Below are 140,159 nucleotides of genomic sequence, written 5' to 3'. Positions count from 1 at the left end.
CAGGTTGCATTTCCCAAACAGCAAATCCTGGTGCTGAGGGATACCAGCCCAGTCAGGATGGTCTTTGTGGGATTCACTGGTGGTCCACTGCCTGCTTTCAAGTGAGCCATGTTTGGTAACACCTTGTGGAGCTACAGTAAGATTTGTCTGTCCTTGAAGCACTTTGTCCAACCATTTGGAGAAATATCTGAGAAATTTTCCTTTGGAGTTGTGCTGCTCTGATCTGTATCAGTCCTAGGCTCCTTCCCCTCATTCCTGGGACAGGGGATAATGATGTCTGTAGGGCTGACAGTCTTCTTGGTAAAAAGTGTGCTGAGAACAGGGGTGTTGGCCTGGGCCCATAGCATCCCAAGGTCTGTCATCTCCCAGTGCCTGCATCTTTTCAGGGAAGCAGGGACATCTGTTAACCTCCTTTTCACTGGTGGGGAAACTGAGGCATGGAGATGTTCAGCCATACTTGCAAATATTTTAAGCCAAACAGAGAGTAGATGGATGAGGGGAAGCAGAGGAAGGGAGCAGGGACCTGAGGACTGGAAGATTTGGTGGGGCCAGAAGATACAGGGTATGGAAATGCTGCCTGGTAAGGTGAGCCTGTCCAGCCTTCTTTGCAGAGCTAAACCTTCTGTTTTGTCAGGGCTGGGGAAGGCACTTCCCTCATCACCCTGTCCAGAAAACCCTTCCCCTGTGAGCTGGGCATGGGAGCTCAACTCAGCAACTTGAGCTGAAGGCTGGGTACATTGCTGGATAGCAAGGCTGGTCCCCTCTGAGTCTCCCCAGAAAGGAGGTTTCTGTGTTTTCTGCTACAGCAGCACTCTCCATCGCTGATGCTTGGCTGGGGCTTTTGCTCTGAAACAGCTCCGAGTGCCCACCCCTCCCTCCTGCCCTGGTCTGTGCAGTTCAGGCATAGCATGAGCAAGAGGAAGGGGCAGCCTTCTTTGGAATGAGAGGCAGTCTGCCAGGAAGATAAACGGAAGAAGGCCTGGGTGAGACGTGTGGAGAATCCCTAAAGCTGAGGGGCTTTGCATTAATTATATTAAGCATTCAAACGGCAAAAATACCCATCTCCATTTTCATGCGTGTTCACTTTAAAAAGAAATAAAAATCCTGCTTAATTGCTCCACTTAATTCATTAAAGGATTAAGGCAAAGACTAAAGGAAAAAAGTGAAGTATGATGATGGGTGGTTCTGGCATCCTGCTCCAAACCATCCATGAGTGTTTTGGAAGGAACCAGGGTGTGAACATGACTCCTCCGCCCAGCGCTCCTGCCCCGTTCCCAGCAGAGTGGGTGAACCCTGGAGCTTGAGCAGCCCTGATCACTGGGACTGGTGGGTCTTGGGGGCACAGCCCCAGGCACCGTTCTTTGCTCAGCAGATGCAAATCCTCCCATTAAGTCCTCTGCAGGAACTCTGCAATGACCTCAAGGCATTCTCCATCTTCTTTGGTTGATGTTTGAGAGATGCTTCTGACCCACGGGCCAAACCTGTACTGAGCCATCCCATAATCCAGGGGTTTCTTTTCTTTTGTTTTAAAGTGCTGCAGCAGGAGGCAATGTTGACTTTCACAAAATGTCTGCTGTATGCATTTGCATTGAGCTTAAAAGTAAACCTGAGAGGCTGGTTCATCTCTCAGGCCCATTTTAATTTGAGTTCCCAAAGTTTACAGGTCAGGTTGGTGTGGGTCTGCCTGCATCACATCTGGGCAGGGGCTGTGCTGGCAGAAAAAGGATACGGGGAAAATGTGCGGGTGGGGAGTTTGCTGCCTGATACAGGGAAGGGGAGCAGCTGGCTGGAGGTTAAGGTCATTAGAAGAGATTGCCCATCACTTCTCAGATTGGTGTGACCAAGCCAGGCTGGAGTGCTGGCTTTGGAGCAGGAGAAAAACAAGGATAAGCCCTCCTCAGGGGGTGCAGGGGATCTCACAGGGCAAGGAGAAATAGGAACAGAGCTCTGCGGCCAGAGCGTGTGAGACCAGCTCTGGGCTCCTGCCTTCTCCTGAGGAAGGCTGGTGGCTTGACAGAGGGACTGTTTGGGGATGTGGGTTTGCTGCAGTAGGGCCCCTGAAATCAGATCCCACATCCCCGAGCAGCTGAGGTGGAGGTCACCCTGTTCCCTGATCCCTGTGGCTCGGCAGGGGTTTGGTGGCAGGAGGAGGCCAGGACAGCGTGCCTCGCCCTCCCAGCCGAGCTCTTGGAGGGCCTGAGCGCTCCAGCACTGCCCCTTCCCAGCTGCCAGCACACCCTGAGCCAAGAGGGGCTGAGGAGGGGAATGAGCACCCTGTTCCCTGCAGCAAGGGATGAACAGGCGGCTCCTGGGCACAGCAGGGCTGTTGGGAGGGGAGCAGAGCATCTTCTGCTCTGGGGTGCCCTCAGATCAGTGTGCAGCACCTGGAGCAGCTGGGCTTGGGCAAGGCTGAGCACCCAGACAGAGCTCAGCCCCTCTGCAGGGCATCCTGGGTTTGTCTGACCAGCCCAGCTTTCTCTCCCTCCTTCCTTTGCTTATCCCTCTCTGGTCTCATCGCTGACCACGGGTGGTAGCAGGTGCCTCACAAAAAAAGCCAGATTGGAGCTACAGATCTGTGTGTGTGTGAGGGGGAAACAGCAAATCATCCTTGAAACAATGTCCCTTTTCAGAGTCTTGGCTCCTGGCAGGAATAATCTGTCCTCCCTGGGCAGCTCAGCCTGGCAGCAGCTCTGCCTAATCCTGCCCAAATTGTGGCAAATCTGTGGATTGCTGAACTGTGGGATGACATGAGATTCTTCTGCAGCCCCCTGGGGAGCTACTGGGGCTTCTTGTAGCTCTGGAGGAGGCTGGGAGGAAAGGGCAGGTGAAGTGTTTATATGAGGAGACACATCTGTATGGGCAGGCACAGCTGTATGGGTAGGCAGGAGTACTGGGAAGATTTGTTTTGTGCTCTGTCCTTAGGACAGCCCCCATGGGGAATTCTGAGGGTTGATCCAGGGTGGGAGTCAGGGTCTGTTAAGGAATCACCCTGAATGGGCATCCTTTGCTGGGTGGGGAGAGCACTGACTGCTGGTTTGTGGGTCACTCTTGGTACCTCAGAGCTGGAATCAAAGCAGAGACCCCAGTCCTGGTGTGCCCTGGAACGCCCTGGACACAGCTGCTGTCACCCATGGTGAAAAATAAGGGCTGTTCAAAGATTTTCAGTGACTTAATAGCCCTCTTTCCCCAAGGAGAGGAAGAGGCAGCACGATCCTGCTCTCTGGAGCTGTTTGCAATAGTGCTGCTCAGATTACGGGGGAGGCTGTGCACAGAGATTTAATTTCAGGAGTTTTCAGCACTGTGGGCTTCTTTTTGCAAGTGAATCTTGTGCTGTTTCGAATGTCATAGTCATTGTTTGAAATGCCCTCCCAGAGCTTTTCTCCTATCAACTTTATCTGTCTCCGCCATCATAAATATTGTCTCATTTTATCTTTCAAATGGGCCCTGGAATGAAGGCTTGAACCCCAGACTGGGGAATTCAGATTTTATTTGCAACATGCCAGGGAATTTTGTTTTCCAGTAACAACTTGTGCTGTAATTGTGAACTTCCTCTTATAACAGAGATCTAGCTCCCCACTTCCCTGGAAGGCAGGCTTGAGCACTTCTGGTGTTTTCTACAGTTCCCTTGAAATTCTCAGTTTTAGCCAAGCTGATGCAGGACAGGGGTTTGTTCACCTTTAGATGCAGAACATGTGGAGCAGGAGATGCAGGAAGGGTCATTGCAGCTGGACCTGCCCTGGAGGAAGGATGGAAGGAAGGAGAATTCCTGCTTACCACCTCCACCTTTCCTTCCCAGCTCCTGTTTTCCTCTTCCTTGGCTCCTGTCAGTGTGCTCTGACCCCAGCCTGGCCCCGGGTCACCTCCTGCTGACCGGGATGGCAGCCAAGCTCCCACCTCTGGTCCTGGCAGGGAGGTCAGTGCTGCCCTGTCACCTGCTGTCACCTGCTGCCAGCCCGGCCCATGCCTGCCAGTGTCGGCTGCAATTAGGATGGGAGAGGAGTTCACTCAGCCTGCCAGACCCCAGGGTGATGAAAGCTGGTGTTTAAAGGCAGGGAGATAGGGCTGGGGAGGGCATCAAAGGCATCCTGCCTGCAGCAGCACTTGGTGATGCAAAGCATGGGGCTGTGCTCGCCAAGGTGATGCTCAGCACTCCTCGCCCCCCCAGCCCTGCTCAGTGCCAGCCCCCACAGCCCTGGCTCCAGCCCTGGCTCCAGCCCTGCTGCTTCTCAGCAGGGCAGGCTCTGGGCTGTCCTGGCCACCCCTTGGCACAAACCCCATCTGCATCAGGGCATGCAGGAAGGTGGCTGTGGTCCCTGACGTTTGGGGGGCTCTTTGGTCCCTCCTGGGGGACACACAGCCCCTGGTGTGCCGCTTCAGGGGCAGAGCTGCAGAAATTGCATGAGCATTAAAATGCAGCTTGCACTGCCTGGCAGGCGTGGAGCAGCCTCTGTTCCCACGGACTCATTTACCTGCTTGGAAGTGGAAAGTGTTCAGTACCTGGCGGGCTCTGCTGAGCTAATTAATTTATTTAATAACAATTCTTAGCTGCTCTCCAGGCCTAGCTGCTTTGCATCCCAAAGGGTGATGATTTTTATTTTTTTTTTTTATTTTTTTTTTCAGAAATTCCCAATGGAGATGTGCCTGGTTTATTTATATAGATAGGTACTACCTTTTTTTTGTCATTCTCCATTTGAACAGCATGTTGCACAGCAGGGCTCTGGCTCCCTGCTCTGATATGCTGTTGTCATATACATAAACAATGCCACCACTCTGGGGACACTGCTCTGGGGATGCTGTGGGCTCTGCCCTCTGGGACAATGGGTCCCTGGGCTCCATCAGCCAGCGGGCCTGCAGCTTGAGCTAATGATCCAGTCTAATTAACCTGAAATCCTCCAAGGACTGCAGTCACTAGAAGGAGATGGAGCCCCTCTGCTGGTCTGGGTGTGGGTGGTTCATGGTGCCTCTGCAGTCCCCAGGAGGAAATCCAGCTGGCTTGGGGGGATGCAGGAGGATGCAGCTTTCCGTCATGACGTGTCAACTCAGCATTGCTGCTCTCAGCCAACACCCCTCCCTTGCAAGTAGGGATGAGGCTGTGCCCTGGACTAGGGACACATTTCCTAGCAGGAATTAGGAAAGTCTTGGTACCTTACTGGGAATCTCTGCCCATTTTCCTGCTGTCCTTGGCAAGGCTGTTAGGACAGTTGACTCGAGAGAGTTTGTGTCTTGTTTCAACACAACATGGAAATGCTGATCAAGGCTGCCTTGCCTTCAGGGACAGGCAGGAAAACATGGGTGTGGGAAAAAGCCTGTAACCCTGTAGGGCAGGTGCAGGGCATGCCACTGGAATTACCCAAAGCAGTGTCCATGGAAGCCTCTGGGTGCTGGGGACACTGGCTCACTGCTGGGCCACAGGTGCAGGTCTTGCTGCCCCAGGGACCAGGGAGGGGAGGAGAGGAACAATGTCCCATGGGTTGGTTTTCCCAGAGCCTGGCAGTGCCACTGTCTGGCATCAGTCTCCAAGGCAGAATTCAGCAAGGTGCACCTGGATCATCCAGCCCAAACCTCCTGTCCCTGTCCTGTTCATCTGGGGGCTTGTGTGGCTAGATCCTGTCCTGAAGCAAAAGGAGAACTCCCAGTGCCGTGGCTGAGTGAGGATCTTTTCCACGTGAGCTCTGGTGGGACTGGGATGCAGAAGCCATGGCTGAGGTGCCCGTGGCTCTCAGGGTGGGCTTGCTCACCCCACACCATTCCCTGAGCCCTCTCACTGCTCTGCAGGAGTTTGTTCTCCTCCTCGCCCTGAGACAGACCTGGGTGTTTCCGTGCCTTCCACCCCCGGTTTGTGCCCCGGCGGGCTCCTCTCCTCCCCCGTTCCCCACTCCTATCCCAAATGGCATTTTTCTGTGCCGGTGAGTCACGTTGTACTGTTGCAATACTCACCTGGCCACGACCTCAGCGGGAGCCCTGTCCCTGCATGCAGGAGCTCACTGGGGAGCAGTGATTCAGCTGGGATCAGAGGACTTGCGCCTCTTCCCTGTGCCCAGCTGTGTGTATCCAAGAAAGCATTTCTGCCTGCTGGGGAGTGAATCACCCAGGAGTGGCTTACCCAGCCCTGCCTGCTGCCAGCAGGAAAGGGAACGGGAGGAGAGGAGGAGTGTGGGCAGCCTTCCTCCTGCACTTGGGACTGGGGCTGCTCCGCAATGCAGCACACGGGCTTTGCAGAGGAACAAGAGTCAGGTGGGGATGAAGGTGTGGCTGCTCTTGCACAGCCTTGCGAGGCACTGTGGTGGCTGTCACCCCTGGAGCAGCGTGCCCTGTGCTGGCTGTGTGGGCTGCAGCTGGTCCCAGGCCTGGTGGCTCCTTCTCTGCTGGTGCTTCAGGCAAGCTGGGACACGGCCGCTGCAGAGGGGACGTCGCCGTCTCATGCGCTGAGCTGGTGCTGGGCTGGTCTCTGCTGGCTCCCACAGCCTCTTGCTGGAGCTGGAGGCTGGGGATTTTCCAAGTGGGGAGGCTGGTACAGGGCCATCCTGCCTGCCCAGCTGTTGTCTCCCACAGGCAGTGGGTGCATTTTGTGTGGATGGAGCAAACTCTCCTTGTGTTCTTTCTGTCCTGCTATTTCATTTGCTGTGGTCTGCGTTTGCTGTCCGCTGGCTCAGAGCAGTTAAGAACATCTAATTTAATAACTACTACAATAAAAACAACTTGTGGCAATGACACCAGTTTTAAAAGAAAGCCAGTTGGTGAGTCTTCCTCTTTGACCTGTCTGCTTTTGGTGAACTCTGTAGTATGATGAGCATTAGTCACTTGGAGCAAAATCCTCTTTGCACTATCAGATCCTGGGAGAACGGAGTTAGGAGCTGAGGGTAAGGCTGCTTTGGGCTCCCCAAAAAGTTAATGTGGTAGGTAAGCCTGGTGAACATCTGTTTAGATGGGATTTGCAAAAATATGTCCCTAACAGGTCAGAGCAACCCTATGGCCAGCACTGAAAAGCCTGCTGCACTCAGAAAGGGCAGAACCAGGTGCTGGGGACCACAGACATCCTGCCTGGGGGTCCCCTGTGTGGAGCTGTTCTCTGCTTGGTTGTGACTCTGACTTGAGTTTTCTGGTGGCAATATTAGCCAGGATTGCTGGGCCTTGCTGCTGGCTCCATTCAGTCTACCCAAGGAGTGATCTGAACAGCAGCAAAGCTGAAACAGGTCTCTAGCACCCATACAGCATGGATGCACTCACCTGTAGCTCCTCATCCTGCATGCCATCAGACTGCTTGTTGTCTTCATCCTCAGGATGTATTATGGCTTGTCCCACCCATCCACACATCCCTTATTTGATACCAAGCAATGGGGCTGTTCCCTCCTGGTCTTGGGCAGAAGGGAACCTCACCCTGGTGGTGTCACCATCCTTCAGGCACCTCCTTGGTGCTGTTGCTGCCGGCAGACACGTGCCTGGTGCTGAGGCACCCCAGGACAAGGGCTGCGTGGTGCTGTGGTAATTCACACCATCAATAACTGCAGGGGATGAACCTCAGATACACATCTCTGGGGCAAGGCAAGGGGCCTGCAGCTCATGTATTCCTGGCATGGGAATCAACGATAAAATTGCAGCCCCTGAAAGTTCAGTGATAAGCCTGACAGTGATAGGTGTGGGGAGGGAATTTCCTGCAAACTGCTGACTATAAACATGGCTATTAATATTATTCTGAGAGGATCTGGTTCATGATTTATTAGACCTGTGTGGGACAGGCCCATAGAAGGCATATGGAATAAACCCAGAGCTGGTTCCACCCCTGCTGCTGCAGTGAGGGGTGGTGGGAGCAGGGCAGCCTGCAGGGAGGCTTTCCAAGGACACACCACAGCACTGGCCAGGATGGGTCTGAGGCCTGTTAACGGGACCTGGGGTTGGAAGAGGAAGTTATCAGGAGGCTGGGAGGTGAGTGGTGAGGAGCTTGGTCCTTCCTGACCCCAAAATGTCTGGGCTACAGCACTGTGCAACTTGGTGCCCCACACCGCCGTGGAGAAAGGGGGGTGGGAGGGAGGCATGTTGCTACAGTTCTGCCATTACCACATCCAAAATTATCGTTCATATAAACAAGGCGAGCAAGAAGCAAACCTCAGGACAAACCAGAACTCGTCTGGGGGGAGCGGGAAAAGGCAGGAGCCGCAGGGAGGGGGAGTGGAAGGTGGGCTCCTGTTGCTGGCACTGCGGTTTAACCCATCTGGCCCGGCTGTGCTGCTGGACACTCTCACAGCCGCCTCATCGTGTGGCTGAACTTCCCCCGGTGCAGCTGCAAGAGGATGTGGAGGTGAAGGAGCAGGGGTACCTGCCCCGCCGTGCTGATGTAGGAACTTCTCCCTAGCCCCAGGCAAGTATCCAGCAGCAATTATCTCCGGTGGGTGCCACCCAGAGCGAAGCTCTTGCTGGGTTTTATTTCCCGGCCATCTATTGAGCTGCCTGAAGAAAGCTCTGCTGTAAAACCTGTGTCACTCCTCTCACAGTGAGGCTTGTGCCTGGCTGACTTATACCCAGATAAATAACACCAAATGGGCTCTGTGGAGGGCACTGGTCAGCAAAGGGACCATCTGCCAGCACACCAGAGCATCCCATGCTGAGGTTTAAAGCCTAGGCTGGCATAAGTCATCTTCCTGTTCAACATCCCCACCTCTCCAGACTCTGGTGAACTCCTTCTCTCTGTGGTTCTGTAGGGAGGTTTTAGCTCCATGGGGCCCAGTGCTTCACTGAAAAGTGAATGTTGTGTGTCATTACTGCTCCTTGGGGCTGAGGTTGGCGATTTGACACTTGAGTTTTAGGAGAAGCCATCAGGTATTAGATGGCTTCTCTTAGGGAATTCATATGGAATTAACCTAAGGGTTCACACACCGGGCTCTGGAGGGGATGTCTGTGCTTCACGTGGCTGAGCTGACCACTGGGGTCATTCTGCCTTCTGAGGGGCTCTCCCTGGTATCTGGAGAGCATCTCACTTCAAACAGCATTTTCTTGCTGTTAGGGTTTTATTTCATGCCAAATGAGTAATCTGCAGGTGAACAGCTTGAGCATCCCTGATATCAAATCAGAGGGGTAAAGTCCCTGGTTTGCTGCGGCACAAGTGTTGCAGAGATGCAGGCAGGAAAATGGATGGTTGAGATCTAATAAATATTGGCCAATACTGACAAGGCTTGGTGTGTGTGCACAAAGGATGACTGTGAGCAGCCCAAATGTGATTGTTGGGCAATAGTTTGCTGTTATGCAAATCACACCAGTGTTGCCCAACCAGGGAGGAGTGATTCTTCAGGTGTCCCAGTGCCTCAGCTGGGCTCTGCTTGGCTGAGATTGGCTTGAACAGCACTGTTAGGAGCATGATGAGGGGCACAATGTGTAGCTTAATGTTTTGGTCTGGGCTCAGAGGACAGATCCTGCTCCCTGTCTTTTGCTCTGTTCTCACGAAATACACACAGCTGGTGGAGATGCTTCTCCATCTGCCACTGTTGTCCCTTCGTTTAACATTGTTCAAAGCTGGGCAAAGGCACAGGAGCTGTGGCTCTTGCACTGAGCCACTCCAGACACAAGTCTGCTCTCAGATAAACTTGGGGCCAAGTGTTACATCCAGTTTTAAATCTGGAGATCTTCATGCTTTCAGCCCCAGCTGAAGGGAAGAGGCATCAGCTGCCCACTTGTTCTGACTGAACCCCTGAGGGACCTTATTCAGGGTGGCTTCAAACCACTAAATTCAAGTGGTTTAAGGTGAACAGAAACTACCTGCTGGGCTATGCTGTCCTCTGGAGAGATGCAGTTGGAGAGGTGAAGCAGGTGCTGGGTGACTGTGCTGGGCACGTACCTGACTCTGGCTGTGAGTCCTGGGAAGCAGGGCATCCATCAGCAAAAGTGCCAAGGCTGGTGAAAAGTGAGGGGCAGGTCCTAGTTCACAAAACATGTGCCTTGAGCCAAAGCTTGCAGCGCTCCTGGAGAGTGAGGCAGGTCAGAGGCTTCCTGAGGCAGCTGGTGTGCCTGCTGGCCAGGCTGGCTCCAAACGTGGCCCAGGGTGCCCAGCAGAGAGTGTGTGCATGGACACGAGCCCCACAGTGCACAGTGGGGACATTTGCTTCCTGGCTGCAGGATTTGACATTCTTCTGCTCTTTGTTTTCTGGCAGAACAGGAGAGTATGTGGATCCTCACAAGTTCTGGTATCTCTGATTTATCTCCTTTCTCTTCATACCTGAAATCATTGAAGATGGGGAAAAGAAAGCCTGACTGCCAGCACCACTGAAAGGGCCCTCTATGTTACCCTGTGGTTTATAACTTCCCAAGTGTTTCTGTCCAAAATTACCAAAGGGCAGAATGGCTGAAGGAAACGTGGAAACAACAACAGGATGGCCACAACTTACTCTTGTTTATACAGGAAAGGACCAGCAAGGCAGTGGGGGCATGGGTTTTCAGCAGGCATGTGAGTGCCAGGTGGACAAATCCCTGGGAACTCCTCACATGGATGTGCCTGGCCAATGTCTTTTTCTGTGGTGGATTTTTGCATGTATGGACTGTGTAAACAGAGGCTAAAGGCAAAGTGACCACAGGTTGTGGTGTTCCACAGAGAAGTCAACCTTCCTGAGTGTGCTTTTATTCTTAAAGAGACATGTGGACCTGTGTGGGGCTCGGGAGACAGTAAACTGAAGGTGGGGGAAACTGTTCTCTGCCAGGGCCTTTGATGAGAGCCAGCTCTGAGGGCAGAGCTAATTCCAAGGGAAAGAACACAGACGTTTGGGTGTTTTTAGGATCAAGGGATTGCCTTCAAAGCTGGTTGGGCATCTTAGGCTAACCTAAGGTAGGTGTTGTAAATAAAACAAGTGACCTGTAAAATACACCAGGTCTTCACATCTCTGCTTTCTCTTCTGCTGGGCAGCCAGGACGCAGAGGCTGGGGCAGGTTGGTGGGGAATGGTGCTGATCCAAGGATATGACACCAGCAGTGGAGAAGACCATGCCAAAGTTGTGCATGTACAGAAACAAGTGGTTTTAGGGACGTAGAATAAACATGAAATGCACACATGTGTCAAAACGTCTCTGTAAGGTGCAAAAGCAGCTGTTGATGCAGAATGTATTTATGTGGAAATATGTCTGGAGGTAGTAAACACCAGTTTATCCTCCCCTCTGTGCACAGCTGCCTTTCAGGGCATAACATGAACATGACTGAAGGGGAGGCCTGGTAATTGAGATGAGAAAAGATATGGAAGCACATAAAAGGCAGAGATCACACATTCTTGTAAAGCCTTCAAAGATGAATTCATGCACTGGTATACAAATATGCAGGGTGGGGGGAAGAGATGTACCCAAACACATCAACAGGGAATTATACCCACAGAGAGATGAGCAGTCCCCCTCTCTTTTTGGATGTATGTTTAATACCTTTGTGATGATAATTAAAGCCCCTGTTTGGGTGTTGCATCTTCTGATTTCCTGCAGTCTTATAAATCTTTCAGCAATTTGAAATCTGCAGGGAACAAAGGTACTGCAAAGTTTGGAAAAGAAACAAAGAGAAGGAGCTGCACCACATTCAGCAGAGGGTACCCTGGGCTATCTGGAAAGAGTGGCTGATAGGCAGGGAGGGTAGGAGGTCCCACAGGAGTTTCCAGCCCAGGAAACCAAAACCCATTGCCTGTAGACCCCAATTTCTCCCACCAAAGGGAGGCACCCATCCAAAGTGCCTCTCCCTCTGTCAGGCCCTTACACCTGTGGAAGGGGATTTAGGTCAGGCTGATTTCTCTCCAAAAGGGCAGAACCTTTTCTGATGGCTCCCTGCCCTCCTAAAGAGCTTGGAGATGGGAGGCCTGGAGGTGGGCAGGGAAAGGCACGTGTGAGGTAGGCAGTGCTGTCGGAAGCTGTGGGTGGAGGGGGGCAGAGAATACACTTGAGAGCAGATGGAAAGGGAGTGGAAGTGGTTTTTGGGGAGCTGGGGTGGGAAATGGAGCCAGTGAGAGATGTGCTGGTGAGTGACAGAAATAGAGTAAAATACTTAGATGAGATGTGTGAGATGGATGGCTGTGGCAAGGGGCACTGGAATGCAGAATTAAGATGGTGAATATGGTAGAGTCTGGAAGGAAGAGCCAGAGGTCTGGAGGACTGTATGGAGAAACACAGAGGAGTGCAAAAAGATGTCACAGTGGGGTAGAGAACAGAGATCTCTCTAAGAGGATGGACATGTGTGAGAGGCAGGTGGGCCAGGAGGGCTCCACTCCACCACAGAGCATCCCTGCTGCAGATCAGGGAGCACCTTGAGGAGGGATCTCCTCCCGTCCAGTCTGACCCAGTGGCAGTGGGAGCACTGCAGTGGGTGTCTGTGGACATGCACAAACCACATCTCTTCCCTACCCTCTCTGTGGCCCTGGCAGGGTGCTCCCTCTCCTTGCCTCCAGAGGTGAGCAGGCTGTGTCAGCCTGCCAAAGCTTGAGCTCTCAGTCTAAAGTAGAGCTGTGGCTGCAGCGTGGTGGGTGGAGGCTGAGAGACCCTCAGAGGAGCTGGGTGGCTCCTAAGTTTCAAAACCAGAACCTGTAGCCCCTTTTTGGAAAACGCAGCTGGGAGGCAGACAGGAAAGGGCTTTGAGGCAGGAGGGGGCTCAGGTGAGAAATGCAAGCAGTGAAATGAAGTGCGAAGTGTTGCATTGCTGCTCTCCTCCCACGGGGCTGAGAAGGGACATCCTGAGGGCTTCACCAGAGCCATGGTGCCCAGCGTGGTGCCACTGATGTGCTGCTGCCTGGGCCTGCTAAGGAAGTGCCACCGTGGGGGAAAGAAGGGGTGACTGGGACAACACCTGGAGTGCAGAACAGCCCCCAGCTCTGTGGATGATGGCCAGGCTGCCACGAGAGGAGGGAAATGGGGAAGGGCCAGTGCAGGGATGGGGCTGTTGCAGGGATATGTGGTCTGCCTCTGGCCCAGCAGCATCCACCACACCATGTGTGCCACCCCAGACCTTATCAGACAGACTGCTTGCTTGTGCCACCCTTCTTTGAGGTTTGTTCTGCTACTCTGAACTTGTTTTCTACTTTTTGGCCAGCTTGCCTGATGTCCAGTTGGTATTTGGTGGCAGAGTGGTTCTGATAGCAGTCACAGCCATGACAGCAGTCCTGGTTATTCCTGCCAAGAAATGCAAGCTGAAGAATGTGGAGGTGGAGGTGATGGTGGGACTGAGGGGTGGAGAGGCATGACAGACCATCTGTGGAGAGCATGGGGTGGTCTGTGCAGTTGACAGCGACAGTGAACACCATGACTTGCCCGGTGGAGATGGTGATTTCTGGCTTCCTTTCTAGGATGAGATCATTCACTGGATTCCCACCAAAAAGTCAGCACTCCCTCCCACAAACAGTTCAACCCTGCTGAGGGCATCTGTGCTGATTATTGCTGTGGATGAGTCTCCAAGAACGCCGAGGGGCTGATTCTTCAGGGAATCGAAGCCTGGCCACGTTTGGGTGGATGTGAAATTAAATAAAAGGATGAAGAGCTTGGTCAATCAATGCCTCCCAGTGCTGGAATCATGCTTGTCATCACCAGAGTTAGGAGGAATGGGAGGCACTGGAAATGAGCAAACTGGAAATGAGTAGAAGTCAGTGGAGGTTCTGGGTGTTTTCTTTCAATGATCACCTGTGTGATCATCATTTCACCACTCCCAAGGCAGCACATGGCTTAATTCTGAGTTCTGCAAGGAAGAAAAATGCTGTTGCCAGGCTACTTCTGATACCCTAAATAATCTACAAGGAATCTAACAATCTCTTCTTCAGCAACACAGGGCCAGGCTACAAGTACTCAGATAGGAGCTGAACCCCACAGCTAATCCCATTCCTGGGGTGCCTGCATATGAGTCAACTCAGCTGGAAAGCTGAGACCCTTCAATTTGTGCTCATGTTTTTCAACTTTGCTCCTCTGCAGGTCTCCAGGCAGAGGTCACAGGCAGGGTCCTGGTAGGAAAACGTGCTGAGAGATCAGTGCCTGCTCTTTCCCAACACCTGAGGCTGAGAGGGGAAGGAGAGGCTGATGGGGCCAGGAGAAGGAAGGCTGGTATTCCCCTGTGGGTGAGCAATGGACTTACCAAAAAGGTGGGGAGCAGAGTCTCCTGTTTAGCTTGGGGGGAAGGTTGACTTCACTCCAGAGGGATGGGGGTGGCTGTCTCTGGTGATTTAGATCTGGAGATATGAAGGAGGCTTCTCTGGCTCCCGGAAACCCTAGCACAGAGAGGCAGAAAATCCCTTCCAGCATTTCTTGGGAAGTCTCATGGGTTCTGGAGAAGGAAGGATGGAAAGTGGGCAGGACAAAGGGTGCTCAGAGTAGCTCAGAGAAGCTCTCCAGCCCTGTGTGAGCTCCAGTTTGGGGTCAGCTGTGGCCCTGAGGAGCTGGCTTGGTGGGATGAGATGGAGGCAGGGAGAGGGAGTGCAGACGTGGACATGGGGTTTGGCTGGCAGCAGGGTTTGAATGGATGGCTCCCATACAGAGGCAGCCACCCACCAAGAGCTGTCTCTTGGGTTAACAAGCCCCACTCCTGTTCTCTGTGGGGCTGGTGTGGTGCCCGTGGGGCTGGGAAGAGCCAGACCCACCTGGACTCAGCTTTACTCTCAGCTTAACTCACTGGGATGGAAGGAGCTGTGCAAGGATGAGCTGAGCCCAAGGAGAAGCAAGAGAGGGAACAGAACATGGAAGAAGAAGTAGAAACTTGTCAGATAAGCCAAGAGCCCCTGTTTGTGTGTGGGTGTGCACACGTGTGTGCGAAGCACGGCTCTGCCATGTGGTCTCGGTTAGGTCTGCATGGAAGGGGAAGATTTTTGCTCTCCCACCTGGATGGAAAGAGGAAACATTTACAAAGAAGCAAGGATGCCAAGGCAGGTTCGTTCACTCTCTTCACAGATCCTTTGGCCCCCTCACAGAAGGAAACTTTTGCAGCAGGGGCATGTCTCAACCCCATCTTCTTTCCTCTGTCCCTGTGGCTGCCAAGCAGGGCCGATTCCATCCCTCGCTGGCTCCTCCCTGGGTCCATTCACAACCTTCCCAGACAGGGCAGGATCAGGAAGCCAGGCCTCTCCCAGCTTTGACAGTCTAAGGCTGGCCTTTCCCCAGCAATTCAATCATTCCTTCTCTCCCAAACAGAACGTGCCCCAACACCTTTGCCTTGAACCGAGTTGCATTCAGGAACCTGGGTTTGCCCACACATGTTAAAGGTACGGCTGGAGGCGAGAAGCAGGGAAGCCAGCCACAGCTCCAGCGTGGAGGAAAAGGGGAGCCCTCAGCAGAGCCCTGAGCTTGGGGCTGTGGAAGGGGGGCTGGCTGCTGGAGCAGCAAGGTGTGCCCTGACATCCCAGCCCAGCTCCTTTCCAAAGGAGTTCCTCCTCAGCTAACATTTGGCTTTTCAAGCCAGAATTGAGCACCCTTGGGAAGGGAAACCAGCCAGAGTGTGTCTGCCAGGGGGTCATTGCCGTGGTGCTGCAGCTGCGTGGTAGTGGTGGGGTCTGGAGGTGGCAGGAGAAGGGATGGACACAGGGGTGTGGGAGCACCAGGCTGAGCTCTGCAGTGCTGAGGCTGTGGAGGCTGCTTGGCTCCCACCCGTGTTCTCCTCCCTGCAGGGCAGCCCCTGTGGCAGCATGGCCAGGGGTTTGTAGGTGTGAGCTCTAGGTGCAGCACTTTGGTCCCTGCCAGGTTTTAGGCAGAGGAAGCCAAGGAGAGGAGGATGGTCTTCTCCTCCCTTCCTCTTTTGTCCTTTACAATATGGAGAGGGAAATTCATTCTCCTTCCAGTCTGTCCATTGTGCCAAGATCTCCAGGGGAAATGAGTTTCCATGGGCAGGGGTTGAAGTTTGCCAGCACTGGCTTGAGAAAATCTGCATGCACAGGCCCTGTGTTATGGTTCATGTGCAAGGGATATGGGCATCTGCCTCTGAAGAGGAGCAAACCTCTGGAGCCCTCCAGATTTCCCCTCTGATTATTACAGCATGTTTCTTCCTGCCACAGGTAGTTCATCCGATGCCAGCTGCCAGGCAAAGGAGAAGGATGCAAACAAGACATGTTAAGTAAAATACTCCTGGATGAGCAAGCTGTAAAGGAAAAGGAAATTATTCCTGTGGAGCAGGATAAAGGCTCCCCAAACACAGCATGTGGGCAGTGCTCAGAATAGGGAACGGCTCTTTGAAGGGCATGAAAATCCTCACCAAAGCTAAAACCTGGAGCTGGCTCACAAGTGATGGGGGAATGATGGAAGATAAGGCAAGGTTTTCATTAAGGGCTCCATGACCAGGAGGAAACAACAGTAATCCTGCAGGATGAATGCTCCTCAAGCCCAAGCAGACAGGGCATGATTGCAGGTGTGGTTAGTGCAGAAGAGCAGCAGGACTGGGTCAGACCAAAGGTCTGCCCTGACTCATCTCTGCACTCAATAGCAGATGCTTCAGGGAGAAGGAGCAGAGCAAACAAGTGGTGATACTTGACCCAGATATTAACCCAGCACCAGACTGCATCCAGTTCAGGCACTTGTGAGCCAAAGCAGCTCTTCTGGGGAAATTTGTGTTGGGGGAGAAAGAGCCTCCAGTTTCCAGGAGATCCCTCATTTCATGGGAAGGAAATGCACTGCATGGCTGGTCAGCACTGGATGCTCAGTGCAGGAGTCCTGTGGTGGTTTCACACCGCTCCTGGCTGTGAAAAGCCCTGTGAGTGTCAGGTACAGCCCCAGCCACCAGGAACTGTCCTGCCAGGCATGGTTGTGGTGCCACGACTGCCCTGGGCAGCTGCAGGCAGTCACCATCAGGCTGTGGTCAGCCCAGGCTTTGTGCACGGAGAATTCCGGCCCCGGAGCTGATGGCAGCAGAGTCTCCAAAACCCAGGCAGTAAGGGTGATCAGTGAGGTGTTTGGACAAGAAATAACAGGAGACTTGTACAGTCTCTCGAATCCAGATGGAGTAGCAATCAAAAGGAATATGAAATTAAGAAAAATGTAGGGAATGCACATAAAAATGTGTCCTGGGGCGATTTGTTTCCCGAGAATCACAGAATCAGAGTTTCTTTGATTAGGAGCATTATACTGAGCCTGACAAAAAATGGGCTCAGTTGGGAAATGGCCCTGGTTTATGTGGTAGGACATAAAACAGAAAGTAATGGAAGTTCTCCATGGGCAGTGCAGAAACTGGATAAACCCTGACACAAATAATTACTTACCGTGCAATTACCTTGGCACCAGAGCACCAGGCGAGCCCAGCTCCTGGTAGAATTCAGCATCACTGTGCAGTGAAGTACTTGTCTGTCTGTCTGCATCCTCTCTCTGTCCTCAGGCCACCCGGAGGAACGCCATGGCTGTGGTTTTATGCCCCATCAAATCAAGTTAAGACCAGCCAGTAGGTTCAAAAATTAGAGGGAATGTTCCTGAGAAAGACCGAGCTGCAAAACACAATGCTTGGAATCACATAAACCATGAGTCCTTTGGACTGCAAAATGGTCAGTGCTCCAGAAGGGCTGGGTGGGCTCCAGCACCTCTGGGTGAGATGGGATGGTGATGGGATCGTGAATGAGTGGCTTAGGTGACTTAAAGAGTCACTGACAAAGGTACCAGCAAAAGCAAATGAATGTCAGTTTGTGAAACTGCAACTGAACAGAGTTTGGTGAGCAACATCCACTCTATCACTGCCTGCATGGATGAAGCATACAGAGGAAAATTGACTAAAATCATCTTAAAAGGATTTGCCTGGAGACCAGAGACACAAAAGGATAAGAGTACAAAGGGCAAAGAAGACCCTCCCATTGAGTTGTGAAGGTCAGAGTGGACCCCCTGGCCAAACCTAGCCTCAGATTTGATCAACTGCTTTGTGTCTAAAGGATTTAGCAAATGGGACGGGATGGGATGGGATGGGATGGGATGGGATGGGATGGGATGGGATGGGATGGGATGGGATAGCTGAGCGTGGTGGGGATGTAGCCCTAAAGGGACCAGGGCTCTGAGCCGCTCCGCTGGGAAGGGCAGAGCCCTCAGCTGAGGGATGCGGGAGCGGGCTCCTCCTCCCTCCGGTGTCCGGCAGCCCCGGGACCGCCCGCTCGGGCAGAGCCTCCCCGCAGCTCCCGGCTCCATCCCCGGCCACATCGCTCCCCCCGCCGGCCGCTCCGCGCCGCTGCCCACGATGGGATCGGCCGGGAGCAGCAGCAGCAGCAGCAGGAGGAGGAGGAGGAGGAGGAGGAGGAGGAGGAGGAGGAGGAGGAGGAGGAAGGAGAGGACGCGCTTTTCACGCTTTCGGGAGGCAGACCACAGTGTTTCCTTCCCCTCTGCCCTCCCTCCAGGCTGGCTGCAGGGAGATGCGACCCTCGAAGTGTTTCCCCCTTCGCTGGAGCTTGGGCAAGATTTTAGTGAATTCGTCCATCCTTGAAATAGATGAGATTTTAAGACAAAAGGATGCTCCGCAGTGGATATGGGCAGTTTGGAAGCTGCTCCTCAAGCCGGAGCAGGGCAGAGGGGTGGAGGTGATCCTGGCACTGGGGGACACTCTCTGTGCCCATGATAAGATCCCCACTCAGGAGTAATTCTGGCTGTACTTGAACTGCTGTGAGAGAGACCTGTGTGTGAGATTCCCACTGGGAATGGTAACTCCATCAACCCCACCACCCTGGGTACCTGAACACGGGTCAGAGCCCTCAGTTACATGGTTCAGCCTTCCTTTGCAGGGCTGATTTTAGCTGATGAAACTTGAACCTGTGTGAAATACCAGCCCTCACACATGGAGCCTGAGGGAATGATGTGAAGATGTGTCAGGGGAGGCTTAGGTTGGACATTATCCATACAGGGGGTGTTGGGCACTGGAAGAGGCTCCCAAGGGAAGTGGCCACAGTGCCTGCCTGATTTCAAGAAGCGCTTGGGCAACACTCTCAGGCACGTGGCATAATTCTTGGGGTTGTCCTGTCGCAGGAGTTGGACTCAGAGATCCTTGCTGGTCCCTTCCAACCCAGAAATTTCTGTGATTCCATGATTCTGTGCTGTAGGATGAGTTTAATTCCATGGGTTTCCAGTGCCACTGTTAGCTAGAGTAGAAGCAGCTCCAGGTGCAGCTACACCTTACAAAAGTGAGGCTCTGAGTCCAGGCTGTCTCCAGGTGTGTGACTGGAGCAGTCATGGTGATCCCTGGCTTGTCACCTTTTACATCATCTGCATTTTGTACACTGAGGCCACAAACTTTAATGCAGTATTTATGCCACAGTTTGTTCCTCTTACAAAAATAAGGGTCAGGAAAACAGACAGGACAGCACGAATCTCTACAGAAATCTTTGCCCCATCTTTCCTTGGAATGCAGGACATGGCTCAGTGAGTAGCTTCCCCAAAGGAACCACCTTTGCAGTTGCACTGTAGCACCTGGGTCAGGCTGGTGCTGGTTTTGGATCCAGATCTGTTATTTTTCTATATCGTTTTTTTTTTCAGGTTTGCAAACTGTGTCCTCAGTCAGCGCAAACCACAGGGAGAGTTTCCACTGGGAAAGTACAGGGGAGTTCCTTTACTGCTGTGCAGGCACGGGAAGGCTCGATTTCGGCTCTAACAGGGAAAGGGCTGTTCTGTTCCACCCTTGCTGACTGGCTGGGTCTGAAAGCGGAGGCCAGCTTATTCCTCAAGTCCTGACATAACCCCTTGTATGGCATTTGCCCCAAGGCAGTGAAATTCCAGCCACTTGATACTTCAGGCTGTGACCTTTGAAGGGTTAAGAGAGCCCCAGCTTTGACCTCCTGAGCTCATTCTGATGCTCAGTTAAAGTCAGGGCAGCTGCACTTTGTTATAGCTCTGGGTTGGCTCCTTTGGGCTCTTCCAGACTGCTGGGACACGAGTGCTGTCCCATGGGATGGGACATGGCCTTGGAGATGGATCACTGCTCCTTCCAGAGCCACCAGCCCTCCTGGTGCAGCCTGCTGGCTTTCCTGGGCTCGCTGGGACTTAGAGCTGACTCCAGAGGGGAAGGCAGGGAAGAGGAGGGCTGGAAAGCCTTCCCTTGCACAGGACCCAAGCTCCCGTGCCTGTGTGGCAGCACTGGCAGGATTACAGCTGCATCTCATGGGGGAGTGCAGAGAGGGTTTCTGGCTCAGGGGGAGTCACTGGAAAGCAGGTTTGCACAGGATGGCCGATCTCCTCCAGCCCCTGCCTGTCTTCCTGCCCTCTCCCCTGCCCAAACCTTCTCTCAACAGGCCTGGAGGTGGGTCACATCCAGCTGGCTCTTGCAGGGGTCACAGGCAGTGGTGCCCCTCTCTGTGCCAGGTCTGCCAGTTTGCAACAGCTGCTCCCACAGTGGGGAGGCATTCACTGTCCCCACTGAGAACCCCCCTTTGGCTAGCAGCCCTGGGAAGCAGTGTGGCCAGCTGGAGTGGGTGCTGTGCTTCAAACAGGGGTGGGGAACCCTCACCTGGCCCCTCTGTGCAGCAGCTTTCCCACTGGGGTCAAACACCTCGGCAGTACAAAGCAATTGTGATCTGTGGGATCTACCAGGGCTCTGCAGCCAGGAGTGACCCTGTGCAGGACCCAACCCAACAGCTCTGCTGGGAGCAGGGCACATCCCACAGGGGCTGTCAACAGGGACCTCACAGCTGAGCCAGAGCTCTTGCAACTTGGCTATTTTTAGCCCATGCAAATGGGGGTGTTTATTTTCCTACTGTGCCTTTTTGGCTTTCCCAGGGATTTTATTGCTGATGAAAGCAAGGGCCTGAGAGCCCTGTGAGTGTCTGTGCTGGCTGCTGCAGTGACCCCGTCTCTGCCCCCAGGCTACCCATCCAATATTCCCCAAGCCCTTTGCAGTGATGGGCTGGAATGGGCAGAAGCACCTCAGCTTACCTTGGACCAGAGCCTTTTTTGGGGCTGGGAGACCTGTGGTAACAACTTGAACCCGTGTATGAGGTTGGTGTTGAGGGGGCAATCCCTCTCACATGGGATGGGATGAAACAGAGGAACATTGCAGGCTGGTTTATTGTCAGTGTTTCAAATCAGTATTTTTTATTACAGAGACTCATCAGGTTGCTCACACTGTGGCAGAAATTTAATAATATAAGGCACAGGGAACATTCAGAGGTAAAAAAAAGAGTTCTCAGCCTGTGAGATTTAACCATCGCTTTGCTCCTGTCAGGACCCTCTCATATAAAGCAAAATCTACATACCTTCTCCCTTCCATCCTTTGCATCCCTTAAATCCACAACAGGAAAAAAATATTACAGCCTTTCCCTCGAGTATGTGGCAAAGACTCCACTTTCTGGGCAGAAATATCCCTTCCAAGTCTGACACAGCTTCCCTGGGACAGCAGGGCTGGAATTTAAGCACAGCCAAGGCAGAGGGGTGGGAAGTGCTTAAGGGCACTGTGATTTGGGGAGAGCCAAGAGCTTTATCTCACCTACAGCTGAATCACAACATCAAGGTGAGCCACACACACCCCGGGGAACAGGCGGCCACACCCCATCTCGCACAGAAAACACCACAGCAGCGTGATCATTGAGTGATGGTGAAGCATGTAGCACTTTCAAACCTTTATTATTCAAGAGGATTTTACAGGATGGGAATGATTTCATCTTATTTGTTTTAAATTCTGTGCGCTTCCCTGTTCACTTGTTCAATTTCTCCATTTTTTTTTTTTTTAATTTTTTTTTTCTGTGCCCAATAACTGCTAAATTCAAGCCCTGGGAATGGGAGGGAAGAAAAAAAAAAAAAAAAAAAAAAATCCTACCACTCTGTCTTTCTCATCCCTCTCCATCCTTCCTACCATGAGCTGGGTGGCCACAATGTCACCTGCAGCTGCTCTGCTTGAGAACCCAATCCTCCTACATCCTCTGGCTCTGCCTTCCCTCGCTGGCATCTGTGACTGGGGAGGTGAATCAGCTGAGAGGGTTTCGTGTCTGATGTGTCCAGGAACACGATGTTAGTGAGAAGTTAAGAGAAGTTGATCGAGCGGATGGTGAAGAAGAGCGGATATTTAGCACAGAAACAATCAGCAGTAAAGACACGTAGGAGAGAGAAAAGGCTGGTAAGAGTGTGTGGAAACAGCTGGATGAGTAATCTAGTGGTAATAGATAAGGCTATGAAAGAGGACTGTTATTTCTCTTAGCACCGTTACTACATATGTTTAGACCTATATTAGCACCTTGTTCCCAGGGAAAAACAAAACAAAACAAAACAAAAGCAGTTTAAAAACCAAAGGAAGTGGGAAGGTTAAAACATGACAAAGTTGGCAGCAGAGCAGGAAGGCAAGTGTTTAGATCACAAGATCCTTGTCTATGTCCTCTGTGGAAGGAAAAGAGAGAGACAAGAGTTAGGAGGTGGATGCTGCCAGGGTCCCGCTCCCCCTGCTTCCCCTCACCCAGGGCTGGCTGGAACGCACTGCTTCATGCACACTGGTGGTTCTGGGGGTGCTCTTCAGCCTCCCCTCCACCCCCATTCCTGCCCTCCTCAGGACTTACTCTCCTTGATGCCGAAGCAGCTGGCCCACTCCTCCAGGGCGATGTACTTGTCGTTGTCCAGGTCACAGGCCTCGAAGAAGCGAGTGGTGCAGTGCTCCATGGGGATCAGGGGGGCACGCAGCGGGGCCAGCTCGGTGTGGGACAGGTACCTGCCACGGTGACCACGGGTCACAGGAGGGAAGGTGCTGGCCCCAGCTCTCTGCTTTGGCTGCTGTCCCACTGCCCTGGCAGTATCAGCCGCTGAGTGTCACAGGGGTCAAGGACTGGTGTCTGCCTTTGCAGCCAGCCGTGCTGGTCACAAAATAGCCACCAGCTGGGGGTCCCTGCCAGCTGCCCCCACCCCACAGGCCTGCCTGTGTGATCACTCTCCTGCCCATCTGCAGCCTCAGCTAAGCCAGCAGCTGCTATCTCAGCTGCTGAAGTTATCCCAGGGCCTCTGGACGAAGATATTTTAGGGCACTATCATAGACCAGTAAATCTGAGAAGAGAGAAACTCCATGCCCAAGGGAGGTGGGAGCAGCTGGGGCTGGGGGAGGCCCCTCTTCCTGCAGAAGAGCAGTTTGCAGCAGGCAAAGGTGCCTCTACCCCAGCCTGGTTTGCCACAACCTCTGCCACCTGCCACCCACTTGTGTCACACCTCCAGCCTGCCTTGACACCTTCTACTGCCAAATCACCCTGGTCCTCAGGCAGGAAATGGTTCTGGTGGGGTCCTCATCCTGCGGTGCTGGCACTCACCCATCAATGGGGTGCTGGTCCAGCTGCCCGAACTGCCAGTGCACAGGGAAGATGTACATGTTGTAGTTCTTCTCAAAGTCCCGGGCCAGGAGCTCCACGGTGTGGTCACCAGCCTCCAGACGCTTCTCGTTCTCATGGATCTTCTTCACCTGCCATGGGAGAGGCCGGGGAGGCCTTGTCAGCAGGGAAACGGGGTGCAGGGGGGGACCTCGGGAGGGTCTTTACAGGAATCCCACAGGTAATTCTGGATGAGCTCCCTGTCTGTGCTGGCCTCCCATTTGGGGTGAGCTCCCAGACCCCTTCCCCTGTCCCCCACCTTGAGCTTCTGCTTCTCGGTCAGCAGGTTGTTGTCCTCGTCGCGCTCGTACAGAGTGATCAGCACGTTCTTGAGCCAGTCCCGCATGCGCAGGGGGAACTCGGTCAGCTCAGTGTCCAGGCAGGCAGGGATGACTGCAAGTCACACACAGTGGTCAGTGCAGCGTCTGGACGTGCAGCTCCACACCTGGACATGCAGCCCCAGTGCCCTCCCACCTCAGCCCCGAGCTTGCCAGGATCTTTGCTCTCCATCAGGTTGTGACCATGGGGGCTGTGCCCACAGGGTCCCCTCATCTGAGGGAGTGGCTCCACTTACATTTGCAAGGCCCAATGTAGTCCAGGTGCAGCTTGTGTCCCTTCTTCGTTCCCTCCAAGGTGCACTTTGTGGCAAAGAAATGGCAGGAGGAGTCGTAGGTCTTGTTGTCAGTGCCACAAACCTGCACAGGAAGGGGAGATGCTGTGTGAGAGGCAGGGAGACCCTCCAAACGAGATGTTTAACTTGTTTCCTGGAGTGGGCAATGGCTCCTATTTCACCACCAGATGGGGACCAGCCACCCTGACTCTGTCTCCATGTGTCACCATCTCTGGCAAAGCCCACGTGGGTACCTCCCTGCCCTGGGCCACCAAGCAGATCCTGCCCTCACCTTCTCGAAGACGCCGGCGGTGGCGGGGCAGCTGGAGGGGTCCTGGCACACACACATGGGCGAGTTGTTGTCATCCACCTCGCACACCTTGCCGTGCTTGCAGTGGTGGTTCTGGCAGGGGTCTGGGGCAGGAAGGGAGCAAAGTCAGAGCCAGACACATCCTCACCTCCCACAACATGCTTGGGGCACCTCAGCACAGAGGGAAGACTGAGACATCACCAGGGACAGCCCCCCACATCTATTCTCACACTGGGAAGATGTGGGGATTGCCAGAAGTGCATATTAGCCCTGGGGCTAATCCTGGACTTCTTTCTGTAGCCACACCAATGGCTTTTCTGTTGCAAATATGGGCTTACAGAGAGCCCAGGGCTGGAAGAGGCCATGTGCCTCTTTTCCTTTAAGTGTGCATCCAGGCTGGCATTGTCCTTGTGCTACAGCCCTTCCCAAAGGAGCCCCTCACTGTTTGGGGTGGCTAAAGCTCCCCCACACAGGGAGGGGACAGTGTCCCTGCTGGCTGGAGGGGAGGGGAAGAATCACTCACTCTCTGCAACAATCTCCTCTACATCCTCGGTGGGTTCCTCGAACTCTCCCACCTCCACCTGGACAGGATTAGCCCCCACGGGCTCCTGCAAAAGAGGTTGGTGTTCCTGCTGTGGGTGCACAGCCCCAGCTCCTGGGAGGCAGAGCAGCCCCATGGCTCCCCAGAGCTTTGGAGATGCTCTTTCCAGAGCAGTGGGTGCTGAGGGGAGGGGTGAAGAGGAGGGACAGAACCCACTACCTCTGTGGTGGGATCTTCGATGACCTCGGTCTCATCGGGCAGAGCCTCCTGCTGCAGAGGAAAATGCACATGAGTGGGGGTCCATGGGACAGTCCCAAGGTGGGTGACCCACTGGAACAGGCAGTAGGGCCACCCTCAAGTTGTCCCTCACTCCTCAGTACTTTATTTGTTCCAAAAGAAAATCCCCATCGGCTACTCCGTTTGGACAACCCCGACAGCAGAGGCTCCGCTGTCTCCTGCACTTACCGGCGCTGCCAAGGCTTTTCCTGCCAGGCAGAGAAGGAAGAAAATCCAGGCCCTCATCTTTCAGCAGACCTTGAATAAAGCAGAGGAAAAGGAGGGATGAGGAAGGAGGCCACTGTGTGCCGCTGGGCTCCAGGCTGAGCACTCAGACACTTTGAGAAGGGCGTCCTCTCCATTTCCTGCCTCGTCTGTTCAGCATTACAGACCCACATGCTGGCTTTTCTAGCCAAAACCTTGGGCCAAATCATGTTTCCAAGATAAATCCGTTTGATTTTGCAAAATGAGACAGTGGGGTTTAGATGTCTGTTTCTCTCCTGGATACCTTTAGGAAAATCACAGTCAAAATGGCTCTTTCCTTCTCTGGAGGCTTCTTTTTTTTTCAACAATCCCCCCACATTTTTCATGTTAAAAATCCCCTGATATGAGTGCCAGGTACAAGGAATGAAACTCCATCTTCTTAGTTATCAGTCAGAAGAAACATGGAAGTGGATGAAGGAAGGGAGACAATGAGACAGAGCACTTGAGAATTAAATCCTTTAGAAAATCCCTTCCCCCATGGACACAGACACCCCTAGGGGTATCAGAGACCAGTCCCTCATTCCCAGCACCCCAAAATGTTGGTGTGTTTATTGTTGTTTTTCCCTTTCCTGTCTGACCTGAGGGTCCCCACATTGGGTTTGAGGGACCAAAACCACTTTGTGGCTGTGTCCTGCTGGGAGACGAGCTCCAGAAGGACGAGCCCTCTGCACCCTCCCAGTCTGGGCCTCAGTGGGACGCGGCAGCCCAGCTAACACGGGCTGTGATGTGAGCCAGGAGCTCGCAGCTGGTGACACGGCCCTGTCCTTGTCCCCCCCGGTTCCTGTTTGGCAGGGCTGAGGCGCTTTGTGTGCGGGCTGAGGAGCTCAGCTGGCCGCTTAATATGCCAGTGGCATCGCCGTGCTGACAGCTCGGGCTGCCCGCTCCCTTCCGCCCGCGGGGACACTCAAACAGCCCCGTTCTCCCTCCTGTCCCCCTGCCAAGGCTTCCCTTCCGCCTGCCCTGCTCCACCTGCATGTCCAGAGCACCACGGCCTGCCCTGGGGCCGGCCACAGAGGGACCTGCTGGGACAGAAAGCGTTGGACAAGGTTTCTTCTTCTCTCCCAGGGTATCTAATGTCACTGCACCCATCTCCTCCTCACGCACAGCAGCTCTCTGGGTATAAAGCCACACCAAGGCTGTGCTGCCAGGACACCAAGTGGGCTGGGCTCTGCTTCCTAATTCAGCAAAATTAGAGAAAATCCTCTTTCCAACCTCACCCAGCCTCTAGTGGGGTGTCTGTGCAAAACAGGGGTCAGGGAATGGAGGGCAGGGAGAGGGTGGTGGGGATGGCTGCTGTGGTGGTGTGAAGGGCCTGTGGGGATGGGTGATGAGCCCTTTTGCTCTCTTGAGGCTGCAGCTGAGCAGCTCCCTCCTCTCCTGCTTGGTGTGAGCTGTCCCTTCCCCACATCCTGATTTGTTCTGGAGACTTCTGTGAGCTCTGCCAGCATTTGCCAGCAAAGATCATTGGTTCTTCACTCCTGGAGGGGTCGTTTGTGGAGGGACGTGGAAAAGTACAGGTGATTCTGGCCATCTCCTCCCTTGCTGGTATTCCCTGGCTAGTAAAGGCTCCTCCTGGGCTTCTCCCAGAGTCTTGTTTGCTTTGGAAGGTGCTCTGAGGTTCAGGGATGCTCACTGGGCAATGCCCAGTCTGGAGGAGAGGGCAGTGCATGCACATGTGGAAGGTGGCACTAAGAGGAACCCAACCCCACACCAAGGCTGTCTTAGATCATTTCCCCAGGCTTTAAAAAAGCCTTGAATCAAAAAGTCTGGGCATGCAGTAAGTGGGGTCAGGGAATTACAGGTTTGCTAAGAGCCAGCAGACAGTTGGAGCTGCCAGTGTTATGTTTGGAGAAAGGAGCATGAAAAAGTCTGAGCAAACAAGCTCTGCAGGGCTGTCTTGTGCCTTAGATGGTAAAACAAATTTATTATAAAACAACAAACTTTTGGAGGCAAAGCCTGTGCAGCGAGGACATTGCAGTGTCTGTGAGCCCCTGGCTGGGTTGCAAGTGGTCATTCCTGAATGCCTGGTGGTCAAAAATCCTGAAATAACAGCTCAGGAGCCCTGCACACAGGGTTGCTCCATCAGGATAACGCAGTCCATGGTGCAAGTCTCCCTCCTTGTGGAGCAACCATGCTCCTGCTATCCAAGAGGATGCTCTTCGGAGCTGGCCACACCACGAGCTCAGCATCCAACCCCCAGCTGGAGGGACCTGGGAGGATCCCTGAGGGGCTCTGCACTGGGAATGCCTGGCACTGCTTTGTGAGCCCCGTGGAGGGCAGAGGGCAGCAAGGTGGGTGCAGCCAGGGGTTGATTTTGGACAGAAGAAAACAGGGAAAAAGATTTTAGCAAGCAGCGACTTAGGCCTTTCTGCATCCTAAAAGAATCAGCAGACACCAGCATTTTGCAGGATGCTGGAAACCAGCACAGAAAGGACTGCTGAATATAGAATAAGAGAAGTTCCATGGTCACCACCCTCTCCTCAGGCCTGCCCTCTTGAATGCTGTGGATTGAGCACACAACAGGGCACCCATGGACTGCACAGACTTTTAAATATCTGATCCCACTTGCATCCTACATGGGGACTTCAGCTCCCAGTCACCCTATAAACAAAGTCTGGGGGCTCCCAGAAACCCCTCTCAGTGGTTCACCTCTCCAGCATGGCCCTCAGCACCAGCTGCACATTGCATTTCGCAGCCACACCCCAAAGGAGAGAACCATGGGGTGTAGAGAGGGCTGAGGCTGACCCTCAGCACCTCCACACACTCCAAGCCAGCTGCTCTGGGGAACTCTCACCACGCTCCCTCGAGCTTGTGGCACAATCATCAGCTTCTCCTGATGGGGAGAATACCCTGCAGCAATGTGCAGAGGAGATATGTGCCACTGGGTCTGTGGGTCTCTCATGGGACCCCAGCCTGGGGCTCTTTGTGGGTTGGGGAGGGCACTGACGAGGCAGCTGCAGCCTCCAGGAGAGGCTCCATGGACAGCGGAGCGTGGTCCATGAGCTGCTGGCCCTGTCCAGGGTTGCGTAAGCCCTTTGGGATGCCACGTTAGTGTGGGGAGGAGTCTCTGCGTGGCCACTTTGACAGCTCCTCCCCGAGGCCACCGGGCTCACCCCAGCTGCCACCCCTGCTAACCCTGGCCAGGGGCTCTGCTGCCTCCCCCCAGTGTGGCCATGGAGGCAGGAATGGGCAATGGCTGGGCAAAACCCGCCTGTGCCCAGCTCCTGCCTGCGCCCCAGCCCGCAGCAGGGCCTCCTGCACCCACCTCCCTCTGCCCACTGCTTGTCCAAGTGTCTGGAGGATCTGGCATTCCCCCACCTCACACTGACAGTAAAGGCAGAGCTAGTCCAGAAAAAGAAAGGTTCTGCCAAGCCCGAGTGGGGCCACAGTTTTCAAGGTGCAGATGAGTGACCAAGTGTGACCTCCACAGAGACACAACACCAGGGATGGGTCCCCACCGCCTGGCCCTGACCTCCCTATGAAAGCAGGACCCTCTGAGCTTTACTCAGCAGCCACTCCCAGGCTAAAATTCCATTTGAAGCCAGAACTGTTTGTGTGAGTCCCCATGAAGCTCCCTGCTGAACAGGTCCCTGCATGTTCAGTGCTGGTTCACCCAGATGTGCTGCAGCTGCCCTGGGTGCCTGGGGAGCAGGGCAGGGGACTGGGCAGAAGCCAGCCTGGCTCTTGCAACCTGCACAGACCCCTTTCACACACTGTGCAGGCTCAGAAAGCCACACAAGGATTAGATGGAAGTGAAATTCCCTTTAGCACACATGTGCACTTACACACTCCAAGTAAAACACTATGGGGAAAAAAATCTCCCCACCCCCGTGCCCATGTAGAGTCACCAAAGACACGGCTACACCACAACAGTGTGAACCTATTCATTCCCTGTGTTGGGAGCTGAGCAGCTCTCTGTGAACTCAGAAATGCTCAGATCTTACAGGGCTTGTTGATAGAACAGCAAGAGCCCAGGCCCATCACAGCTGTGTGCTGAAGCTGTCATAGTTTCTCCGGGCTGCAGATTGAATCCAGAATAGAAAACACTTAAATTAGCACCAAGAAAAGTGCCCGGATGAGCAGTGGGCTGCGGGCTCATGGATGAGCCCTGTGCAGACAGGTGAAACATGATTTTGCTGTCCTGCCTGAGCTTTTTCTTCGGTGTGGGCTGGAGCTAAGGCAGTGTGAAAAGCAGCTCGGATGTTTCTGTGCCAGGTGCGGGAGGTCCCTGCGGCCCGAGGGGTGCAACCAGCTGATCCCGCACGGAATAAACTGTCCGATAAACCCTCTGCAAAAATGCAAACCATCTCCAGAGCATTCCCTGGACCTGCCCTGCCACAGCCGCTCCAGCGATAACAGCCCTGACATCCCTCGGACCACAGGACACAGAAAAGGTTTCCATGGGAGCCGACATTCCTCTGGGACTGAGTCATGGAAGTGCAGAGTGTTGTGGAAGGAGGGGCTTGAAAAAAAAGTTTGAAAAGTTTATTTCTGCTCTTCCCCCTCCCAACAGCGCCCGCACCCCTGCTCCTGCCGATGTGGCAGACAATGGCTTGGCTTTAGCTGCTGCTCCGGAAGCACCAGATTTTCATTTCCACTGAAAACTCGCCCGATCCACCCTAACAAACGGCTGCAATTAACTTTTGTCCTTCTGGAGGGATGCTGAGTTTTTGGGCTGTTTCAAGCTGGTCGTCCCTGAGGACTCGGGAGTACTGGTGACATTCCCGGTACCCCCGTTTCATTCCAACTTGAAAGTTCTGCTTTTCGGTTTGGGTGGGAATTCAGCCCCCAACCGCTTACATTTACCTTCTTTTTTTTGGCTGGATGCAACAGAGCGGAGCTTTCTTAAAGAGGGGACACAAAGAGCAGAGTTAGATTGTCAAGTCACCGGGCTGGGAAGGACAGCAGCTGCCTTTAAAGGAGACAAGCCCTCGTCTCTTCTGTGTGCACCTAAAATTGTGTCTGGCGGAACCCAAGCTCTTAAAACTTAACAAAACACCCCAAAAGAGCTTTGCTCCTCCTCTCCTGCAATCTCCGTCTCCCAAACAGTCGATCAGCCAGAGTTCGGCAAGCCAGGGCAGCAGACATGAAAGGCTTTCAGAGTTTGCTTGGAACAAAAAGCCGAGTGTCTTTTTTTTTTTTTTTTTTTTTTTTCCCAAAGGAGAAATAAGACCGGCTGCACTGAAAAAATAAAACCACTGAGATGAAGTCGGCAGCTCTTTTGTTCTTCCTCTGGATACTCTGGTGAGTAAAACATCACCTGCCAACACACCTCAGGCTGGGAGAAATGGGGATTGTTCGTAACTAAATCTGATTTTCTCTGCAGGCTGGTTTGATGTGCCCAGACCTTGGTGTCACGGATCTCTCTAAGGAACTAGCCACCAGCTGAAAACCCAGAGGGAAAAAGGGAGGAGAGAGAAGAATGAGGACAGGTTAAACCCTTACAGTCAGACGCCACCAAAGCAATAAAACTCTGGCAGCGAAATTGAGTAAGAGACAGCTTAGAAGTGGAAATGCCGCAAAGAGGAGAAAGGGGTGAAGTCAGGAGGGGTCTCTAAATCCAATGCTTGGGGTGGAGAGCGTCCAGCTCCGCATCCCGAGGGACGCATTGCCAGCGCTGGACACACTCCGGGGGCTGGGGCAGCGGGTCCCGGGCCAGGGACCCCACGAGTGGGGCTGTGGGGACCCCATGAGAGGGGCTATGGGGACCCCATGAGAGAGGCTATGGGGACCGCACGAGTGGGGCTATGGGGACCCCACAAGAGGGGCTATGGGGACCCCATGAGAGAGGCTATGGGGACCCCACAAGAGGGGATGTAGGGACCCCCGTGTACGGAGGAAAAGCACAGCAAAGGCAAACGCGAAGCTCGGGCCATACCTCGCAGTCCCGGCAGCACGGCTGAGGGAACTTCAGGCGCTTGGACAGGCTGGAGGAATCTGCAAGTTTTAGAAGGAGGCTGGAGGAAGCCGAAGGGTGGGCTGGGTTTCCCTCTGCCTCTCCCCCTCCTCCTCCTCCCTAGCTTTCCAAATCGGTCTCTTCCTCTCCTCCGCTTCCCAGTGGGCAGTCCCTGAGCCTGGCTCCAGAGGATAGACCAGAGAAATCAAGCTGGAGATCAAGGGGTCCCTGTCAGGGACAGCAGTCCCCAGCGCAGCCCTCCGGGCAGAGTCACTGTCACAGCAGCAATGCACTGCTGCCATGAGTTTTCAGTTCTCTTTCTCTCCCGGACTGACAGCCCTGGGGGATGCGGGAATGCCATCTCTGCCTGGTTTTGCACCTCCTAACACCTCGAGCTCCTGCGATTATAATGTTAAATGCTGTCATTTCTCAGTCCCTGAGCTGGTGTTTCCCATCCTCAGAGGAATGCAGACGAAAGCAGGAGAGTTTTTGCTCCTGCATCCAATCCTAACATTGCTGATATCTATGATTGCCTTGTGGAGAGGGAGTGGAAAGAATGACCCAGAGAATGTGGAGGATAAAGACATATCTGAAATGCTGTAAGTAGGCAGAGAAATGCTGGTAGATGTGACTCTCAGCAGACTGGTCTCTCTTCTGTGGTTATCATCCAGCAGATCTGGACTGATTGAACAAAACCCAGTCAGAATTGCCAGTCAGCTGAATTCAGTGGTCTCTTCAGACACCACTCACTATTCTGACTTTACAGATCATAACTCAGCTGGAGCAGCTGTCCAGCCAGAGGCAGCCAAGCAGCAAAGCTGTTTGGAGTTGAGTTTTCCCAGCTGTTCCTCTCTATGCTCAGGGTGAAAGCCCAGCTCCTTTCTCCTTGCCTGTCTTCATGTCTGAGAGGATGTGAGGTGCACCTGCTTCCCCAGCACCAGCATGGCCTGGGCATAGCGCTGCAAAGGAGAACCAGAAGCCAAAAATTGCTACAGTTTGGGCATCCCTAAAGAATGTCTCCATTCCATATAGGGCTGTCCTGAGCCCTGTGGATAATCCAGCTCTTTGCAGCTTGTGATCCTCCTGTGGCATCAAACCTCACCCCAGGGCTGCTCTCTGGGGCTGCTGGAAAGATGATGTCTCGTGTAGCCAGCAGGACTGAGGATATCTGGGCACCAGCAGTGTCATTGTGGATGCCAAGATCACAGCAAAATTCAACATCGTGTTTTGTCTTGGCTGCCCGGGGTTTGGGTTCATTCTTGATTATGTGCTATCTTTGAGAGGGCTGAGACACAGATCTGGGTGCTTAACTCTTCCCACTGATGTTGCTGAGGATTTAGATGTCAACAGGGGGACTGGCCTGTGATGACCTGCCAGGCTGTGCTGGCTCCTTGCTCTGTAGGATTCCTTTGTGTCTGTGGCTCTGTACCAGCTCACTCCTCATCCTGCCTCATGGCACTTCTGCTGCATGTGAGAGATCAGATGTAAGACTAAACATCCCAAGGCCAACAAGGAGCAAAATATAAACAGAACAGAAAGGGAAGGCAGAGGGGAAAAAATGGAGGAGGGGTTCAAGAAAAGCCATCATCACTTCCCAGTGAACAGGCCAGTCTCTGATCAGGCAGCTCAGGAGGTTGGTGGCAAAGAACAAAAGAAAATCTTCTTCACTAATTTCTTTACTTGGCTTTACTTTATGTACAGACATTTCCCAAAAGCCATCCCTGGCTGCTGGTATGTGGATGTTGATACCACTCACAGGGACATCCATAAATATTCCACATGACCCTCCCAGGTCCCCGTGGAGGCTGGATTTCTGATGGTGTCTAAGACTCCATGGCTAATTCAACCAACTGGAGCACCCTGTCCTCCCACCACAAGTGTCCGTAGCTCTCAGTGCAGCCCAGTGCCACTTGTAGGTCCAGTTTGGCTCCAGAGGTCACAGATCCCCTAAGCCAAAGTTTCATTTGCTTGAGTCATAACCCATGGAGTTGAACACAGCTGTTGAATGCTCTCTGCAGTGGATTAGTCACGGCTCGCATTGAAATTGTACTGCTGCTCGTTCTTCTCCTAAGAAAAAAAAAAAAGACATCTGGAAAAAATTTTAGAGAGAAAAAAAAAAAAAAGAGAGAAAAGAAACCACGACTTTTCTAACTGACAACGTGGCAATTGCTTTGCACTGTAGCCTGAAGTTAATCCCTCTACTGAGGACTTAAACAAATGATAGTGCCACGGAGATAATTATAGCAGGGATTTCTTTATGGATGTGGTGGCTTGGACCCTGGCTCTGAGCAAGAGCAAAAAGCAGTGATGCAGTCACATCTGGGAATGTCCCCCAGGCTCATCCAGCAAGCCCAGGGGGGTGGGAGTGAGGGATGCTCACTGTGATCCATGCACATGGTGGGACAGCCAGGTCCTGTGCCAGGCATCAGCAGTGGGATGGAGTGGGATCACAAAGAGCCTGGAGCAAATGGTTGGCTCTTTCAACTCAGCAGCTTTAAAGAGCTCCAGAAATGACTGAGAGCTTCCAAACAAAGTCCTGGAAAGTCCTTTCCACTCTTGCAAGGCTTAGTGGGGTCATCAAAGAGGAGATTTTGGTGTCAGGCTGCCAGGAGGAAAACTGGACCTCACACTTATTTAGAAAGCTGTCTTATGCCCTCTGGGGCACTGGATGGGCAGGAGATTTCCCAAGGAGCCTCCTCAGCCCCGGGAGCCCTGGCAGGGCTGCAGCAGGTCCAGCTCAGGCTCCTGACCTGTGCCAGTGGGTGCTTTGGGCACAGCAGATGAACCCCAGGGCTCCTGGTGCTCGCTCCCAGCTCAAGTGACTGCACAAACTCTGATGGAAACAGCAAACAGGGCAAGACCCTTTGAGGTTTGAGCTCATTTTACAGCAAATCCAAGAGGTCTGGAGGGGTGAGGTTTGAACTCCAGCTAACCCCAGTTCAAAATCCAAATTTCTTCATCCTGCTTTGAGCCAGGCTGGGCAGATCTGGGCTGGTGCAGTTGATAAAACCCTGGTGCTTTCCAAGAGGGGAGCAATCCTGCTGTAAGAGAGGGAGAAAAAGAGAAGTGAGCAGCTCTGTAGGAGGGATACAAGTGTGAATTCATAATCCTGCTGTCCCCTGCTCACAAGTCTGTCAGTGTGAGGAGCCTTTCCTTCCCTCTGCTCTAGCAGGGATTGTCTAATGAGGTTTTCTCTAGAGGATGTGTCTGCATTAATTTCTGGTGGATGCTGCTTCAAAACAATGAGCCCAAAGTGCATATAAATAAACAGGATGCCCTGGAACGACTGTGGGAATGTAATTTGCTAAATCTTCATCCCTGGGTGTGTGGCTGAAGGTTGAGCTCCTCACAGGTGCAGGGCAGTGTGGGGGAAGTCAATGGCTGCAGGGATGGGAGCCCAGCACCCAGCTCAGGAAAAGCTGAGAGTAAATGCAGATCAGAGAGGAATCTGCTTATCCCAGGAATTTCCCATCTCTCCTGCTCTCTGGGAGTGTGTCAGCTGGAGGGTTTCTGCTTTTTTCCACTTCAGAAGCAGATCAGAGGCAGAAGGGCTGTGCTCTCTGGGCTTGCACTAAGCAGATGCAGGCACACTGGGAGCACCATGTGCTCAGGGCAGGATGAACCCAAATTGTCCGTGGAACATGCCCGATAGTGGCTGTCTTTGTCCTGCGTGGAGCAAGGAATTCTTCCCAGTGGGATGGGACTGTTCCTCAGCTGAGCTGTAGGACTGCTGCCTGGTTCAGATGGAGCAGATGGACACTCACAGTCTCTTCCAATGCCTGCACTGAGGTGCTGGTCAGAAGCAGATGGAGAAGGAGGAGTGGATGTCGTTGCAGATTCTCAGCTGTAATCCAGAGGCCAACAGGCCAGCGGGGGATGGAAAGGCAGCTGTGCATGGCTCTGCAGTGAGTCATGGCCTGGGAGCAGGCTGCAGAGCTAGAAGGCAGGACAGGCTTACTGTGGGATGTCTTGTTCATTCCATGATGTGTGTGGACTCTCACAGCCGTCCCAGGGGTCTCTGGTGAAAGGCTCTTCCATGCCCCATGGGGAAGGTCTCTCCTCTGCCTCTTTTAAACTCCCCCTGCATTATCATCTCACTCACTTGGAAAAGCGTGGGGCTGCAGGCTTGGGAGAAGCCTGTCTGTCCTCCCTGAAACCAACTGAGGCCAAAGAAGAACAAAATCCATCACCTTCTTCAGCTGTGGTGCAAGACAAGGAGCTCTGTGTGCTGCAGCTGCCCCTGCACTGCCCAGGATGCTGCTCCTGGGCATCACATCTTAACACCCAGAAAGGGTGGCAGATAGAACCTCTCTGGCTGTAGCCCCCCCACCCTGTCCCTGTGGCAGAGTCCCCACAGCCCTGCCTGGAGACATCACACCAAGCACTGGCAGACTGGACACGTCCTCAGCTGATTTGAAACCCCCAGGCACATCCAGCTGAGCTGGGTCCCAGCCCAACACCTACAGTATCCAAAGAACCTGGAAGTCTGTCCCAAAAGGCCTCTCCCTCTCTGGTCCCAGTTTGTCCTGGGCACAGGGATGTCGTGTGCCTGAACTGGGTGTCTCAGCCCAGCTCCGCTGCTGCTTGTGCTGGAGTTGTGCCCATGTCTCGGAGAAGGTGAAATAAAACTTCCAGTAGGGAAGTGCTGCTAACTCCAGGTAGTCCCACCTTGCTCCTGGTGTTTACCTACAATGCACTTTTGAGTCCTCTTGAGCCTGACAGATGCGGTTTGGCAGCTTTTGGAGAATATGAATAGAACTGCTTGAGGAAATAAACAGGAATCCACTCTCAAGCCCCTGGGACATGTGGGAAGGGAAGCTCCTGGGCTGCAGTGGCAGCTCTTTTCCATGGAGAAACACACTCTAAAAGGCAGCTTTGATGGGAGTATCCAGGTGAAGCTGTGGCAGCCCCAGAACATCAAGTGCTATCTGAAAAGCAGTAACCATGGGTGAGGAAAAGACCAGAAAGGCAAATTCCAGGGTTCACAAGGCTCTCTGGGGCCAGCTGCATTTGTTTTTTTGGGTTATGAATGTGAGGTCCTCTAAGAGAACTTTGATTCTCAGACGAGTTGGCCACTTACCCCACAAAATTTTCTTTTAATCAGCTCCACCAACTTGCATCTAAGGGATGAAAGCAATGGTTTTCCTGGGCCATGTCTATGCTATTTGCAAGGCTCCCCTTTGGGAAGGTGGTGCAGTGGTCAGGCTGGCCCAGTGGGGCCAAGCAGTGATGGGGCAGAGCTGCCGTGCATTGGGGTTGCAGCTGAGGCAAAGCAGGCTGCAGGGTTTGGTGTCCTCAGCATAACTCGCTGTTCCCAGGATCCAGCAGCTGAGATCATGGGCTGTAAGCGAGGGCAGCTTCCTCTGCAGGCTTGTGCATCGCTGGAGGAGGACAGGAGGAAACGCCGGTCTTGGCGAGGGCAAGGCACACTGGTGACAGGCAGGCTGGAATACGAGCTGGAGCCTGGAAAGTTTAGCAGCTCCCCGTGGAGGCTGAAGAACAGGACTTCAGTGTCCTTCTGTTAACCCTCATTGCTGGCAGAAGCCTATCAAAATATCCCCTCTCCCGGGCAGCCCTGCCCCGCTGAAGTAACCGGGTCTGCACGCTCCGTGCTCCCAGCTCCTGCCCATCCCCATCCTCTGCACAGCCCCACGTCCTGCTGTGACACAAACCAGGAAAGGCTCTGGACAGAGCCATCCCACCGGGCCACATCCCCTCTAGCACTGAACCACTACAGCATCCCTGGGTGGGAACGAGCTGTCCTGGCTGCGTCCAGACAGGGCTCAGTGCCCAAGGTGCCCGAGGTGCTTGGGCCACCCCTGGCTGAGCCTGTACCCATCCACCCTAAGAATCCACATTTTTCTGTCTATTGCTCTGACACTTTCTGCTCCAGCTGAGCTCACTTCAGAACAAGCCCTGGCTTGAGATGTACCAGACAACTGAGCCAGGCTGCCAGATGCAGGAGGCTCCATAAACATGGTGTCCCTTAGAGGACACAAAACAGGATTGGTTTTGGCAGCGTGCATTTGGAAGGATTGGGTACAGAGGGAAAAGCATTCAGCTGTGCAGCAGGAGCTTGGTTGCCCACTGGGGTTACACCACCATAGCCAGTCACAGGCAGCCTTAGAAGTGGGCAAAGATATTAGGAATGTCTTTAGGATAGTAGGAAATATTTTTTGACAAGACTTTGGGGCAGGATGTCTTGTGAGCCTGAGCCACCCCTGTTGTGCAGGAGCTCTCTGAAGGGCTGTAGGGTCAGGCAGGCAGGGCTGGTAGGGGCAGTGATGGGAGCCACTCTGGGATTTTTGATTTACAAACACAGCCACTCCAGGCTAACACCAAGTGGAAGCACTGACCACACAATCTCTGCTTGCTGGCTCCTTTCAAATCATCTCCTGTGCACTTTTCAACCTCTCTAAGCTCCCCTGTCCAGTGTGGATTTTACTCTTAAAATCTTCTTACCTTGATCAATTGACATCTTTAAGGCCCTGTATAGACATTCTGTTCCTTGCAGGGGCCACTCAGTGGAGGAGTCACTCACATCATCTCTGTAGAGCTTGAAGGAATTTCACTGATCAGGGAGTAAAGGAAGCCCAAGAGGACACAACCCCCTTAGTTGAATAAAAATACAGCAGACATATGTGGGCACAAAATACCTCTTCCATTACTGCTTCAGTGTGATGAGTCCTGGGGATCTCAATTTAGCCCTGAAGCTTGTTTACTTCCCTTCAAAAGCCACCATCCCGTTTGGCCGGGGCTTGGCAGGAATAGCTGGGCTGTGGGAGAGCTCGGGGCTGATGCCACACTGTGTCTATGGGCTTGGGGCAAGGGGGGATGTGGGCAGCCCCAAAATAGCGAGGTCATGTGGGGCCCTGAGCAAACACTGTGACTTTCCATCCTGTGCCTGGCCCAGAGCAGGGTCCCTCCCTCAGGACCTGCTGCTAAAATTAGCAGTGCTTCCCCACGGCATGTGCCCTGCATATGTTATCAGCAGCTGTTTCAGGAGATGGAGGGACCAGAATTACAGTTTAAAAAAACCTATCAGATTCAGAGAAGTCCCCTTTAAGCTTCTATTTTATGTGAAAAGTAGAGGGAAAACATCCTTCCTCCTGTGGACAGTGAGGGCATCTGAGCTCTTCCTGCGGGAGCTTGGCTCCTGCCTGTGCCCAAGGGCTCCTTCCTGCTCCTCTCCCACAGGCAACTCTGGAGAATCCCAGAACCATACAAGAGTATGGGTTGGGAGGGACCTTTAAAAATCATCCAATGCAGCCCCCAAGAACTGAGGTCCTCACTGCCTGAGGTGTGCCTGGCCTGACATTGATGCCATCTCTCTCAAGGTGGGGCCATTCATGTTGGTTTTTCTCCAAGGCATTAGAAATAGCGAGTGCTACCAAGGGAAACCATGCTGCTGAAAGTGTGGGTGAAAAGGCTGGATGAGAAGTGATACCTCTTTCTCTGATCCCTCCCCAAATCTCTCTGTGTTCTACCATTTCCAGTGGAATCAGAAAGTTCATCCCTCTCCCTGACTTTCTGGGGGATCTGGAAGAAATGAAGGGAGGAGTGAGATCTAATCTCCTGGCCCCTCTTTTTGCACCTACCAATGGCCACATCTGCAGTGTGGTCCCAGCCTGATGTGTCTGGGAGGGGGCTCCAGCTGCTGGCCCCCAGCCCAGGAGCGAGCTCTGCCCTGCAAGCCAGGGAGGGCCTATTGCAGCTGGACAGGGACACTTTCCCTCCTGCTCCCCATGTGCTGAGACAGCCAGGGACATGGGGACAATGCCAGCGTGGGGACAATGCCAGCATGGGAAGCAATGCCTGGCTTTCAGTTCTACACAGACACACAAACAAGTCTGCTGCTCTGGCAGGAATCGGCTGCTCCTCTGTTGGGGTTGCAAATCTGGAAATAACAGCTGGAGGTTTTCAGCATTATCCCACTCTAGGGATGAATTTTAAAACCCTCTGGCATTGGGTTGGGTCTATTGTTTTCCATGGCAAAGAGCAGTTCATGGCCAGATCCCTTTGCCTCAAAGTGGCTCTTCAGCATTGATGCCGAGTGCAGCTCCTGCTGTTCACTGGATCTCTGGGTGGCCCACAGGGAAGGTTTCTTGGTTTCTTGCAAGGCCTGGGGTGCAGCTGAGCCCGTGCCATTCCACTGGCATGCTAAGACCCTGTTTGGAGGAATTGTGAGCAGTTCTCTGCCAGGGAGAAGGAAAACAAGGGTATGGCAGGAGGGGGTTGGAGACACTTTGCTGAGATGATTTCTGGACTTTGTGTTTCTGGTTTTCCTCTGGACACACCAGGACTTGTATCTTCAGCTGTTCATAGCAGAGGTGACCAGCACCAGTGGCAAAGGATGATGTTCTATACCTGGGGATACACATCTGTGTCTTCAGCACATGGACCCTTGGTGAGAAGCTCAGCACAAAGCCTTTAGAGTCACAGCTGGCCTCCTGCCTTTCTTTGCTCTTGCTTTGACCATACTTTGACATATTTTGACCTCAGGGCAAGGCAAGCTTGGAGGGCTGCTCCTGAAACTGGAAAGCTAAAAATCCCCCAGCACTTGTAAAGCCAGCTGGGAGGACTCTGGATGTGCCACATCTCTGCTTTTTTGGCTTCTTCCCTGGCAAAGGAGAGGCTGAATTAAGAAAGCAAACGGAGAGGAAACTGTGGAGAAATAAGAGCGGCTCTGTGAGTCGAGGACACTCTGGACTCAGTCCCGTCCCAGTTGCCCTGGAAATTGGATCGTTCCCACCGAGCTGCCTCCTTTGCTGGCTGCTCCTGGGAGGGCACAACCAGGGAGCACTGGACAGATGCAGGGGAAGGAAAAAACACAGGGAAACAGGGATGCAAGTGCTGGTGTCAGAGTTTTTCCCACCAAAGGAAGACTCTTTGTCCCATGCTTTTGTGAGGATAATAAAATAATAATAATAATAATAATAATAATAATAATAATAATAATAATAATAGTAGTAGTAATATAATAACCAGCTTGCACCAGCTGACAAAGGCAAGGGAAAAGCCAAAGGACCTTAGGCTGTATCTGTAGAGCAGCACAGCACAAGCCTGTGCTGTGACTTGTCCACAGAACCCGGGGCAGCCCCAGGGACCCTGGGACTGCTCCCTACACTGCCCCAGGGACCCCTGCCCTGAGCCCTGGAGACAGCTGTGTGCCAAGCAGACCGACGATGCAATCAGTGGGATCACCCTGACAATAGCTGTGTGGGCTGGGGTTTTCTGAAGCTGTGCACAACAGATTAAGCTTGAGTCCCCTGTTGTCATTGCTGGGCATTGTCAGCACCCTGCTGACATTGGCTTCTTTGGGCCAAACTCTGCCCACAGCCCAGCAGGAGCTGGAGAGGGGGGGAAATTGTTCCATCTGAAATGGAGCAGGAGGGTACTTGCACACAGTGGATTCCTGCTCCATTCAGGCATCTCCTTTCATTTACAAGGGGATGAGTTGTGTTTGTTTTAACATTTTCTCACCCATCTGTTGAAAATAGGTGAGCAGGTCTCAGATGGGCTGAGAGAGATGATCCTGCCCTGGGAATTTCATGCCAGCTGGGAATTGTGAAAAAGTCTGAAATGCTGCAGGATCTCTCTTCTGGCTGTGTCTTGCCCCAGGGACAGCAACCCACTAGTTTGGACTGGTGAAGAGGAAACGTGAACCCAGCTCTGCAGCACCCAGCAGTGCTTTGGGAGCTGCTCAGGAACAGACATGACGAGCAGAGGGACAGTAGCAGGAAAGGCCAGGCTGAAGGCTCCTGTCTATGCAGACCAGTTTCCCTCATCCCTTCAGGGGACCTGGGACAGGCCCTTGTAGCAGAAGAGTGAGAGGCCAGATCTGCTGCCCGCAGAGCAGCCAGGGTCCTCACACAGTGTCCTGTGTGTCCCACAGCCCCTCTGAGGGAGCTGCTCACTTATCAGAGCTGGCTCCCACCCGCTCCCTGCCGCTGCCCCAACGTGCCACTGCCTGCAGCAGCTGTGGGGCTGTGAACCTCAGCTCTCTAGAGCCCAATAAATTAAACCTTAGTCCAAAAGGGGCTTGGGCTGTCTTTTGCAAACAGAGGCTGCACAAAAGCTGCCTTTCTCCCTCTCGTTTGACTTTGTTTTCACTCCCTCCCCATCTGCTTTTAGCCAAATGGTTGAATAGCTTCAGTATATACTGTGGGAGCCTAAAGCCAAAGGCTGGAGCAAGGGGGAGGATCCAGAACAGCAGTGCCCTGTGGCCACTGCCTTCCGGAGGGGCTGGGAACTGTTTGCTACCCTTGCTCTGTAACCCAGCCTCCATCACCTTACTGAACCCTTGGAGAAAGCAGCTCCAAAAGAAAATATTTGTGCTCTGGCAAGCACACGTGTGCACATTTCCTGCTCTTGAAGTCCTTAATTAAGCCTGTTTTTTGTTTGTTTGATTTGTTGGGTGTTTTCTTTCTATTTATGCTGCCACAGTCTTGGAGGGGGAGTCTGTCAGAACCCTGTGTGCTTTGCTGCTTTGGAAGCTGCAATGTGGAAAGCTGCCTGTGATAATCACTCAGGGAATCTGCATGTATCAACAGGGGAGTTGGGAACCAGCCAGGCCTTTGATGTTGCTCTGTATGTCAGTGCTGCATTGGGACAGTTCTGCAAATCACCCGGCACAGGGGGGCCCCATGATGAGGTAGATTGGGTCTTTGCAGACCTTATTGAAAAGATTCAAGACCAGCACATTTAGTTCAGAGAGACCACCAAGCCTTTTCCACACAGTTTGGAGTCCTTCTGAGGGACCATGTCATTTGCAGAGATATTTGACCACTTCCAGTGATGCTTTTGACTTTGAACACCCAGCCCAGGGCAACCTCCAGGTCCAGCTGCACAGCTTTATCTCAAAGAGCAGCTGCTCAGGGCAATGCTGCTGATGTTGACCCCAAAAGTGTGAGGGTATGATCCTGCCCACCAGCCCATCAGTCATGGTGCTCATCACCCCCCAGCTCTGCCACTGCTGTGCCTGGGCTGGGAACAGGCAGGCAAGCGAAACTGGAAGCCTGGGCCGAGTTGTTTCTTACAGCAAATATTTAAAAGCACAGTAAGACTAGAAAATCCCCCTCTTTTGGTAATGAATCCCCCCATGTAACCATGTAACACGTGTCTTAACACCCAGACACGCCACACCTGTGAAATTCCTGAGATTGTTGCAAAAGGAACCCTTCTTTCCCACCCTGAAATTTCACAGCAATTTATCTCTCCAAGCCACCAGGAATCACCATCTGCAGGCACTGAGGGGGATCTCCTGTCCCTTGCCTGCTTTCTGCAGCCTGCGGTGCTATTTTGGAAATTTACTGGGTGGTTCGACTGAGTACAACTGCTCCTTTGGCTAAAATCATCCCCTGCCTGTCATCAGGTAATTAGAAACTGCCCAAAAGCCAGTGGTGCTTAAGGCAGCCCCGGGATAACCACGGCTTTTCTTTTGTGGATAAAGGACTGGGCTTTGGAGGCTGTAGACTTTTCCACCGAAATTAGATTTTTGTTTAAAAGCAGGGGAAAGTAGCACTGGGTGAAAAATGACACCCAGCCCAGCAGCAATGCTGCAAACACACAGAGATGGGTGAGAAAAGCAAATGCTGTCTGCTGGAAACACTGTGGAGGGAGGTCGGGAGGAAAGATCATTTTGAGGCAGGGAAAACAAAAGAACTTTTTAAGCCTGTCCCTCAGGGTTTGCCCAGTTCTTACTGGTGCTGCAGCTACAGGCACTTCGTGGATTCTCACAGTTCAGCTGGAGCATGGCTGAGGCCCTTCTGAAGAAACCAGAAGTGAAGAAATTAAACAAAAAGAAAAAAAGAAACCAGCAGTGAAGCCTCCCTGCAGCTGGGATGACATATTCATGGATGGCAATGCACCATGCACCTCACCAGCTGCTCATCCTGCCGACACATCACTCTTCCAGCAGGTCACTGGGATGTCCTGCAGAGCCTGGGTGTCTGTGGTATAGGAAAGCTCCTTTTCCAGGTGCCACCCTTTCCTGTTTGCATTGCAAACTGAGCATTTCCTTGTCTGAAAACAGCCTCACAGCCTCAGTGTCTGGCATATTGTTTCCTGCGGAAAATACCGTGGCCACGTTATCCATGTGGGCTTGTTGGGGTCCCTCTCCATGAGATGCAGTCAAGTTCAGGCTAACATGATAAATGAAGATGTTCCAGCTGGGCAGTGGTGGAACAAAGAAACTCTCCTTAGGTAGTGACTCTCTTGTTCTTTTAGTCTATGAAGTTGTTTTTCCTCCCAAAGCTTTCCCATAAACCTCTCAGGCAGCCACCCTGCAGGCCTGCAGCTCTGTTCAGACTCAACCATCTTCCCCAATTTCCCTATCCCAGCTGTATTCAGCCCAAATGCAGCCCACACTCCAAAGTGAGGACTGTCACAGGGTGTTATTACTCAACAGGCCAGAGCTTAAAGCAGTGTCTGGGCTCTCTGCCCACACTGAACAACAGAGGGGAGAGCTGGGAGACTGCAGCCCTGCAGGTGGGTGCTGGAGCTTCAGGTGTCTGCATGAACCTCCTGGCTGGCTGTGGGTACAAACCTTGCCTTGTCTCAGAGATAAGCAGGCTTTACCCAAAGCAGAGCAAGGCAAAGGGAGCAGAGCAGACAGGGGAGTGTGGACAGCACAAGCTGCACCCCAGACACCAAGGAGGAGCAGCCTGGTTTCAGCAAGGCAGAGAGGGAGCTGTCCTGTGTGGGCAGCACACTGCCACTGCCACTGCCAGCCTGGCAGACAGCAAGTGCCACAAGGACTGCTGGCTCCAAGGCCACTGTGTCTTCCAGCTCCTCACCAGGCTGCCAGCACACGTCCTCCCCCAGCCACCGGCACCAGAGCTCAGCCACTGGCACTGCCTGGGCACTGACCAAGCCTGGGAGGAGGAGGAAAGCAATAAATAATAACTGAGATTGGCAAACACCAGCTCAGGGCAGCAAGGGCAGTCCAGGGAAAGGGATTCACTCACTCCCCAGGACCCTGGAAGGGTCACACTGGGCATCTGACTGCATGGACACAAAGCAAAAATAGGTTGTGGTTCTGGGTCTTGGCTCTGGAAACTTCCTGAAAAACTGGGAGACTTTAAGGCAAGAAAATAAAGCAATGATGTTGCACTTGTAGCCTTTAGCTTCCCTTAATTTAAACAGTAATAAAAAGTGTCTGCAACACATTCCTTGAAGTGCCTCTCCAGCCCCCTGCAAGTGCATCTACAGCAATTAATCATGCTTGGATCAAAGGTAAAGAAGGACTTTGAAGCAGCAAGCGACTGTAAGAAAGAATAAATTGCAATTATGTCAAAACAAATCTAAATTAGTTGTGAAAAATCTCTAAAATACAGAGTAACCTTCTCCTCCAGTCCTTAGTTGCTTTTCCTCTCTGTAGAGCAAGCCCTGTGTGACTGGTAGGTGTGGGAGACATCTCCCCTGTGAAATAAGAGACACCAGACTGGAACACACACATGCAATCCCTCCACTGGGCTGAAAACCTGAATGAAGTTAAAGCAACAGTACAGTCCAGAAAACTCGTCACTGGGCCAGGAAATAAGAGACCTTGGATATGCCCACACCCTTCTCCTTCCTCTATCCTTTCTGTATTTCTCATCAGCTCAGGCATTCTCTTTTGCACACTTGTGCCTCAAGGCCACATCGAGCTCAAAAGGACATTTGGTTATCCTTGGCTTACAGGGGCTGCAAAAAAGTCCCTTCTTCCCAGTACTTGCATCCCAAATGGAAAGTTTGTTTGTTCAGTGATGGAAAAACAACTTCCAAGATGCAGATTCCCTGAATCTAAGTGACATTCAAGCACTTAGTTTATCACTTCTCCTGAGATGTGTCCCTCAGGCAGAGGTTGCAGTCAGCTTCTAAGGACAGCTGCAATTTCCTGGGAGACCTGTCTTGCACGGAAAGGGGAGTTTTCCATTCCTAAAAGCCACCTCTTTCACAGAAAACCACTCAAAGCAGTACAAAGACACACAGGACACACAGACATGCACTGGAAGTTCAAAGCAGCACCTTGATTTACTGTGGGACTAGAAACAATAGAAACTAGAACAACTAGAAACTAGAAACCTCCTCCCCCAGACCCCTCCACACCCAGAGCCCAAGACCCAGCTGTCTCCTCCTGCCAGCCCTCTGCCTTCCAACATCTGGCAAAGGTCAAACGACACAGCAACTTGGGAGACATGCAGACAGTTAAGCCACCTTTTCGCTGAAGTCATGTTTGAGTTCCTGCAAAATAAACAAACAAACAAAGAAACAAATAAATAAATGGAGAAGAATTCCAAGGCCCAGAGGAGATAACGTTATACAGGCATGCCCTCTGCCGGTCAAACAGGAAGAGGGCCAAAGGAAATCTATCCATCAGAGCCAAGGATTTGCAACTCCCCTCTCTCCTCTTACAGATGAGCCCCTGAACATATTCCTTATGTGGTGTGCAAAGTTTAAATTTAGTAGATTTTTAGCCTGACTGCTGAAGTGATCTTGCAAGGGCAGTCCAGCACCCCGCTCTCCTTTGTTTTAGGTCTTAAGATCTTTGAAAAAGTCAAAGAGCTTCAGTTAAAATGCAACAGGAAAAAAAAGGCATCCAGAGAAATGTTCTGCCACGCTGGCCAGCTGAACTGACTCACCAGCTGCCTTGATGTCATATAAGGAAAGAAATGGGAAAACTGGGCCAGGAAAAGAGACACATCCCCGTTATTTGAGAATGACTTTGCTGTAATAATTACATTCTGCAGGCACTTGACACATAGTCTACAAGTCCCTGCAAGCTGTAAGAGACCTTGCAGTCAACACTAGGAAACTGAAATACACTGTAAACTATTTGAGGCACTGATCAATTCAGAGCATGCCTCCCTCTGTTGAAGTGGGGCTGTTATTTGATTACAGCTATGATTTTAAACAATTTCTAAGAGCTTACTCAAATGATACAAACTGCAGATTTAAATCTGTTGTCATCCTATTAAACAATGCAGATCTATTGCACACACATCACTATCAGCTCAGCTCTTTCTTGTAGCAGTTTAATTCCTGCTGGTATAAATCCCTGATTTAATTTACTGACTGGGAATTAAAACAGCATGAACTGGTTTCAGTGCATCTGTGCTGGGTATTTGTGATGATCCAACTAGACCATTAAAGAAAATGTCACTGGATCAGAAAGCTCCACTGACAGAACCAAATTCTTAGGAGATGTCATGTAATAATTTTGCACACTAAAGAACAATACATACAGTGAGTGGGCAGACCTCTCCCACTTTATTCTTTTCCACTGAAATTGAACCTTGTCTGCCAATATATTTTACAGTCAGCAGAGTTTTGTACACGTCTTCATAATGCTGGAATTCTGGGAAGTTTCACAGGCTGCAACAATCAGGCTGTCACTGGAGTAGACAGTTGGCCAGGGAATGTGTGTACTGGGAGCTTTTCTGAAACCTAACATTTTACATCCAGAAGAGTGCCAGGGAGCTGCTGTTTTTCCATCCTAGAGTTTAGTGGAGGATTTATCAAGAGAATCAGCTGTTGGAGGTCCTTGTGCTAAGAGCACACACAGCATCACACACCCAAAGGGGTTTTGTGTCCCATCACCCTCCCTGCTATTGCTGGGGCCCACCACCCTTTCTGGCCAGCTGTAAAGTGTGTTTGGGATTTCTTTTCATGCACAATAAGCTCTGGCAAACTCTAGTTTCACCTGGGAATGGCACAGAGGCTGTGTTCTACCCTTCCACTACAGCCAAGGCTGGGATCACATGGGCTGTGCAGAATAACTAATGGGTCCCTGTGTATGCTCCAGCTGCTTCTCTGCTATGAGGGGTTTGCTGAAGCTTGACCTGCAGGTCTTTTTAAATTTGTGCTTTCCAGCAAGATGCCTGTCTTACTGGGAGAGCTGGAAAAAGCTCAGATGTCTCTCTTCCACACTGGATACAGCTGGTATATACCTAGCTCCTCGCAGCAGGCACGGCTACTGTGCAGACTTCTCCCCGAGGTAGGAAGCATTCTTTCCAGTCTTCTTGAGGGTTTCCAACAGGGTGTCAACGCTGAGCTCCGAGTCAATATACACCTTCTTGTTGGGCAGGTCTATCTCAAAGTTGACACCTATGAGGAAAAAAATTTTGCATAGTTAGAAACAGCCAAATGGTGTAAACGCAGGCAGAGCTCATCTTCACACATCTGTGCTCCCCAGGTTGTCAGTCAAATGGACATTTATCTCCTGCCAGCACACTCTGATACCACCACCAGCCAGCAAAACCAACCTGGTGTCCTGCCATCAGTGCTATGAAGGAGGTCAAAGCATGACTCCATGACTGAAGGTGTCTTCAGGCACCACAGTCTCTCGACTGCTTTAATCTGCTCACCCCACCTTGGATCAACACAACCATTCATGTAGGAACCAGGATAAGCTGAGTTCAAACCAAGCACTAAAATCTCCATCCAGCTCAGTCTGTGCTCTGGTTTAGTGTGGATAGGGTTACGAAAGGCTCAGGACAAGATGCTGGTAGTACCACTTAACAGCTGGAAGTAAAAGGAGGGAAAAGACATTTTACCACATGGATTTCCCAGTGGCTAATAAAGGTGAACCACTCATCCCAGTGAGAGGAACTGGACATGCACTCTCTATGCAGTTGTGTGTTTTCACAAAACCTGTAGGTATCAGTTTTGAGAGCTCTGCCACATCATCATATGAGGCTGGTACTGGCCAGCCTGTTGAAGAGTGATGGAGGTGCTGACAACCACACACAGAGAAAATGGGATTGTCGCAGTGTAGTAATGGGGCCTGGAAGAATTTTCAAGGCCTTTGCTTAGGTGACTAGAAATTTCTCTCCTTTGGAGGGGAGTAGGTCCTCACGACTGATGAGTGCAGGCCAGATCCTTCTCTTTTGGAAATGCCAGCAAACAGGAGATATGGGTTATAATTTTCTAGCTGGTACTAAAAGTAGTCTACACAGACAACCACCAAACACTCTGCTCAGCAGCTCTTCACTGTGACTGCTGCTGACACATCTTGGGAAGCACCACAGTCACCCCAGGCCTCCCTGGAAACAAGGCCAGGCAGGACATTCACCTCCCTTCCCTCTGGCAGCCTGAGCAGGGGTCTACCAGTGTCCTTCCCAGAGGGTTCAGGGTGAGGCCCTGGTGACTCAGAGCTACCTGCAGCCATGGCAGCTCCTCCCTCCCTTGACACTTCTCCAAGGGTCACAGACCTGCAAACAACCAGAGACTTGTTACCAACTAAGGAGCAAGCTCAGAGCAGAGCAAGGAGTTTCCAGCTTTTAACTTTTACCCACAGCGTTATCCTTCAGGATGGTGGACCCCAGGGCACTGCTCTGGAGCTGGCTGTCCCACACCCAGCACTGACTCACCTCCCAGCCTGTTCAGGACACGGGTGACTGCATTGGAACAGCCTTCACAGGTCATGTCCACGAAGAACTCGTGTTTCTGGAAAGAAAAGAGGCAGTCGAGGGGTCAGGGAGAGCACAGCTGGAAATACACCATGAGCACTCCACACTTGCCTTTTTCCTTGGGGAGGGGGGTTCAAAGTCTCTCAAGCCAAAAGGACCATACACACCCCACTAAGGGATCCTCAGCAAAACAGAACTCTTGGTACTCCTCCCTACGATGTCCTTGTGCTGTCCCCCACAGCATAATCCTGAGGGGCTTTTGGAGATTGTGTGGCTACCTCCAGAGTCAGCACAAATTGCCATCTCCATGGCCTCTGCTGGGCTTACTCGGCTTGTCCAGAGGAGCCAAGGAGAAGCAAATCTCTTGCCTCCAGCTACCTGCTGTCCTGACTTAAATCTGCAAGGTTATCGGTACTTCCCTATCCTATTCTTCTCGTGTCTACAAGGCTTCTGGTCCTCAACATAATAAATATACAAGCAAAACAGAAATATAAGGACCATTAGTGCTGTTTTCTCATCCCTCCACTCCCCTGGGGCCCCAGCGATATCTTCACTGCCTATGAGCAACATTGGGTCAACAAAATGCTGTTGACAGTAACTAACCACTGCCTTCAACCCTTGGTATCAGATGAGTCCTGATTTCCTTCTCTTGCATATGCCTTTTACTTTCCTTAAAAAAGAAAAGCTTTTGTTCAATTGTTATATTTCATTTGGAAATACGCAACCCATATTTCCTTCCTGAACCACCCTGTGCCCCCTGCCACTGTGAGGCTAAAACCCTCTTGGGATCATTCACCCAGGAAGGAGCTTGGGATGGAGGTTCCCATTGGGTTTTCTTCAGTGTAATTGCCATTTTCTTCGTTTTATTTCTCAAAGGCCCTGGGTGCTTTGGGGAAGTGCGCAGGCAGGGGGGAAGGAGGATCCCATCAGTGCTGCCCTTCCGTGTCCAAGCCTTGGGAGTTGGGGGGCGGGCTGGAGTTTGGGGCAGTTTGGGACTGGGGGAACCTTTGGGGGCTGGAGGAGCCTCGGGGTTTGGGAGAGCTGTAAGATCTGGGGGAGCCTTGGGGTGATGGGCGAGCCTTGGGGGTCTGGGGAAGCTTTTGGGGGCTGGGGGAGCCCTGGGGAACTAGGGGAGCACCGAGAACTGGGGGAACCCTGGGGGCTGGGGGAGCACCGAGAACTGGGGGAGCCTCGAGGAGTGGAAGGGTCGGGGGGTTTGGGGGAGCCCCAGAAGCTGGAGGAGCCTGGGGAGGCCTGGGGAGGCAGGGGGTGCTGAAAGAGCGCCGGAGGCTCGGGGAGCCTCGGTGACTGAGGGAGCACCGAGGCTCGGCGGAGCCCCGCGGCCGCTCCCGGTGGGGGCAGTGCCCTCCCTGCCCCGCCGCCCCGCCACGGCCCGCAGAGGCCCCGCACGCACCGGCATGGCGGATCCCCGAAGCCGGATCCCCGATGCCCGATCCCCGAGGCCGGATCCCCGATGCCGGATCCCCGGGCACGGCGGCGGGCGCGGCGCGGAGGAAGGGGCGGGCCGTGCTCGGCCCCGCGGCCTCGGGAGGCGGGGAGGCCACGGAGCGTGGAGGAAAAAGCGGTGGAGGGTGTTTGCATGGTGGCTGCTCCACGTGGAGCTCCTAAACGGGTGCTCTGCTCGCTTCCCAGGCTAAGGATCAGCACAAATGGCTGCGGGAGGGAGGTGGGGAGAGCCGTGAAGATGGGGCCGGGCTGCTAAAGAAAGCTCGTTCCTCTCGGTCTTTTGAGGTTTTGAGGTTTATTGGCTTGGGAGAGCTCCGGTAGACTGGAAATTGAGGGCGGGAGGTTGGGGGGGAGTCTAATGTAGAGCAGGTTTAGAAGGAGGGTGCTGGTCCCTGAAGATGTGTCTGCTTTGTTTGGGTTTGTTTTTTTTTTCTTCCCTGGCTGTATGGTTCTTCGAAAGAAAAATGAGCTCCTTTCTGAAAAACTGGAGTCAGATGGAGGAGACTGTGGCGGGGGCCGGTAGCAGCTCAGGTGCTTTTACAGGGAAGCTGGAGAGGAGACAGAGCATCCCATCAGGGCTGAGAAGGGCTGGAGAGGGGACAGAGCATCCCATCAGGGCTGAGAAGGGCTGGAGAGGGGACAGAGCATCCCATCAGGGCTGAGAAGGGCTGGAGAGGGGACAGAGCATCCCATCAGGGCTGAGAAGGGCTGGCAGAACTGTGCTGTGTGTGACACTTCCCGACCACGTGCTGGGTTTCAGCATCTTCCCCTTGAGAAGCCCGACCTGTAGCAGGGAATATAACCAGCGTGTTTCTCGTTCGTTGCCACACCGGCTGAGGGTCAGGGCATTTCTTTCGAGGTGCACAGGATGATGCTGCTGTACCGATGGTTTTATAAAGGAGGAATTCCCTGCCCCAATATTGCTCTGCAGAGAGATGTCCAGGATCCCCCTGGCAGAGTTTATTTGGGACGGGCTGTTGTGCCAGGTCACTGGGCTTGCGTTAAACTTTGTAAAAGTCTGCAGTGCTGATTTATGAACTGGCAGATTGCAGCATGGCTTAGGCTAAAAATAGCCAGGAGGTATTGGGGAGGATATTAATGCGGAGCATGGCCCCACGTGAATCCACTGTCTGTATCTCTTGCTGCAAGGCATGGCAGGGAGGGGTTTAGGCAGCGCTCAGGGATGTGGTGGTGGGCAGGAAGTAATTTTTATAGGGTGAAATCTATCTCTGAGTGCTTTGTGTAATGGATACATGTGGGATGGGACGTGACACAAACAAATGGAAAGCTATGGCTGCCTGGAAGCTGCTTAGCTCTGGCTCACTGCCTGCTCTCCGGGGTCCCTGGACCAGCAGCTGCTGGTGAGCAAAAGTATCTGAGAACTTCCAGGCCCTTCTCCTCCTTTGTAGGTGTGTTAGAAAACGCTCCTGCTCGGATTCTCCTTCCTCTGGGGCAGATGATGCTGAGTGTGCTTTGCTCAGAAGCTGTGAGGGAAAAGCAGCAGCTGGATGAGCCTCCTGGGATGGGCAGGGGTCAGTGACCACCAGTGACCGCCACCTTCCACTTGGCGTGAGCAGCTGGAGCTGCGTGTGGTGGACGTGCCTTGGGGTGAGCAGCTCCCACCCGGGCTGGTGTGTGGGCCAGGTGAGCACCAAGCAGCCTGAGGAGACACAGCCAAAGCGGGCGGCCACCGTCTGTTCACTGCTGGGGGCCCACAGCCCTCAGCCGTGGGCGGCGGGCCCTGGGTGCCCCCTCAGCCCCGCACATGGCCCCGCCGCCATGTTAGCGCCTCCCTCCCTCCAGCAGGGCGCGCTGCGGAGCGCGGGACACCGCCCCGCGTGGGGGCCGCCTGCCCCTTTAAGAGCCGCGGCAGGGGCCTGTCCGTCAGCGTCCGCCGCGCCCTCCCATTGGCCGCCGCGCCCCGCGGGGCCCGCCCCCATCTATAACGGGGTTTACCAGCACCTTCTCAAGGGCGCTGCAGTGCGGCTCAACCACACTGCGGCGTCCGGCGCGCGCCGCCTTGCGCGCCTTCTGGCACGGGGAGCGTCGTCCCATTGGCCAAAGAGCAAATCTATCAGCAGTCGCCCATCGCCCATTGGTTCGCCAGCCTGTCAATCACTCTCACGGTCCCGCGGAGTGCTGCCGCATGGTTGGCTGGCTGAGCTGCCCCTCAGCTCTCCGTCCTCCTCCTCACGGCCATGGGCCAACCGGCATCCGAATGAGGGCGAGCGCCGCTCTCTGAGTGGCTGGGCCGCGCCCGCTGGGGTAGGCTGCGCGCCGGATATATGTAGCCGGCGGCAGAGCACGCCGCTGCGTGAGGCGCTTCTCGTCCGCCGGGCTCTGTGGTGAAGCGGCGCCTCCGCTCCCGTCCCGCTCTGCCCGCAGGTGAGGGGGGTGGGGGGCGCGGGGAGAGACCGGCGCGGCCGCGCCTTCCCGGGGGAACCGCGGGCCGCACGCACCGCCCTGGCTCCGAGGCGCCCCCGGCTCTCAGTAGGCCGCGGGCCGTGCGGGACGGCGCTGCCGGCGCCCCCCTCCCCCCCTCCATCCCGCCCGGCGTGGGGCCCGCCCGGTCCCCGCGGCGCTTTGTGGCGGGCGCCTTCCCGCCTGACCCGCGGCCGCGCAACCCCCGTGCGGGTCCGGAGCCTTTGCCCGAGCTCCCGGTGCCGCGGCGGCCTCGGAGCTCCCGGCGAGAGCGGTGCGGGGTAGGGGGGGCGGGCGGGGGATCGGCTGCTCGCGGGCCGCATTGTGCGAGGCGAGGTGTGCGGGTCGAGCTTTGTTCTCGGGTTTCCAGGCTCGAGGGCTTTTTCGTTCATTGCTTTTGGGTTTCGAGCAGGTGGGGCCTGGGAGGAGCCCACCCAAAGCCCGAGGTGTTCCCGCTCAATAGCGAGCTGTAACTGCGGGTTGAGGGGCAGTGCTGGGTGCTCGCACGGTCCGGACCTGGGTATCAGCTCGAGGTGCCTCCCTTGGTGTAACTTTATAGGTGGAGGAAGTTATAGTTCGAGCAGGAGAGCGTGGATCTTATCCTGGTTTACTGCATGACCTTGGCTGAATCCGAGATTAAGCTAAGATTTAAATGCGAAGTAGTGCTTTAAATGAGACTTTCCAGCATCCTATAAGGCTGGAGATGTACGTGCTGGAGAAACCCCAGAGAAAAGGTTTCGCTACGTCTTCCAGTACCTCCTGATGTTGATCTGGATGTTCTAACGTCTTCCTAATTCTCAGCGGGTTTACCTGGTGACCTTCTATGTTAAGGCTTGCATGCATATAGTAAGTATTCTTTACCAAGAAAAGGATTTTTTTGTTCCACCATCGGGGGAAAGCAGCATTTGCAGCAAGCCGCCATGTTTCCAGTGTGTGCTATTTTTGGCAAGCCCCTGCTCTCACAGCCAGGAGTGACAGCTTTAGGAAATCTGGACACTGCTATCAAGCTTTGGAAGCTGATGCTTCCAGATGCCATAAATCAAACGTGGGGAGGGGTGTGTTGGATTTTTTTTTTTTTTAGCTAACAAGGCTTGTTAGATTGATGTTATAAAGGGAAGTGCAGTTGACAGACAAAAAACTGCATTTCATACCTTTCCTGGTATTCTTCTCTTCAGACAGATTTTCACTTTTCTTGTTCTCTGTCTGTAAAGAATAATCCAAGCCATTTTGCTAGATAGCTCTGTGATAGCTTCCATGCTGCTGATCTCATCTCATCCTGTGAACTGAACTCACCTTTCCTGGGGTGTTTCAGTCACCGCATGTAATGATGTAAAGTTGTGAGTCTAGCTTTTTTTTTTTAAAAAAAAAGTAGTGTAGTGGATGGCATACGTAGCTAATTTGAAGGTTGGCTGGAAGTATTCACTTAAAGTCTTACAGCCTTATCTTTGTGATGGAGATCTCACTACCTTTTTGACAGCATCACGTGTTGCAGGGACTGGTTTGCCTGAAAGGCACTACTAAAATCTACTAGAAAGTGTAATTGTACAAAGTCTGTTAGGAAAAATAAATCAATGTTGGAACCTTTACAAATATGTATCATATTTGTATATTTTATAAACATAAATATTTAAAAAAACCTTAATCTTGTCTATGTCAGGGTGTAAAGAGTGGCCCCAGTTCCTGGCTGGTGTGAATTTGCCCTTTTTTTGCTAGGTTGTTTTTTTTAAGTGTGGATTCCTTAAGTTGAAGGCTGGGAAGCATAATTGAAATTAAAGTAGAAAACCTGGTGGACAAGACTTAGTCTGTGTGCCAAGCCCATCAGGATCTTCTGTTGGCAGTCTTTGCATTTGCAGTCTCAAAAACAACAAAAGCACAGGAGAGGATTTGTTTGTGGTGTGATGGCAAGACCACTGCTCTGCTGCTCACTTGCTGCTGGCACAACAGTATCAGTAGAGTTCAACACAACTGATGGTATTTGGACATCTGAATTTTAAACAGAATCTTTATGCACTTGATGAAACAGCAAGTTCTTTGTTTCAGAGCTTTATTTTTCAACTTGCAAATTGTAAGGCAAACATACAGAGCAACACTTTTTACTGAAAGGGCAATAAAGCAAAGGTGATGTTGCTTTAAGTATATCTTGATATTTCTGTTCAAAACAGTAGGACATGATAAGAGGGCACTCATAAGATTGGCATAAATGACCTGTTTGAATTAGAAACCATTGTTCTAGTTTTTAATATTAGCACCTGGGCTTTTTTGTCTGAATAAGGTGATGACTGAAGAATCAAAGAGGAAATCCAAGCTGAGCAGGACTTCAGCAGGGCGGTGTTAGTTGCTGTGCTGGCTGTAGTCTGTTCTGCTTGCTATAAAAGTGATAGTTTGCCCTAGAAGACTGGGTGATTTTTTTTTTTTTTTTTTTTTTTTTTTTTTACAGGTGACTATGTAAAATCTGCAGAGTTGAAGTAATTGTTTTCTGGGGTACCTGCTAGTGGATTTGATAACCTTAAATAACCTTACATTAATGAGTACTTAAAAACTGAAGTCTGTACCTCAGATACTGTAAAAAGAATCCTTAAACTTTGCAGGCAGTGAGTGTTGTACTGGCTTGAGGTCCCAGTTTTGCTATATTAAGTCTGGACCTTTTCCAGGAAGACATGGCTGGTGCAGTGCTGCTTTCAGAGCAGGAGCCCGGGTGCTGTCAGTTATGTAGGAGTGATCTGTGATGAACCTGATTCCTTGCTGAGGCAAACGTGCAGCACTGCACTGGAAAGTGCTGCTGCCCATCTTCCATTTTCATCTGCTCTGCCCTGTGCTGCTTCCTGGCTGCTGCTGGGCTGACTTTGTTTTGTTTTTAATGTAACAGTGCCATGATGGGTCAGTCCTGAGTGCCAGGATACAGCTGATACATCAAGTTTAAGCATCTTTGTGACCTAAGCGGGTAGAGGTGAAAGAGTTGATTCTCTTTACAGTTATCTGTTGCTTGGCATGCAGGAAATACTTTGAATCTTAATCTTGGTGATTCTAATCTGAGTGGCATTAAGCTTGAATTTCACTGTAGTGTTGGTGTAGCTCAGGGTTCTGATCTGCCTCTTCTGACTGCTGATGAGTAACTTTTGCTTTTTTACTTTAAGAAGCTGCATTGGAGCCAAATGGAAAATTTGCAGACCTAAGAGAAGATGACTGGACCTGCTGCCAACTTCATCGAGATGTTGGAGCAGCTCTTGGATGTCAAAACAAAACCTGTTCTAATGGCAAAATCACAGGGTCTAAGTAGTTGCTTTATCATGAAGCAGTCTGGAGAGCAGTATAGGCAGAAAGCTGACTTACTTTTATAATTAAAAAAAAGAGTAAGCAAACCATTCAGCACTATTCTACTTTAAGATGAAATTTGCATTTTTAAAACATAATTTTGCAGAAAAACATTGCTTCTAATTGAGGGGTAAATGAGGTTGAAATAGGTTCAATTACAAAGGCAAGTCCTTCCCCCATGTTTGAGAGCCCATTTAGGATTATCTGATTTTAGGATTATTAAAAATGTAAGAATATTTCTGGGAATTCTCAGGGCTTGGAGTTCTCAGAGAACTCAGATTTTGAAGAGGAGCTCATTTCTTACTTCCGTTAAACCACAAGAGCCATGTGTTTTATCTGTACTACTAAATGCAACAGAGCTCTCCTTTTGAGGGGGTATGGAGTGTTGCTTGTTAGGCTCAGGACAGATCACCTTAGCTTAATGTTACAGCAGGTAACTGCTGAATAGAAATGATGATTATGTGATCAAGTACAAACTTGGAAGCCAGGTGAAACAGCTTTAAAAAAGAAGGAAAACCCCACAAACCAACACCATATTAAGCTCAGCACCCAGGGAAGGCAAAGTGTTTTGAGGGATGAATAAAATTGCCAAACACTTGGTTGAGAATTTCTTACTATATCAGTTAGTTTTAATACCAAGTTCTCAAGATTCTTCTGGATTAGACTTTTCCCTTTTGTAAACAGGACCTAATTTGCTATTTGTCTTCGGAGGTTTATGCACTTAGCCACAAAGGAATAGAGTCTGGTATAATTTTCCTTACCCAGGTAAATGTTCATCCCTTACTGTAGGGGTACAGATGCTGATCTCAAATATCCTAACTTACACTTCAGGTCATCTTTGTGTTTTTAATCTGCTTTTGAGCTTAGTGCTCTGGAAATCATGTTTCTCCAAAATGATCTCTTTTCTTTTAGATTTTGACTGAAAGCATTAGCAGTCTTTGGTTTGTCTCTTGCTTGGTAGAGCTGAAAAAACACAAGGAGCACTGATTTTTGTCTAAAAAAATGGCAGACTCCATCATATCCATCAACTTGTGGATCACACTTAGGTTTGTTAGCAAAAACACCGGCAGAATTCTACACTGACAGCTCTTCAGCAATTGCTGGTTTGTTTATTTGTATTCTCCCCGTGTTTGAAGGGCTGTGCATTACAGCTGAGTAAGGCTTCCCATCTGCCACTGGCAAGCAGAGAGTTTTTTTGGTACTAGCATGGGCAGTGCTGAATGTTATTCTCAATTAATTTTTAATCTTGTGATGAACTTTTTTTTATTGTGCTTAAATTATTTTTCTTTTTGATTGGCTTGGATGATTTGATTAGAAAATAGTTAAGTTTCTAACTTAATTTTTCTTATCCATATGTTGGTGTAATGCATGGCTTTTCTAATGTATCTCAAAGCTTCAGAAGGGGCTCAGGTATTGCTCTGCCTTTCTCCTGCATCTGAAAAATGAAGCACAGAGAAAGCTGTTTGCCTGGTGATTCTGGTTGCTGTGTGATTATTTTTTTAGGATCTAGTTCCCTGTAACACCTCAAGTATTTTACAAATGTAGGCACTGCCTGTCTGTGTAGGTTGTGTGGGTCATACAGTGGAGATGAGTCACAAGTGAAAGGAGAAATAACTGTGCTAAGTTTGACAGTTTAGACCCATGTTTTATTAGGTGTTGGTTTGGAAGGTTATTAAAGGCTGTTCTGTCTGCATGATATGTCTGACACTTTATTCACACTGCTCTGAAGTGCCTGCTTCTGGAAATTCCTGGTGAATACATTCATCTTGCAGACTATCTCAATGCTTCCTGGAGATGCTAGTAAGAACTGAATGCTGGTAACTTCACAACTTGTCCCACTTAGATACTCAAATATTTATTTATTGCATAACTTATCCCATCATTGAATTTCCATTGATTGTGGCTGCCAAGCATCTTGCCTCCTGTGGAATAGTGCTGACTTAAGATAATTTCTCCCAGGCTCAATACTTTGCCTCTGAACCTGTCAAAAGGCAGAAAAGATGAACTGGTTACAGGTAGGCAGCTCTAATGGCTTGTCTGAAATACAGGCTGTGCTGCTGGGACACTGTCCCAGTGACATTGTCTGCCTCTGCAGCCAGTGGGAGGCAAGTAATGAGACCTATTTTTTAAAGCAGATTAGTGTTTTGGGGCTTCATTTGCCTGCTTATTTGAGGTGCATTTTCAGCTCTATAATTTAGGCTCGGGTCAACAGCTGGATTGTTTTGGGTTTCTTTGTTCCCCTTGGATAGTTAAGGCTATATTAAAATAAGGATATCTCAGTGTACCTACAGTCTTTGTGTTTTAAATACACATTTACTAGCTCTTCCTACTTGAGACCAAGCTGGTGTGATAATACAAATCCCCCGCTGAGATGGGCCCTGGAATTTGCCATGGGATTCAAGTTTAGCTTGTGTTCCATTATTCACTTTAATGTTTTGTATCATGACTCACACAGGTACCAGCCTCATGGTTTGTTTCTTTTATCGCTCAGTCAGCAGCAGAGCAGGTGCTAGTCATGTAAAATGTATGTAGAGTTGGAATTAACTGTATTTGTTGTTTTGTTGTCAAAATCAGTCTATATCATGGATCTTAGAGGCCTCTTTGGCATTTTCTTCTTTTTTTTTTTTTTGTCTATAACAGCAGCAGTAACTGCTTCTAGAGCTGGTTATTCCATCTTGATAAATGGTTTTTGGCTTTGAGCATGTTCACCTGTTGCTAAGCAACTTGGAGAAATCCCAAATGACACTTAATTATGCAATCTTATTAACTATTGACCAGACCTTTAATTTCCACTAAAATTGCTGTTTGCCACATTTGTGGTGTGTTGTGCTTGGATACAGACACCTCTTTTCCATGTGACCTTCTCCTGCTGTTTCTTCAGTTTCCAAAAAGCCTTTTTAAGTCAAGGAATTCACTGATACCAAAATGAGGGAGTGGAGCTGTATGAAAAGTTCAATATTCTGAGTGGCTGTTGTGGCACCCTGTGAACTCCACCAGTTTGTAGAGGTGGAAGGACTGGAGTTCAGATGGTCACCTTCTAGCACTTGAGTAGCCAAAGGAGAAGGGGTGAACTGCTGTGTAATATTCCAGTCAGGACTAGAATGCATTGTAGGAACTTTGGGTTTCTTGAGAAGGTTCCTTATATTGAAATGCAAATTAAAAAAAAGTAATTAAAGATGGCAGAGAACAAAGAAATGAGGCTAATGTTAAAAACACTCCAGAGCCTGTTGAAATTATGATTAATTTTTAACTTCTCTTTGTGTTAGTTCTAACTCTTTTCTTGACAGAAGAGGTTTAAAATTGCCACACTCTTTGGGAAGTGAAATTGGGTTTTGGTCCTTTGGCTTTTTACATCAGGCTTTTGTCTGAGTCTTGGGACAGGTTGTCCTGAGGGTCCAAACATCCTGTGATGTGTGTAAGAAAGACACAGGGTTTTTTCTTTTGTGTAGGAAGTCCTCTAGAAGCAACATTTAGGCTGAACTTGTCTGATTCAAAAATTTAAAAAAAACCCAAATCAACAAAAACCCCAAACAAATTGGGTTGTGTCAGCAACAATTAGTTTGCTTTCACCATGTTGTAGTTTGGTAAGAAAATAAGAAATGCTAGCTGTGAGTGCAGAGTCCGTTTTTCTGATCACTGATGTACTAATAGGTTTTGTGGACCTAAATCTGAATTTGCTAATGTGGAATTTACATAAATGGGTCTAATTTACATAACAGTATTTTAGAAATTCAGTGCCTGACATTGATTTTCTGCCAAGTGGGAGCATTGTAACAGATGGTGGAATTTTCCACCAGCCAGGTGATAACCACTGTAAAGGAGGTGTTTGTCTTCCTCTAAGTCCTTGGCTTAAGGAAGGGACTCAGTTATGCTGCAGAATTGTTATGGTGTACTTGTTATAATTTGACTTATCCAATTTGTTTTACATATGGGATAATACGAATGTATGATTATGAATGAACCTTAAATAATCAGATTTTCGGCTTTTCCTGTCAATTTTCACCCTTTCATCATTATGTCAATTGACAGGAAAATGTGTGGATAAGCTTTTATCAGGAGTAGCATAGTGACAGTTCAAACATTTGGTGCTATTATGTGCTGTGCAATGAAAATGTAGTATGAAGGATTTGCAGTTTTTCTTGGATCAGGGAATAGTGGAGTAGTAAATTGCTCATGAGTGGTAGGGAGGAAATACTCTCTGAGGAGATGCTTGGCTTCCACCATTCAGGTTGTGCTGGCTGGAGAACAGGAACAGATGGCAACTGGCAACGTAACAGCAGGTGTAGCAGCAGTAAAAACAGATTGTTGTCCTCTGATTAGGTCATGTAAAGGTTTTTCCCATTTCTTTTCAGATCTGCTTGAGAACAACTGGGCACTCAGCAATTCTTCTTTTCATGTTAGCAGTTATGATAAATTTTTCACCCTTAGCAGGAGGGAAGTTCTTTTATGTATATTTTTAAGCATGTGAGTATGACAGACCTAATTAAGCCACTTCCAATATTTCTTGAGACCAGTATGGAAGATGATGTGCCTGTGTGTTAACACTGAAAAATAGAAATCTGAAAGAGCTGTAGGTGAATCAGCCGTTGAGATTTGAGTGCTACAGGATGATTTTGGCATACTGTGAGAATGTCAAGCTTTGTACATTGGTGTTCTAGGAAGCACTTAAAAATAATTCTCAGAAGAGCCTGATTCATCATTCATCAGAACTGAATAGAAAACCTGCCTATTTACATCTGTAGGAATAAGCTTGAATTCCAGGGAAACTGTCTTGACAAAGAAATTAAGTGTACCTCCTGTCATTTTCCAAATGGTGATCTTGGTATATGGTAGGACTGGCTTCCTGGCTGTAAACTGACTGCACAGAAGCAAATTTTTTAGCTGTTAAAGAAATCCTGCATTGTCAGTTAAACTGACTGGGGATAAAAGTGCAGTTTGTGTCTGTGCCATTTCTGTTCCCCCTGATTTAGGATTGGCCTGCTCCTTCTAGAGCTTCACAAGTACTCAGGAGGCAGCAGTGAGATTAGGAGGTCAGCAGTGGTAGCTGTACTTCACCTTTGCTGTGGTTTTTTTATTGTCTGATAATATTTTGTGGGGATCTCACTTAACATGCAGCAGAAGGCAAGAGTTCATTTCTTGGAGATTTTTGTCACCTCAGACTGTGCTGGGTGTTGGACACCTGTATCTGTAAAACATTACACTTAGAGTTCAAAGGCTTCTGCAAAACCACAGATAGTGGAACCTTCCTGAAATGAAAGTGGTTTGCAGAATCTGAGCATTTCCTGCAGGCTGTGGACTATTTCTTCCGTTCTGCATGGTTAGCTCTTGAAAATATCCTCAAACAGCTGAAAGCTGAATGTTTTGGAAAGCCTCTTTCAGTTCTAGGTCATATTTAGTCTTATTTTTTTCTGCACATTATCATGTAGGCAACATTTCTTTGTGTTGTGGTGATAGACACACGTCCTGCTGAAAGAGGGGGAGTTCATGGACACATCATCTGGGGCCCACCAGATATTTTTCCCTGTGTTTAAGCCTAGAAAGAAGTGTGTTTTAAAATAGAATGGGAAGAGTTCTCATTTATTCTAGACTTTAGAAAGTTGAGGAAGTGTGATTGTATTAAAAGCAGAACAAAACATATCAATGTATACAAAATTACAGCTCTGCTGTTACGTCTTCTGGCTTGAATCTTAGCTGCATTCCTCCAGTAAAGCTGGATGCATTACATTCTGGCCACTGCTGGGAGTTTGGGTGTGATCACATCCTCTGATCTATTACCTGGATGTCCTGACAGTGTAGCTAAACATTGCCTTGTCCTTTGATTGCCATGTGTTGGGTGTTTGACTACTGATTGAGATACATGAAATTTGCCAGGTTCATTTGGACTTAGCTTCACCCAAAGTACCAGCCTCCATGGCACCTTTTAAGTACATTCATCTTTTTGAGGCTTAAAGCTTCTGTTTTGCATTCCTGGTCTATCCAGCAGTGTGGTTGTGACTTCCTTTGCAGCCCTGTGTGTATTGTGTGCTTGAAATTGTCACTGCAATAACACCAACCTGGTCACCTGTGTCTTTTGAAGCTCTGCTCTGTTGTCAGTTCTTGATGTCTAAAGGACAAGTTCTCTGAAATTCATTAAATACAGTGAGTATCAAATTGAGTTTAAGATTCTTGGATGAACTAGGATAGGGCTTAGTACAGGCGGGTGGGAAAGCCAGTCTTTTTCTTACCCTTTTGCTATGTTTGAATGATAAGTTGTGGGCAACTCAGTTTTCCCAGGATATGGGATGCTTTTGGGTATAGTGGCAAGAGAAAGCTTGTCCTAAGACATGTCTGGCTTGGCATGAGAATTTGTGGGCTCCATCTGGATTAGTCTGTGCTGAAAGACTACTTAATTTGGATTCATTTTTTTCCCCCATTCTGTGTTCTGGCTGTGATCCAGTCTGGGGTTTCCCTCAGTTGTTGATGCCACCATTTCTTGTCATTATTTATAGTTACCAGTATTAAATAAAAGCAGATAAGTGATTGATGATTCCTGAATTGCTTTTTAGAGGGCACAGCTGAATAGTGTCAGTTTTGACTTGCACATCACACCTGGAGAATGTGCATATGGGATTTGAATACCATGTGTTTGGGAAAAGAACTGTGAAGGAGATTAGGGGTCAGTAGTGGAGAGAAAGTTATTTCAGCAGCAGAACTGTTTTCTTAAGCCCCCATTCTCTGCTGATTGATACAACTGAGTGTAAAGCAGAAAATCTGCTGTTGGTTCTGTGTTTGATACCAAGAACATGCCCTGCTATTGGTGTTTATCCCTGTAAGTTTAAAACTATTTTGAATGAGTTTGAACAATGAGTATTTAATAACAAGGAAATGTGCTTTGGTTTGGGCTGGGCTGTCCTGAAGATGGATGTATTGTGTAATCTACGTGCAAAGACTTTATTTTTGCAACTTACAGATCCATGGAAGGTAGATAGAAGGTGCCCAAATGGATTTGTCCCTGGGCATGGCTGGTGCTGTTCACTTGACTGGTGGTCTGAATTGAAGTGTAAAGTGACTTGCTGAGATTAATGAAATCAGGGGAAGAGCAGTATGTGTTTGTTCATAGCATAATAATTTTAATATAATCTAATATTCCTCCAGAGTGCTTGATACTCACAGCAAGCGGTGCTGTGCTGCTGATAAAAATAGGTTGGACTTAGTCTGACCTTCTAAAAATGCCCCTAATACAGTAGCACAGGCTTTGCTTGAGAACATCTGACTTTTAATTCTGATTGTGAAGTCAAGTGAGGTAAGTAGAATTTGGATTGACTGTAAATGTCTTAGCCACTTAGCAAATCCTCTTGACAAACCTTACTTGTTTGCCGTCTGCTTTTTACTGAGGATATGTGGGATGATTAACTACTGGCAGGTTATGAGGTAACCTCCCTTGGCCTTGCAGCTTCTCCTACCTCTGGTTTGGTACCCAGGAATCTTCTGCCTGGCACCAAAACTCCGATGACTCTGAAAACACATTGCTTAAACTGCTTACAGGGGTAAAACAGTCCTGGTGCGTGCTTTCTGCTGTGATTAGGTGGCTTATGCAATCAGGATGTGAACAGCCATTTGAAATGCTCATGGTTTATGGAGCTTTTGTTTTTTTCCATAGTTTTCAGTTGACCAAAGAAATGGTGATGGAGAAGCCAAGTCCCCTGCTGGTCGGGCGGGAATTCGTGAGGCAGTACTACACTCTGCTGAACCAAGCACCTGACTATTTGCACAGGTAAAGCTCTGCTTTGAGCTGCTTGTCTGTGTGAATTCCTTAACTTGTGTGCTAAAATTTGTGAATGATCTTACTACGGTGCCTTAGCTTGTTGAATTTGGTCACTTAAAAAACTGATTTATTCAAGATGCATGCTGAGTGTCACTTGGTTTTGATCAGCTGGGTTAAAAGATGTATAATAAAAATTACAGGAATTCTTTAAATATCTGAGTTCTGGTTCTAACTGAAATGCTGCTTGCCCCACTTCTGCTTGTAATCAATATAAATAGAAGCTGGAAAAACACCACTTAGTTAAGCATTTCTGTAGTTTTTGGATTGATAAAATGCCCCCTGACTAGGAGGAAATATTCAGTAAGTTGTGTGCTTGTGTACTCGTCTCTTGGGAGTCACACCAGCTCTTTCTTAAAGGAAAGTCGGAAAATTATGGATATGCAGCAAACTATAATGCATTATCTAAACAAATGGGTCCTGTTTAGTTTGTCAGGTACCCTTCCTGAAACTAGTCTTGTTTATGAAGATGCACTTTGTTTTGCTTTGTTTTGAGTAGCTAGATGAAGTTTCTGAAACCTTTCTCCTTCCAGTCTCAGGAACACTTACACAGAGTGCACACTTAAGTGTGCAGCTGACCTCATCCTGTTGGGTCAGAGGACAGTTGACTCTCTGCCATGGAATCCATTCCAATCTTTTATCTGCTGGCACAGTGCAGTACCATGGTGCTTAGGGCATTTCAGCTGGTAACCACTCAGTTACAGAAAGGAAGATTTACCTGCAATACTTTTTTTACTGTAGAAGAGCAAAACAGTCCTGTTGCTCCTTGCTCAGACTTGAAACCAGAACTTAAGGGGGAGCCTTCAGCGTCCTGGATGTTCAGGGTGTTGCTTTGGGGACCTCATGCAGAAAGGGGATAATGGGATTGGATCATGAGCTCCTAGGAGACTTTGGTTTTGGCTGTTGGTGCCTGGGTGTCTGGCACACCTGAATGCGCCAACTTACTGGAGAAAACTTTTTCCCTCCACTTCCAGATTGGTAACAGGATTATAAGATTTTGTGGCTTTTTTCTAGTGATTCAGACAGGAAACTTGCTTAGAAGTGTATTATTCTTACTGCACTCTAATGCAGAGGCTCAATGTTTTTGCACAGCAAAGATTGGCATTAAAATATTTCTTTCCAACAGGTTTTATGGAAAGAACTCTTCCTATGTCCATGGTGGCTTGGATTCCAATGGAAAACCAGCTGATGCAGTCTATGGGCAATCTGTAAGAACTTTAAAAAATGTGTTCTTTCCTTCTATTTGTCACCTTTATGGTTGAGAAGAGAAATGTATCCAGCTGTGGTTCACCCCCACCCTGTTCAAGTGCTTTCTCTGAAAGAAAAAAAAAAAATGGGGAGGAAAAAAAACTGTCTCGACTGTAGACAGCAATAGTTAGGCAAAATGTGCTTCCTTTATGGAAAGCTCATCATGTAAAATTGCTTGCAAAGCAAACTTAACAAGCATCCTCTCAAGCTTTCTCTCCAGAGTTAGGGAATGTATCTTAAACTAATTTTTATGGTTTTGCTTTCTCTGAAAGCTGCTAACTTGGCAGAAGTGGCTTCTGCAGCATAACCCACACGTACTGTTCTTTCCTAGGATATCCACAAGAAGGTGCTGTCACTGAACTTCAAGGACTGCCACACGAAGATCCGTCATGTGGATGCCCACGCCACCCTCAACGACGGTGTGGTGGTGCAGGTGATGGGGGAGCTCTCCAATAACATGCAGCCCGTGCGCAGGTTCATGCAGACCTTCGTGCTCGCGCCCGAGGTGGGTGTGCCGGGCTGCCAGGGGCTTCTGGCAGCATTGGTGAGCTCTGTGCCTCAGGGCTGCAGTCTGAATGGTTACACTGGGACGGGAACTTGCCACAAAATCCAGCAGTTATGTTCTGAAAATTCCTTTGGGAATTACACTACTTCTGTATGATTGTACATTAACCTTGGATACTGAAATTGGTTATAAATAGTCTGACTTTGGACTCCTAGGTTAGTGCAACACATTTTTTTCTTAAGCATGTTAAAATTATGTTCTCTTTGATTTGCTATCCTAGCAACTGGTCTTTTTACTGAAAAAGAAGTGGTAGAAAGAGGGAAATGCTTCCTGTCACTTAAAAATATGGGTTCCAGATTTTCTTGTTCATAGAGTGCTGGTGTAGCATTTGAAGTGGCATTTTTAAATAGACTTCTATTAACAAAACAGTTCACAGAGTTGAAAATGATAGTGAAAAAGGAGTGTTGTGAGATCACTCCATTTTCCCATATGACTTGGAGATAAGGATTAATACTTTAGACCAGGAAGTTGTCCCTCACACTTCTTCAGTGTTGTGAGCTATTGGAATTAAAAGCACTTCAACATTTTTTTTTCCTTTGTTCCACCCATACTTGACTTGTTAGGAGTGGTGTCTTTTTTTCTTTCTTGTTTTCTTGCCCCAAGTAACATTATTTTCTTTAAAGAGGCAAATTTGGATTAATCTTGTTGGAAGGATGATTTGCTCAAACCTTTCTTGTTTTCACATTACTTCAATTTTTACATTACTGGGTTGTTGTAATTGATTCAGTTCTTCCCTTTGATTTGCTTTTAGGGCTCTGTTGCAAACAAGTTCTATGTCCACAATGATATCTTCCGCTACCAGGATGAGGTTTTTGGGGACTCTGATACTGAGCCTCCAGAGGGTAAGTAGCAGAAAGTTTTGGATGGTTCTGTCGATATAGATCCAGACCCAAACACCAACATTCTATTCCCAGATCAAAGGAAATATTCTTGCTGGAGAAGACAAATCAGTGTTAAATTTCATGTGCTTGTAGGTTTTTTCCTTGCCTGTAGTTCTTTACAGTCCAGCAAGGAGTTGACATGCAGATGATTATTGTTCTGGCATAATCTGTTTCTACTACAAGGACTGTAGGACTTACTTAGGCAGTTGCAGTCAGATTTGTAGGTTATGAATCTGGTTCTCTGAAGTATTTGGAAAATGGTTTTTTAACCTTGGTCAAAACTGAATAATCAAAGTGGTAGTGGAAATATAAAAAAATGTCTGTTTGGTGTCACATCTTGAAAGTGCTTCTGGTGTGCTCTTTGATATAAACTTCACCTGTACTTTGTGGTAGGTGCCTTGTGTTTGAGCCTTATACTAAAGATGTATGTTATTTTTTTTTCTTTTGTGACCTTATTTAGAATCAGAGGAGGAAGGGGAGGAACCTGAGGAAAGACAGCAGACACCTGAGGCCGTCCCTGATGATAGTGGTGCTTATTATGAGCAGACTGTCAGGTAATAATATATTTATAGATGAAGTCAGGTGTTGTGTGAGACAGGCTGCTTGTAGAACAGGTCACATGAATTTATTGCTATTAATAGTTTTCTTCTGACAGTCAAAAAATTCTGTTTGTTGATCAGCTGAGTCAAAATGCTGTTGGGCTGAACATGGAGATTCTGGAATTAATTTTTCATTTTTGCTGCTTTATAATGTACCAATGCAAAATTTGCATTCCTGTGCAATGTGGCCTTACTTGGCCTTGTTCTTCCTCTCAGATGTCATGTGCCTGACTTCTGTACTGGATAAGTAGTACTGCTTATCACCAGTAACAGAATAAATACAATACCACCTCTTTTTCCTGCTTTTTGTGCTGCTGTGTAATAGCAATGACATTGAGGAACACCTGGAAGAGACAGCTGCAGAGGCAGAGCCTGAGCCAGAGGCAGAACCTGAACAGGAACCTGAACCAGAAGTGCAGGAAGAAAAGTCTGAGCCAGTATTAGAGGAATCTGCCCCAGAAGAGACTGTGGAAAAGAGTCCTTCTCCAGCTCCTGCTGATCCAGCTCCTGCAGTGCAAGAGGACTCCAGGGTAATGATGGGGGATCTCTCTTTTCTCGGATGTGGTTTCATCAGTATGGCTCTCCTGTCTATTTACAGAGCTTTATTTTTACCTGGGGGTTTTTGTCACTTCTCAGTGTTAAGGAAGGTAAAAGTGGATGGATCGAGACTCAGGAATCCAACATTTCTATTAACCTCCATGTGATACTTGGTGTTAGGCCACTGCTGTGTCTGTTTCAAGAGTAGAAGTGTGACTCCATTATCATTACACTGAGTCTTTTGAATTTAAATAATTTGAAGGAAATTGTGGGGAAACTGCTATTGGCTGGCTCCTGATTTTCAAGTATAAGTTAAAATTTGTTCCTGTTATCTTGTGTCTGTTAGCTGTCCTGTCAATGATATATTTCAGCAGGAGATGTAGTTATGTTATTATTCTTTTTTTTTTTTTAAAGACATTTTCCTGGGCATCAGTAACCAGCAAGAACCTTCCTCCCAGCGGGGCTGTCCCAGTATCAGGAATACCACCTCATGTTGTGAAAGTACCGGTCTCGCAGGTAGGAATCCAGCACCTGGAGAAGTTTAAGCTCTAAACTGGCTGGCAGGGGAAAAAGAGAGTGAAATCTATTTGCTTCTGATTTGGCTTCCCACGCCCCAAAGACTTTGGCATTCTGTGATTCCTGATAGGCTTTATGAAGATGTTCCTTGGTTTTTGAGTTCAGGATTAATTGTTTCTCATAGAGGAAAATGGAATGTTCATGTGAATGCTGCTTGCTTTTAACATGAGCTAACCTGTATTTTAGTCACAGGTGGGAAAAACTGTTACCTTTCCCTGTATTTATTTTATTACCAACTTGACAGTGAGCTCTTAAAAGCTGAACCTCCTGGTATGTCTGATTGAACTGTTGACTCCTTTTTGAATTGATACAGCCCCGCCCTGAGGCAAAGCCCGAATCTCAGACCCCCCCTCAGAGACCTCAGAGGGATCAGCGAGTGAGGGAACAGCGAACGAGCATCCCACCACAGCGGGGTCCTAGGCCAAGTAAGAGAAGCTTCAGAGAAGCTGTTTGTTGTTGCTTAAAGGTTTTGGGGAACCAGTGTGATAATTAACACTTTTAAAATCTCATTATTTTTGTCAGTAAGCAAACGATTTTTACTCAAGTGGAAATTCAAGCTTGGCCTCAGCCAGGTGATAGAAATCAAATAGTTACACACTTGCTGGTGTAGAATGCTTTCCTTTTTTTGTGTATGAATGGATAGACAGTGTGAATTGATTCTTTCTAATGGTGATAATTCTGACCATGGCTTGTATTTCTGTTTGTTGTGGGGACTGACTTTTCTAAAATCAGTTTTTTTCTGTTCAAGTTCGCGAGGGTGAACAAGGCGACGTGGAAACCAGGCGGATTGTGAGATACCCAGACAGTCATCAGCTGTTTGTTGGCAACCTTCCTCATGATGTGGATAAATCTGAACTTAAAGATTTTTTCCAAAGTAAGTTGATTGCTTTGCTGTCCTCTGAGGGGTTGGGGGTTGCAGCCATGGGCGTGGTCAACAGAGCATTCTAATGTATGACCCAAGAACTTGGCTTTTCTCTTGCAGGCTATGGCACTGTTGTTGAACTCCGCATCAACAGTGGTGGAAAGCTCCCTAATTTTGGGTTTGTGGTGTTTGATGATCCTGAGCCAGTTCAGAAGATCCTTAGCAACAGGGTAAATAAATTTCTAGTCAGTGATTTTTGGTCTGTTGACAACAGACAGTGTTCTTCAGCTTAACAGGAAGAGATTATATTTGGTCCCTTTAGGTTTTTTTGAGCATATTAAAGTAGGTGTGATGTTTTTCCCTCCTATTACCAAGATTTGTGCAGTCTTTTGTCATTGAAGTAGCTTGTAGAAACTCAGTACAGAGCCTTTCTCTAGTGGGAGGTTGCTGAACACAGGAAGTGTATAAATAGCTTTCAGGAAGACAAGGTAAAAGAGTGATTCTATGGACAAGTAGAATCTTGTTTGTCAGAGGCTGAAAGGCAGAAGCTGTATTGGTGTGCACGTTGAAAAGAATTTTGCTAACAAAGGCAGGAGGTACCTGCTCAGCCTGTCAGCAGTGATTGCTAATGTAGAATGTGTGCCCATGCCTGCCTGCTGTGGTAGGCAGGGACTCTGGCTGCACCCTCACAGCCATGCAGTGAGCTTGCTTACAGCCCAGCTCTTTCCTAAAGCACATCAGAATGTTAATTCTAAGCCTGAGATGACTTCTCAAGGGTCACTCCTTCACATCTGTATTTTCTTCAGTAAAGCCCCAAGACTGGATGCATGGTTTGGCTATTGCTATTGTTTACCAAGCAATCCTAAAACCCTTCAGAGTCTTTCATGGAGAGGAGCATATGAGACAAAAGTTGCAGGAATCTGCGTGACCTTGAAGAGCTTGTGGTGACCCATTAATGACAGTACCTTTTCTGCTTTGTTACAGCCCATCATGTTCAGGGGAGAGGTGCGCCTGAACGTGGAGGAGAAGAAAACACGAGCTGCCAGGGAGGGTGATCGCAGAGACAACAGACCCCGTGGACCTGGAGGCACTCGTGGGGGGCTGGGAGGTGGGATTCGAGGGCCTCCACGTGGAGGAATGTCCCAGAAGCCAGGATTTGGAGCTGGAAGGGGGATCGGGCAACGCCAGTGAATTCGTCGCGGATGTTGACACGGTGGCGCAAACCCTTTTTCCTGCAGATTTGTGAATTTCAGCCTTGGGTATCTTGGAATGTGGCCCTAGCCTGTTATAGACTGCTACGTTTGATACTATTTTGGCCCCTTTTTGTTGTGTTATGGTTCTGTGATTTTTTTTTTTCCTAGTCCTTGTCCCAGATTCCAGCTTTGTGGAACAACGTTTTAGGAAAAGTGGATTTTAAAAAGAAAAGAACTGAATTTTCTTCTTCACCTCAAACTTACGGACTGATTTTTGTTTTTTTGGTACCAGTGGTTTTTCCTAAAGGAATGTCTCTTTCTTTTTTTCTTTTATTTTTTTTTTCCTCCCCTCTTTCTACTGAATTTGGGTGCAGTCAGCGGAATAATATTTCACGTGCATGCGTTCAAGAGCCTGTAGGAAAACATAGTTCTTGGCAAGTATTCCAAGGGCAGAAAAGCAAAACTCTTGGTGTTTCTTTGAGGGTCATACGAACATCCTCCGGTCTTGGAGACATTGCCACATGAAAAATTGACTTTCACCTTTCTCTCTGTGGCGCTGTAAAAGTGGAATAATGGGTCCGTAGAATCTCTTTTCCTTTTGATACATGATCACAGCAAGGAATTCGAACTACTGTTTTACCACTTTGAAATTTTGGATTGTGGGATAGGTTTTAAATGTCTAGAACTTGACTCTTCAAACACTTTTCCTGAACTTGTGAAATTTTTTATTGAAATAGGGAGTTTTTTTCATGTTTAGTTTGTATTTGTATAAAAAAAAGCAAAATTGTTGTGCCTTCTATTTATCTCTCATTCCAGTTATGGCAAATTGTTTAAAAAAAAATAAAAAAGGTCTAGATTTGCTTTATCAAGTCAAGAGTATGTTGGAGTTTTTCCAAGGGGAAGAGGCTCTTCAGTCACTAGGTTTACAAGGTAGAGGTGGTTGTAGCTAAAGTTTTTAATACCTTCTGTGCATCACTTTGGCTGCATTTAAATTATTGAAAACAAATAACTTTATGGATGCAGAAGTTAATAACTTGAAGCTGGGCAGGTCTTGTAACCATTGCAAAAGTACAAGCAAAGCAGAAATACTTGTGTCACATCGTTTACAGTTCCAGTTGCTGTAAGTAATAGTTATTTTTGCAGTACTTCATTCCTTGCTTCAGACCTGAAGTGGATAAGAAGGAATTCTTGCCAGAAGTATGGAAGGTCTGTCCTGGTGTTAAGATGCTGAACGCTCTCCACCGCCTCTGAAAGAAGATGAAACTGAAAATAAAATACAAAACTGGGTAATTTCAATCCAAGAGATCCTGTGAGATGGTGCTGCACCAAAGCAATATTTCTGTAATGCCAGGTGTTAAACAACTGGAAAAAAGTGGTGGATTTGTCTACACCAGACCTCCAGGTCTCTTGGCAGCACAAAAGAGCTGTGTAGGAAGTTTGCTGATCTGTGTCGGGTGTCACTGTTTCCATGTTTCTTGGTTTGTGACTATAATGACTGTGCAGTGTATCATCACCTGTGCTTGCTGTAAGCTCTGGAGCAGAGCTGCCCTCGGTATTACCTGTCCCCAACAGTCATGTTTTGCCTTTTCCTTGCCAGACTTACTGGTTGAAACTGGTTGTACTAAATGTTGCTAGAGTGTTGGTTTGTTTTATTTTTCTTGGCATTTGTTACACTGTTTGTCCCTTCCCTCCTTACAACTGTGTCTCAGATCGGCCTGCTTACCATCTGTACCTGGAGATTTGATACCTTGGTGAACTGGGGAGAGTGTGAGCTGTGCTGTGCTCTCACAGACAGCATTTGGGGAAATTCTGCTGTTTCCTCTTCTGGTGGTAACTGGTATTTTTTAAAAAAAACAAAAGCTGTCTGCATTTTTCCTATCAGGAATGCCTGTGAGGTGAAAGTATGCAATGGAGATCTTTCACTGAACCCTGTCCTTATTGTTTGTGATACGTTTTTTGCCCCTGTGTTGGGTTTCTACTGTTCTTGACATTAAATCCGAAGACTGCAGTAACAGGTTGCACTTCAGACTTATCAAAGTGCTTTTAATAGAAGCTTTTATAGCTCTTAACCAAATCTGCAAAAGCATCCGTAAGCTTGAAACCCCCATTTCTGTAGTGGGAGCTGGACAGTTCTGTCTGATTTGAAAGAAGAGTGTCAGTAAAGAATTTTAAAAGGGTGATGTGTGTGTTTGTTCTCATATGAATCATACTCAGTATGTTGATCCAGAAAGTCATGTTCTTGTCCCAAGATGACAGGCAAAATAAAATATTTACATAAAATCCTGTTGGATGTCTTGTAAAGAAATACTTCTCCAAAGCAAGTTATGTTGTAGAGTGACTCTTGGTATTTGCATTTTGGTGGCTCTGAGACTCTCACTAATAGCAAAATCCTCTGAAGAGACCTGCTGTAAAATGCTGAACATTGGTTTTGATGTTTAGGCTTTCTGCAGCCTCCAGCCCTTCTGATTTCTGCCTTGCTGTACTGTTAAAACCTCAGTTTCCCTTGTCTAAGGCCTCTAGTGCTTTGTATACACTCTTGAAGACGACAATGAAGAAACCATGATTTGATTTGCCTCAGCTGGCTACAGTGGGCTACACGAGCTCCAAGGCTGACCTCCAATAACCAAGGTGTAGTCCAGGTCTTTCCAGGAACCAAATGCTACAGTCTGAAATGAATCAGACTGTGTATGTGTCTCCTCTCTAGTGCCTCCAGTCAAGACAAGGAGACAATGCTCTTGCTGTCCCAGTGCTCTGCAGGGACTTGGGAAGTGAAGAAAAACTGTCTAGAGCTGTCCAACTTCTGCACCCATAGTAGCCACATGGACAGATTTGGAATAACCTTCATAATCATGATACTTTAATCTGCCCTTCTGAGAGTACAGAGTGTTTCATGTCTGACTGCTGTCATCCAGCCTCTTCTGGCTGATCTTAATAGTATAATACAAGAAAAAAGAAGGGCAGTTCACTTGCTTTTGTAGCACCCAAACCAGAACTGGAAGCCATATTCTGCCTCTGCTGCCTGCCTTCAAGAGCATTGCACAGTTAAAAAGGTTTAGTTACCCCTTGAGCACAGAGAAACATGTTCTGAAGTACTGGATGTACCAGCAGATGTGTGGGGCTGTTTTGTAAAGCTGAACTGAGATCTTTGTGTGTTTGGGAATGCAGATGTTGGTTCTGCATTGAAGGATTCAGAGTGGGATCCCTTTCTTGCTCAGCAGGACCCTTTTCTCTTATTTTTCTTTAAATTTGCTCACACTGAAGCTCTGGTGTTCTTGGGTATCCACTGTCCACATACAGGTGAGTGTGGAAGTGGTGAGCTTGCTGCTGGAAGCAGAGCTTGGCAGAAAGGATTTACTCTGTTTTAGAAAACAGCCTGTGTGGTGACAGTGAGCTCTGACTTGAATCTGAGGAACTTCCCCTGGTGCCACAGGACTGAGATGTCCTTGAGACCTGGGAGTTGACTGTCCATAGTGAAAAGGACGGTTCTGGGTGCAGGTGGGGAGAGCTGCAGTTGATCTCTGCAGCTGCTTATTCTGCACATTGTGAAAGGGCCTATTCTTAAACACAATTTGTTCAACTGTTTTTGCTCCATTTCAAGGTTTTTCTTAGGGATAAGAGCACACACTGTGCAAAGTTTTAAGCTGTGTGTGCTGTGGGAGGAAGGATTTCCCTCACTGACGATTTAATTTCCCAACAGTAAGATCTTTATCCTTATTTGCATGTTATATGGAATAACAGGGCAAGGTGGTCCATTAATAACTTTTTTGGTTATGAGACATGAAACGGAGTAAAATTCTTTGAAACTTCGTCTTAATTAAAGATGGTTGTTAGAGTAATGCATGTTGTCAGAGTAGATTTGAAGGGCAGGATGCTGGCCTTCTGTTTTCTGTCACAAAATGCCATTTGCCAAGCCAAGAGGGATCTCATGTTCCACTGGTGATATTTCAAACTTGACAAAGCACTTGACAGTGGAAGGAAAAATACTTTTTAGTGACTATCTTTGTGATTCAGTATGAGAGGCAATCCTCCTGCATTCTGAAATGTCATTTTGGGTGTTTGCACCAAGGTCACTTCATCTACCAAAGAATTTTAAAGCTATGTATAAATAATGTCCTACCTTGCAAAACAGTACAAGAAATACATTTTTCTCTGTGTTTCCAGCTGCATGGAACCTCCAGCAGTAAAAATCCATGGAGAGAAATTTCAGAAAAAATCTTTATTTTTTTTTTAATTGGAATCAGCATGAATGTATGATTCAATAAATATATTTTTATATACATTTAACAGCAGAAACTTTACATTCCATCTTCAAACTGCTGAAATAGAACTTCTGTTTTAAAATTTTTTACAAGCCAGAAAAATAATTTGTCGCTGTGGCTGTGTGGTCATGCAAATTGTCTAAGTTACAGGTTTATGTCTTCATGATGTAAAAATACTGATTTGAAAGAAGCAATTGCTTTGCACTCTCACCAATGTAGCAAAATATCCTTAAATGGAGTGTAAGGCCATACCACGTTTGTGTATGTATAGATTTATACATATATAGTAAATTCATACAGAAAATACGGGGACATCCCTTTGTAAGGTGGGTAGGGAGAATACATGTAACTATTTCATGATTAAGCTGATTTATTCCTTTTGAAGAATTTTACATCTTCCATTTTAAACACAACTGCACTTTGTATTTTTTTATTTCTCAAGTGCCTCCTTTGTTCCTGAAGAGAGAGTAGCATGGAAATTAAACAGCACTGACTTTTCCATTCTTTATCAATTTGTGTAAATGAACCAGTAGAGGTACTCAGAGAGCACTTGCACTGCCCACTTCTTTCCTCCTTCTTACATTAACTCCAGGGATTCTTACTCTTAATATTTTTGATTATTTCCTGTGAGATGTGGATAGTTCAGCACCCACCTTGAAAAGAAAATGAAAACAGTTGCATATGCAGCTCTTTCATTTTAAAGATGTTTTGAAGATGCTCATGTGAAGTTAAAGGGAGATGAGTTGTGTCCTATTAAGAGTAGCCACTCCTTTTTCCTATGCTGAAAAGTTTATCAAACTGGGCCACTTTAATGTCACTGCTTCTGAGATCTTGATAAGATTGAAGAAGGAAAACACTCTGACCTTGTTGCCATCCTTTCCTCTTGATGAACAAGCGCAAGCACATGAAAACCCACATGAATAACAGCTCAAATCTGGATTTAGTACTTACAAAAAAACGCTGATAAAGGGGCTGTGGTGGATGTGAGTCTGTCCTAGGGCCAAGGTTTGGGTCTGTGTTAAACCCCACATTGCTACCCTGAGTGGAGGTGACTGGCATTGCCCTCCCAGGGGCCAGGGAGTGCTGGCAGAGGGATGGGACACCCCGTAACATCTCCCACTGAGGCTGCTGAGCCAGCCCAGCCTTTGGCTGCCCTGCTGTAAACAGCTTCAAGGCGCTGTTGTGTTTGGGAACAAATGAGCTTTAGTAAGCCAAGCTTTGGAAACAAAGATTTTCTTCATAGAAATGGATTGCAGATGGGAGAGATACAGAAATTGAGGCAGCACAATACCACTGCTTAATAGGCTTTTTTCAGAAGTTTTTGTGAGGTAATCTTCCTAGATACCAGATTTTGAGGGTTTGGCTAGTGAAGTAAATGCTGAGGGAAACTGAGATAATGTTTATCAACAACACATGGAAAATGCTATCTAGGTGCTGAACTGTTCCCACTTCTATTTGTTTTGTGTATTTTCAATTGGAAAGTATTCCTGCTCTGTGTGTTTGTATCTCCCCTCCAAAACAAAACCAAATGTGCAATGGTTGTCCTGAAGAGAAATATCTTAATATTTTTATTTTTCTTCTAAATTCATTTACAAAACAATGTAAATGGGTGTGCGTTTATAGTTGGATGAGAGAAATTCCTGGGTCCTCCCCCCCTTTTTTATGTCACTTAAGTGTAAGTTTTTCATTACTCCTTAGCTGTAATATAATAAGCATGATATGCTGTACACTGTGGTAGAAGGTGACAGACAACACAGTCCATAAAATGTCACTGTCCACGATGTTTAGCCTGCTCATGGCTGTGGTTTGATCTTGGGTGGGTGGTGACAAACAACTGCTTGGGACAGGCTTGTGCATCTTCAGGGTTCCAAGGCTGCTTCCAGAGTGGTGTCACCAATGCTGCAGGATGGCAAGCTGCAACGAAATGCAGTGACCTTTGCATGTCAGGCCATTTTTGGGTGAAGTCCTCTGTGTGTTGCTTTGTCTTTCCATCTTTCAGTCTCTTAATCCACTGAAGTTTTGCTGTGTCTCTCACACACACAAGTGTGAATGGCTTTTAGCAGTTCCTATTTCAGTTCTTTTGAAACAGTCAAACCTTTGCTGCAGCTTGGTAAGTCCATGAAAGAAGAGATGAGCTCTGGCCACGATTAGTGCTGTCAGTCAGTACGTCATGACCAGATTGGAAACCACACAAACTTGTATTTTTGTGTAGGAATTCCATTCCACAGTAGGCTTGAGATGCTCCAGGTGGTGCATTTTTCAGGATCATTCATTACATGTGCATGTGGAGAGGTGCCTTGGCCTTTGTGCCTCGTGCACCTCTGGAGCTGCCGGTGTCCCCTGTCCCCTGCCCCGCTCACAGGGAGCACCAGGCTGGTTGCACAGTGAGAAGGAGCTCAGAGGAAGAGTTCACAGGTCATTCTTCCCAGCAAGGGGAAGGTTAACTGCTTCCCTGCCTCTCAAATTCTCACATAACATCCCTGTTTGGATCTTAATGTTTGTTTCCAAAAGTTACAATTTGAACGCTCCCAAAGCTGACAGACCCCCAGATTAACCTGCTGTTGTGACCTGATTTAAGGATGGATGTATCAATTATGGTTCTGAAATGTGTGTGTCTTTTAAAAGCCCTGTCAAGTTAAGGACACACTGATCAGGGCTGGAGGGCTGTGCATGGGGTGGGGTGGGACATCAGTCCGGGTGTGGAGGTGCTTTTTGTACAATTCTCCATTCTGAGCAGGTTAACTTGGGGATTTGTCAGCTTGGCCCATGCTGTTTCTAAGATTATTTTCTCTTCTGATTTAACCCTGGAATTGGAAGAACGACAGTGTTTTGGACAAAAACATAGCAGATGTGAGAAGATTGGGATAGAAAAGAAAGTACAAATTCAGTGTAGGATGAGCAGAGTGTTTCAAAGCCCTGCTTCAGTTGTATCCCTGGCCTAGATAAGCTCAAGGCAAAGGAACTTCTGCTCCCTTGTGCTAAGATTTTGTTGGGTCAGCCTCTAGCTGGGCATCTCTTGTACAGCTGAGCTTGACTGCTGTGACCAAGGGGACTGGCCACGGTCACTTAAAATGGTAAGGAGAGGATGTAACAATAGCCTAACTCATTAGTGGGTTTTTTTAATTTTTTTTTAAAATTATTCTAGTTATCCTGATCAAAAGTGGGATTGATAGCAAGTGGAGGCATGCATCTGACTTGCCAGGATAGTTACACTCCTGCCTGTGGAGGATGTACCTGTGTCCCCCACGCAGCAAGATGCGTTCCCAGCACCTTTCTTACATAACAGAGACTGCCCCCCTCTGCTTCCTTTCCTTGCTGGTTTCTCGAGCCCTGTTTTTAGAGGTGACAGTGCCCATGCTGTGCCATGTCCCTTCTTCCATGGGACAAGTCCAGCTTCCTGAATTCTTCTTCTAGCCCAAGGAGGAAACAGCAGTATTTAATGCCTTGACTCCCAAGAAGACCATACTGCTTGCAGTGACTGCACTTAACTACAGCAAGGAGTGAGTACTACAGGTTCCTCTGCCTTATATAATCCTTGATCTGCTCTTCCTTTCTCTTTCTGGATCCCTCCTCTCACTCTACTCTTGCCTGGGGAGCTGAACTCTTGGGACTTTTCTACTTTCTACCAGTGCAGCCCCAGCAGAGCAGAGCTGGCTGAGCAGCTGTGCTCACAACACGGTTGTGGCACACTGCAAGCTCCAGAGCTGGCCCTGCTCCTTAGGAACTCATTGTTTCTTCACCCCAGCACAAGTAACTGTGGTGAGGATGCTTCTGAAAATGTGTGAGTGCCTGCCCAGGAGAGGTGGCCAAGGCACCACCCATGGCACAATCTTCAATATTGCATAGTTCTCGTTCTGTAAAGGTCAGTACTTGGGATTAGGTGTCAGGTGAGAAACTTCGGAGCCCAGGCCCCAATTCTGTTATCATTGTGGGTCATGCCCTGCTGATGTCTGCAGGGCTCTGCCAGGGCAATGCTGCTTTAAGCAGTTGCCAGGCCTCCACTATAATGGTGACTATGATGGTGTCATCACTGCAAGGGTGGTTCAGGCTTGACCCTGGAGCTGTAATTTAGTACCCAAATTTTGTGGTGTGTTTAACCCAGGCCATCTGGCTCAACTGGTTTGTAGCCTAAAGCCTGATTTGTGTTTTTGTCAGACAGGTAACCCAGCAGTGCTGCAGTGTCACCAAGTGCCTGGATAAGGCAGATGTCCTCCCACAGACCCTCTGGGGAAGGGGATTTTGGCTTGTTACAGTGCTAACAGTCCTGGGCCCAGCTCCCCAAAAGTTTTAGCAGCAAAAACTACCTGTGAGCGCTGTGTCCCTCAGACCTGGCAGCTCTACCTGCCCCTGCTTGTGCCACACTTGACTCATCTGCCACATCCTGCTCACAGCCTGGGCACGTGGTCACTGATGATACCTCATGCCCCAGTTTCCTGGATAGGTGAGGAGGGTGCCCTTGTTTGACTTAAGCTACTTACGCAATTCAAGTGGCAAATCTGTAAATAAAAGCTAAATTCAAGCTGTGCTGATGGCTTATTTATGCTGGTATCATCCTCTACCCAGGAAAACATGGATGATTTCATGCTGGAAGCGCTGACATACTTGACCCTCAGTCTGGGGACAGGGTTTGTGTCCCCTCTCCTGGCTGGGAACTGCTGATGTCAGGGAGCTGCTGCTCCCTGTCCTTTGTGCTTTTTGAGGCAGCGATGCTCTGAGTGCTGCAGGGATTGTTAAATCAACACACAGCAATCCCCCTGCCTTTCCCCAGAGTGGCAACATCAGCTTGTGCTGAATCTGTTCCATCTGTTCCCTCTCCCTGTGCATGGTCTGGGTCAAACCCCGGCTCACCCAGCTCCAGCACTGCTGGGACCCAGTCCTATCCCAGGATGGGCTTCAGCACTGTCTGTAATAGATCCAGGAGCAGGAATATCACAAACATGACTCCTTTATCATTTCTGCTCAGAAACCTGGCAGTGAGGTGCACAAGGACTGCACCTTAGGACTGCCAGACTTGATGGTCTTATTTTAATACAATCATATGATTCCTGCTGCCTTGTGCCATGCTTGTTGGCACTGTTGGCCTTGGATGGCAGGAGTGATGTGGCATGCAAACTAAACCTCTCTTAGTGCTTTTCCTTCCCCTTCTCTGCCACTCTTTGCCAGGATCCTCATTTGACAATTTAACTAATAATTTCCTCTGCTGAAGGCTGAAATCATCCCTCTTCTTGTTTCCTGCCCTGTGGTTTGTGTCCTTTCCAGTGTTACAGCAGCAGGCAGAGCGATGCTGGGATGATGTGATCGGGTGAGGGAAGAGTGAACCAGGAAAGCTGCAAAGACAGAGGCCATTGTTCCTGGGCTGGGGGCTGGGATTCCTCACCTGGCTCAGGCACCTCTAACCTGGGCTGTGCCCCTCAGTGCTCCTGCACTGGAACCCCCTGAGGGCATCACCCCAGGGCTGCTCATCCCAGCAGCTCTGAGAGGAGAACATCTCACCCACTGCAAACGCCTGCAGGCAGAGCTGGAGCAGCTCTGAGTGGATGCTCTGCTCAAAGTGCGACATCTCCTTCCATCCTGCCTGCTTCATGACAGCTGATTTCTTGTGGGGCCCTCTGCTCCACACCACGGGAGGAGACTGAGAGTGCAAGGAGCTGATTTCCTATAAGCAGCTGCTGGATCAATGTACAACAGGGAGTTCTACAGGAATAACAGCCAGAGACTGAATTCCCTCTAACTGATGCTGTGTTCTTTCACAAAGCATAGTCAAAAAAGCCCTTAGTGGCCACCTTGGCATTCCCCTGGAGTCCTCTCCGTGCCTGGCTGGCTCTGAGAGCGCTTCCCTGGGAGCTGCCACCGTGCCTGCCTTGGGGAATGGTTTTAGTGCCACATTTTGCCCTGTATTTCCCAAGACACCAATCCCAGCCCTTCAAAGTTTGCAGTGCTGAGGAACTGAGCCCCACAGGAATGAATAAAAAAGGAGATGAACACAGAAAAGTGCATTAGACTTGAATGAAGAGAGACTCACGTAGGTTCATTTGAGCAAGAGATGTGCAACTGCCCTTAAGAAGTAATTGTTAAGGAGGAATAGAGAAGGGAATGGAAGACTTAAAGAACCTGAAGTAATTTAAGATGCTAAAATTAATGACTATTAGCTTCTGCTTTGGTGCTCATCCTAGCACCCTGAAGAACAATAAAGTATCTCAATTTTCTACATAACTAGTACAGTCTCCAGGCAAATAATGGAAAATTATTGATGCAGGAGCACCACAAGATGCCCCTTCCATCCAGCTCCTTTTGAGAGGAAGACAGGAATGTGTGGGTGATTCCAAGCTGTGAATGGATTAGACAATTCCTTTGCTGAGCTGAACTCTGTGGGATGCTGCAGCAGGATTAGGGTTTGAGGTACCCAGCTCCACATTGTGCCATCCACTGCTGCCAGTACCAAGGTTTTGGAGGAAGGAATGGGATGTTGAAAGAGATTGTCTGTCTTTGGCACAGGGATAAGAACTATGTTTTATTAAGTAATGCTAGTACAGTACAAAAATATGATTGCATACAATCTGAAAAATATGGCACCACTGAAAAGTCTTTTCCCCTTTTGTATGCTTTCCTTAAATATACATTGTAAATGCTTCTAACCTTTTTTTCTACCAGCATTGGGAAAGGAAACAAAGTCTTTAAATCACAGTCGAGATAAAGGGCAGCCAACAGTGTAATTTGAACTGTCTTGGCTTTCCTTTAAAATGAAAGATCTTCAGAAGAATAAGAAAAAGCTGCCAGAAGAGGCTGAGGAAAACAGAGCCAAAAAAGTTCCTGTTTGGAGGATGTAAGAATATTTAATGTTTGAAATTGTTTGTTTTAGGAGCAAAGTCTCCCAGAACTGACAAACAGAGGCTTCTAGGAGAGGAGAATGAGGGCACCACCAGAGCCACAGAGGGGATGACCTGAGTGTTCCCAGGCAGCTGGTGCTTGGCCAAGGCCAAGGCTGAGCTCTGCAGTTTGCAGCAGCCCATGTGCTCACTGCTCTGTCCTGGACCTTCTTCAGCACCTCTCTGATTTCCATGGCACTGGGATCCCAGGTGGATCAGGTACTAAAGTGGGAGAAACTCTTCTACCTGATCAAAATATAGTTAGCTGATTTTTTATTTTTTATTCTGGGCAATTATATTTATGTGTAAGGAAAAAGAATTCCTGCCTGCGAAGTATTACATCTCCAACAACATCTGGAAATAATATTTAGGGCAAAGCTCTCTTTTTTCCAAAGAAGCCAAGTGAATTAGGATCCAGTTTTCTCTCTTTACTGCCAGACAACTGCTGTTTTATTCAGAAGTTTTGCTTCTGAGCCTCATTCTTAAGAAAAGATAACAATTTTGGAGTTAAATTCCATCAATATGCATGAAGCTAGCCTGCAATATCAAACCCTGTGCATTCTTACTAATAAATATAATTGCTGGCACCATTAAAGCAGCCTACTTTAAAGATGAGATAAGTTATCAAAACGAGTTCTTTTGCAATACAGAGACTAAACTTGACCTGGTACAGATGCAGAGAAACCTTTGATTTTGAAAACTGCCCAGACCTGCCAGGGACTCATAGGACAGTCTAAAGTCTTGTCTAGGTGATGAAACTCTGGCAGGATATCCCTGGGGCAGTTGTCACAGCACAGTCCCACCTTCACCAAGATTCCAGCGTGTTTCCCGTCGGGATGTGAGTGCTGCTCACTCTCACCCTGTAGGCAGCCCAAATGGAAACTGCATAAAGAAGAGAAAATAACACTGCTTGTGGTTGGCATCAAACCTGCCCAGAGCTTGGCAAAGCTGAACTGGAAGCCAAGGCAGGCTGGTAAGAGTGTGATTCTTATTTCAGTCCCTAAACTTCCATGGGCTCCACTGGCAGCTGAAGTGCTTCTGTATGGGTGAGAAACAGCATCTTTCTGATGATTTTTCATCCCTACCATGCCTTCCTCCAGCCTTATTCTGTGCCAAGAAGTGGCACTGGAGCTCTAGTGAAGCAGTAGCTGTGACATAACTGCATCTGCACCCAGAAGGCCTAGGATGAACACGGGGTTCTTCCATGTACAGCTGGAGCAGGGTGAAGTGAGGCAGAAATGTCTCCGTCCCCCTTGCTCTGCTCCTGCCTGCAGTGTTTGGGTTTGATGTAGGACCAAAGCTCAGCTAGGTGGGAACATGGTGCATGGGATCTGTTGAGCTACAGGCAGCTCTTTTAGGAAGGAAACAACAGCCCTGCTGTGCCCTGGACAGCCATCCCAGGTAGCCTGGGGGGATGGAAGGTGCCTGGACCATGGCCAGGTTGCCCCACTGCACAGTATAAGGTCCAGGCATCGGGACAGGACATTTTTACCCAAATGGCAGCAATTTGAGGTCATTCACCTGCATGAGGAAGGAGCTGTGGTATGTGGGTTGCCAAGCCTCTGCTGTGCTGCTGGGCAGGGAGGGAAATTCCCTGGATTTGCCTTTCATCTCAGACAAGGACACACCGTTTGAAGCAATCGCAAACCGCAGCTGGCACAGCCGGCCTGGCGCACGCGGGGAGAGTTCAATAATTCAGCAAAAAACCCCAGAGCCAGCAGCAGACTTGGGCTCCAGCCAAGGCTTGGGACGTTGTCCCAGCATCAAATAACACCTCTGCTTGAGATCTCCCTGCTTGGGAAAGCACCATCTGCCAGGGGAAGGAGAAATCCTCAGCCCGCAGGTTTTCTGCTGCTCCAGTGGAGGGAAAGGGCTGATGTGCTGGTTCATGCTCCCACTGCGTGACCCTGTGACCTTTCCCTGTCTCAGCAGTACAAAGGGACTCAGAAAACTGGGTGGCCTTTGCCAAAATATTTTCCCTAGTTCATGCAGTGACCACTGTGGTTTTAATCTCTTTTACTCCCTTTTTCCCTCTCGCTATTCTTGTCCTTTGTTTCTTTATTTCTTTCTTTTTTTTTATTTTTTATTTTTTTCTTCCTCTTAAACTAAAGTGTATTTAGTGCTGGTGAAAGGTGCTGAATTGGCAGCCTTGGAGATGGATGTCCCTCTACCCAGCCCCAGCAAGCCCTGGTGTTTTCTCTGGTGTTTCTCCCCCTGGCATCATCCCTGTGCAGGACAGCTGGCAGGTCTCAGATCCTCTCACCTGCTTCTTTCTGTGCTGGATGGGACCCCCATGGCTAAGCATGACTTCAGCCTCCCACCCCAAGCTTGGGTGCTGCTGAGCTGGGCCAGAGTGGAGCTGGCAGTGTCCCAGGGCACTTTGCTGTGAGCTCTTCCAGCCTGTCTGTCCCCACAGCAGGCAGCAGATCCACAGCCCAGCTCCGCTCCCATCCTGAGCAGGACAGGGAGGAGAGTGGATGCACCCCATGGGTGCCACTTTTCTCTCTGCCTCCTTTTGGTGCCTAAGCCAGCCCTGACCCCAGGTGCTTCAGTGCAGACTGATTGTCTCTTCCTTCATGCTCCCTTTCACCCCTCTCCCTAAAGTGCAAACAAACACAACGCAGTCCCCCTGGCTGCTGCAGCCAGCTCACACCCAGGGGGACACATGGGACATCGAGCCCTTGGCTTGCCCACAGGCCCCAAGCCAGGCTTTCAAGTAACACCCTAGAGGAGTTTGGCACATTTGTCCCCTCTCCAAACACCAATGCCAACCTGTGCTACCGCTTGGGCAAAGAGAAACCCCCTTTGCTCCCCCCTTCCCACCTCCCTCCCCCCTTTCCCCATCCCCACCAAGCTGTGCCAGCCTCCCCCGTGCTGCCAGGCAGCAGAGAGGGACAAAGCAGCCTGCTCCATCTTCCCATCCGTGTTCAAGGTAAATGCAGCACCAAAATAGATACAAAAATAGAATTTTGGGTCCATCGGCCCAGCTTCACTATTAATATAACTGCTATGAAATGTCAGAAAATAAAAGCTGCTCTCTCTATACACACCTGCCCCCCACCCCCCACTGACAGTATTGCCACACGCCCGGTCCTGTCAAAACAAGGCATCAAGATGCCTGTTTTCTCTATATTTTAAATACAATTGCTTCCATCCCCCCATTGTAAACAAACATGGCAGAAAGGGGTTTGGAAAAAAAAAAATAGAACAAACAAACAAAACTACTTTAAAAATCCTTCATCTTTTCTAGTGTTCTGAATAATATTTCGGCCTCCTGGGACTAGAATCATGCCAGGTTGTTTAAAAGGACAGAAGGTACCTGTGACTTCTGATGAAGGCCCTGATGTCCTTCCTGGGTTTCCTTTGGATGCTCTCTGGTGGGGATGAGAGAGATAATGTATTTGCTTTCCTCTATGCAAAAGTCACAAAGTGTTTGATCGGCAAACTCGTGACTAAAAAAGTAAATATATAAAATAAACAGCAATCCACAGCCTCTTTCTTAAGTTTCCCCCTCTATCCAGTTTTCAAAGTGCAAAACCTAGAGAAGCACAGAATGATTTTCTTGAGGTGTTTTTCCCCTTTTGTTAGGGCTTTCCCCCCACGTGCCTGACTAGAATGGCCTTTCTTAGCAAAAGTCAGATAAAGCATAATTGCAGTAGTTTCTGCACATGGAATCATGAATCATTCCAGTGACTTGAGAATCTAAGCTGTTAATAGCATAAAAAAGGATTTTTTTTTTGTTGGTCTTTTTTTTTTGTTTTCTTTTTGCATTATAATTAAGCATGAATATATATTACTATATTACACTGCTTGGATTGCTGGAGCAATCCACATCTTCCTATGCTGTAAAACTAACTTCCACCCTGCTCTCCCCAGATCAAGAGCTTCTTTTCTCCTCCCTGGGCCAGTTACCCTCAGTTCACATGATTAAAAGTCCCTCCCAGCCCCCCCTCCCCATTTTTTTTGTGTTTTTTTTTTTTTTGTTTGTTTTTTTTCCAGTAGATATTGCCGCATTCTTAAATTCATGCATTGCTGCATTGCTATTGCACATATATAAAGGATTGCTCGCTCCCTCCCGGCTGCTGCCCTCCCCTCACTGGTTGTGCACATCCTCTCTGCGGACAATCTTGTAGATGATCCAGTAGAAAATGTTGAAGATGAGGAAGGCCATGGGGAAGCCGATGCGGGAGATCTTGTCGATCTTCTTGGCTCTCTGGATGAAGAGCTTCCTCATCTCCTCGGGGGAGCGCGACGGCGGCGGCACCGGGTTGGCCGTGTTGTTGTTGTTGGCTCCCTTGACAGAGATGCCATCCTTGGCTTGTAGGCAGGCTGGCCCCATCCCGTAGGCAGTGAAGTTGAACCTGCCTTCCCCAGCCTCGTCCTCCTGGAACAGATTGAGCATGGGACTCTACTTAAAATGAGATATAGACAGTGCACCCTCGCTATAAGGCTCTCCACTCAGTGGCCTGCTCTGCACGGGAAAGATGCTCCCACCATGCCTCAGCCCCCCTTGGGCAAACCCCCTGCTCTTGGGAGATCAGCCTTATAGAGGGGTGCCAGCTGTGTGGTGCACAGATGCAAATCAGGGGATCCAGGCACCCCGTGGACAACAGGACTGACTTCCACCCTGTTGAGGTCTTTGACACATTTAAGGGTTTGTGGCGCTGCTCTCATTTTTCCAGCCGCATCCCCTGTTTTGCTTCTGCCTCTCCCTCCCCCCACCCCTCCTATCAGCACCTTCTTTGCTTTGCCTGTGCAGTTTCAGCTTGCCCAGAAGGAGTGGGCTCCATGTAACTCACGTAGCCAAAGCCGCAGCTGCTTCCTACGGAGTTACATGGACGTGCGGGAGCCAGGAGCTGTCCAGGAAAAGAGCTCTGCAGGCAGCGAGCAGCCAGCCCTCACTCGCCTGCCCACGGCACCCCACGGCCATCCCCACCAGCCAGCTTCTAACTCAAGTGCCCTGTGGGTCAATGGCAAGGCATGGCTGCTTGTGGTAATGCCAATTATTGAGAAAAAATACAATTCCTGCTCCTATCTAAAGGCAAATGGTGTTGCTGGTTTTTTGGTTTTGGTTTGTGGTTTTTTTGGTGAAAGCTTTGCTGGAATTCCAGAATGATTTAGCCCTATTTTATTGAACACAGGGGTGTAATGACAGTGAAAACCAAGTTTGGCCCAAGTAATTCAAGCAGCAAGTTGCAGAGGCAGAATCCAAAGTCTCTTGACTACAGGTCACCAAGGCTAATTGTAGACCAGTGGCACTAATTAGTCATTAGCAGAGGCTGGTCCACGCTGTGTCCCCCAAAACTGACCTAGCAGCCCCCTCCCCTGTAGCTGCCTGCCCACTGTGCCCTGCTGCCCCTTGCCCTGTCCTTTGCAGAGTTTCTTTTCTGGATGGCACCTGCATCCCATGAGCAGCTGCGTGGGATGGAGGAGCAGGACACAGAGGACACTGCCAAGTCTGAGCAAAACAAAACTACCCAAATGAAATTAAGATCTGGCTTTCTGCAATACTCAGAGCTTATGGACCTTCTCATCATGTCTGTAGTGCGGGGGTTCAGGTAAAACTGCCTCTCCTCTTTTCCCATTGCACAAACAAACACTGGCACGTGTCTGGCTTAACCTAAACCACTCAATCCTTAATTCACTGGATTTTTTTATCTTTTTGTTGCTGAGGGGCCACTGGCTGTGACTTTGTTTTGGCCACTGTGGCTTTGTTTCGGTGGGTGCTGTAGCGGGGTGAGAGAAGACAATAGAGACTTTTTCAAGGTGCCATGTCAAAGGAGAAAGGCAAAGACACCACCATGCACACTGGGAAGTGTTTCCAAATACACCTCATGGTGTCATGTTAACCAGACTGGTCCATACCACTGCAACATCTCACTGTTTTTTTCAGCCTGGTGTGTCATGCCTAAACCTGTCAGAGCTACCCAGTCAAGTCAAGACATCAGGACAGAGCAATTAGTGCCTCTGGCAGCTGCATTAGCCCACTGGCATATTATCAGTCAGCTTGGTTTTCTGATGAGCCTGCAAACCTTGTTCATTTAGCTTTTGTAAGTGTTTCTGTTTGTGCTTCGCTCCAATTACATAGCTGTGAGATTGGGCAGGGACTGTGCTAACAGCCTTATGTTCAGTGGAACAGCTCTGGCAAATATCTTTAAAACTCCTCTTGCATTAGTGAGGTTTTTTTTCCCTTCTTATTTTTTATCAACAGATTGATCTGCATACAACAGCACAGATCCAGAGACAGGATGCCTGAATCCAGAGGAAGAGATAAATGCACAAATGCACCCATGTGAGCAGGTTTAGCTCTGCCACTACTCAGCAGGCTGCATCTTTTGAAGCAAAGCTTTGTTGATTTTGGGATAGCAGAGCCACCCTGAGTGCTGAGGATCTTATCTGTTACTTCTTTTCCTTTGCATTTGTCCAGTACTTTTCATCCCTGGTCCTGGCTGGGTTGAGCACAAGTGAACAATTATCTCTTGTTTTGCAAATAGGATGACTGAAGCAGAGAGAGACAAATCTAGAAAAACACAGAGATTCCTGCTCCTCAACCTGTACTTCCTCCTGGAATAGTGGCAGTTCTCCAAGCATACACTGTGAAGTGCTGCAGGTCAGGTTAGACACAGGGAAAGACTTCTAATCTCTGGGACAGTGAAGCAGTTGTATGGGAGTAAGTTTCTGGAAGGCATGGATCATGGAGGGCTCTTTTAAAATAGAGGGGACAAATACCTATGAGAAATCTCTAAGGCAGACCTTGGTGGTCACCTATGGGCTTGCTTGAGATTTTTATCAGCAAAATGTTCTTTGTTTTTTCTCTCCTAGCAAATGTACTGGTTTTTAATGCTCTCCCTAGGGCAGCCTCTCAGGCCTGGTGCTGAAAATTTCCTAACCCCTTTCCTGATTCTACCAGTTAAATAGGAACAATTTGTAAGTGCCTTTGGCCTTGTGGTCACAGACACCTTTTTGTTTCTTTCTAGTGTGTTCTGTGAAGTGAAATCTTTGCTGTGGCACCTCAGCCTAAAAGCTGTTAGAGCCCAGGCCAGGGAGCTGTCGGAGCTGCGTGCATGCTTGGATTGGGATTGGGATTGGGATTGGGATCAGCCACAGCAGGTAAGCATGGAGCAGGCTAAGGCTAAGAATAAAGCTCTTTCCTTCCAGGAGGAATGTGCAGTCAGTCTGAGAAGCAGATGCTTTTGAACACGGAGATGGCAGAGACAAACGAGGTGTCACTTACCTCTGGGCTACTGTAGGCTGTCATCTTGGGGGTGCTGCTCCCTGACACCTCCCTGCCTGCCTCCCCCCAGCCCTGGCTGCAGCTTCTGGGGAGCAGAACTCACACCAGAACATTGCTGTGTGAAAATTGGCCTGTTGAGAACAACCCTTTGAGCTGAGACCACCTGGCTGGCTAACAAAACCCAGCCTACTGGACTCTGGGGTCAGCAGGCTGTTAGAACAGACTCAGTTCCTTGAGGCAGCCCTTGTTTTTGGTGTGTGAGCCTTCTTAACATCTGACCAGGTACTGGGGACTTCCCAGGGGGCTAGTGGCTCGGTTCAGTTGGCCATGGTGTCCTGCTGGGACAGTTTTCAGCTGTGTCCTTCATGCTTTATGTATTACCTTATGATGTCTCCTCTTCCTTCTGAACCTGAGCAGCTCTTTGTGCTGCCGAGACACGAAGTTGACGGCAGCGTATTCCAGAAGAGCAGAGAACACAAACAGCAAGCACACGGCCATCCAGATGTCTATGGCCTTCACGTAGGACACCTAGGAGTCAGAGACAGAGACAGAAATGGGGTGGCTTCCTTACCCAAAGGCATTTTCACTTGGTGTTTTACATGTCTGACATCTGTTCTTCATACCAGAATCTCGCTCATTTAATGTGAATGTGTTATCAGGTCACTGAAACTCCTCATGGGCTCTTAAGTAGCAATAATTCCACAGCTTTTCATTTATTCAGGCCTTGACTGTGATTGTTTATATGCAAGGAAAACAGTAGTCCACCATACCAGAAGCCCTTCGTAAAGGGAAATTCAGTGCTATTACAAAAGTAGAATGGTCAAGTGACTAAAAAGCTAAAATGTAGAGTGCACATCAATGTGTGGTTGTTGCAGGGGTTTGTAAAGTACAGAGCTCCTGGTTACTGGGAGCTGTGGTGAGTGCTGAATCTTAGGGGAAGTTTTGCTGCTAGTCATAGAGAATTAAAAAAATTTCAACGTGGGACTGCAATTTGTTCAGTTTGCCCTTAAACTGGACTTGTACAAAGGCAGCAGGAGGATCTGTGTAGGGATTTACTTAGGTGCTGTCCACAAAAGAGGCATGATTTCCCTGGTGAAGACAAGGCTGTTCCCTACCTTGGGCAGTGATGCTCTGGATCCAGAGCTCTGCGTGGTCATGGTGAGCACAGTGGTGATCCCCAGGCCCACACGAGCAGGTGCAGCATCCATGTTGATCCAGAAGGAGATCCAGGACAGAATGACAATGAGAAGGCTGGGGATGTACATCTGGATCAAGTAATAGCCCATCTGCCTCTCCAGGTGGAAACGAGCTTCTATACAGGTGAACTTGCCTGAGGAGGATGGGAGGTACAAGGAAGGTTATTGGTAAGGCACGGGGAGCCTCCTGTTTTCAGCCAGTGTCTGGGGATTTTCCTTGATAAAACAGAGCCTTGTTAGGGGAGGAAATGAACAGCTGGTGTCCAGGGCATGTAATGATAGGACAAAAGGGAATAGCTTCAAACTGAAAGAAGGTTTAGATTAGATATTAGGAAGAAATTCTTCCCTAGGAGGGTGGGGAGGCCCTGGCACAGGTTGTCCAGAGAAGCTGTGGCTGCCCTGGAAGTGTCCAAGGACAGGGCTTGGAGCAACCTGGGATAGTGAAAAGTGTCCCTACCCATGGCAGGGGGTTGGAGCAATATGGTCTTTAAGGTCCTTTCCAACACAAACTATTGTAGGATTCTATGAACATTAACATAGCAAAGAAAGCTTGTTGTATGTCCTTTGTCACTTAAATTTTAAATACAAAAGAAGGTTCTAGGAGAGAAGATCCTAACCAAACACCCTTGAATTGATGTGGATGTTACTGGGGACAAGAGGATTTCACACATTTATGTCCATTAGCTTTTCATTTGCTATATATATTTCTACATGTCTGTTATCTCTGGAAGTGTAAGACAAGGCCAGAGTGCCATCAGACAGAGGAAGAGACTCTGGCAAATTCACAATCCTGAATTCCTCTCTACTGAACTCCTCAGTTAAGGGTTAACAGCACTGACCTGTGTTGTAGTGCTTTGTGCAGTATCTCAAGTCTTTTTCTTCTTTGAGGATAAACTGAGGCAATGTCAGCCCATCAGCAACTTGCACTGCTCCTTTTTCTTGCCACTCAAATATGAGATCATTCATCGTGTAGCCAACTGTAGAGAGGAAGGGACAAATGTTACATGAATCACATTAAACACTGGTCTGGAAAGGGACAGTGTTGCAGAAGAAGAGAGCTCGGAGGCAAGGGTGCATCCTGGCCTTCCTTGACAGTGCTGTCATGAATGGGATTTGGGTTGAGGCAAAACTGCTTGTTCATGTGGTGAGAGCCAGGGCAACGACCTCCCCTGGAGCTGCAATGGATTTTCTGCATCTAATCACATTTTTTCTTGAATTTGGCTTGCTGAACTGTTTTCTACTGTTTCCAGCTTGACCTCTTTCTCTGGAAGAAGCTCATCATCTTTCCCTCCTTTGGGATAAGCAGCATGTACAAGTGGCAGATGTTCATCCAGAGAGAAAACATCCCACTTGCAGCTGAAAGCACTTTCACCTCTCTCCTGCAAAGTGGAAGGCCAATGTAAACACAAGCAAGCCAGGGCTCCTGGCACAGGATCTTTTGGGGTTTGGCTTCTCTAGCAAATGTCACGTGCTGAATGAAAGGGAAATCCTAAGCAAGAGGTTCCCGAGCAAGCCTCCAGCGAAGGCTGGGCTGGGAATGGGTTGCAGCTGGGAAAGGAGATGGCAGGAGAGAGCAGCAGGGAAAAGAGGCTGTCTCCTCTCCAAAATGGGGATGTGCACAGGACTCACAGCTTTCTAACTGCATGATGCACGTCTGTACGTCCATGGGGAAGTTCTTCAGGTCCATGGGGCAGGCCAGGGTCAGTGTGATCCTGAGGAGAGAAGAGAGCACAGGGAATGACAGACAGTGAGCCCTGCTGGGGGCTGAGCCCCTCAGACACACCCAGCTGGGGATCCACTGATCACCCATCTCTTCCCTGCCTGTGCTGGACATTTGGGGCTGTGCTGCCATTCCCAGCAGAGGGCTTTGCATTGCAATGCTGCTGGAGACTGTAACAAAGGCTTCCCCCACCAAATAGCTCTGCTGCCTCGCTTTTCCTGTCTTGCCTCAGGTTCACAGCAGGCTGGATTAGCAGAAAGTCCAAGCCCACTCTCTGGAACCCCCAGATGCATTTCTAGAGACTGGCACTGCTCATAAATCTCTGAACAGAACATTTCTGCGTCATAAAAAAATCACCAAAAATAAGTTTGATCAAGATCACATGTTTGTGTATGGGGAAAGACTTGAGTGGGATTTTCTGCAGGGAAAATGTCCTGTGCCAAGCCAATATGAACTCCTGTATCTTCCCAAATTCCTGCAGAACCCTTGAGACCTCTATTTCTGTCTCCATTTTCCACTAGGTGCAGGCTGCATTTTCTGTGTTATTTTGCTGTGCTGCTCTGTACTGTGATCTATGCTTAAAATGTTTGGTTGGTTCAATAAGCTGATACTAAATGATTTGCTCCACATAGTTAGACTTGAGTTATTTGGTTTGATAATGTTGAAAACGCTGTTCCCCGAAGTGTTTAGGGTTTTCAGTTTTTTGCCTTGATGTAGAAATAGCAGAATTACCCAGGGGACAGAAATTGAATTTTTCTATTATCAGACCTACAAGAAACTTATCAGGAGGGAAAGATACTTTAATTTAAAATTTTATGTTGTTAGAAATTCTCAGCTTGAGTTTAGAGGCATGTTGAGACAGAAGATGTGAGAAAGTCCACCTTCTTGTAAATGCCTTGCCTAGAGTTTGATTATTGCAAATAGTAGTAGCAAAGAACCAGTTAGAAAATGGCAGAGCACCCTGTAGAGATTTTTTTTTAAAGGGAAAGACTATTTCTCCTTCTGGAAACTCTTTGCATTTACAGTGTGCTCTTCTTAAGGAATGTCCTCTCTCTTTTTAATTTTCACAGGAAAATGTACTTATAAAGAAACCTATATTTCTCACTTGGAGATGAACAAGATAGGAAGGCTGTTCTTTCTAAACAAGAACTGAAATATTTTCAAGTTTTTGTCATGATTTTTCCATGTCCCCTGCTGAGTCACTGCTCTGTTTGGGTTGGGGCACCCTGCATTCCCCCTCTGTGCCCCTGCAGACCCTCCTGGAACAGGACTTTGTGCCATGCTCACCACCAAGTTGCCACCCTTAGTTTTGCTCCCTGCCTGTTTATAAAATGAACAGTGAGGTTTCCCCATTCAGCCACCACGTGGCAATTCTTTTATTGTTTTGGCCATCAGGGAGCTGGTCTCTGGGATGGAACCACCTTGGTGTTTGAGGGAGGCCTTTGCAGCATTAAGGTCTTTATTTCCCATTTTACAGCTCCACTCTGCTTTTCCTTCCCACAGCTGCCACTGGGAGCTGCAGTGTCAGATGGGGTGAGTGTTCCACAGGCAAATTTATATTATACATGAGGTGAAAAAGTCTTCAATATAGAGTTAAACTTTCCCATTCTAAGCTTGTGATGTTTGATCTTAATTTCATTGGTTTAAAATAAAGTGTGAATGGGGTTGGAAGTGAAGGTGGGGGCTAAGGTTGATTTCTTGTGGGAAATTCAGTGCAATTAGTTTGATTTTGCTGATGGATCCTTGGATCTAGCAATAAAGGGGTAACTGGGAAAAACTAGGTTGAGACAAAGCCATGGGGCTCTACTTTGCATTTTCCCTGATTTTGACTTTTTTTTTTTTTTTTTTTTGTCAGGAAATGCTGCAGCTTTGAAAACAGAGTGTTCATGACCTTCTACTGATTTTCACCACAGCAAAGCTGGTTTTAGACTTGTGCTAACATAAAAGACACCTGAAGTAATTTTACATTAGGGATGCTAAGGAATCTACTAGCAAGGAGCAGAATCCTTGAACTGAAAGAGGTAAAGATGAGTTAAACTCCATCCCAGAACAACCCTCTGTCTCAACATGCTTTAGCAGAGGTCCCTTCCCACCACATTGCTTCAACACTGCTAATTGTATGATCTGTCACCTTACAAACCCCTAAATTTCTCCAACAGCATGCCAAAGTCGAGGCTTGAGTGGGGGGTTCCCCACCTTGGTGGTGTCTCCTCACCTGATGCTGTAGAGGACATTGCCGTTCCGGGAGATCCTCAGCAGCTTGTTGTCTGTGGTAATCTCATGGAAATGGGCCCCTTTCTCGTTAGCAAAGAACAAATCAGGCTTCCAGATGGAGTCCAGCATGGAGGGGTCCAGGTCCAGGGAGTCGTCGGGGTACTCGTTGTAGGCCAGCCGGGGGTCGTTCCACTGCTGCCGCAGGAAGATGTTCACCCTGTAATCCTGCACACAGACAGCCAGTCAGGGCTCAGAGCAGCCTCAAGGTGCTGGCAGCTAGGGAACACACACCAAAATCATCCTAAAATGAGCCAGACCGTCTCCAGGCCTACGGATCCCAAGCTGTGCCAAATGTTTTTGGTATTATTCCTCAAGGAAGTGTTATTAACTTCCAGCTTTGTAGCTTACAGCTATGTCATAGCAGGAGCAGCTGCCTGTCCCTGTGTCCCTCTGTCACAGCAATTGTCAGCTGTGTCAGGACCTCTCTGTCTGGAGCCTGGGGCTGCCGAGGGGATGAGCAGTTGTGGAGGTCAGAACGGCCCCTGTCAGCGGGAGGATGTTCCAGAGGATTAAGTGGGGAAAGAAGCTGAAATCAGCTTCCTTTCAGTGCTGAACAGTCCCACATTGTGACTATCTGTGGTTCCCCCAGTGCTGGGAAAGGAAAAGGCTGTGCCTGAAAGAGAAATTCCCTGTGTGTCTGCTAATATAAGGATAACTCAGATGAGCTGATGGGAGCAGCTGCCCTTGGTTAGAGTTTATGAGCAGGAGAGGGATATGCATGAAGTCTGTTCTCCTGATCCTCAGTGTTCTGGGTTCCCCTCTCTAGTGTCAAAATGTCATAAAGGCAACAGATTTTACAGGATGATCATTTCCTTAATTGAAGGTAGTCCCTCACCACTATGCAAAATTATACTTGCTACATAACCACGAATCTTACAGCTCCCCTAAGTTCCTCAGGTCAAGGCTGGCTGCTGAGGCTGAGTTCAGACACTACTGGAAAAATCAGAGGCAGTTTCTCTTCTCCCTGTCTGACCAACAGCTTCCCATGGTGATCTGCATGCTCCTTTTCTTCTGACTTTCACATAGGAAACTGTGCCAGCAAATTGAAATGGGGATAGGATGTGCCAGCTATCAGGAGAGGGACGAAAGCTCCACAACCATAAATTAATTGACATTTTCTAAGAATAGAGGCAGACTGTGTCTGAAGAGCAGCATATAATAAACCAATTCCACTGCCCAGGCCCAAATGAATAGTTGTTCTCATGATTAAGGGTTTCTTTGCTGCCTTTCTAACGCAAATGTACTTTGAAGACTTTTATTAGGAGACAGTAAATGGAGGGTGTCTGATGTGCTGGCTGGTGTCTGATACCTGCTGCAGGCACTCGGTGACAGGCTCCCCCTCACTCTGCCACCAGCTCTGTTCTTTCCATCTGGAGGACACAAAGCTCTGGAGCTGAAGGGTGCCAGTACAGGAGAGACTTTCTGGTGCTGCTGCCTCCAGAGCTCACTTGCCTGTGAACCTGCAGCCTCTTGTCCAGGAGGACTTGACTCCCGTGGTGGGAGAGGATTATGCTGGGTGCTCTGTGCTTTGGATGAGGCAATTCCTAGCCAAACACATGGTCCAGAGTCTGTTTGAGGCCACTTTGTGCCATCTGCATCCTCAGAGCACAGAAGCTGCTAATGACATTAATAATTGTGACAACAGCAAATGAACCACGGACTTGATGCTAAAAGGAGCAGAGCTCTGAACTCAAAAAAGGACTGCAACACTATTTCCTTCTGCTGATATTCCAAGTGTCACCTTCACAAGTCCTAGTGCATCCCTCTGACTTAATGATTCATCTCTGTTGACCCTGGATAATGTGTCTGGAGGAAATGTGAATGGTTGGGGAACAGGTTGTTAGCACAGGACCAGCCCAGCCTTTCCAAAAGGAAAGGCTTCTTTCCTTTTCCCCTGGAAAAGGAAAGAAGACATGAATTCCTACTGGGAGGCAGCAGCTCCCAGAACTAGGTGTATATTTTCAATTCTCCCTTTTCTGTGTGTTGCAGTCAGGGGAAATCAATGTCACTGACCTAATAGGTAGAAAGCAAAAAGTTGTTTTGCTTATTCAGCTACAAATAAGCTAGATGCTAGCAGGTCAGCTGCAGTTTGGGACTTATGTCATGTACAACACAAATTAAACTCATGTTTGGAAGAAACTTCAGTGGTAGCTGCCCAGAAGTGTGCTCAGCCTGATGGAGTAGTAGAAGGGGGGAGGGAATGGAGCCAAATTCCCTACAACAGCCTGAGTTACAGCGGGTAAGATTTGTTGCTGGAGTAAATTCACTGCTTTGGCTTCAAAACTTGCCAAAAGGACAGAAAAGGGTGGGACAGGAGGTGTTGAATGGTTTATGTTGCCACCACAGCAGGCATGAGACCACAGGAAGAAGAACAGCCGTAGTCTTTGTAACCATGAGGAGGCAGCTTAATTAAATGCTTGTGGGCCAGATGAAAATTAACTTCTCACAGTGGCTGGCTGTGAAAAGGCCCCTCCTAACTCATCTCTAGGGTCACAGTGTCCTGTGCTCACGTCCTGCTGAGAACAGTCCAGGGGCACATGGGGAATGTGTGGTGTGAGAAACTGCACCACCTCCACCCCAGGGATGTGCAGCAGTGGGGGAGTAACTCTGGTCTGTGTTACTCTGTGTTCCTTCTTTGCAGACAAGTGTTTGCTATGGATGATTTTTGTTTTGGAATACAGAAAATGAAGCATTTATGTTGTGATATTAAAAAGTCAAGGATGAAGAAATAAGATACCTGCACTGAATGCAATTCTCTGGCTTTGCCATTTCAGGGCATTAATATTTTACCTCTGTGTGTGCATTTAGTAAGATCTTCCTACTCAGGGAGTTTACTCACAGCCCTGGCCTGCTCACTGAGAATGTGGTTTTCTCCCAGATTTGCCCTTATGTCATTACACTGCAATGTTGAAGGCTCTGAGCAGCCTTTTAGGTTTCTTGTGTCCAGCCTTATTTGAACATAAATGTAAAAACAAGCACTGTGACTGCAAACTGGCCATGACACAGCCTGGGGGCCAGCAGAAGGCATGGGGAGCAGTCAGGGCATGTCTGTGCTGTGACACAGGCTAAGAGAAGGGTTACAGTGCTCTGCAGCAGCTGAAGATCCTCTGTGCTGAAAGCTTTGTCCTCAACATTGCAGTCAGGCTGGGAGGTGATGAGCTGAGGAATGCTCATTCCTTGGCTACCTGGAGATATGCAGCATTTCTCCTGGATGCTGTTATTGGAGATCTTAATTAGCATCCCCAAGAAGTTCACAGTTATTCCTAAATGATGGACAGCACTGGGCAATTTCTGATGTGAACTTTCAAGCAAGGAAAAAAGATGTTTGACTGGGGCTGCAAACTTGGCAAAAAAAAATTAAAATTCTCTTTCTCCATACTCTTCTTATCCCTCACATTCTTCATTTGTGTGCCTATCACATCCAGGCATTGATTATCTTGTGCAGCCTGCTCCTCTGGCTGGCTTGGGAGAGGGGAGCAGCAGCTCTGTGCACTGAAGGCATTCAGGAGCTTTGCAATTTTCACAAAGGCATTTTAGTCCCAAGAGGGAAATGACACAAGGCAGGAAGAGAATAACTGGAGTGATCAGAGTAGTTCAATTTGATAATGCTGAAATGAAATTCTGCTTAGTGACCTCGCAAGGAGACAAGGAAACAGAAGATCATTTGAGACCTTCCCTTCCCAGGATCCCATAGCCCTGACATCTCCTGCTGAAAGCAGAGGAGCTGGAGGCAGTGCTGAGCAGGAGGGATGGAGCCTCTCAGGACACTCAATAGGTTTTCCCTCCTGACTCAGTGGTTCTGTCAGAGCAGCCTCTGCACTGAACAGTCTTGGGGAGAGATTTCTCCTTTGATAAATTTACATTTTGCTGATGGAAAAAACAGGGTAGAGACTGATCTCGTTTAGAAGGGGATTCTGGGACCCCACCTGGGCAGCAGAGCACGAGGGGCTTTTATTAGCATTGAGTTAATTCACTAGAATGGGAATGAACAAATATTTTGAAGGCAACCTGCCTTGCCAAGGAGCACTACAACAGACTGTAAAACACCCAAGCACACCAGGAGCAGCCCTAGGGAGGGTTAATAGCTAAATAACCAGTTTGAAGCCTGTGTGAAACCACACCTGGCTGAGGGGAGAAGGAGTCTGTATCAGAGAAGGGCAGGCACCTGGTGCTTAGTAAGTGTGGGGATCTTTATACTGGAATCCAAAGCAGAAAGCTTTTCTGTGTCTTCCTACAAAAAGTGGGGAATATGTATCTTTCTGAGCCAGTAGAGCTGCTGGGATGTGAGCTGCAGCCAGCATCCAGAATTGTAAATGTAGGTATTTAGTAGAGAGGTTTTGTTTTTCAGCTTGAGGGGGTTTTGTGTCCCTGTATTTGAGTTGCACAGTCCTATTTCACGGACTCTTCTTGCCATTTTTTTTCTTTTCCCTCTCCATTACTGACTGAAAGGACAAACTCCAGCCACAGACAGCTGCAGGTCTAACACTGAGATGGCAGCAGACTGAGTTGTTGTGAAAACCTTTTCATTTTGTGTTGCGTGACTTGTTAGATGCTTATCATCTCTGTGGGACTGATGGTTGGGTTTCAGAATGACTGACTGCAGGAAATTTTGCTCAAAACCTAACTTTTGCTATGGGCTTTGTGCATTGAACCTCGTATCTTTTGCTGATTTTGGAGTGAGTGGGACCAGTGTTAAATGTGTGACCCAAGTTCTTCATCAGAATCTCTGCTGTTCTGGGGTTTGTGGGTCTTGATTGAATTTCTTGGTCTGCTTTGCAGGGTGCTTTGTTTTCTCATTGGAAATCTCATGTGCAGATGTCTCTGAACAAGCACTTAACATTTGGACAGTTGCAGCCTCCAGCTTCTCCTGTCCTCAGGAGATGCTGGGAACCCAGTTGTGGCTGTGCTGCAGCTGGCTGGAGGGCCACATTTGCTTTGCTCTTTTCAGATGAGATAACTATGGCATGAAAGCAGCAAAAATGAATTTGCATATTTACACTGTGTCTACAGGAGGCTGTGCTGGCTCTTCTGTGATTTTTAATTTCTTTTTCGGTCCCTTCTTTGCTGTGTGTGGGTCCTTTTTAAAAGGAGAGTCTAGAAAAGCTCATCCTGAATCCAGCTGCTAGCATTGCTAGGTCTTCCTTCTTCTCCCTGTGCTTCCACTGAGTACAAGATGCTCTCAGCTCCCTGAGCCACTGGAAGGCCATAAAACTGCAGCTTCCACTGGAAGAGGGAGCAAGGGCATCACTTAATTTCAAGTTTGCTGTAATAGCAGGGAACTTGTTAATAAAATGCTCAGATAATCCTATCAGTTGCCTCATCCCCCAAAGAAAAGCCAAAGCTGGTGCAGTTTATTTATTTAAAACCCAGAACCTGTTCCCGAGGTGCCTCACTTCTGTTTATTTGGAACGAAGACTTTCTACATTTGCTATAGATTTCATAATCTGGTATAGCTGTGGAGTTGTTCATGCTTTTGAACAGCAAAAAGGGTTTTAAGAGCTTGTGTTTGGGGGTTGTTTGGTGTTTGTCAGAAAAATAATTGGAGAGAGTGGCTGCATCTTGCACCTGTCCTCGGGAATCCCTTGCTGTTGGATGCATTACTGCAGTGATGCTTTGGGACAGGAGGAGTCTGCACTCATCTGGCTCTTGGGGTTGGTTCTCTCTTCCCTTTGGAGCACTGGCTGGGTTCACAGGGATGTGTTCCCAGTCCCAGCCTCCCTTGTCCTTAGAGCTCCAGGCAAGTGAGGCTGGATATGAGCTCTGAGCTGCAATCCAACACAAATGTCCAATCAATTATGTGCACCACTAGAGGCTTTTATGTTGGTCTCCAGCTCTGCAGGATGCTTAAAGGAGTTACTTCCCTTGCTCTAAATCAGCTCTGCCTTAGGAAATCAGTTTGGTGGATGACTTTGCCTTTTAATTTTTTTTTTTAAATTCCCCCTAACCTTGCAGCAGTTTTCAGACCTCCATTTCTTGTCTTGTTCATTTTGAACCTTTGTGGGGCAGATAGCAGCTTTCTGCCCAGTCTGGGGAGTTTGTGCCTTCTCTTGGCTGCAACTCATTTTCTTTCCTTCTGAGGTTTGTGGACCCAGCTTTCTTCATCAAATACCTGGGTTTTTTCTACTTTTCTGTATTTTTTCTCTTCCTCTACATTCCACGAGGGTTCAAGCCATAAGTGAGCACTCTCCCTGTAATTTCTTTAATCCTCTGCATAGTGAGCTCGTGGTTTACACTAATTTGTGATATTCAGGCAGTGTAAACTTAGAAGGGAGCAGTGGTACTTTCTGTAGGAATTATCAGCCCACTGTGGAGATATTTTAAAGCCTTCTCTAACTGCATGTGGGGTACCCTTAAAACCCTGTGACTTCTCCTGCAGGAATTAGTGTAACAGTAATGAAACATAAGATGATGTAGTACTCAGACCTGAACCTGATCAGGGTTAGAGTGCCAAATGATGGGGGTTTAAAACATAATTTTCATTCTCTTTTTGGCCAGTGAAGCAGCTAGGGGAGTTTTGCCATCATCAGTTCCAGGGGTAAGTGATAGGCTATGGCTTTCTTTATGGTAAAACACTGATTTTCCCCTCTCCATTTTGCAAGCTGCCAGTCTTTCCTCTGATGTTTGACCACTTGTTCCACTTGAATTCAGAATAGTCAGGTCTGTCTCAAAAGCCCTTCAAGGCAGGACAGTGTGTTCTTCCCAGAAAGAAAGTTCTTCCCAGCTCTGTTGGGGAGCTGACACTGCCTGTTTGTCCTGCTGCATCCTCAACCAGCGGGGAGGGACTGGCTGCTCTGCAGAGTAAATCCCAGGTTACAAATCCCCAGGACCTCTCCAGCTTGCTGAGATCTCCTCTTCAGCTGTGTCAGTACCGGTGTTTCTTGTGTTGCTGCTGGTGTTTACGAGCAGAACTGCTGCTCCCGCGCGGGAGCGTTAGATCAGGCTGTGTGCGATGCTGCGGCAGCCTGACATCTGGGCTGGCTTGCCAGAGCTGCCTCGGATGTTTCTAGACAAAGCAATGTGCCCACAGGGTGTTCCTGGGTTCCCATGGGAATTTTTTTTCTTTTTTTTCCATGGAAGATTGCCTATGAAATGAGTGGCATCTGGAGATGATAGTGAGTCCCTGCAGCGTGTCTTGGAGGTGAACTGCATCTCTCTTGTGCTAGTCTGTGCTAATTTTATGGAGCATCCTGCTTACAGGGATCATGTGGCATCTTTGGCTGCTCTAGTGCATCTTGCAGTGTGGAGCAGATGCACTGAAAAGCATGTCAATGGAATGTGCTCTGTACACTGCACAGATCCTTTGTGGGATTGTCCTGCTCCCTTGCACTCTGGATTGGTGCATAGGAACAGAATTTATTGCCTGTAATGCCAAAGGAGGTAACCAATAATCAGTAAATTAGGAACAGATGTGTATTTCAGTGGCAGTTCTTCCTCTTTTGCTTTATATACAAATGAATCCACGCCACGCTCCTCACCTGTGAGCTCTGACAAATTCTGCAGAGCAGAGAGGAAATCTGTTTCCTTGTGCTTGGACAGAATTACAGCTTTTGTTTCCTCCTCCACTACCAGAACTGAACTGTCCCAACCCAAATATTTCCAGCAGAATGATGTAGTGTCAGAAGAGACTTATAACCTGAGCTGTATGGCTGTGGCTCTCCTCTGACAGTGGTGTGCATGCCAAGTAATTTGTTCAAGTCAAGGGGTGTGATCTATATGCAAAGCCTAAAACTTCCTGCCTGAATGCACAAAACGCCTGAAGCTGGAGCCTTGCATTCTTCATTCAGCATTTTTCTAGAAAAAGAATTACCAGAGGGTAATTAAACACCATATTTCTGGATTATCTTTAATTAGCACAGCAGTAAGGCACAATACCTCCAGAGTTTTCCTTTGCTGTTCACTGGTTATGTCACAACCAATCTTTAATAGTTTTCAGATGGAGCAATTATCTCCTGTTCTAGTGATCCTCTGCTCCTAGTGCCTTGCCAATTAGATACAGCCTTTAGCCATGCTCACTAATTTTGTAAGAAGTGAGCCTTAACTTGGAAATATTGGCTTTGATTTTCAACTAAAAATCATTGTCTATCAGAAATATGTCTCCAAGAAAACAATAATCTTAATCTTTAATCTAATAATTCTCTTAATCTTTGGGAATCTGAAATCCTAGTGCAAAATGAATTTGAGTTCAGCTGATTTCCCTTTTCTTTGAATCCAGATTAATTTTGGATTTATGCCCACTTAAACACAAAGTATGTGTAACTGTCGCTGAGTTTGCAGCCTTAGGCAAATCTTCAGAAAAGAATTATTTGTTTTCCTTTCTGACCCTTATCCTTTGCCCATGGAGTGTTTTCATAAGATGCAGATGGAGACTGTGTGATCTTCAGCTACATGAAATGGGTCTTGTGTGTTGACCATTAATTGACTCAAACTTTGAGCGAGTTTGGGAGCACTGAGTGTTTTTCCCTGGTCACCCTGAGGAGGAGGGTGATGCTGCATTTTCTGGGAGCACAGCGAGGCTGAGCCAGTAGCTGAGCAGCTGTGCTGTGATTTTTACTTACCATAGTTGTTTCTGCAATCGAACCAAAGCTGTTGATGAAAATGTTGCAGCTGACGTTCACTGGTGGGCCTGCATGACAAACACAGATTGGATCAGCAGTTCAGTGTGTGCTCGTGAAACAAAAGACTTCCACTCAGTGCAGTTAAAACCTGCTGTGGGAATGGGTGACGGAGGGGTAGCAGGGGAGTAAGGCCTGGCTCTGGTCTTGGTTTTGACACCAGACAGTGCTTGTGCTCTGCCTCTGTTCCCCTGTTTGGTAGAGTGTTTATAGATCTCTGCTGGGAACTGTTCAGATGAACAGGAGTAGACCAGAGGCAGCCAGGACAGTTTCTAGGTATCTTGACCTGGCTAGATGGGTGCCAATCTCACCTTGAACATGATAGCAAAGTATCCCAGAAAGGAGCTGAGAGACAATTGACTTTTATTTAGAGCTGTACTTATGAAATAAGTTCACTGTTCCTGAGCTAGGATGATGTGCTCCCATCAGAGCCAGTGCAGCAGAGTGAGCTGTAGGGATCAGGCTGGCTAAAGCAGCAAATACCCCACCTGCTGATGGTGGTGTTGGGGAGCTGGCACTGCCTGCTTGACCCTCTGCATCCTCAAACAGCAGGGAGGGACTGGCTGCTCAGCAGAGTAAATCCCAGCTTACAAATCCCAAAGACCTTTCCAGTGTCCTGAGATCTCCTTTTCAGCTGTTTCAGTACCTGAGTTTCTTGTGTTGCTGTCGGTGTTTCCAAGCAGAATTGCCTGTAAGCCCCAAACCCCAGGGGATGATCCTGATTCAGTCTGTCAGGGCTCACAGCTCACAGGAGAATTCAGGGCTCTGCCAGCAGGAATTCTCTGGCTGTCCTGTTTGGGCAGAAGGTAATCCTGGTGTCTGGGCCATGCCTCTCCTGGGCTTGATTCGCTTTCAGACCAAAGCTTTGCTTGCCCTGCTCATACTGGAGAAGTTAAGGGGTCACTAAAGGAAAGGAGTGAGGGTTAAGGGATGAAAAGATTGTGGTTTGAGGGCATGGGGGCCAGTCTGTTCCTGTGGTACTGATCCCCAGAGGTGTGACTGGAAGGGTTTCACAACATTGCCTGCAGAATCTGAGGCAGAAATGCTGCATTTACACAGGGGGAGATGCCGAGAGCTGCAGCTCAGCACAAAGCAAAATGCTGGGGAATGTTTTGGAACCAGGGCACACCTGGTGCCTGGCAAACCTGTGGCTTTCCCACACATAATGAGAAGGTTTTTTGCAGAGGGTTGGAGCAAAATGGGCCTCTGCTCTGGGGGCTGCCAAAGGCTGCTGTGGGCACTGCCCAGGATGTGGTGGGGAGAGCAGCCCAGGCAGAGAGCAGACACTGCCCCAGGGACCAAGGTCCCCTTTCACACCGGAGTTAATCTCATATCATCCCTGTGACAGATGCTTCTGGGAAGATAATATCTGTGCAAGTAGAGAGTGTGGATTTTCAGATTATTCCCCCATTTTTTATGGAGTCAGTGATGGTGTCTGCATTTCAAACACTGCCTGGTGGCTCAGTCTGCTGGGGGAGTGATGTTCCTGCTAAGGTCACATCTGCAGTCTGGCAGTTGCTGCAGCATGGAATACTGGGGGGGAGGAATGGCTTTAACGAGAGCCTTGTGCCTCTAATCAGTGCAAACTTCCTCCTGTGTGGAAATTAATGGATTTTCCTGATTACTGAGGAACATTTGGAGCTTGGTTTTCTCCTCTTCATTTCCCTTTCCTCCTCTCCTACTTTGGCCTCCTCTGAGAGTTTGTGCCTGTCCCCTGCAGTGATGCTCTCTGCTGGGGTTTTCTTGGTGTGAGTCCCAGGCAATCTGAGCAGGCTGCTGTCTAACCAGCCCCCAGACAACCACTGCCAGCTCAGCAGCATCTCACACTGCTCAGTCTGTGCAGCTTTCTCCACACTGTTAAACACTGGCATGGGTTGAGCTATCAGACACAAAAATAGTATCTTTTTTTTTTCCTGCTGCCTTCACCAGCTCCTCTTATCCAGAAGTTTATCTATAAGCTGAAAGCACACAGTTATCAATCTTTAGTACTTGTTTTTTGCCTTCTGTTGAGCTCAGGGGAATTGTTTTTCTGTTCTGGATCCGTTCATGAGCCACATAAAAGGAACATGTGATTCCCCTCCCAAGTGTAAGGAAAACTGAGCAGATCTCCTGGGTGGCTGCACCCACTCGTGACTCTGACAGGTCTGGAATATTTTGGTCCCCCCGTTCCTGACCCAGTGCTGACATGAAGCTGAGTCTGGGGTGGGTTTGTGAAGGTTCCTTGGGGCAGCCCAGCTCTTGTTGAGGCACTGAGCCCTTCTCAGTGTGTCTAAGGTGAGCCATGAGCTCCCTGCAGGATTTGGTGGTTTTTGGTATTTTTTAGCATGTGAGAGGCTCTAGAAAATTTGCTGTCTGCCACGGAAGTATTCCTCCTCTCTGCTGGGATGCAGCTGTGAAGGAATGGAGTTTTCCAGCAGCAGGGATAAGGGCACAGCCTGGGTGAGAGGTCTCCTGCCCAATTCCTGCCAGGTTCCTCTCTGTCCCTGCCTGAGCTCCTGACTTCATCCTCCAGCTTAAAACCCAAATACTTCTTTGTTCTCAGAATGTGAATTCACAGCTAAGTCACAACTTTACAGCATTTATGGAAAAGCTGCAATCTTCTATTCATTAATCTTCCCTTCCCCAAAAATCAATCTGATATGGATCTTTAGTATTATTTTCATTTAGATCTAAGCAATTAAAATGTCCTTATGAGTTACTGCAGTTAATTTAAATTATGTGCTTTGAGAGCTACAACCCCAAGCTCTGTAAAACACCTCCAATGCTTCCCATGTAAATTGGAGCCTGATTTATGTGTGGAAGGCTAAGCCAGCAAAACTGCCCTGAGGGGAAGGTGTAGTTCATTGAAATAAAACTGAAATTAAATTATCTCAAATAAAAATGCAATACAGCTGCCTTCAGCAGGAAGTGAATGTATACATTTCATTAAATATTAAAGTTTAATTTGTGTGTGTGCATAATTTAGAGGCAGGCAGGTTAACAGGGTGGTATTTTAACTCCTTGTGATTTGGGTAAGAACAGCAGTGTCCTCTTGCTTGGTTGGTTACTGGGACACAGGCTTCCCACCTTTCTTTGAATTTAAAAGCCCAGCACAGAGTTTATTGTTCAAAGCTGGGTGCCAGGTGCTGTCACCAGTGATTTATGGGTCCTGGAGTCCTGTCAGCCCTGCCAGTGGCTCCGGGGGAGAGGGAACTGGTTGCAGGAAACAAAAGAAGTGAACAAAAAGAGCTTTGGAGATGGCTGGGCAGTGGCAGAGAGGGGCAGGTCATGCTTTATCTGTGGGTGTGATTTGAGGCCAAAGAGCCTTGGGAAAGTGAGCTCAGTTGAAAAAGAAAACAAAAAAAAAGTCATAGAATGGTTTGAATTGGAGGGGTCCTGAAAGACTCTTTGGTTCAATCCTCTCTGCCATGTGCAGGGACATTTTCCATTAGACCAGGCTGAAAAAGCCATCCAAAATCCCCATGGCAAAACCCCACACCTCACTTGCTAGAAGAGGAGTTTTGAGGAGAAAAGAGGTTTCGTTGCCTCTGCCACGGCCTGATTCAGTGCTGCTTGGCTGCCATGGAATATGGGCTAGACTGGAAAACTGGGTGGGAAAAACAGAGCAGTGCTGGGCTTAAGAGCCCCTTTAGTGTGGGGGACAGGGATGGGTTCAGGCTGCCCCTGGCATCTTGGGAATTTCTTTGGAGCTGATGGAAGAGGCTGCAGTGGCTGTAAGGGGGAAACATTGCCTGCCACTGGCAGGGCTCATGGACAGTGACTTCAGGGGAAAGGCAGGCTGGGGATTTTATCTCACCCTCTAAAGATGTTCAGGTCCCTGCCAGTCACTGCTTGGTTTGACAGGATCCTTGAGCCCTGTATTGACGCAGGGACTGGGGGGCCCTATGTTTACAGCATGTGAAGTTCTTACAAGGTTGTTTCCACTCTGAGCAGACATTTGTTGATGTCTTTCCAGACATCTATAGGGATCCATGTGCCAAATATTGTTATGATACATTGTAAGAACATAAATATTCATATTTCATACTGCATTAGGAAGATATTAGTGAGGGTTGCATGCGGTTTTCAGTCCTGAAATGAAAAAAATCCCCTCTTTTTTTGCATACCTTTAAAATTCGGTCTGATCCTGGCATCGTATCCTGAAGTTCGCCCCATCAACTTATCCAAGAAATCGGAAGGAGACATGGGTTTGGGGGCAGATCGAGCTGCTGCTTCAGCTTCCTTGGAGGCTGCCAGGCTGTGCAAGTAGAAATAAAGAGGAGGTTTCAGTGTGTATCCCCTGCTGGGGAGGGCTTGGGGTCCAGAAACAGAGCAGTCAGCATCTTATTCCTGCTGAGGCAGGATGGGTACCCATGTGAATTCCTAATGAGGCTGGTCTCAGCTAATTTGTTTGCCCAGCCCAAACATCTCCAAATACAGAATCCCAGCTGCCACCAAAGTAGAAGAGAGATGATGAGCAGTGAAAATCCTTTTGTGAGTTTAGGTATAGCTCCTTGGTGTGCCACTAAATTACAAATGTGAACTCTGGCACTGAGCTCCACAGGTAAAATACACTCTGAGATTAGCCTTGGGCAGCAATTACTGCTTAATTACAGGGCAAATAGCAAGGAGCATATTCAGTACTCTGACAGTATGATTTTCCAAAAGGCAGGTAGGATCAGAGACATCTGGAGTTGGAAGTTTAAATGAGCATCATGTGATGGTACAGCTTGTGCAGAGCCTTTGGGGCTGTAGGGGAGAGGGGTGATTCTGCTGATCAGTCCAGCCTTTGCTATTGGTACCTGCAATGCAGGGTCTGAGCTCAACACAGAACTGGAGTGTCTGGAGTGTGATCCTGAAACTTTACTCATGATGGGTTGAAGATGAGAGGAAATGGAATCTTCCTGGGACCTGTATGGAATCTGGGCCAGAAAGAGTGAAACCATGAATTTACCTGTAGAAGAGAAAAACCTGGGCCTGGCAATTCCCCTTCTGACTCGATGGGAGTCTGCAAGATCTGCAGGGTGATGATTTGGGCTTGTGAAGTCTGTTGCTGCCATCTACACAGCAGCAAGTGACCCTTGGTATTAGGTGCTCATTCTCAGCTTTGCAGGAAGGTTTGACTTCCCAGACAGGAACAGACACTATTCAGTACCCTCCCTCTGGTTTCCACTTGAACACCAGTCTGTTTCCAGGCTGCAAGTGTTGAGGAAAATTGCCTAGATTATCCAAACAACCCCCCAAATCACCTCTGCAATGTGCTTAGGGTGAGCCTGTGGGTTCAGGTGTCTGGTGCTGGGTAAAGCCTGGGCAGCATTGCAATGCAAATGTACAGAGAGCCAAAGGAAGCTGCTCAGGAGGAAGTGAGGCCATTGCTTCAAACTCTGCAAAACTCCTGGTTTATTTTTTTTTAAATATAAAGGCTGTGTGGGAACAGCGAGGAGCCCCTGACAGAGCAGCTGGGAGGTCTAAGGATGTTTACAACAGGCACATGCTATTTGGCTACAGATGTCCTCACAAATGACACCAGAGTCCTCTAACAGCATGAGGACCTCACCTTGGGAAGCTTTGCAGTAGCCAGACCTGGGGGAGCAGTGTTGAGTACTGACACAAGATCTTTTGGGAAGAATTTGGGACTGTAACTCTGCATGGTATTGACGTGATCCCATCCCCAAAGATGAACTCTTCCAATACCAGTTTGAGCTGAAACCCCAGAGAGACATGTTATCTTGACAAAGCATTTGAAATACTTGATTCCTTAGAACTTTAAGAAATCACAGGGGATTGAGCAGTGCTTGGGTGCATAATTTCAAAATCAGGAATCTGGTAACCTGCATTGCATTGACTTTCTTTCCTGGTGTCAGCAGCGATGGCTTGCAGAGCCTTGGTTTTCAATCCTGCAAACTCACAACTGCAGTCTGGCTCCTCTTGCAAGTTACAGCAGAGCTCCCTTTGGATTTTTTTCTTGTTTGGATTTTTTTTTTTGCTGGATTTTTAACTGTTAAAAATACTTTAACTTGCGGTGAAGAGGAGAGATTAATTCCAGATCACTTCTAGTGAGAGCCTAAACCCAGGATTTTATTCACTCCTTTGTGTACTCCCAATCCACTCCCACACTGGACCCTATCTGAACAGGCTGGTGCACTTCTTTCTCAGTGGTGACCTGACAAGGTGTGGATCTTGCTCTTGCACAACCATGTCCCTTGTCTTGCTCCCATCTCTGCCCCAAGGAAATGCACAAAGGAAAACCAAAGTGTTTCAGGGATAAATGGGGTTGTGGAATGGGTGATGGTTTTTAATTTAATTTGTTTTTAGAAGGAAAGCAACAGGGTGCAATTGATTTGCAAATGCAGAAGAAAGCTGGGAGTGGGAGGACAATCAATACTGGGCTTGACTACTGCATTCCAATGGAGTGTCTGCATGGCAATGAGTCCAGAGAAAAGGTTTCAATTAAGCAGCAAATGACTTGGTAACCAAAGACTTCTGCCACTTCAGCAAGATGCCAGACAGTGCAATACACTGATTTCTTCTCATTAACTGTAGACTGGATGAAGTATATGGAAATGGAAAATGTGTGTGGGAGGGGAAAGGCAATACAAACCTAATAAGCATCTAATAATCTTTAAGTGGAAAAAGATAATTAGAAACTGCAATTCCCCTGGCATTTGTTTTAAAAAATGAAGTGGAAAAGCACAGAAATCGGTGCCCATCTTTCCCGTAAGTTCAGTGTGAAAGCCTCGGCTCGATATATTCACCCCACTTCCAATGAGTGAGTCTGTATTTCCTGGGTGCCATTTTCTGATCCTTTCTGCATCAAAGTTGCAAATAAATTAATTTCTTGGGTTCACTTCCTGCATGGAAATAAAATATTTGGATAACTGAAGCTCAGAAACCTCTGCCCTCTCACAGCCCCAGTGCCTTCTGCAGCTTCACGCCCGTCCCTGTGACCAGTCCCTGGGAGCACCCTGGAGGCTGTGCTGAAACCTTCACACAAGGCCTCAGTGTCTTGATGCATGTTTTAAATCTGCCTGGCTGCTGTGTGGTGTTGACCTGGGCATGGTGAGTTCTGAGTTCCCTCCCATTTCTGTTTGGTTACTAGATGCTTTCCTAAAACTAGACTCCCCCTGGATTTAATGAGAAAAGAGAAGAAAGCAGTGCATCGGGAGCAGCAAAGCCTTTCTAGAAGCAGGCAGCTGAGTCTACCCTCTATCTTAGAAATAATGGCAGAAAACACCACTGGGAGCTACAGAGAGGCTGATCCACCCCACTGCTTTGGGGGGATGGATTCTGTTCAAGGAAGCCCCAAAATCTTCACTTTGGTTGTGACAGCTGAGCTTTGCAATGGCAGCTAAGCTCAGGCAGCACCCAAAAAATCTGCCAGCTTCATCTGTCTTCCAGGTCTGTCTAAACTAGTGCTTTATGTGCTACCTTGAGAGTTTTCTGGGACTTTCTTTATCCCTCAGTCCTTCCAGAACACCGTCAAAAGTCCCACAGGACTGTTCGTCTCCTGGCTCAGCAGAGATGAGGAGAGAGAGATTGCCAAGTGATTTGAAAATTATTGGCAATGGAAGAGAATTGGAAATTTGGTGTGGGTAGTTGTGTTGCTCAGAAGATTTATTCTGTGAATAAACAAAGGGAAGCAAAGGCTGTAACAAACCCACTGAGGATGGAGTTTGCATTGGTGTAAGAGTTGTCTGAGCCGAGCATCTCGGCGCATTTTAATAGCAGTCAGACAGAGGCTTATCTTATTTATGCTGCTGTAATCCCTAGTGGATCTGGCTGAGAAAGTGCCATCAGGCAATCATCACAGCAGCTACAATGGGAAGGATCTCTTCAAAGGGTCGATGAACTAGCATAATCTTTTGTGATATTAATGCTGGTGTGTAAGCAGACACCAGCAAGCCCCCGGGAGGTCCAGCCCACGAGCAGGATGTGAAAGTGCTGGAGATGAGCAGCCCTAGCAGCTCAGGATTGCATCCCTTAAAACAGAACAGTCAAGCTTTGCAGGACATCTATTGCTGGTTTTTCCCAGGCTATACAAGCACTGTTTACTCTGTATGCATCAATTTGTTTCAGCTAAACAGATGATCTATTCTTATAAACAATTATTTGGTTTAGAAAGTGGCTTTTCTGCAGTCTGGATGTGTCTGTTCACTTGATTCCTGACTCCCCAGTTGGATGTTTCCTTGTCTTCCTCCTCCCATTCTCCCATTTGCATGACTCTTGAGCAATATTTTCATACTTTTTTTTTTTTTTTTTTTTTGGCTGTGGCCATGGTTGTCCATCTAATTAAGTCCAACATCACAAAATGCCCTGTTCTGGCTGAATGCTGATACTGAGGAATAATTTTTTTTTTTTTTTTTTCTTTTCAAAGAGGAGTGATGAAGGAATTAAATTAGCACAGGGCCTCTATTCTCCTGTCAAGTCATGTAATTGTTAATCATCAATTCTGAATGTAAAAAAATGATGTCTGGCAGCAGAAACAAACTGTTGCAAAACAAGTGTTTGCAGAGGCACTATCTCTCTGCAAAGTGTGGAAGGCTCAGGTCCCTGTGAAGGTGAAGTGGTGTCACATCAGTGTCTCCAGAGAGGTGGGATCTCTGCAGGCTGGGGAGATAGAAGATGCCTCACCCCTACCCTGGTTCTGTGCTGCTCAGAAAAGGTTTCTGAAGTGGTTTTTTTTGGTTTTTAAATTTTATTTTGAAACGCAGCAAGCCAGAAACCTTGGCAGGGATGTGTTTGGAACAGCGTTCAGGTGAGCTGCCTCACACATTTGTCCTTCAAATGTGACGTGTTCTTTAAGTAGATATCCCAGGGGAGGGAAGTGTCCATCAGGCTGAGGTGTGCAGAGTAACTGCTTCCCCCATTACCTTCAAAGCCAGGCTAGGGCAGTGCTGGGGCTTGGGGATGTGGGAGAATTCCTCAGCTTTGTTTTATTGACTCCAGCAGGCTCTGCGAGGTGCAGTGGCACAGGGAACATCAGCTAGCTGGGCACAGAAAGGCATCGTGCTGTCCATGATTAACAAGAGAGCAGCCCAGGGTTGCTCTCTTCTTCCTCTTCCTGAACCCTCTCCTGGGCACAGAGGCCCCTGGGCAGATCCTGGAGCTCAGCAGAACCCAGCCTGGATTCAGATGATGCTGGAGCTGCCTGTCTCTCTCTCCTCTGCAGCAGGAAGGACAGATTGTCCTTGTGAAAAGAAAAAGGGGCAGCCCTAAACTCTGAACCCAGACATTTATTTCTGACTGCACACCAACATGTTATCTGGAGGGGAATGCTGCCAGACCCTTGCTGGGAAGGCTTGGCAGACACTGCAAGCAGACTTTTTATTTTAATGATTAGATTTACTATCAAAATTAATAGCACAATCAATATTGATATGCAATTCAATTAAATAGGATGAAACTCGTTGCCTGCATGTTTTTCTCCATCACCTTGTCTGCATTTCTGGCCTGAAGCATTAGAGGTGGAAAGGAGATGGAATAGTGGAAGTGTGTGGGAGAAGAGAGCCCCAGTTCTGGATTTTTGGCCTGTCCTGGTGCTGAGCAGAAGGAGCTGTGAGTGTTACAGATGTGCTGGTTGCACAGTGGGGATCTCAATCCCCTGGTCATGCTCAGCTGCTGGTGTGTTACAGCCCCTGGCACGTGGGTGTGGGGTGTACTCAGGGGGGAATTTTCTAGTTAATTCTCACAGGTGGGAAGGGAATTTGGACATGGTTGTTTTCTTAATTCAGCTGAGTGTTTGTGCAGGAGAGGCAGGGAGCAGGCCTGAATACAGGAACAGGATAGGAAAGCAGATGTGTACAGTGAGACTGGAGAATACGGAAATTGAGAACCTGTGGAGAGGTTTCACTCTCAGAAAGAAATGGGCAATTATGAGCTCAAAAATGAGCTCTTATTTGTCTCCATTAGTGGCAGGAGGATGGGGACAGGAAAGAAAGAGTAGGCTTGTTAAATGTTTCTGTCCTGGATGGTGGTGCTCTGTTGCTGTGAGCTCTTTAAACCAGTTCTAGCTCTTGCACCAGAAGTAGCTGCATTGCAGTAGTCACAGGATGTAATCAGTTAAAGTTTTAACCCAAAGGATCCCAAAACACTCTCAAAGGTCCTGCACAACCCGTGTTGTCACTGGTCCCTGTGGCTGTACAGGAGGAGAGGAGCTGGGAGGCACTTTTTCATGAACCTCAGGGAATTAACCCTCTCTGAACGTTCCCATCCAGGGAAAGCTGTAACAACTTTACTGGAGTGAGAAAAATCTCTTCAGACTGCAGCATTCTGGTGTCTCTGTGCTTCACTGCCACGTTCCTGCAGCCCATGGCTCCTATGCCATATGGCAAAACACTCTGTCCAGAGCTATAAACCATCCCAATTACACTGATTAACTCTATGGAAAGACACCAGCACTTGGAACATTTGCTGACACTGCCTGGACAGAGCAGTAAGAAAATAAAAAATGACTAGACAATTGGCTGGGGGGAGGAGAAATCTGCATGTTTTATATAGTTGGGAATAGCACAGGGAGACCAATAAATTGTATGGGAATAATGCTCAGTTTTGTGCTGGGTCTCTGCTCCTCACAAGGATTGTTGCTGTGTGGTCACTCTTGCTTATCACATACTAAAAAGTGTTAAATTAGTTTTTGAGCCACTGGCATTATCTCTAGTGACTTTCTCAACTATTCCCTCTTCCAGAAGCATCTACAGCTCTTGGAGCCCATGCAGTGACTTTCTGGAGAAGTATGATCCTAAGCCTCTGAGACAGGTTTGAAAACAGTTCAAACAACAGAGAAGCACAAGTCAAAGCTCAGGTTCTAAGCACTTGTGAGATAAACCAGCAAACACCAGCATTGACTCTTACCTGTGCCTATACTGAGAGACTTACAAAATAAATAAAGTTATAATTGCTTTTTGTTTTTTGTTGAAAAACAAAGGGGAAAACATCTTTGCAAAGACAAAAGCATGCGTCTGTAGCTTCACACACACACCCACTGAATATTCCTTTTAAAGTCAGGAGGGCTAGTCAGATATTCACAGTCGTGCATAAACAGCCCTCCTGAAGGCAGTAAATAAAGGGGGAAAATGTCTTAACAAGATGAAACTTCATAATCTAGGTAAGAATATTCTCTTTGCTGATGTGCTCCTGATTTGGTGTTTGGATGGAGAGCTGCAATGGGAACCTCAATTGACGTCAGAGGGTTTTAGATCACAGACCAGACAAGTGTCAGAGAATTACGAGAAATCGTGGATGCTCTTCTATCTATAGCTCTGCAGTCGTGCTCTCAGGCGCGTTTTCAGCAGTTCAAATAGCTCGCTACGGCAGCTTTTTAAAAATTAGTTTAAGTTTAAGGATTCATGCTGCTCGTTAAGATGGGTAAGGATATTGTAACTTCTTTTGCTAAATCAGAAGTGGTATGGATAGAATTCTTTTAAGAGATATGATACGTAGTGCAGAGTGATGGTGGATTTTATCTTCTGAAATGGAACTTTTTGCTGCAGACCCTTTGAAGAGGTCTCCTGAGCTAACCTGGGTAACCTACCTACAAAACTCTGGGTCTCGTGGTAAAACTGGGGCTCTCTGATGAATTTTGTGCTGTGTAAAATGGATTGCGTGATGAGAGTGCTCACGTTGATATTTTCTGATGGAATTGGTCATTGTCATTGCAGCATAAACACCCTGCTAGACTTCTGTGCCATCTGTGATTCCTGGTGTAATTTATCAGTTTATTCATGAGCAATAATGAAATGTAACTTCTGGGATGAATGGCTAAGCCCTGGGTCCCCTGCCCAGGAGGGATTTTCTCCTTCTCACTCCAGGTGCCCTCTGACTTTGTGTTGTTGGAGAACTGAAGAAACCAAACTCCATCTTTTCAGCCCTGGTGCAGGGAGAGCGAGTTGTGTTTGATGAGGCTGCTGCTTTGTCAGCCACACTGCTGGGAGATGATTTCAAAGTCCACAGCTCTGTTTCAGGGTGTGATGGATGGGGCTGGAAGCTGGACAATGCTTGCAATTCGCAGGCCCATGGGGTGGCAGGAGAGGTGGGATAAACACATTTTGTGCTGTAAATGAGATCTTGGGAGACCTGGTGCAGGAAAGAATTCTGTTTTGCTTGTGGGTGTGCCAGCAACTATTGTCCTGGTCAGTAGTTCTCCCAGAGGTTGAAAACACTGGGAGCAAACAGAGACAGGATTGTAAACATACCCCTCAGAAAGTCACTTTTTTGTCTACAAGCCTGTCTTCACATTCTTATAAGGAAAGGTTCCCTCACCCAGGAAGCCAGAGGTTCTCCACTCTTCACAGGTAATACCTGTGGTGAACATATCCTGCTGTAATGGGGCTGAACCAACATTGCACATCTGGAGCTAAGGTTTTTTAAAGGGTGCTGGTAACAGCTGGCCCTTGGAAGCTTTCAGGTTTTGTAGCTCCCTCATAAAAGAGGGGAGAAGGGTTTATACAATGCATCTTTTTACTGGCATCAGCTGAAATAAAAAAATGAAAACAAAATTGAAAGAAATGTAGTAAAGGTGAGCAAACCATGATTTTGTTTGGATTTCCTGCAGGATTCCTGGCTCAGCTGTGTTTTGCTGCCGAGCCAGACGCGCAGCAGTGGGGCGATCCAGCCCTGATCCCACTCGTGCTGCTGTTTAATTGATTTGTGTGTTTGCTCCGGCCCTGCCGGGGCTGGGGGATGAGATTTGCATTCTGGGCGAGGGGAGCTGCTGCTGGCAGCCCTGCTCAGAAAGCAGCCCGGGGATGATTGATGGCACTGCAAGCCCTGCTGTTCCAGCCATGCGACACTCCTGGGCTTGGCAGCCCCCCGGTGCTCTGTTCCCTCTTCACCCACCCCACAGTGAGGCACTGACAGACACAAGAGGGTTCCCTGCCTGTCTGCTAATGCACTTGGGTGCTTTGTCTTTTTTTCCTACCCCCTTATTTTTTTTTTTTCCTAGCAGGCTGTGAGCCTCAATGGAAGAGTGAAGAGGGAGAAATCAAAAGGAAAGCAGGGGTGCTAAAGTGTTTTCTTTTGATCTGCCCTCCCTCTCAAAATCTAAATTTTGTGGGGCTTGGTGAATAAAGATTTCTCCTGCTCTTCTTGCTGGCACTTAGAGCCAGCAGAGATGTATTTGCAGGATGCCAGCAGTGCCCATGTACCAGCCAGATGTGGTGCAGTCCCCAAATCAGCATCAGTGCATTGTATGGATGGACTAATTGTCTGCATGATGGGAGAAGCTCAGCTCCTGTGAGCACTGGGTGCATCTGCCTCCATCTATTTATGTTCTCTGCAGGCCCCCTCTGGGCTTTGGCCTTGCTGAAGGGAGGACAAATGCTCTATTTCTGGATTTTTTTCAGTTTTTGTGCATCAGAGAGATTTAAGAGCAGCTTGGAGGTGTGCATGTGATCGATAGCACCAGATCAGCTGGGCTGTATCAGCACTTTCCCAAGAGGGGAAGGGAACTGTAACATTTTGCACCAATCCTGGCTAAGAAATCCCAGTGCAAACCTCCTCCTCTGGAGGGAAATGGTTTCTGTTCTGTCTGCCTTTGTAAGCACAAATGTAAATTGCTTGGGTACTCTGGGGGAAGGGTGAGAGAAAAAAAAATTGGTGATTTTTTTTTTGTCTCTTCAAAGGGTACTGACCTGTTGAATTAGCAATATTTTATTATGCTGGGTGCAATGCAAAAGTTGCTCTTTCCTGGGCTGAGCAAGTAGGTCTGGAAGTCAGCAGCCAGACAGTGTGGTGTTGAGTTTTCTGGTCAGGGCTGCTAATGATCCTTCCAGTGCATTGCAGGAGGAATCCCTGCTTCTCTCACCCCTTCCTTTTTGCTTCATGTGTCCCAAGCTGATGTTGGGTTTTGTCACTTTGTTGGATTTTTTTTCTCCAAACTAAAGTTATCAGAAGTTCTTGGAATGAATTTCTTTGTCCATCAAAAAATTGAATCAAACTGTGGTGGGGAGGGTGTGCTGCAATGACATTTTTAGCTTTTGAAAGCTCATGATGAATCCTTTCTCTTGGAAGGTGTGAGGTGCACAAGTGTAACCATAGTTCATAAAAAAACCCAATGATTTGTGCTCTTGCTGATAGATAAAGGTCAGTAGAAACATGCCAGGTAATGAGAGCAAAAGGGTAATTTACTGGAAATAGTGAAACCCTGATTTAATGTGCCACAACAGGGAGAGCTGATGCAGGCAAATGAACCAGATGGAAGTCATAATTTATAAACAGCCTATCTGTTGTCTTAACACTGATCACTTTGGGATCTCAGAAAAACTCCAGGTTATAGAAAATAAGCAAGTGAGAATAGGTGATGCGATTTGACATAATTAAATGTTGTGAGTTTGTGTGATTTTTAAAGCATAATTTATTTTTTTAACACCCTTGTCTTTCATCAGTACCTAAATAGCAATTATATTCATTAGGTGGTCTGACATCTTGTTCTTGACACTGGAATTTGGAGAGTCCTTTTAACCTGCATGCTGGGATGAAATGAGTCTGTCTGCTGGTTTCCTATTGCAGATGAATGATTGCTGCTCAGTGCTGGGATAATAAAGTAATTTAATTTTGGACATTGATTAACTTCTTAATTCAGACGTTGGGATCCTTTTCTATCCAGGTCAGCTCATGAGGGTTTGGTGAGATGAATTTCTTAAGCTCACAAGGGATGCTCTTGCCCAGGACCAGGGGGAGCTGCCCTGTGATGTTGCTTACGAGAGCTTTCCTTTCTGGCTGGAATCACTTGGTCAGCAGCAGAGTGAACTTCATGAGCCTTCTCCTGTGCTGTTAAATCTGGGACACTCAGAGTCAGAGGGCTTGCCTCATACCTAAGGGTCTGCAACACCTTTTATGGGAGAAGGAGAATAAGAATTCCCACGTCTAAATTCTTGTTTTTGAGGGAAGTCTCTGTAGTGCCTTTGCATGTAAGGGCAGAGTCTGGGCATTCCCTCCACCTGAGAGGAGAAGCAGCTCCTCTCAGGTATTTGAACAGTAAATTTTTGTTCTGGCTGTGGGACTTGCTGCAGTGTGGGGTAAAGTTCAGAGCAAGCCAAGGTGGACAGCCAGTCTGTTACCTAAGTGACAGCGCCAGTGCCTCAGAGACCAAGGGTATTTTATTAGTCCATGTGAGAAACTGCAACATTCATTGTAATGACTTTGATAAGCAAATTGGTTATTTAGGGTTTTCCTACTCTTTGTACCCGATCTAAGGTGGGGGGGGAAGAATGTTGTTTTTTTCTCAGACGTTTGTGGACCCTGTCTTTTGCTCTGAACCATCCACAGAGCAGGTCTGGAGTCGTTTAAGGCAGCAGTTTGTCTAAGAAGAAGGTTAAGACTAGGCTGTTATAAAACGTTTTGTGTAGTTTATGTTGATTTGTCTTAAATGCATCCATCAGGATGGATGGATCAAAGTTCCTGCAGAAGGCAGGGTCCCAGGCATTTTGTGCTTTTACTGCAGTGACACCAAATTAATCTTTCTTTACAGAATGATTTATAAGGGTTTCTAGAATTGTCTACATCATCACATTTTCAAACTTTGGCTCTGTAACCCTTTTAGCAGGGTCTCTAATGGGGTTATTGTAGGTTGTAGACCAAAGCAGCTAAAGAGTATCCTTAGAACCATCTAGTCCAAGACTTTGCTAAATCATTTTTATTTCATGGAGATGAGGGACTCTGCACAGGCACAACAGGTCATAAGGCACAACTTCTAGTAGATTTTAGTTAGCACAGTTAGGAAAATATTCTGTGAAGATTGAAAATATCTGCTGCATCGTTTATCTTGTGGCTCTGGAAATCTCTGGTTAGGGCTTCAGTCTGTAATGTGACCTCTCCCTGCAGAGCTATGGCAGCAGCCTTAGAGAGCACCTAGAGCCTTAGGTGCAGGTTATTCTTCTCATTCTTCCCCTGCCTTTTCTCTTGTGGTATTCTCAAGGAGATGAAATCAGCAGCTCTACAATCATCCCCTTTACCTGCTGAGACTGTTTTAAGAGGTTTGTTCATGGTTTTGTTTTTGTTTTTTTCCTCCCCACAAAGTTGAGGCTTCATGTTCACAGTGGCACCTTCTTGCTGTTTTAAAAACTGGCAAAGAAGAGCTCTGTTACTGTCAGGAGGGAATATAAACACGGCAGTTGGAGCAATCCAATAGGGACTGAGGCTGGCAGTAACTTTTAGCCTGTGACTCACTTGGAGCAGTTGCCTTGAATCACTCCTGCTAGATGACAGATTGCTGTTCAGAAAGGGCCAACCCTCATCTTGAGTCATGAAGGTCGTGCTGCTGATTCCTGACATTAGGACCAAAATCAGGCCCAGAGATTTTCAAAGCCTCATAGGGCAGGGTCCATTTGGGTAAGGTGTCAGTTCTAGGGCATCGTTGCTCTCCTAATTTGACAAGGTGCAATCCTACCTTCAGCTTATGCAGTGGTGTTTCTGGACCATAACAGCTACTAAAATTTAATGGTACCATGGAAAGTCCAGGCAAGATCATCACAGGATAATGGAGCATTTTGTTCTGCATGAGGGAATTCACAAGTGAACACTCAGGCTGTGTAGTTAGACTTTGGGAGAATGATTGATTGTAAATGTCTCCACAGATATAAGCAGGACATCTGGAAATCTCCGTGTCCAATATTGCTCCAAACAATCCAATTTATTTTAAAGAGCTGGCACTTTGCTTTACCTAGATACCTGTAAGGAAAGCTTGGTCAGACAAGCTGTCTTCATCTCCCCTCCCAAGCCAGTTCCCATCCCTGCCCAGGTTCCCAGTAAAAGCCTGAGTCACAGCTAAGTGACTGCAGTCTGAGGAGGCAGGTAGCTGGATGGGAAGTGCTCTTCCATAAAGAAAGGCATGTCAGAATAAGCCACATATCACAAACCCCTTCTAAAACACCCCAACTGGAACAGAAACAAATATTATATTGGCAATACCATAATGTTTGCATTCACACACCAGCTGTTACTCTTTCCCATGGGGTCTTGTTTTTTAAAAGGCTGGTGGAGGACATTTTTGTTAAGCAGAAAATCTAGCCTTATTTTTTATATTGGCTGTATATAATTTTCCTTGGAACGTTAGATTTTCTTCTTCTTCTTCTTCCTTTTTAATATTTGTGTGGTATATGTGCTAGCATATAATTGATTCTCTTTCCAGAGTATTTTTGACAGGCTCACAATAAAGCACGGTGCACTTTGTAATTTAAAGCAATGCATACTTCTCTAATGGATTATTGGATTATCAGGTTTGGGTTTGTTAAACATCATGTATGACTGAGTGCAGGAGTAATTGGCATACTAAATTTATGAATGACTGTTAATTAATAAACTTCTCTTACTGAAACAGAAATAGCAAAGCTTTTCCTGGACTAGAAAGGCTGGTAGATTTTTGGCCTGTAATAAATTGAACACATAACACAAAGCGGGAGAGAAAAAAAGAAAAACATTGCATAGAGTCAGTTCTGAGCAGGAATTACTTGACAGTTCTTTGTTTGTTTGCTTTTTCTTCAAAAAATGTATTTCAAAAATGATTGCAGTATATAAACCAATTTGATTTCATCCTTTCCCTGTAATCGAATTAAAGCATTTTCAAATATTCTTAAATGTTGATTTTGGGGAAATTAAAGTTCCAGAAATACCTTTTGGATGCACTATGATGTAATACCATGTGTGTCTGTGTAAAATTTGTAACATTACAAACCTTTGCATTAGAATCTGAAGTGACTGGTTTGAATGCCCTTGAGTGATTGATGTGCTGGGAACCTGTCAGTGCTCACACGTGTGGTGTGCAGCACAAGTGTGAGCAGGCTTTGCAGGACGAGTGTGCATTAATTTCACTGTGCTGGCATTTCAGAGGAGACCCAGGCAGAGGTTTCAGTACCAGAGACGTAGCAAATGCAAGCTTGGAAATACTCTTCTTGCTCAGTTGTGTGATTTTCCTTTTGCTTTCTGGTGTTTGTGTTGTTTTGTTTGTTTTTTTAACCCAATGTTTCCCCACTGTTGACCTAAGAGTTTATTGCACATCCATTTGCTCCCTGTCAGCCCATCCCACCGTGTCCTGCAGGGCTGCAATACACTTGTGACTAAGATGAGAAAGGATGGCTCTAAAGTGTTGGTTGTTGGGCACTGCTTCTCAGAGATTGGTGATTTTAGTTATTTCTAGAACTCTTGTTTTACCTAACATAAACATTTACTGCTTTGAGTTCATGAGACAATCTCACTGTCTCTGAATTTCTGTGGAATTACAGGAAAAAGTGTGGATATTCCTCTTTTTTATACCTAGAAAGACTTTTGCGTTCAAAAGGAAAGAGAATGCTAGCTCAAAGTCTGGCCAGTACTGGCAGGTCTGCTACTGTGATTCATAAAACAATAATTATTATGCCACCGATTTTATGCAAATAATGTCTGTGTTTTCACATTAAGCTACAAGATGAGACTTCGCAAAACACAGAATTACGAGCCACGCAACTGAACTGAGGACTGAGACTGACGAGCAAGTTTAGGTCATGAAAGAGGGTTTTTTTCTCCAATTGCCTAAATCTGGTGTCTCTCACTTGCTACAGCAGGGAACTGAAATACAGAAGCTTCTACCATCCCATTTTTTTGTCCATTTAATAAAAGTACTGCAAGATAGATGGACAAGGAGCAATTCTTTAAGACTAAAGCTCTTCCTTCTATCTTAGCCTTAAGGAGACACTGAACACATCTAAAACAGTCAAAATACAGCTGAGTGATAATGGCCACAATTGGAAACACCTCCCCCCATCCCCTTTGGCTTTCATTTAGATTCTGCAAAGAAAGAATAATCAAAACAACATGAAAGGGAGGAAAAAAAAAAAAAGTTGGGAAGGAACGAGATAATTCTCTGCTTTCGGTGATTTTAAACACAGACAGCTCAGGCTAGAGGGTGAGTCCTCAGACGCAAGCAGTGAGAGCATCCCACGGAACTCACCTGCAATCTGAGGATGGGGAGGGGGCGAGGTGGGAATATTTACCCGGGTAAATTCAAGTGCAGCATTGCCAGCCGCCGCTAGCTGTCACTTTGCAAGCAGCCGGGCTCGGTGTTTTCAGCACTGCGGTTAGCGAGATTGCGGTGCTAATTAAACGTCCCGAGCCCGGGGCTGTGCGAGGGGAGGCTCGGGGCACCGAGGGGAGGCTCGGGGCAGGGTCCCGCCGCCGTGCCCAGGGGCTGTGCCCCGAGCCCGGCCGGGCACGGCGCTCCTCGCGGAAAGCCGAGCCTTACCTGAAGAAAACGATCGTCTCCCACACGTAGACTCCGAGCGCGTTGACGTTGCACATTTTTCCAGCTCTCGCTGTTGTTTGCGGGGTTTTTTTTTGTACTCCGTGAGGGGTGGGCGGCTGGTGTTGGCCAATAAAGTAAGCGGGCACTTGGGGAGAAGCGGTGGGGAGAGCGCGGCGGGCCCGGCTCGGCGGCGCGGGCAGGGGCGGGCGGGAGCCGCGCTCAGAGCCCCCCCAGCACCGCGGGCAGCGCCGCTCCGCCGCCGCCTGGGCTCGGCCCTGCTCCGCCGGGGCCCGCCACCGCCACTGCAGCGCTGCTCGGGGCCGGGGCTGCCCTCACGGAACCCTCCCTTCAGCGCGGTGTCGCTCCGGACATCAGGCTGGCGACAGGGGCGGGCGCAGCGGGTGTAGGTTTGCCATCAGAGTGCTGGCGGAGAGCAGGGGGGGGGGGGGGGGGACGACGACCCTCAACAAGGACCCGGGGTTTAATCTCCGCTGCCGGCCGGGGTGTCTTCCTTAATTACATCCACAGGAATTTGTCAGTGCGGAGCCGTGCTGCAGTCCCGCTCGTGTCGCTTTCCTGCCCGCCGTTTGGCTGCTGTTGATTCCTGCTTCCTGGGCTATTTTCCTCCCGAATAAGTTATTGCTGCTGTAGGGAAGGTGTCCCATTGCTCAGGGCTAGAGCGGAGGGGAGCGAAGGGGAAGTTTCTTGGGAAGCACTTCCATTGTGCTCGGAAAGAAAGTGGCTCAGTGTCCTCCTAATGCATCTCATCTCCCCTCTGCCCTCTCTCCCCTGCTAGGACCCGCCAGATCTTGGGAGTTTCTTGCTGCATTAATTTACTAAACTAAGGGGAAAAAAAAAAAGACAAAAAAAAAAAAAAGACAGAAAAGGAGGGAAAAAAGGAGGGGGAGGTGGAGAGAGGGAAGGCAGAGGGGAGGGGGTAACAGCCTCTCCACCATCCCAAGGCCCTCCTCTTAGCTGTGCTCATTGGTCTCGGGGCTGAAAAAACTACTCTAGGACGTGGTTGGATAAACGCATGTTGTTCAGCAGAGGCCGTTAACCTTTAAAGCGCTGATACGTTTTGGTTTATTTCGATTTTTTTAACCCGAATTGCTGTCTTTTTAAGAAGTCTCTGAAATCGTCTCCCTTGACAGGGCAAGCGAAACGTGCCTTAAATCTCCATCTCGTGGAATACCTGTTTGGCTGGCAGCTGATATGGGCTGCTGTTGGCTTTTAAGGAACATCTCTGTGTTGTGTTTCTTTTGTTGTTTAGCTTTGATTTATTATTTTTTTCTTTTTTCCCTTTGTTTTGTTTGATTGGGTTGTTTTTGGTTTTTTTTTGGTCTTTTGCATTTGGTTTTTCAAAGAGCTTTGGCAAACACCAGAGCCATCAAGGCCAGGGCAGGTAAGGAGCATTCAGTAGTTTCTTATCCCAGCTCCAGCTGTGCTCACAGGGCGCTGAGCTGGTGGTCGGGGCGGGGAGGATTGGGCTCCTTGGTCACTTTGTCAGTGTCACTCTGCTCGGCTTCTCATCAACTTCTGAGAATTGAAAAACTTACTTCTCTTGAATAATCCCGGATTTTTATTTTTTTCTCCCTCTCTAATGGGATTATTATTCTTTAAGTTCTGTTTTGTTTACTTGTCCTGTGCTGTGCAAAACTGCCCACGGCAAAGATTTGCTTTTAACCCCTGTTTAACTGCCTTTAATCTGTTCAAGGACTCTTCCTATCTCAGGGTGAAGGATGGAGGAGGACTGCTTTTACCACCACTATTGTAGCCCCTCTAGGCTAGGAAATAACTAAGTTTTTCTTCTCCCTTTGCATCTCAAAGGATCTTACTGCCACACTAAAATTCACCTGATGTTTTTGATCTCCTTTTTTGTTTGTTTGTTTGTTTGTTTTGTTTTGTTTTAAAGCAGTCTGTTTATGTAGTGAAGCAGACAGAAATATCCTTTGGGTCACCATTCAAAAGAAAAGAAAGACCTGCTTGGCTTCTAGCCACTGGTACAGTGGGAATTTAATCGGATTTACTCCAGCTCCTGGGTCTCGGTGTCTGGATAGATTAATAACAGGCTCTGATTTCACCTCATGGAGATTCCTGGGGACGTGATTCCATGCAGCATCTCCTGCCTGCTGCTTGCTGGCTCCTTGCTGTCCCTTCTCTCCTGCCATTTATCCCCACATGGATGAGCCTCTGTCACTGTGCTTTTCCAGCCCCCTGTGTGCTGACAGACCAGAGGAGGAGCTCCAGACCGAGAGTGTTAACAGGACCCACACAGCAGGAAAGAAATGGTCTGTCCCTGTTGTTTTTTTTTTTTACTGGGAAGGAGTATGAAGAGCAGGAAGCAGAATCATCTCTTGGCATCTGTGGGTTAATTGTAGAGGCTGTCAGCCTTCTTTTTCCCTTAGAAATGGAAATGGGCTCTGTAGGAGATAGGAATGTCTCATGTGAATTTTCCCTTGCTTGCAAGTTTGATCTTTATACCAAAGGTATCTGGGCTTGTCTCTTGTCCCCACTTGCTGTTGTTCCACTCTCTTGGTTCAGGGGAGCAGGGGGCTGTGCTTAAGATCAAAAAAGCAGATAAATCTGTGTGTATACAGGATAAAGAGTCTTCTTGGCTGTTACTGTTGAAGGGTCTCAAAACTGCTTTTCCCAGGGGAAGAACTTCCCTGCTTTGCTGTCATCTCTTGGTGGTGATGGTGACCAGGGGGCCCCAGGACTCTTCTGCTGATATTCAAGTATTTCTCCCTTCTGGAGAGGAACAGGAGCATTATTTGCTTTGACATTTGGAGAAATGGATGAAAAACCAGGTTGCAACAGAGATATGGAGAATGTCTAGGTGTTGAATCTACTCCATTAGACCAGGGAGTAAAAACAAAATAAATGTGAATTTAAGGGATATGAATTTTGCATGTCTCATAAGGATGACTCCAAAGGTACCCACACATTCTGCTTTACATTTTTGTCTGTGCTGTACTATCTCACTCTTAATTGCTTGCCTTGGTACAGTGCCCTGTACTGTGCTATGTGAACCTATCAGGCCTTGGTCAGGATGATTTCAGGTCCTTGGAATTTACATCCTCTGATTTAACACCGGTGATTCCAGAAACAGCCTCACTGATACCCATCTATAGTTTCTGTGTTCTGTAGTTCTGATGTTCTTTCACATTTGTTCTGTACCATGCCAGATATTTAGATTTTCTTCTGTTCTTCAAGAAGTTAAGGGCAGATAAACTGGAAATAGGTCTGGAGATGGAATAATGGCTGGAAGTTAATTTTATCATTGTTACTTTAAGCCATCCTTGTCGTCAGGTACTTCTCTCCCTGGGTCTGTCCTGGCTTCCTCTTAGATCAGGTTTTAGCTTTTTCCTTGGTTTTTCTGCAGTGGTTTGTGATTTATTTTTTTTTGGGAAAAGTTCACTTGCCAGGTCTGCTGTTTTTCAAGCAGAGTCCAAATGGTTTTGAAAGGCATTCGTCTTTCTCAGGTGGCACCTGTACAAATTACAGAGTTGAAGATAACTTATCATTATGTCAAATGAGGCTCTTAAAATTAGAATTACCTGCTGCATGTTCATCTTGTTCTTGTTTTTAGTTTCAAAGTAGATTTACAAGATGAGTCTTGTAAAACTCGCTTGTAGGTGAAATTGTCTGGGAAGATTCTTTGTCATCTTCTTCCTGGGCTGTGAGTGATGGATTCTCTTCAATATAAGGCACCACAAAGATGATGTTTTTAATTTGTTTTCCAGCACTGAGCTAAAACTTGGGGACATCTGCTGGGAAGGGTGTGCATGAGGAGTGAAAAAAGCCAGGGAATATCTGTTTCTCTGGTTTTCCTTTATGTGGCCCCTCCCTGATCCTTTCCCTTTGAACAATGCATGTGAAATTCTTCTCTGTGAAGAAAACTGTTCTTCCTGGTAGGCTGTGGCTTCATTTTGTTTTTGATAGTTGATAGATTTGCATAAAGACAAGGAGAACACAGAAGGCCTTGGAAATCCATCTGTTATGAGGGGACCATGCACTCTATGCTGAGAATTAACCTAAAGATTCATTCACAACTGCAGGTTGATTTCATTCCTGATCTGTTTTCCATCTCTGGATTTTGTAGCAGGTAGAGTCAGTTTATTCTGCTTGCTTTTTACAATTCAAAATCTGATAATAAATTCAATAATGGTGATAAATTCCTTCAAGTTGACCATGCACTGCCTTCCTTCCCCAGATAAATGACAGGATTTTTGGTGAAGAGGTGGCCAATACAGCAGTAAAGTACACTCAGCATTGTCTTGGGAATACTAAATCCATTATTGTCAGTTTGTTCTTTGGAGAATGGCTAATGAGGAAACAGTGCCCCAAGAACTTGGATTGTGCTTCCCAAGGCAGAGATTCAAATTGCTACAGCAGCACTACTTGCCTTTTTGACACTGAACAAATGAAAAACAAATTTTAAATTAGAGTTAAGTTCACAGAATTTTACAGAGGTTCTATAAAGTAATTTCCTATTCAGCTAATTTCCATGTCGAGTAAGCTATTTCTATGCAAGATGGTTCAAGTAAATACAATTTTCTTAGAAGCTTGAGAACCTGGGGTTATTTTTTTTTTTTTTTTTAAGAAAGTAGTTGCTGGTAAAATAACACCATAAAGTGTTTCTGCAATAATTTATAAAGTGCATCTTTACTTAAAAGATGTACAGATGAAAGAATTTACTAGAACTAATGTAAAGGTCCATCTTCCACTGCTTTTGGAAGTATTCATAGTCTAAAAATATTCTTAGAATTGAACACTGATGAAAAGTTTGATAAATTCTCTTTTGGTATGCATTGGCTCTTTGGAAAACAATGACTGGTGTCTTGCATGGGAAATTTAGCAGCCCAAGACCAGAAGGCTGCAAAGGATGGGGTGAGGGATTTGTGGTGTAGGTAATTGATATTTTTGACTGAAATTCACAACAAATATCTGTGTTTAACAGCCTGTTACCCCACATGTGTTTGAAATTACAGATCGAACTATATTTGAGGTCCAGCCCTACAACTTCCTCTGCAGACAGAGCAGTTCCATGGATTATCCTTGACCTTCCCACTCCTGGGCACTTTATTTCTTGACAAGTAGAGTAGGAACTGATTTCTCATCATTGGAAACCTGGGCCCCATGAGCCTGGTGATATCCAACCTGTGATCACAGACCCTCTGGAAGGGCTGTGCAGCCCTGGGCTAGGATGATTTCATGACACACTAAAAGTTTCCAGGAGGCCAAGCAAAGATCTCGCTTGAGTCCAACATGATTTAAATGTGTTTGTCCTCCCATGTCCAGGTTAAGGCAGTAATCCCTGAGGAAGAGGAATTAAAACAGAATGGATGGTTGTTTCCCCCTCGGAGTGCTGAGTTATTAATAAATTTCCATGTCTCATATGTCAAATAATGACACTTGAGCTGTGAGTAGTCTTGCTGAGGCTTGTCATCGTTACAATTTGGTAGTGTCTTGCAGTAAGAAAGCAGCAAAGACCTTGTAGCCCTACAAAAATCACACTAGAATTACAGTGCAATCCTAAAATAAAATTACATTCCCACTAGAAGCTTGCAGGATTTAGGTTAATTGTTTCTGGCCTGCTCAGAACAATTACCAGGCGATTCCTGAAAATCCAGAAGTACTATTTCATTCAAAAATCTTGACCAATAAAACTTTTTTTGGTTACATTACCCTGTGAATGGAAAAAAAGTCAAAGCTACTTTTACAGCCAGTCTTGTCAGAACATGTTTGGTGTTGAGCATACAACATATGAAATACTCTTTTAGCTTTTAGTGTTGTGAAGCCCGTTGCTCCTGCCTTAGCTGCCCTTAAGTGCTGTGGGAAATTGAACTTTTCTACCCTTTATTTTGCTTTTAAATGAAAGAAACCCTCTATTTATTTTGATATGAGCAGGCAGCAGCTTTTGCAGAGGTATAGAAGGATACAAAGCAGAGCTAGATCTATGCACATTACCCTCTTCATTCCTGTTGTCTTGAAATAAAAACAAACAAAACAATAATCACTCACAAAAATCCCACACCTCTCAAAAAAAATTAATTAAAAAGCCCCAACTCAAGAAGATACAGGAGGATAAAAAGTGGAACCTTTTAGAAGAAAAGTTTGACTGCGACAGACTTGGAAAGGAAACTGAGAAATAAGCAGTGATGCTGAAGTGGCCCCTCGGTGTCCAAATGCTTAGACACAGGAGCATCCTCTTACATGCCCCAATTCACTCACAGGACCAAGCAGCAAAATTTATCTTCTGGAGTGAAAGAATTAATCTGCATTTTATTATAATTTTTTTTCAGCTTTTGGCAATATAAATATTGCATGTCAGAAATATAAAGGATAAGAAGAATCCTTGTGAGATCCCTCCTCTATTAAACATTGCAAAGGGGTTGATCCTCCCTCCGTTTTAACGAAGCTTTGAGGGAGAGGAATGGAACCCTCTTGTTCAGGATCTCAGTTGCTGAAAGTGTTGATGGTAGGCTGGGGTTTACATTCAATTAACAAAAGAAAGGGCTTTTCACCCTTCTGAGGTGCCTCCAGGCTCGACTGCACTGCTGAGGTGTCCTGTCAGTAGGGATTTCCCTCTGGTAGAATGTAATTCTTCCTTCAGTATCACAGAATATCACAAACCCTCTTGATTTGTCCAAATCAGTTATTTTGCTGTGTTATTTTGAGTGGCAGCTTTGGCTGTTTCATTGCCATCCAGAGCAATCCTGGCATCCCTAGTGGGGTAAGCATGGATTTTGAGAGGTCATTAGGAAAAGGATTTGTTTTATTTTGTTATTTAAAACTGTGGCCCTGTGGACTTGCAGAAATTTCCCTGAGCATCACTGACTTGGGTTTCTTGATTGGTTTTCATGACAGCATCTTGCTTTTGCCCCTGTATTTCAGGAAGAGAGCTCTGATGTAGGGCTGGGTTAGTAAGGACATCTCTGCACTAGACTTACTGGTACCTGATCCTGAAAGCCCTACAGGGGGGTGAAAGGTGCCATTTGAAAATCCCAGCAGGGCTGTGTGAGTTGAGATACTCACCTCTCCTAAACTCCTTGCCTCAGGTGAGGTACTTGTGCCTCAGGTAAAAGACAGGGAACAGAGAGTTTAACATATTTGCCAAGTTGCTTGTTACTGCCTTGGGCTACGTATTCCTTTGCAGCTTGCTGAGCTAAACCCTGTGTCTGGTACAAGGTCTCTTTCATGCCCTCCCTCAGCTCAGTGTTCACCCAGGGCTTGGACAAAGCTCCCCCCTTGCCACCCCCAGGGGGGCTGCAAAGTTTGTTCAGTGAGCTCTGATTCCAGCATTTTGTCTGATACCACAGATTCAGCAGCTGGAGAAGGGGATTAGCACGGGCCACTCGTTGGGTTCAGCAAAGGGAATCTGGCAGCTCTCAGCAGTGACTTATCCTCTGCCAAATATGAATGGAGGGAATGCTCCTCTGTGATCAAGCTCTGCTTGATCATAGCACTTGATAAAGCTCCTCCTCTGAATGACTGCCACCATTAATGAACGGAATCCCTTGGTTTTCCTAAGATACTAAAGATTAACTTCCTCTTGCACAGTCTCACAGAATGTTGGAGAATCTTAGACCACCATTCTTTTTGCTCTAACTGCAAGATTTCTTTTTCTGCCAGAATCAAAATTCTCTTCCCTCTTCAAAACATTAAAATCACGATGGGCTCTAATGACTCTCCAGGCATTCTGGGTCTACAGTTCAGCTGGCACAAAACCAAAGTGCTGCTGCTTGCAAGTTTTGCAGCATCTCTCTGGTTCTGCCTTTACGTGCTGTGTGCTGGCAGAGCCCAGCGTTGCAAAGCCTTTGCAGATCCCTGCAAGCATCAGTGGCCTGTGTTTATTGAAAGGAATGAATACAAAAATCTCAGGGTGTAAACAGAACGGATTTTTTTTTTTTGTGAACATACACTAGCTCTGATTTTTTAAATTTTTTTTTTCCCCCAAGCATCAATACAATTCTTTGTAGTAAAAAAACAGAGTGTTACCATGCATTTTTCCTTTGGACAAATCAGAGAAAAGTTCCAGCCTGTTCATCATGTTGCACCACATTGGCATTTTTTGTCTTCTATAGCTTTCCCTCCCCATGAAAACAGCTCTCTGCCGAGGCAATTGAAGCGAACAGAAGTGATTTATGTAGTCTGTGCAAAAAGAAAAGGCTTTGTTAGATTTCAGAGAAGGCACGGAAACACCGGGGGTGACAAACAACTTGGCTGAGACATGGGAATCACAATCCTCCCATAAAATCTCCATGCCTATGACCAGACTGGCCTCACTTTGCATTTGCTGCCTGATTACCAAGTCTACGAAGCTGCTGTCTGGAAACAAAAAGCAGTAAATCAAAGCAATGGGCAGCTTTCAAAGGGGACTGCAGCAGCCTGTGATGCCACGCTTGCCTTTGGCTCCTTGTCGGAACATAACAGACACCAAAACCCATCCCTGCACATTTCTGCTTGCAGTGGCAGCGCAAACAGAGCTCAGCTTTTTAACTCTTCATGTCATGTCGTCATGGTCTAGGAGAGACTTCTCCTCATGGAAATTAATCTTCCATTCTCCTTCCAGATGACTTATCCATGGGAAAAACAGTCCCTTCAACTGGTAGAGAATGTGTTTGACATTGTGGGCTGTGGCAGGGAGAGAATAGGAGGGAGTAGCCTTGGTTTGAAGCAGTTTAATTCAATATTAGGCAGAACTTTGGAGACAATCACCTGACTCCTGTGTGGACAAAACCAGTGGAGATATTTCTGATCTTGCACTCTTTGTACTCGTAGTATTTTAAGTGGAAAAACTCTATCAAAGAGCCAGAGCTTGGTTACTGAAATAAATTTTGGAGAACTTTATTGCATAGGCATGAGCTGTTCTGATGTGGTATTTGAGAGGTGGCTGAATTGTCTGTGAAGGAATCACCAAAAAATGTTATAACATGTATATAAAACTATATTTGCATATAAATAAATATATTTGTATATATAGATATATATATGTTATATATATATATACACACACATATATTTTTTGTACCTCCAAGCTATTCTCTGCAGACTCGTAAGGAGGGTACCTTCAAATCTGAGCTGTGCCATATGTCCTGCCTCGAGGATATTCATATTCAATCCCAGGAATATCAGAGTCTTTTTTGCCCACATAAAATCTCTTTAGAAAAACTTCACGGTTCCTGGACTTTTAAACAGGAAAATACTCCTTTTCTAAAGTCTGTGAATTGAAGCTCTGTCCAACTTACTGAATTCCTCTGGGAAACTCTTTGGATAAGGATCTGACACTGAGATTTGAACCACCTCAGGGCTTCCAGAGGTGAACTGCCAGGGTGACTACTTTATCCCACATTGAAACAGGCTCCAGATCCTGGAGCTGGGCCACTTCTCATTTAGCTGATGTTCCTCAAAAACCCAGGGAATCCTGTAACAGTCTGTTACAAGTCTCAGCATTCCAAAAAAGCTCCAAAATCTTGGATATGAGAACTTGAAGACTGTGTTGATTATATCTGGTCTTTGTTCTCCCAAGGATGTGCTCAAGCAGTTGTCCAATTGCAGGGGAGAAGAAAGTTCTGAGAACTTTTATAAACTTATGGGAGCTGAGGCTTTGCAAGGACCCACAGCTTGGCTGAAGTTGGGCAGGTGTCACTGGGAAGGAAGTGTGAGAGAGACATCTCCCAGCCCTCTGGATCTGCCTGCTGGGAGCAGGTTAGTGCCTACATAAATTATATACAAGATGCATTTTTAACACTGGTAAAACAGCATCTTTTCCTCAAAAAGTCCGTGCTGTTTTGGTGGAGGGTTGTGGAGGAATCCAAGATGAAACTGCCATAACAGAAGGTGGACAAAGTACTAAATGAAGTTAGGGGTGTTAGGGTGGACTTTGTGCAACCAAGGCTCTGCTCCTGGCACTGGGTGATGTGATGTATTTATTGTCTGATAAATTTCAGTTAACATTACACCAGCTATCCATAGAGGGTGTGCCTCTAGTCCTGGATAAAACCTGGCTCCTCTGGGACCTTGTCTGTTAAACATTTTGTTGGCCCAATAAATTGGCTCACGTGGCAGCGCTGGATGCTAGAAATCAATACAGCAGCTCCTGCCTTGTCCTAGCACAGGAAGGGAAAGCTCCAGGGACTGATTAAGTTCTCTTTGCTGAAAAAGCTACTGCATCCTGAAACATTTTAAATAAATGACATGCATCTACAGGTAGTTCTGCATTTAATTCAGATTTTATAAGAGGCTTGCTGTACACTAAATAAATGCAACTTGATTATAAATAGCTTATTCACTGTAAACACGCATCTTGTTTAATAGATTGTACATCTCATTAGGCTACTGTTTCTTAATTAGTATGGTGAGCTGTCACAGTGAATTGTCATTGGCCAGGCTTTCTTGGTGCTGTTGTGACGAAATTCAGTTATCCATTTACTATCACAGCCCCAGAAACAGTCATCTACTTATGAAATGTTTTAATAAGCCAGATAAAATTTGTGCTTCTTTTCACTTGGCTCGACAGGCTCAAAGATGTTTCACTTCATGTCCAAAGGCCTTAGTGGTGTCAGCTGGCCAGACTGTCCCTTGGAGCTGGTGTTCTGAGGAGGAAGAATCTCTGGGAAAGGCACAAGTGGAGTGGATTTGGCAGATTACCAGATTTGTAGGTGCCCAGAGGTTTTGAACACCTCTTCCTCTCTTGGGCTTGTGTTCATGAGGAGTCAGAGTGAGGGCTTGGAGAAGTTTGGCTGTGGTGGTGGCTGGGTTTGTGTGTGGTGCTGTGGGTGGGGTCCTGCTGCCAGCCCTGGTGATGGTGAGTGCAAGTAACACATGTTTGATGAGTCAGGTCTGTCCCTACGTGCCCCTTAAGGATTCAGAACTAAAATATCACTGAGGACCCATCTGGGAAGGGAACTAGAGCTGCCTCAGGGCCAACACGTGTGTTTCTTTCCTGTTCCAAGCACCAATCTGGAAGGGTCATGGAATCAGCAATTGCCAACACCTCACACTTGCACGTCTGTGTAAGTCTACATGTCTATGTCTGTTTTATGTACCTGTGTTTATCACTGAGCAACAAAAACAACAACAACAGCAAAAAAAAGCAACAAACACCCCCTTTCCCCAGAGAAATGAAGAGAGTCTGATGGTTTATGCTGCCTGTAAATGATTTGGGTGAAACTTTATGCACACGACTTGTGTGGTTACCAATTACCATTCCCAGAGGAGGAGCAGAAGGAGGGAGAAAAGGGGAACTTGCCTCGTTGGTATGATGGGAGTTAATAATCAGTTTAATTCCCAATCTTCAGCTCTTCAAAGGAGTTGTTAATAAGTGTTTGTCTTCTCTTTCCCTCCCACTCCTTTCCCCTTAGGAGCTAGTGAGAGACATAGACAGCACTGATCAGAGAAGGCAAATTGTAAAGGAGAGAAGAAATCCCCAGTGGAAACTCTTTAATCTGCCTCTGGAAAGGCCAATTTGTGTTAATAGGACAAAACTGTAACGTTTAATATTAATTATAAGGATTGGGGGAGGAGCATGTGAAGGATGGAGGCAGAGAATAGACTGGAGGGAAGGCCAGATCCCATTGCAAGAGTTTTTTGCTGCACTAGGAAACAGAGCAGCCAGATGAACTCTATTTTTTTTTTTCTGTCAGTGGAGGGAGGTTTATCTGTAGCACCTACCAGCTGAATTCTGCTGCCAACAAAGAAGCAGCACGTGTTGCAGACCCCGTTCCTCTGCGTGCCTCTGATGCTCCCGCTGGGCGTTGCTGAGGTCAGGCAGGGTGTGTAAGAGATGAGGAGCAGTGTGAGGACTGGATTGCATTGCACATTGAAATCCCTGCTCACTTGGGCTCTAGAGTACCTCAACACCTACAGCCTGGCCAAGGAAAGGGACCTTCCCCCTCTCTGAGGAGTCCAGCTCCAAAGTTTGTAACTGGGCGTTGTGGGCAGCGGGCAAAGGGGGAGGAATGTTCTGGGGGCAGCAGTGACTTGTCTTGCATGCCTGAATTAATGCAGCCCTATCAGTTTCAGCTCTTGCTTCTGCTGCTCATCTGAGCACTGCATTTGGCTCCAATTTCTTCCCTCCAAAGTGTGATAAAAAGATGATAGCAGATTTAATTTCCAGAAAGGGACACGCAGGCAGGCAGCAGGATGCCAGCTGTTGGTTAGATTAATGTGGGAAGTTTTCTTATCAGATGTTTAGAGTCTCTGTTACAGATAAGCAATGTCTCTTAAAAAATAAAAATACATATAAATGCCCCTTTGCCAATGAAACATCTTGGTGATGTTCCATTAAGAGCAGGATGAGCATGAGCTGGATTTCATCTGACCTTTAAATTACCTCCATTTTATCAGTTCCATTTCATCAGCAGCTCTTTTGAGAGTGAGCCCCTACTTGGAATTAATAGATTCCTTCAATGCAGAAAGCTGACACGGGCCTGTGAATAGCCCAGCCAGAGAGTGCTGTTCCAGAAGAGATGACATCTGGAGAGAGAAGCATGCTGACACACAGGAAGGGTGCTTGGCAGGGCTGTCTCTGCCTTGATAAGCTCATGTTCCTTATAGGAGAAAGTTCATCACAGACAAATGGTGACAGTGGTATAAAATCCTAATTCCATCTTCTCTCTGTACTCCCAGACCTGTGGGGGCAGAAGACAGATTATCTCCTTAGCATCCAAGAATAAAAGAAAATAAATTCTGTAATTCTGGATATAGAAATCAAATTACTAAGTGTGTGAAGGGTTTGGATCTGGAGATTGTTAGGGAATGATACTGGTTTTTTTTGTTTTCTGTGGTACCTAGTGCTGACTGACTTTGTTACGCCTTCCCAGGGCTGACTTTTGCAGCAAAAGCCACCAGCCAAGGGCAGCTCTAGCCCTGAAGTGGTTTCGTGGAGAGGAGCACTGGGTGTGCTGGGCCTTCTTCCCTCTCACATCTTGATCTACCTCTTGCTGGCACCACTTATGGGGCAGAAAGAGACCTCAGAAAACACGGGGGCTTTGCCGCCCCCCTGATACAGCTGTTCTTATCCAGAGCATCACAGTAAATGGAGATTTAATCTCACAGACAGATGTGCAGAGAGTGAAATGATGCAGAGAAGCTCACAAGGCTCAGACCTCCTTTCCTGGCCACAGAGGAGCTGGGTATGTTCTGTCTGGGATGATGCTAAACTTCAGCAGTTTGGTGAGGGACAGCTCCCAGGACCTGTGTGATACAGAACGAGTGTGAGGGGCAGGCATGGGTTTCCAGCAGAAGGTTGCTTCATATTTAGCTGAATTCTTCTCCTGACTGACCTTTTGGGGTGTGATTAATCCCTGGGCTATGCATGCACAGATGGGTTTTGTTGTCTAGACTGTGCTTTGTCATATCAGTTCCTGGCGGTCTCATCTATGTACAAGTTAAATATTTTTATTTTTTTTTTCATAGTTGTACTGTTAGAAAACTCCAGAGTGAATCATGGTCATAATGTCATGTATTGTCTTCCACAGCCAACCATTTTTATGTTGATCCATACGTTTATATTGCAGGATGTCACCTCTCTGATTGATTCTCCCTCCTTGCATCACCTTTAGGGCTGCTTCAAACAAAGATACTCCTGAATTGGTGAGGAAGATGGAGTTTTATAATGGAGAAATAGTCTGTTGATAGTAGTTAATCTCCTTGTTTAAAGAAAAAAGACCTGTTTCATCTTCTAATTTAATGATAAATTGCAGTGATTCATCAGGGAAGGAGGGTTTATTAATAGAGAGGATAATAAATGGGCTGCAGAGAGATATGAGAAAATAGTTTTGTCAAATAAGGGACTTAGGGGGGGAAGAAAGCAGAGCTTGAGGTTAGAACTGGAATCTTCAGAATCACTGGTACTTCTCTGTACCCCACACATCAAATCAAGGACCTTCTCTCCTTGTGCCAGACTTACTGCATTAAGTTAAATTGAGACTGTAAATGATCCAAGAACAGAAATGTTCTATCTATGACATGTCTCCAGATCCAGAACAGGCATGAAAATACTCTAGGAATGTTCTGAGTTGAGGGGAGCTGGAACTGTCTATGAATTTGGGTTGTGCTTAGGGAATTGCTTCTGACAAGACTTGCAACTCTAAGATGAAAATACAAAATACTTTTTTTTTAATAGAAAATGGGTTTTGGAATTCCAAGGTCTGGCTTTCACTTTGCAGAGCCAGTGTAGGCAAAGCCACCCATGTAGTCATTTCCCTTTAGTACCATGAAATAAGATTCTTCTTAGGTTTGGGTTAATAGTAACTGAAGTTTGACACCTGTGCCTGCAAATGCTGTTTAAATTTGCTGGGGACAAAAACTGGGGATGGGATTTTTCAAAAAGTCACTGGCAAATTCCTTGTTGTTAGGAAATGTCTGCTTAGGAGTGAAGGTACAACTCTTTTTTTCTCCAGGTAAAGGGGAAAGTAAATCTGCATTTCCCTTTCCTGGCAGGGCTTTTATTAAAGAAGGGACAGGCAGAAGCTGTTGATCTTTTGAGAACATCCACCCCTTTGTGTCCTTTGCTTCTCTCAGGGGAGACTGAGGTAGAACATATTTCCTGTGGGACACTTGAAAGGTTTCATTTGGGATATATATATATATATATATATATATATATATATATGAGATGCTTTAAAGTTTTGTTTTGGTGGAAAAAAAAAAAGAAAGTGATATTTTGATGAGACTTTTTGTGGTTTTTTTTTCCCATTTGGGCCGGCAGCTAAACAGATTCTCCAGCACTCAGCTGCTTTCCAGGCCCCAGTGCTGGTTCTGACCAGGCAGGCTGGAATAGACCAGCATTTCTGCCTGCCAAGCCTGTGGAATGGGTGATCCTCCCCATTAATGGTTAACAAACAGTTATTAATCATGCTTGCTTTCTACCTCCTTTGAAAGAAGGAAAAGGTTGGGAGGTGCAATATTCTGCTTCTCTTTGCCTTGGAGGAGAGGAGAATATGGGTCAGGGAGAGGCATCACCTGCTGTGGCAGGGGATTGCTACCATGTGTGTGGTGCTATTTAAAGAAACCAAAGAGGGGAGGGAGAGGGAAAATCCCTCTATTAACAAACTCATTAGTGCTGGTTCTAGTCAGCCCAAATTGCTCTTCAGAAAAGCACGGTCTAGCTGGATTTATTATTCTCTGTAATTAGGGCCAAAACAGGATGGAGCGTGCTACAAGCAGGGGCTGAGAGAGGAAACGTGGCCTGCTCAAAGCCAGTTATTTGTAATTACTCAGGTTGAGATGTGACATTCACACCAAGGAGAGAATAAGATCACAATGCTATTTCCTCACACAGAGAGCATGCAGGCTGACTGTGGAGTGGAAACACTGTGAGCGAGATGGTTTAAAGGGATTTGGGTGTGACAGATGAGAGGTGGGATGCCTGGACAGATTTGTATGTTGACATTTAGGTTGCACCTGGTGAGGTGGATATTTGTCTTCCTTGGATGGTATGGACCCAGCAGCTCTGGGCATCACTCACAGGCTGGCAGAGGTCAGAGCTGGACATCCTCAGTGAAAAAGAACCTTGTGTGGAAGAGGCCCCAGACCTCGGCCACAGCTGCTGTTGGATAGCATAAGGCTTTCCAGGGAGGATTTTCTCTGTTGGATTTGAGTTCTTAGCGCCCTGCAGGTAACTGCCCTGGTGTGGAGCTGCAAAGAGAGGGGCAGAGCCTCCCCTAGCAGGGAACAGGAGCTCCAGCTTCCTCTGCCCCAGCTGAGGAGCCCTGGCTGAGCTGCCAGCAAAGCTGTCCTTTTCAGAAACTGGTGCAGAAGGGAGAAAAAATGGGTTCCCCAAGGAAATCTGCTGCTTAGTCGCCTGCCCAGGAGAGGCTCTGCAGGCACTAGTTGCAAAAGCTTTTGTCTCTGCCTCTTCAAACGCAGCAGCCTGAAGGGTTTCTTTGAAAGAGGCTTTTTGGTGTGCTTCTTTAAAGTGGCAGTAGATGTGTGCTTGAGCCACAGGTGGTCAGCTCGGAGTCTGAGCAGTGTATTTGCAGGGATTGGCAATTCCAAACCCCCTGAGCAGAGAGGAAACATCAGAGAGATTTGAGGCTTCTCTGTGCCAGGATGTGGTCTGGACTTTGGAAACAGGAAAAATTCAAAATGCTTTCATCAAAAAAGTGTAAGCATCTCTGTGGAGATCCACAGGTGGCTTTAAAAGTGACCTTTTGTGGTTTTTTTCTTTTAGTTATTGATCAGAGTATAATCTGATTATATGTATATTATGTATAATCTGATTATATATGTATTAGTTATTGATCAGAGTATAATCGTCTTACTTTAGTTTAAGTCTTCTTAAGTTTAGCAGTCTATGCCTAAAATGTATTTAAAGCAAATATAATAAAAACTTAATCTGGTGTTGTTCCCCTGCTCCTGTGCCTCCCTCATTGTGCAGTTGTACTCTTCATCTTGCAATTCTAACACTGTCCTTCTGTGCAGGTTTCTAACCACCCCATGCAGGTTGACTTCCAACAGGTTTAGATTTTCTTGGTCCCACAGCAGTTGTGGCCAGGGCAGTTTGAAAGCTCTGCCAGCTCTCTCTCAGCTGGCCTGAGATTGTTTCAAAACCCCTGCAGAGCTCTGGTGCTTTCTGTTCCTTGGCTGATCCTACTGTAGTTATGAGCCAGAAAAAGAACCAGCTATGAAATGCTGGTCTCCAACATTATCAGAAGTGGAAGCTCATGGGAGAGTTGGAAGAAGAAGGCAAAGGTTTCCAGCAGTTTGCAGCTCAGCAGCTGCTTAAACACACTTGGCATCTTTGTCTTGATGGAAATTTTCTCCCCTGAACTTCTCCAGCTGCTTTCTGAATTCTGGTAAGTATTGGGCATCCTGAACCTCCCGTGGCAAGCAGTTCCATAGCTTAACAAAGTGCTTTGTGAAGCTTCTCTTGTGGTCTGCTTTCAACCTGCCACTTGCTAGTCCATTTGATGTCACTGTTAGTGCTGTGAGAGACAGCAAACAATTTCCCTTTTTACATTGCTAAAATGGTGAATGTCATACTCCTGCTCAGCTCTCTTTTCTGCTCTGCTCAGGTATGTAACAGCATGCTTTGGGTTGGAAGGGATCTTAAAGATCACCCAGTTCCAACCCCTCTGCCACAGGCAGGAATGCCACCCACAAGAGCAGGCTGCCCTGATGGAGTGTTGGGAGGGGATAACTTCTCACCAGATGTCACACTGACCTGCATAGCGGGAAGGGAATGTCTCTGGAAGAGTTCTCTCCTGACCCATTAAAGCTCAGCTTCCTGAGAAGTGCCAGACACTCATTCAATCACTAATGACTGGAAAAGACCAAAGGTCTCATGCTGCTGTCTCTGGCTCTGTGACCTCATTTGACACCATCACTAGAGCTTTGTGGTCCTTTATGGACCACATAAATATCCATAAGATGGCACAATTAGCTCTGTGTATTCAATTTGTGCAGCTCCTGTTGCTGTCACAGCTGAATTCCTTCCACAGGACCTCACAGAAGCACCCTCACAGTCCCCTCCATCCCACACATCAGAGGAGCCTCACGGGCCTCATGAAGCAAATTTCTGCTGAAGAGAGTGCTGCAGCTTCAAAGTGATTGACCAAACCACTGCTTTAACTAGGCAATCTGTGTAACAGGGGAATAAACAGCTCATAAACCTCATTGCTCCTCCTGGTGAGGTCACCTTCCTGGTGTCTCATCCACTATCCCATGGAAGTGAATTTGGAAGAAGTTGCTTTGTCAGTTGAGCCTTCACTGTAAATTGAAACTTCTGTAGATACGGCCTCTCAGCAGGACTGGGAAGAAGTCAGTCTTGTACAGAAATTTTCCTCATGGCAGTCTCCTCCTGAGCTTCTAGCTCTGAGAGGTTTCAGAGAGGAACAGAGGTTGGATATGGAAAAGAGGTTTGGTGGAATTCCCCATGGAACTGTTGAACTCTCGTGTTTGAAGGCATGCTTGTTCCACCGTGCCTGATAGACCATTCACAGCCTCTGAGTACAAACAGAGGATTTGTGATACTGTCTGCTCTGTGTCCTGTCCTTCACCATCCAAGTGTTTGATTTCACAAGCAACACAGTCTCAGTGAGTGAGTCGAGAGCTCTTGTCTGGGTCTGTTATCCTGTTGCCTATCTCCTCTTGGTATGGCTTGGCAGGGTAGAATATCCCTCAAAACTCTAAACCAGGGGTGTAAGTTTTAAACAAACAGGGGTGTAAGGCTGTTGACCTGACATTTTCTCACTGGCATTTTCCTTTTTTGTCCACCAAAAAAGTCCACCCTAAGATTTGGAGCTGCTTCTGGCACTCTGCCACCACCTGTTTTCTCCTACTGTCTTTGTTTCTCTGTCCCAGTTGCACATGTTCAAACCTGACTTTGCCACACATGCCCCTCCTTGCTCCTTCTTCCTGCTCCATCTGGAGAAAGGAGAGGTTGTGTTTGAGCCCCCACCATTTGATGGAAGATGCAGTTCATGTGTACCCTTCAGAAATGTCAACAACATGCAGTCCCATACTTTTTTGCCCTCTTTTCAAGTATTTGAGTGTGTGAATTCTGCTTTTGATGCTCAGCCCCTCACAGCAAGGAGCTCCTTCACCTTTCCACATCCTGCTGGTGTGGTGCTGTTTCTCTGGCTGTGTCCCTGCTGCAGCACAGCCAGCTTTAAATGAACTTGCTTGGATCTTTGGAGCTGTCAGACACTCTGCAGCCAAACTGCATTCCCAGGGCTGCTCTGTGCCAGCCTGTGTGTTACGGTGCCTTCCTGAGAGGCCACGAGCCTTGTGGCAGGTAGGACTGTTTGACAAAGTCATGCAGGCATTACCTGAGTTCTCATGGCTCTGCAAGCACAGGTAATGGTAACAAAAGACTTCTCAGGCATCACAAATTCCGTGTCCCAGGGTCC

The 140,159-nt window shown here is 47.7% G+C and overlaps 4 protein-coding genes across 6 annotated transcripts; 1 reads left to right on the top strand and 3 right to left on the bottom strand.

Moving 5' to 3' along the window:
* Positions 1–20,909: 20,909 nt before the first annotated feature.
* SPARC (secreted protein acidic and cysteine rich) lies at positions 20,910–31,229 on the bottom strand. Its single transcript, XM_005523589.3, has 10 exons — positions 31,077–31,229; positions 25,124–25,192; positions 24,878–24,928; positions 24,641–24,725; positions 24,100–24,221; positions 23,772–23,892; positions 23,457–23,590; positions 23,141–23,289; positions 22,406–22,554; positions 20,910–22,229 (listed from the first exon to the last, which is right to left on the bottom strand). Exons 2-10 carry the CDS (start codon positions 25,178–25,180, stop codon positions 22,201–22,203), a joined length of 897 nt encoding a protein of 298 aa, XP_005523646.1. The 5' UTR covers positions 25,181–25,192; positions 31,077–31,229; the 3' UTR covers positions 20,910–22,200.
* A 13,856-nt stretch (positions 31,230–45,085) lies between these two features.
* On the bottom strand, positions 45,086–50,021 carry ATOX1 (antioxidant 1 copper chaperone). Its single transcript, XM_005523591.3, has 4 exons — positions 49,902–50,021; positions 48,449–48,524; positions 47,027–47,183; positions 45,086–45,320 (listed from the first exon to the last, which is right to left on the bottom strand). The coding sequence occupies exons 1-3, from the start codon at positions 49,905–49,907 to the stop codon at positions 47,050–47,052; spliced, it is 216 nt and encodes a 71-aa protein (XP_005523648.1). The 5' UTR covers positions 49,908–50,021; the 3' UTR covers positions 45,086–45,320; positions 47,027–47,049.
* Positions 50,022–52,209: 2,188 nt separating this feature from the next.
* G3BP1 (G3BP stress granule assembly factor 1) lies at positions 52,210–70,818 on the top strand. 2 transcript variants are annotated; one of them, XM_005523593.3, is made up of 12 exons: positions 52,210–52,339; positions 63,327–63,440; positions 64,615–64,696; positions 65,068–65,241; positions 66,053–66,143; positions 66,643–66,736; positions 67,107–67,311; positions 67,733–67,834; positions 68,208–68,319; positions 68,643–68,768; positions 68,877–68,986; positions 69,741–70,818. In XM_005523593.3, exons 2-12 carry the CDS (start codon positions 63,346–63,348, stop codon positions 69,945–69,947), a joined length of 1,398 nt encoding a protein of 465 aa, XP_005523650.1. In that variant the 5' UTR covers positions 52,210–52,339; positions 63,327–63,345; the 3' UTR covers positions 69,948–70,818. The 2 variants fall into 2 exon arrangements, with proteins under 2 accessions (XP_005523650.1, XP_005523649.1); XM_005523592.3 differs by having other exon boundaries at positions 68,856–68,986.
* Positions 70,819–85,167: 14,349 nt separating this feature from the next.
* GLRA1 (glycine receptor alpha 1) lies at positions 85,168–121,402 on the bottom strand. Of its 2 annotated transcripts, none has more exons than XM_005523596.2 (9): positions 121,300–121,402; positions 106,217–106,347; positions 102,054–102,121; positions 93,440–93,663; positions 91,134–91,216; positions 90,344–90,481; positions 89,424–89,638; positions 88,690–88,836; positions 85,168–85,482 (listed from the first exon to the last, which is right to left on the bottom strand). In XM_005523596.2, exons 1-9 carry the CDS (start codon positions 121,353–121,355, stop codon positions 85,168–85,170), a joined length of 1,377 nt encoding a protein of 458 aa, XP_005523653.2. In that variant the 5' UTR covers positions 121,356–121,402. The 2 variants fall into 2 exon arrangements, with proteins under 2 accessions (XP_005523653.2, XP_087919680.1); XM_088063554.1 differs by having other exon boundaries at positions 85,168–85,458.
* Between the last annotated feature and the right edge of the window lie 18,757 nt (positions 121,403–140,159).

Source organism: Pseudopodoces humilis, chromosome 17 (assembly GCF_049639895.1).
Source record: "Pseudopodoces humilis isolate 2021_Gansu_Grassland_sample_001 chromosome 17, ASM4963989v1, whole genome shotgun sequence".
NCBI lineage: Eukaryota > Metazoa > Chordata > Aves > Passeriformes > Paridae > Pseudopodoces > Pseudopodoces humilis.
Note: the sequence above shows the minus strand (reverse complement) of the source record. Positions and strands in the feature narration are given on the sequence as shown.

What these genes read in the sequence shown, in the direction of transcription:
- G3BP1 (XM_005523592.3), top strand. Translation starts at nt 63,346, where the DNA reads ATGGTGATGGAGAAGCCAAGTCCCCTGCTGGTCGGGCGGGAATTCGTG. An exon ending in TATTATGAGCAGACTGTCAG is followed by an intron (nt 66,737 to 67,106) that starts GTAATAATATAT and finishes GCTGTGTAATAG; the next exon opens with CAATGACATTGAGGAACACC. An exon ending in TGAAAGTACCGGTCTCGCAG is followed by an intron (nt 67,835 to 68,207) that starts GTAGGAATCCAG and finishes GAATTGATACAG; the next exon opens with CCCCGCCCTGAGGCAAAGCC.
- GLRA1 (XM_005523596.2), bottom strand. Translation starts at nt 121,355, where the DNA reads ATGTGCAACGTCAACGCGCTCGGAGTCTACGTGTGGGAGACGATCGTT. An exon ending in AATGTCCTCTACAGCATCAG is followed by an intron (nt 91,217 to 93,439) that starts GTGAGGAGACAC and finishes TTCTCTCCTCAG; the next exon opens with GATCACACTGACCCTGGCCT. An exon ending in CCAGAGCATCACTGCCCAAG is followed by an intron (nt 88,837 to 89,423) that starts GTAGGGAACAGC and finishes TCTGACTCCTAG; the next exon opens with GTGTCCTACGTGAAGGCCAT.
- SPARC (XM_005523589.3), bottom strand. Translation starts at nt 25,180, where the DNA reads ATGAGGGCCTGGATTTTCTTCCTTCTCTGCCTGGCAGGAAAAGCCTTG. An exon ending in GAAAAGCCTTGGCAGCGCCG is followed by an intron (nt 24,929 to 25,123) that starts GTAAGTGCAGGA and finishes TTTCCTCTGCAG; the next exon opens with CAGGAGGCTCTGCCCGATGA. An exon ending in CTGCTTCGGCATCAAGGAGA is followed by an intron (nt 22,230 to 22,405) that starts GTAAGTCCTGAG and finishes TTCCTTCCACAG; the next exon opens with AGGACATAGACAAGGATCTT.
- ATOX1 (XM_005523591.3), bottom strand. An exon ending in TGTCCTGAACAGGCTGGGAG is followed by an intron (nt 47,184 to 48,448) that starts GTGAGTCAGTGC and finishes TTTTCCTCATAG; the next exon opens with GTGTCAACTTTGAGATAGAC.